At 38.0% G+C, this 144,179-nt stretch overlaps 12 protein-coding genes and 2 long non-coding RNA genes across 23 annotated transcripts in view; 7 read left to right on the top strand and 7 right to left on the bottom strand.

Annotated features, from left to right (window-relative positions):
• The window catches only part of LOC131440181 (BMP-2-inducible protein kinase), a 13,223-nt gene extending 9,236 nt beyond the window's left edge, over positions 1-3,987 (bottom strand). Inside the window, exon 1 of the mRNA XM_058611242.1 lies at positions 367-3,987. Coding sequence (XP_058467225.1) covers positions 442-3,477 — 3,036 coding nt within the window. The 5' untranslated portion in view covers positions 3,478-3,987 and the 3' untranslated portion in view covers positions 367-441. The remainder of the gene's footprint in view (positions 1-366) is intronic.
• A 12,869-nt stretch (positions 3,988-16,856) lies between these two features.
• Positions 16,857-17,954, top strand: LOC131440180 (CCR4-NOT transcription complex subunit 11). The gene is made up of 2 exons (XM_058611241.1): positions 16,857-17,391; positions 17,451-17,954. The coding sequence occupies exons 1-2, from the start codon at positions 17,053-17,055 to the stop codon at positions 17,877-17,879; spliced, it is 768 nt and encodes a 255-aa protein (XP_058467224.1). The 5' UTR covers positions 16,857-17,052; the 3' UTR covers positions 17,880-17,954.
• Positions 17,919-19,395, bottom strand: LOC131440179 (uncharacterized). Its single transcript, XM_058611240.1, has 2 exons — positions 19,062-19,395; positions 17,919-19,010 (listed from the first exon to the last, which is right to left on the bottom strand). Exons 1-2 carry the CDS (start codon positions 19,251-19,253, stop codon positions 17,958-17,960), a joined length of 1,245 nt encoding a protein of 414 aa, XP_058467223.1. The 5' UTR covers positions 19,254-19,395; the 3' UTR covers positions 17,919-17,957.
• An 11,955-nt stretch (positions 19,396-31,350) lies between these two features.
• On the bottom strand, positions 31,351-34,237 carry LOC131440178 (WD repeat-containing protein 36). The gene is made up of 2 exons (XM_058611239.1): positions 32,632-34,237; positions 31,351-32,572 (listed from the first exon to the last, which is right to left on the bottom strand). The coding sequence occupies exons 1-2, from the start codon at positions 34,166-34,168 to the stop codon at positions 31,383-31,385; spliced, it is 2,727 nt and encodes a 908-aa protein (XP_058467222.1). The 5' UTR covers positions 34,169-34,237; the 3' UTR covers positions 31,351-31,382.
• A 7,613-nt stretch (positions 34,238-41,850) lies between these two features.
• LOC131440177 (BBSome-interacting protein 1) lies at positions 41,851-42,460 on the top strand. The gene is made up of 2 exons (XM_058611238.1): positions 41,851-42,045; positions 42,163-42,460. Exon 2 carries the CDS (start codon positions 42,182-42,184, stop codon positions 42,458-42,460), a length of 279 nt encoding a protein of 92 aa, XP_058467221.1. The 5' UTR covers positions 41,851-42,045; positions 42,163-42,181.
• A 46-nt stretch (positions 42,461-42,506) lies between these two features.
• Positions 42,507-45,347, top strand: LOC131440176 (LMBR1 domain-containing protein 2 homolog). Its single transcript, XM_058611237.1, has 2 exons — positions 42,507-42,677; positions 42,742-45,347. The coding sequence occupies exons 1-2, from the start codon at positions 42,507-42,509 to the stop codon at positions 44,680-44,682; spliced, it is 2,112 nt and encodes a 703-aa protein (XP_058467220.1). The 3' UTR covers positions 44,683-45,347.
• Positions 45,348-67,199: 21,852 nt separating this feature from the next.
• Positions 67,200-71,077, bottom strand: LOC131440174 (probable elongation factor 1-delta). Of its 2 annotated transcripts, XM_058611235.1 has the most exons (5): positions 70,888-71,077; positions 70,540-70,645; positions 68,499-68,981; positions 68,045-68,125; positions 67,200-67,985 (listed from the first exon to the last, which is right to left on the bottom strand). In XM_058611235.1, the coding sequence occupies exons 2-5, from the start codon at positions 70,627-70,629 to the stop codon at positions 67,356-67,358; spliced, it is 1,284 nt and encodes a 427-aa protein (XP_058467218.1). In that variant the 5' UTR covers positions 70,630-70,645; positions 70,888-71,077; the 3' UTR covers positions 67,200-67,355. The 2 variants fall into 2 exon arrangements, with proteins under 2 accessions (XP_058467218.1, XP_058467219.1); XM_058611236.1 differs by lacking the exon at positions 68,045-68,125.
• Positions 71,078-82,911: 11,834 nt separating this feature from the next.
• Positions 82,912-83,980, top strand: LOC131436481 (uncharacterized). Its single transcript, XR_009230632.1, has 4 exons — positions 82,912-83,066; positions 83,122-83,191; positions 83,249-83,341; positions 83,401-83,980. It is a non-coding gene; the product is annotated as an uncharacterized LOC131436481 (long non-coding RNA).
• A 159-nt stretch (positions 83,981-84,139) lies between these two features.
• On the top strand, positions 84,140-89,280 carry LOC131425967 (uncharacterized). The gene is made up of 4 exons (XM_058588308.1): positions 84,140-85,024; positions 85,292-85,493; positions 85,558-89,216; positions 89,272-89,280. Exons 1-4 carry the CDS (start codon positions 84,140-84,142, stop codon positions 89,278-89,280), a joined length of 4,755 nt encoding a protein of 1,584 aa, XP_058444291.1.
• A 12-nt stretch (positions 89,281-89,292) lies between these two features.
• Positions 89,293-90,276, top strand: LOC131436418 (uncharacterized). Its single transcript, XR_009230625.1, has 4 exons — positions 89,293-89,665; positions 89,721-89,790; positions 89,847-89,939; positions 89,999-90,276. It is a non-coding gene; the product is annotated as an uncharacterized LOC131436418 (long non-coding RNA).
• A 1,238-nt stretch (positions 90,277-91,514) lies between these two features.
• LOC131440173 (T-complex protein 1 subunit alpha) lies at positions 91,515-94,266 on the bottom strand. The gene is made up of 3 exons (XM_058611234.1): positions 94,064-94,266; positions 92,857-93,545; positions 91,515-92,798 (listed from the first exon to the last, which is right to left on the bottom strand). The coding sequence occupies exons 1-3, from the start codon at positions 94,134-94,136 to the stop codon at positions 91,887-91,889; spliced, it is 1,674 nt and encodes a 557-aa protein (XP_058467217.1). The 5' UTR covers positions 94,137-94,266; the 3' UTR covers positions 91,515-91,886.
• Positions 94,267-99,245: 4,979 nt separating this feature from the next.
• On the bottom strand, positions 99,246-132,336 carry LOC131440172 (T-complex protein 1 subunit alpha-like). Of its 6 annotated transcripts, XM_058611233.1 has the most exons (9): positions 132,138-132,336; positions 130,931-131,619; positions 123,348-130,872; positions 101,350-101,450; positions 100,786-101,285; positions 100,397-100,716; positions 99,888-100,343; positions 99,606-99,800; positions 99,246-99,549 (listed from the first exon to the last, which is right to left on the bottom strand). In XM_058611233.1, exons 1-3 carry the CDS (start codon positions 132,208-132,210, stop codon positions 130,297-130,299), a joined length of 1,338 nt encoding a protein of 445 aa, XP_058467216.1. In that variant the 5' UTR covers positions 132,211-132,336; the 3' UTR covers positions 99,246-99,549; positions 99,606-99,800; positions 99,888-100,343; positions 100,397-100,716; positions 100,786-101,285; positions 101,350-101,450; positions 123,348-130,296. The 6 variants fall into 6 exon arrangements, with proteins under 6 accessions (XP_058467216.1, XP_058467213.1, XP_058467212.1 ...); XM_058611230.1 differs by lacking the exons at positions 123,348-130,872; positions 130,931-131,619; positions 132,138-132,336 and adding exons at positions 115,870-115,899; positions 115,977-116,116 and having other exon boundaries at positions 99,606-99,818; XM_058611229.1 differs by lacking the exons at positions 123,348-130,872; positions 130,931-131,619; positions 132,138-132,336 and adding an exon at positions 115,977-116,114 and having other exon boundaries at positions 99,606-99,818.
• On the bottom strand, positions 102,568-110,442 carry LOC131439240 (uncharacterized). Its single transcript, XM_058611454.1, has 3 exons — positions 110,198-110,442; positions 104,029-110,114; positions 102,568-103,972 (listed from the first exon to the last, which is right to left on the bottom strand). The coding sequence occupies exons 1-2, from the start codon at positions 110,440-110,442 to the stop codon at positions 104,282-104,284; spliced, it is 6,078 nt and encodes a 2,025-aa protein (XP_058467437.1). The 3' UTR covers positions 102,568-103,972; positions 104,029-104,281.
• Positions 116,175-143,090, top strand: LOC131440171 (uncharacterized). Of its 4 annotated transcripts, XM_058611225.1 has the most exons (9): positions 116,175-116,487; positions 140,685-140,838; positions 140,897-140,997; positions 141,062-141,561; positions 141,631-141,950; positions 142,004-142,459; positions 142,518-142,730; positions 142,787-142,914; positions 143,016-143,090. In XM_058611225.1, exons 3-8 carry the CDS (start codon positions 140,900-140,902, stop codon positions 142,910-142,912), a joined length of 1,713 nt encoding a protein of 570 aa, XP_058467208.1. In that variant the 5' UTR covers positions 116,175-116,487; positions 140,685-140,838; positions 140,897-140,899; the 3' UTR covers positions 142,913-142,914; positions 143,016-143,090. The 4 variants fall into 4 exon arrangements, with proteins under 4 accessions (XP_058467208.1, XP_058467210.1, XP_058467207.1 ...); XM_058611227.1 differs by having other exon boundaries at positions 142,536-142,730; positions 142,787-143,090; XM_058611224.1 differs by having other exon boundaries at positions 142,787-143,090.
• Positions 143,091-144,179: the final 1,089 nt, after the last annotated feature.

Below are 144,179 nucleotides of genomic sequence, written 5' to 3'. Positions count from 1 at the left end.
TGGACTGCAAAATCGGTTAACACAGAAGTTACGCATTCGGAAGTACTGGCTTTTATTACCGGTGTCACTACACGATGAAAACCAAGTGAAGTGACTGTGACCCTTATTATGAGTATCACTTTTACTGTGGAAATCAAGTGAAGTGAATGTAGGTCCTTATTACGAAAGTCGCTTTAAGGGCCACTGACTTCACAATTGTATCTTTGGTAATCTTATTAGCTGAGTGGCACCTCTATGTTGTTGATTGCGCAGCCTACAATCTGCGACTTGCGATGCGATAGAGGCCAAAAACAAGATAAACATAAATTTTTACTAATAGTTCCAATATATTACCCTACGTAGGAACTAGTTTTATTTAATACTCACCGATTTGAAGCGAAAATGACCAGTTCATCACAGTACTTCAACGACTTCGTCAACCTCCGGTTGCGTCAGTTGCTCCTAGGAACATCGTCCGCCGTAGAGACTAAGAACCGTCTTCTTGATGCGTTTGATGTCTCTAGCGGTGGTTCGGCAGCAACCACCAACAAATTTCACACCCATCTCTATCCACTGCGGAACGTACGTTTCCAGCGGAACACAATCGGCTTGACCAGTCCATATCCCCGCGTTCCACACCTCTCCGGAGTTAGGATACACTATCAACGGTATCTTTTCCCCCTCACTTTGCAAATCGTTCACAGCCTTTAGCAGCGGCAGCGTGTGTGCCGGATGGACACAATTTATTCCCACAGCCAACAGATTCGAATTATTCAGCATCCGTGCTTTGTTCCACACACCAACCGCTGTTTCGGCAAAATTTTCTCCATGGGCAGTATTGATGCCGTCTTTGCAATGAAAAGAAATCCAGAACCGCACGGTAGGATGTTCAGCAGTGATTAGTTCAACTAAAGCCTCGGCTTCGCCGCGACTTGGAATGGTTTCGACCGCGAGAGCATCAACTCCGCTCTCGATAACGGCATTAATTCTAGGCCGATGCCATTTCTGGATACGTGCAAGTGGAATGGTATCTACGTAACTCCCGGTGTATTCGGATCCATCGTGTAGATGAGCTCCGTATGGTCCTATTGATCCTACTACCCACGGAATTTTGTGGGATTTGTTTTTCAACTTTTCCGCTAAATAACGCGAACGAGCTATTTTGGCCAGCTCAACCGATGATTTGATTAGTTTAATGCTGTCCTCTTCATTCATATCGAGAAAATCCATGAACCCTTCAATCGATGCCTGGTAAGTGTTGGTAAGAATGCAGTCAGCACCCGCCTCAAGGAAATCTGTATGCGTTTCAATCACTGCGTTCGGATTAGTGGCGTTGAAACGACAACTCCACAGAGGATCATTATCAATGACTTGACCAACGTGGGACTCCAGTTGTGTGGAGAAACCTCCGTCGATAACAATGATGCGTTTTGATCCTAGCTTCAGAGATCGAGATTTGTCTCGTACTGGTAACGTGAATGGAGCAGAACTAAACGGATCGTCTTCCGGTGTGTCGGGATTGTTCTCCGGAGAAAACTGAGTTTGCACATTTGTGTTTGCTGACGCGGCAGGCGCAACTGAAACTTGAGTGGGTTGAACAAGTGGTAGCGAAGGATGCTGTGGTGTTGAATCTAGAGGAGTTTTAAGGCTGCCTTGTGATCCTAATTGACGGATTTTGTCAAATTCTTCGCCAAATATGTGGTCTTCTGTCATTTGAGAGAAAGGAGTGGGATCGCCAAAAGGATTCCAAGTTTGCTGCTTATTTTGTGTAAGATTTAGTTGAGGATTAGACGAACGTGATTCAAAAGATGTGGGTATTGAATGCAGGTTTTGTTCCGAGCCGTTAGCACTTGATTCCGTCTCTGCTGGTTGGTAATTGTTTGAGGCATCATACGGTGCTAGGAACTGTGACGTTTCTGTGGTGTATGCTTTGTTGAAGGCCGAAGTGTCGCTCATATTACGACGATGACCCACGACTGATTGTTTTGATGCTAAATAAGCCCCGGTCGCGCTAGGACCTATTCCGGTACCATAGGGGGTACCGGATTGTGAAGAAATTGCGGCGTGGATAGGTGACTGAAGAACAGAGGATGTCGACGATTCTCTGGTCGCAACATTGGAGTTAGAAGAATCATTTTGGGTATGGGGAAGATCTTCGACTGTACTTGCTTCCCGAAATGGATCAGGAAAGTTTGGTTGGAACAGGTTGCTTCCCGATATTTCCTGATCTGGTGGTGGAAAATTCGCAGTGAAACTAGCTACAAATCCCTCTGGTTGAGTAGTTTTCTGTTCCTGTGGAACTACAGATGCTACACCTGGAGTTGGCGAAGAAAGAATATTTTTCGGTGATGGATTTGGTGGGAGCCCTAAAGAAAAACTATTGTTGACTGTAGCTTGAGATGCTTTCGGACGTTGGCGAGGAGCAACAGATGTGCCACCTTCAGCGTGAGTGACTGCAGATTTAGCTGCTTTATTACATCCCAAGACAACCGGAACACGTTTTGATTCACTTTCTAATGGCGGAACGGTTAGAGACTCTATTGCTGGCACGGCAGATTTCGTCAAATTGCGTACAGGATTGGTTTTCCCTGCAATTCTAAAAGCTATTTCACAAACCTGATATATATTAGGGCGCTTTTCAGCATCTGGTTCCAGCATATAGCGGATCAACTGATGCATTTCCTTGGAATACTTTGAGTTGTCAGGAATACTGAATTGACCACTTTGAATAGCTAAAGCACTTTCACCAAAGGGAAGCGTAAAAAAACATAGCTTATACAACAAACAGCCGAGTGCCCAAATATCTGCTTTAACAGTGATGTCGTGTCCAGAAAATAAGTCTATCATTTCCGGTGCACGATACGAGAGAGTCGTGTACTTTTGTATTTCTTCTTCGACCATTGTCCGGCCGTGAGTATTTGGATTTAAAATTCGTGCTGTAGCCGAACCGAAATCACACAATACAAAGTTTCCAATATCATTTTGCAAAATGTTTTCAATTTTTAGGTCCCGGTGAATTATTGGAGTTTGACACTGGTGCAACCGAGCTACAGCTTCTGCTACATCACAGAAAATTTGAAGGACATCCTGCTCACTAAATCCATTCGGTATTCGGGCATTCATCAACGTCAGAAGATTTGTCTTACAGTAAGGCATTAGTAACAGTATCTCGTGCACTCCATTACCTTTTGGGTTGATGCTGTGGTCAATGTAACCGATGATGTTTTTGTGGCCGCTAAGATTGCTGGCAATCTTAATTTCTCGGCTGCAAACACCCAGGTCATGTTCGTTATTGACGTACAAACGCTTCAAAGCATATCTCTGGCTGTTTTGTCCTTTGACTAGAAATACAACAGCAAAACCGCCTTCAGCCAACACCTCCTCAACAGTAACCACATTATCCCTGCTGAGTTTGAAGGTTTTTCCAACAAAACTATTTGTTTCCTTACTTGGGGTTGCTTCGTTCTTGGTTTCGAACTTGGAAATCAATTTTTTCATTGCTCCCTATTTTTTTTTTTGTTTTCTCTAGGTCAATCGCTGATGATGTTACTATTTCTATCGCTTTGCACTTACCACTGTAGAAATAATTTATTTTAATTTGCCGAATAATTACTTTTATTGAAGCTGAGTAATTTTCGTCGAAAGCTCTTATCACAAGACTAAAACGCTGCACCTCTTTACTCAATACTCATAAAATTCCGATTATTCTAATACTCGAAACTGCAAAACAATAGAAGATGACTCATTCTTCGCAGTGATAACACTTTTTGCCTCTTATCGGAGTACTTTTTCGCTTCGTAATCCGATTTATTGCGACACTTCGATTCACACTGCACTTTGGATAATGTCCCTGCTTTCTAGAAGCAGCACTCGTTCCGCTGGAAGTTTCGCAAAATACCATAGGTTAATACGCACGACAACAATACGAATCAGCTACGGAAAGGAAAAAGTATACTGCAAAATATTCACCATCAAGAAAAATCCTTGTGGTTATAGGTGATTAGGGTGACTAGAATTGTGTGACAGCTGTGTACAGTGTTGCTAAATTTCAAACAGAATAACGTGTTCGTTCGCACCTGTTTGCACTAACTTGACAGAAATTTTAGCAGCCGACAGATACCAGACTACCCGTAAAAAAAAATAAACCATTGATTTTACAGCATAAACAATTGATTCACAATAAGATCTATGGGTTAGAATACATTTTATTGTATCTTGATAACATTTTTTTCATTACCAACGATTCAATATATTGTTTCTACGGTTCACAATTAAATTTATTGTACACGTGCTGGTTCAAACAATATGCAAACTGTACATTTGATTGTTTTCCAAGAAAACATGTATGAGAAAATTTTATATTTTGAATTGTTACGATACTTAACAACCTATACATTCTATTGTAAAAAGCATGTGCACAACTAATTGAATGGTGTATAACAATACATTAAAATATCTTTTAATGGTCAAAGCAAATTTGTTGAAGGTTTTTTTAACAACAAATCGAATTCTACAATATTTTTTATTTGGGTGGATAACGACAGTTCTGCACATTGAAATGAAATGTTAAGGCGTTGCTCGTTTAGAGATGATACTTTCAGCAAGCGCTGTCATATCGGTAGGATTCAGTTCGTGCTGGCATCTCATCAGACACAGTCGACAATTGCTTACGGTCGAGACGATAGAAACAAAGACAATACAGTGTAGTGAACAATAGAGTGTACGAAATGGGCAAATACGATTTAACAAAGCCTGAAACTTGGCCTACAAGACCGAATTCAATTTGTATTGATTTCAAGCGCTGCAAAGTTAGGCCAGCAGCAACCGAAATTGAAATCTTGCTTAAGGAACGAATGCATCTAAACGTTACTGATGTAAGTGAGATTAGATTCAACAAGGCGTCTAACTGTGTGTACATTATGTTCAAACGTGAAAAAGATGCAATTGCATTTGCTTCGGTTAATAACGGGGTGCACAGTATTGATCATGACAACGTTAAATATAAAATCCCTGTGTACATGGTGGACAATGCCATAGAAGTACGCGTGCATGACCTTCCCCCGCAGACCAGCGATGGGTATGTTCGGGAAAGTATGTCGCAGTACGGTGAAGTTCTTTCCATCGAAAGGGAAGTATGGCGGAATTTTTTTCCGGAATGGCGTGCGAGTAGTACGTATGCAACTACGTAAATCAATTCCATCTTACATCATTTGTGATCAAGACGGGATACATCCGTGTAAAACGCTGATTACGTATGAAAATCAACTGGTTACATGTCAGTTTTGTGAACAACCTGCACACTACGGCAAACCTTGTACTGAAACTGCAAAAAGGACATCTTTAAACAAAAATAAGTACAACCGCCCAACAACGGAAACTAGTGAGCGCAGTACTCCTGTTGTACCATCAAACCCACCAACAACTGCAATTAATGCACAACAAGGCGCGTCTACAGCAACTAACAACCAACCCAAAAATGCGAATTACAAGGAAAACGAAGAAAAAACGGAAACCAACAACGATACCACCGATGCGGCAATGGAGGACGAGACGAGCCACGAACAAAGTGGCCCTCACTCATCGCAAGATAAAAATGGAAGCTCCTCTCCCCCTAGAAAAAGGGTGACAGCGAGATCCAACGGTAAAAAAATTATTTTATCTAATAAAAACATGGCTCATTCGGCCACGTAAAGCTTGTACGCAAATTGGCCTGAATAAAAAAAATTTTATAAAAAAAAAATATATCGGTAGGATACGTTTCGTCTTTGACCAGTCAGTGCAAAGCAGTTCAAGTTGAACTTGCAAAACTCCGGAGTTCAATTTGAACCGCTAAGCAGACGTATAGTTTCTGCTTTTTACAGAACACTTTTTATTTGGCACCAAAGTGCCAAATCTAACGTGCCGAATTTGAACTGCTCTGCACTGACGAGTCAAAGACGAAACGTGAAGAAATTTCAAAATGGTTATGTGCTCTAAACACAAACGGGAAAACCCCTAAATGACTAGAAATAACGTATCACTATATTTGGATTAAATTTTTATTTAAGGCTAATTCCACGTATGAACACATGCACTAATAACATCGCTCAGTTTTGCACTGAATGAAAATGGCTACTTTGTAGAATCACCGAATTTCGGTCACAGACTAACAGACAGGACACTCAAATTAGATTCTTTAACCATATAAACGGTCATTTCGAATATTCCTTTATTTGGGACAGTACTCGCATTTGTCATGATGGCGCTACGTTACCCTATCAAATACATCCTGTCTGTCATCTAGACTGTGTTTATTTTTTTCATTTACCAACAGAGTTGCCATTCATACAGAATTACCTGTAATGTATTGATTTGTATACCTCCATGCGATTTTCATGCAGGATACAGATTAGTTACATATTGCCAAAACTATATACAGATTTGTGCCTACTTCTCATCCTACAACGCAATACAAACCCGTTTTGTTACAATATTTACTTGCTTCTGGTCTGCCGTCACTTAATTTCGGGTGAAAATCACCAACACAATCAAAAATAGTCTAGATGAACAACGTTGAGTAAAATAAATGTTTACCTTCCAACATCGCTAAAAAAGTGAAATATATTATCAACGTAATCCAATAATTTATTGTGACGATTCATTATCAAATATTTTGATGAAATCAGGCAACCCTGCAAGCAGCTGATCGGTGTTGACAAACGAGGGGAAATCAACTAGTAAAAAAACTTTTACGTAACACAAGGGGTGTACCGATAGTAAATAGTTCGCGCAGTACAATATAGGTGGAACTAGTGCATCACGAAAAATGATTTTTATAAGAATTTACTCATACTGTCATGTCTGTTAGTCTGTGTTTCGGTTGTCTAAAAGTTGTTTACCGAGATTTCGATAAGTTGATATAATTAATTTGCTGATTTCGGCAAAACGACGAATTGCTGGTGAACACGGTAAACACGCGCCCAATGTTCAGAGTTTGAATGGGTTTTTTTTATATAGTAATTCACTTCTTACAAAAAGATCGGTTGGATCTACCTATGAACTCTAAAAATCACTTCTACCGAGGTTGATAAACGTGATCACTTATTTCCGTAGGAAATTTTTTGAGGAGGAAAATCTTCAAAGACCGCAAAACAATCCGACATTTGTGGATAAAGTTATTGAGACTTGTCACTCAAAAAGAATTCTCACACTAAGCTGAGTAACTTTTGTGATGACATCAAACAACTCAGACCAACGCTATATCATAATAAAAGAAAGCAAAATCATATTACAATCACTAGCAGTGGTAGTGCTAGATATATTAAGGAATGAGACATTGTTCGGACCTTGTGTCGTTTTTTCTTTAATAACTTTAATAACGACATGGTGGCATGGTCTTAGGAAAATTTTTTCGATAAAGCTATTCTCAACGCTGTGATGGATAACTGTTCAAAAATGGCAGGCTGTCGTATAATTTAAAATTATCAAAAATAAAACTAGAGCTTGATGATCTTAACGCGTAAAGTCAACTCACAAAATGTATGATTTCGAAAACGATATGAATTTTGGTATGAACTTCTAGAAGAGATTCTGAGTGATAGTGAGCTAGAGTACCTCTAACTGAACCTATTATTCAGTGATAAACGTTCAAAACTTAAATTGACAATCTCTAAAATGTCATTCGACGATTTAGCATTTCGTCTATCAGATTTCGTTACACACGCTCAAGTAAGAAATTTAAAACAATTTTCTATTCATGTTTCAAATATTAATTCATTTAAAGCAAATTCGCCGAGTTTTAAATCTGTTTCGAATTTGTGCTCGAAGAACTCAGCTTTGAGTTGGACATATTTTAGTCGTACATGCAGAGACAAGAATTGTAAAAACATGATAAATGATTTTTTATAGTAATAGAAAGTTTATTTCATCAAAAAAATCATCCGAAACAAATATTTTTTCATTTGACTAGAACAAAATTTGGATTCAAATCAAACAGAGAACATTGCTTATTTTGAAGAGCGAAATTATTCCAAAACAATCATATTAAAAATCATCATAAATCAGATTTTAAAGCTTACTTCTTTTTATTTTAAACATGCTCGATTTTTTTACCGAATTTTCAACAGCTGAACGTTCGGTATTTAAATTGATTACCGATCGTTCGGTAATTACTGAACCGACGACACGACCTGTCACTCGCCTATTGAAACTGTATCGCAAATCTAACTACCCCTCAGTAACTCAAAATGTCAAAATGAGTTTGCATAATTTTTCTGTGAATCTGGTAACACAATTCGAAAAACTGTTGATTTTAAATAACATAACCATGGTTACTAGTTATTGAAGATAAGGTATGTAAACAAATCTAACTCTAAATCGTTAACAAACTGCGTTTTTTATTGCGGAAGTTAAAACAAAAAGATATCTGCCATCGGTTCTAGTTCGAATTGGCTTGTGTCAAGCGCAAATATAGTAACATGTTTATTCCTGATTCAACTAAACTTTTCTCTATTAAACTTTACTACTACATTTATGTCACTTTGAAGAGAAACGGTGTCCTATGAATGATAATTCTTGCAGCGGTGACGAACTATAGGATTCGTCGAAAGAACTTTATAAATTAAATTATTGTCATGCCTAGCATGCATTTTAACCGAGGACTATTGGTACTATATTTTAGAAGTTTAATTTATTATTACAATTGCGCCACACAATCAAACGTAGCGTTTTTGTAAATAAAATACTTCCATCTACTCTTACAATTGTAATCATTTCGTGTCCATCGCAGCAAAAAATGTAGAATAAACCCAAATTGCATGTAATCTTTTGTTCCAATGTTGATGTTGGTTGGTTCTACCGAGGTTGATAAACGTGATCAGTTTTCCTGTATCTGTCTTTGAAAATACACCCTCCTGGTGTTTATACTATCATTCCTAAAATTACAAAACTTGGGTTCGGAATACACGCTTTAAAAATGAATTTATTAAGGCAATTTTTTAACATTTTTTTCTGTTTAGATGTAAAGTCTGTTATTGATGACATAAAAGAAGAAAATATATATTGTATGAGCCTATAAACTTTGTGATACAATTTTTCTGCGCTATATTATTCTTTCAAGAACTTCCATATTCTTTAGTATTTTGACTCCACCAGAAATTACCCTCGAACGATTTGTGTAGGCAGCAAGTGGACAAGTGATACAAAATTATTTTCTGCCTATAAGTAAACAAAAAGCTTTTAGTGGTTCTATTGTTTCAAAAACTTTTGCACTTGTACCTCAATCCATTCGATGAACTCTTCAAGATTTTTTCGTTTGGTTAATAAAAAGACACTTACTAAAAATTGATTGACAGTTAGTTTCATGACAATCAGTTTTCACATCAGTTTTTGATGGGGAACGTGCCGTTATGAGCCAATTTATTCTGATACCTTCTATCGATCATTTCTATAGATTATCGAAATTTCTTGTCAAAAATATTACCGAACAAAGGAATTAAATCTTAGAGCAAATTCAGCAGCTGCGAAATTCATATGGGTGGTCTATAATATGAATATGCCCTTAGTGTGTAGATCTAAAATAGATCCGATCATTTGAAATAAAACAGCGTTTCGAACAACCTAAAGCGCCCCTTATACGAGAATTACTAATGTCATTTTTATTGATCACTAAGGGCATATTCAGGAGTGTTCTAGCAAAGATAAACTCAAGATGGAATAGTCTATGATTCCTCATGTACCATTCAAATAGGACCCCTCGATGATTTCGGTTCACCGTCAGTTGTACTTCAATTATTATTTGAAACAAAACAACAAGCGTCGAATCGCTACTTGCGTCGTAACTATGACAATGTTTGTTTATGTAGAATTAATCTTAATTTGCAATATGATAGAAATCGCGGTATTTTGCTGCATATCGAGTGGATATTGCAACAGGAAAACAAAAATCAATTAGAATTATTGCTAAGAATATGTTCGATTTGCAATATTCTTATCTTACGAAGCATTAAAGTGAATGGATGTTCTATGCGGTATGTTTACTTCCTTCCAAACTTGTATTGTTGCTATGGAATATTACCGTCATTTTCAAATGTTTGTCGACGCTTATTAACGAAGGGTCAACAAAATTACACTATTACAAAGTTCACTGGTTCACGATTACTGGTTCGATATTTTTCGATGGATTGTATGGGACATTGTAATCTTGAGTTTATCTTTGGTTCTAGTTCTAGATGCATAATTTATGTCAGTTACAAAATTTAAATCTGGATTTTATAACAAGAAAAACTGGCAGCCCGAGCAGTGTTTTACTCGTGTTTCAAATATACAAAAAATAGAACCCCTCTCAGCAGGCGGTTCTATTTTGTTGGTCGTTGAGCGCTTATTGAACGACATACTGCAAGAAATATTCGTTCAATTTGCTAGAACGGCCTCTCAGCAGGCGGTTCTAAACATAAACTTAAGAAAATGGTTATGTGCACCTAGCATAAATTTGGGGGTAAAAGTTAGCTTTTTCCCCTTTAAATTATCACAATCTGTACGGCCAGTAAGCCGAAACTTGTTTCGTTCGAGACGTCAGTTTAGACGTTACACTTCTTCTGTAATAAAAAAGTGTTTTGCAAATAGCATTAACTGAGCAGACGTAAGCTCAGCGGATTATGTTGATCCGGGGGTTTGCGTCAGCATAATTTGCTGACGCACTGATGAGTCGAAGACGAAACGTAAACTTAAGGTTCTATTTTGTTGGCCGTTGAGCGCTTATTGAACGACATACTGCAAGAAATATTCGTTCAATTTGGTGGAACGGTTTGTTGTTGTTTTTTCTCTTGCAAAAATAATGTGAAATCTAGGTGTTACCTTTATATGAAAAGAAGATTTGTTGTTATTCTACGTGAAGTAGAAGTACCCAAGTAACAATTTTTGTTACGCTAGCTTGTTTGTGACTAGTTTGCAACCAAATATTTGAGTGATTGTTTCTAACATCTAACCACTTGCATGACTTAAAAAGCGCAGTTTCTACTAGTTGTTAGGTCGGCTAAAAATAAGTTGTCGTTACGTTGTAATGTCATACTGAAAGAACTTATCTTTTCATAACTTGAAAATAACTTGTTTTCAAGTAAACTAGTTGAAACTTAGTCACCATCGACATTATAAACATTGAATGAATACATAACACTTTTCTATCATCAATAAAAAAGCAGAAGAGTACTTTAAATCACAAGCTTGATACAAGGTACAAATTTCACAACGATTTTGAAACTGTTGAGCGGAATTAAATTTTACTTAACTTTTTTTATGCGCCTTCAATCAAAATCTGTTTATAAATATATAAAAAATAAACAGCAAAATAACACCGACGACACGACCTGCCACTCGGCTATCAAAACTGTATCGCAAATTTAACTACCTCTCAGTAACTGGTAATGTCAAAACGAAATCGCTTGATAATTTATTCAAACTGGCAACAAAGGCAAAAAATTGTTGATTTCGACTAACAACTACCATAACCTTAGTTACCAATTTTGTTTTGATGGAAAATTAAAAAAAATCTAAAATTTTCAATCGATTTGAACCTATGATTGGGCATAATTGCTCATTTACATTGATCTTGCAGGTATGTAAAGTAAGTATTGTAGTCTACTGTAGTGTCGAATAGTAGATGAAATTGAGTTTTTCGACAGTTTCATCAGTAACGACTGTTTTTCAGGGAAACCGCGTTGTTATGAAACTGGACGTTAATTCATTTTCGTTGTGGTCAAACTCGAATCACTTGAGTCCGACGGAGAAGAACATTCAAATATCGTTATGAAGTAGACTAGTGGACATCTACCGGACATCTAATGATAAAATAAATAAAATTTCCTTGATCAACTTAGCTCCACATTTTATATCATATATCAAAAGCATTTGTTACACTGTTCAATAAATCAGTTAATACGATAAAATGAAGATTAGAGTTACGATTTTTCTCGTCATACATAGACTAACGTCTTTAGCATATGTGGGTTAACTAGCAGCTTTTCAAAGTAAAGTTGGTTATCTTGTTCAAGGTCGTTTATCAACTTCAATCAGTAATCTTTCCGTCCACATTTCGGTTTCCTTGATATCAGCAAAGAAACCGAGTATGTTTTCGAGTCTCATGAACAGATTTATGTTCCCGGGACCAGGATGCTTCTTCGTTGGTTAGGAAAAAAACAGTGACTTTTTCACCACGTCATTGTTAGCAATACCTTACCGAATCTCTTTCAGACCATTCTAATATATTTGACACTCTCCGACTCTCTACTCTAGCGAATCAGCCAACGAGAAAAACAGATCCGAACAGATTATCACCGATGCCAGTAAAGCCGAAATGTGTTAGCTATGCTAAGTTAGCCATCGGGAGCAGGAAAGTCATCTTCGAATTGATTTTCCATGAATTTTCAGAGATTAGACACCGACTTTGCCCTGAGAGAAAGAGTGATAGGATCGATTTGTCTCCAGTATGATGTCATTCTATTATTTACCTGTAGCAAACCTATATTATGTTCCGGTGGCAAACTGTTTGTTTATTTGTTTTGGACCTCCTTGGCAACTAGTTCGTAGCAACTAAACAGTGTTGCTCGAGCAGATTCTTTTTATCAAATACGAGGGATCACCCAAATTTTGGTAACTGATGGTAAATCACAGACTAACAGACATGACAGTATGAGTAAATTCTTATAAAAATAATTTTTCGTTAAGCACTAGTTCCACCTATATTGTACTGCGCGAACTATTTACTATCGGTACACCCCTTGTGTTACGTAAAAGTTTTTTTACTAGTTGGTTTCCCCTCGTTTGTCAACACCGATCAGCTGCTTGCAGGGTTGCCTGATTTCATCGAAATATTTGAAAATGAATCGTCACAATAAATTTTTGGATTACGTTGATAATATATTTAACTTTTTTAGCGATGTTGGAAGGTAAACGTTTATTTTACTCAACGTTGTTCATCTAGACTATTTTTGATTGTTTTGGTAATTTTCACCCGAAATTAAGTGACGGCAGACCAGAAGAAAGTAAATATTGTAACAAAACGGGTACGATTTTGTCTTGCGTTGGAGGATGAGAAATAGGCACAATTATGTAAAGGGTGATTTTTTAAGAGCTTGAGAACTTTTTTAAACAATAAAACGCATAAAATTTGCAAAATCTCATCGGTTCTTTATTTTAAACGTTAGATTGGTACATGACATTTACTTTTTGAAGATAATTTCATTTAAATGTTGACCGCGGCTGCGTCTTAGGTGGTCCATTCGGAAAGTCCAATTTTGGGCAACTTTTTCGAGCATTTCGGCCGGAAGAGCCCGAATTTCTTCGGAAATGTTGTCTTTCAAAGCTGGAATAGTTACTGGCTTATTTCTGTAGACTTTAGACTTGACGTAGCCCCACAAAAAATAGTCTAAAGGCGTCAAATCGCATGATCTTGGTGGCCAACTTACCGGTCCATTTCTTGAGATGAATTGTTCTCCGAAGTTTTCCCTCAAAATGGCCATAGAATCGCGAGCTGTGTGGCATGTAGCGCCATCTTGTTGAAACCACATGTCAACCAAGTTCAGTTCTTCCATTTTTGGCAACAAAAAGTTTGTTAGCATCGAACGATAGCGATCGCCATTCACTGTAACGTTGCGTCCAACAGCATCTTTGAAAAAATACGGTCCAATGATTCCACCAGCGTACAAACCACACCAAACAGTGCATTTTTCGGGATGCATGGGCAGTTCTTGAACGGCTTCTGGTTGCTCTTCACTCCAAATGCGGCAATTTTGCTTATTTACGTAGCCATTCAACCAGAAATGAGCCTCATCGCTGAACAAAATTTGTCGATAAAAAAGCGGATTTTCCGAATGGACCACCTAAGACGCAGCCGCGGTCAACATTTAAATGAAATTATCTTCAAAAAGTAAATGTCATGTACCAATCTAACGTTTAAAATAAAGAACCGATGAGATTTTGCAAATTTTATGCGTTTTATTGTTTAAAAAAGTTCTCAAGCTCTTAAAAAATCACCCTTTATATAGTTTTGGCCATATGTATTAAATCTGTATCCTGCATGAAATTCGCATGGCCGTATACAAATCAATACATTACAGGTAATTCTGTATGAATGGCAACTCTGTTGGTAAATGAAAAAAATAAACACAGTCTAGATGACAGACAGGATGTTTTTGATAGGGTAACGTGGCGCCATCATGACACATGTGAGTACTGTCCCAAATAAAGGAATATTCGAAATGACCGTTTATATGGTTAAAGAATCTAATTTGAGTGTCCTGTCTGTTAGTCTGTGGGTAAATCATCAACGCACATGTTTCTTGGCGATTTTTCTTCAGACGGCTTGGTCGTGTCGTCGATAACACTATGTTCAGAATGCTCAAAATTATTTCAATTATAATGATTTCTCATCATTTTAAATTCATATATCATGAGAATTATAATATTATCACAATCGATGTTCAATCCCTATATTATTTTCTTCGTGTTTATGACAGTACATAGAACAAAAATGACTATTCTGCCTTTCACTATTATCGGCAAAAAGTAGTTTTGAAACAAGTAATATCCTGGTTTTATTTATGTTTCATACACTTCTTGAGACTCCATATTGTGTTCACCATATTCAAGCCAACAAAGGTTGTTTTGTTTGCATTTTCGTTATCATAACGGTGGGAAAACCTACCGATAACTATCTGAGTCAACGAAGAAATTATGTGTTATAATCTTATAATATCTAAATTATTACTACATCAATTCACAGTAACGATTTACATATACGCTTACGTATTTATAATGCTTTCGCAACGAAAAATAAGCCTTTTTTCAACTAGTAGCTAAAAGCATAGCTGTGATTAAAGATATGTTAGAATCAAGTAACGATAACTTACAAATGATAGTTAGTTCAATGTTTACGTTATAAAGAAACACTGCTGTCACTTGTTTTAACCAGTATAACATAAAAAACAAGTTCGTGCTCTTGTTGCAACACAGTTGGGTTAAGTGGTATCAAAACTAGTTACGGGTTGCTACTATTGAAGTAAAATAAACTTATTTTCAACTAGTAGCTAGAAGCATTGTTGTGATTAAAGATATGTTTGGATTAAGTAACGATAGCTTATAAATTATATTTAATTCAATATGACACAAAGATGTTATTATTGGAAACCTAAATAACTATTTCGTAACCAGTTATGTTATGATGAAACATTGCTGTGACCATGTTTTAACCAATATAACATAAAAAACATATTCGTGCTCTTGTTGCAACATAGTTTGGACTTTGTCGTATAAGAACTAGTTGCGGATTGCTACTTGGGTATTGTAAAGTTAGTTTAAAAAAATGAGTGGAAAAAACTTCAGAAATTCTGCAGTAAAACTAGTTCAACGGGTCTCCAACTCCTCATGTAAAAAATGGCTCAACAATGGACCTCTGTCTGCCTAGTTTGTTGAACGAAAAAAAAATGGCATTCGGTTCAATGGTCTGTTTCAAAATCGGCAAACGAAGGTCCCGTGTTGACCTCCCGCTAAACGATTGATTGGACTTTCTTTGGACCAATGATCCAACGTATTGGACCAATGAAGGACCACCGTTGAACTTTTTTTTTTTCTAAGAGGGACGGCATCGTAGACCAGTTTTAAATTTGACAGAAGAACTGGTCGAATAAATAAAACTACCCAGTAAATTCGAACATCGGACGCATCGTGCACGAAAGCTTTTGATTGCGTTTCGAGCTTACATAGTGTATCGGTAGAACAAAAGAGTGAAGATATACCAAAGCAGAGAGCGGATATCCAATACTCAGGTGATGAGATATATCGGGGTTGGATTTCCAACCTCAAACATAGGGCCAGAGTTTTTCTGGCCCTAAGAGGCGAATGACCTAAAGGTTAAAGCCTCCATGATCGAGACAAAAGAATGTTTAACACTCTTGCACACCCTATCGGGGAGACGTCGGCTCGAAAATGCCTTGTTTGATATTTCTTCGCTTTGTTTCTCTAGCGATACATAATGTAAACATAAAGCTTTTTTAGGTCGACGCGATTGATGCAAATGGTGCAGAATTGTCCGATGACGGGCCGATCGAAGCGCTACAATCGGCCCTATATCGTGCTCAATCGGTCCGATAATCGGCCCGATGATCGGGCCGATGCGGGTCGACAACATCCACCGGGTAGAACGGCTTGCTGGGGCAGAGATGCCAGGTCTGCAGATTTGTCTGTAAATCTGCAGATTTGGGGTATAGTGCTGCAGACATTTTTTGTTGTGCAGACTTTTAAAGACTTTTGAAACTTTTGTCTACATTTACAGACCTTTTTTTTTTGCTCGCCAAGTCAGTTTTGCGTGTCATACTTAGAAATTGCTGCCAGCAAGACATACTTGCTGGCTGCAGATTTTTTTTTCAGATTTACAGACTCTGTCTGCAGACATTTGAAATTTTTACCTGGCATCTCTGTGCTAGGGACATGTTTGTTCCAGTTTCTGTTCTTTTACAGATCTTCCATATAGAACTTTGAACTGCTGAATTTGCTCTAAAGTAATGACATTCCAAATTTGTATGGAGAATTCATCATTGCTCTTTAGTAATGACACTTTTGTTGATCGTTTAAAAGAGTATTTTTTTGGTAGCGTGTAGAAACTGTTAAAATCAGAGATGCCAGGTCTCCAGATTTGTCTGCAAATCTGCAAATTTCTTATAAAATACTGCAGACATTTTTTGTTGACGATTTTTTTGCAGACTTTTGAAAATCATGTGTTTTGAAGATTTTCGTCGAAATTTACAGACTTTTCAATTGACCACGCTGTTTTTTTGCTCGCCGTATTGTGTGTCATATTCTATAGAGAAATGAAAGTCCCCATTTTTTCGGAATTACAGACTTTTGCAACAGATTTTTACCTGGCATCTCTGGTTAAAATGGTAATATTGTATTGTGGAGTTAATACAAAATCAGCTGTGTTGCAGATGAAAAATTAGCAAAACTTTTGCTCATTATTTCCGACAACAGTGAACGATTACGGTATATCTTACATATTATAACTTTTTACGTTCCTCCACGAATGTGTTATAATCCAAACGTTTAATGGAAGGATTAGCGAAACTACCAGACAATAATATCACTAGTGGATCTGGTTGCACCAGTGTAATCGCCAATGGGTATGGAACCCAGTTCATGACAGTGGCTCCTCCTTTACTAAATTGTGAAGATGAGCTCATCTGGCTTGATATGAGCAATCCTGCTTTCCACAAACCAGTATATAATAGCTCGATTAACGAATCGAAATGTTTGGGGAAGGATGCAAAAAATTTGATCATTCAGTCCTTTCGGCAAGCTCTAAGCATACAGGACCAAAACGAACTTATGCGAGAATTAGAGAAAGATCCGGATATTGTTTACAATGTTGGACTTACTCCGGACAAGGTAAAAAAATGACTCAAAATTGATCTACATTATTTATAATATCTCCATTGCTTTTCTAGCTTCCTGATTTGGTCGAATACAACCCATTGATTGCAATTGAAATTCTTCTCAAACTGATTCATTCTTCGGAAATTACCGAATACTTCAGTGTTTTGGTGAATATGGAAATGTCACTACATTCAATGGAAGTTGTCAATCGGTTGACCACATCCGTTGAACTTCCTACAGAGTTTGTTCATCTATATATTAGTAATTGCATTTCATCATGCGAAGCGATCAAAGATCGTTACCTGCAAAACCGACTCGTTCGGCTAGTCTGCGTTTTTCTTCAAAGTCTTATAAGAAATCATATAATTGAAACAAGTGAGTTGTGTATTGAACTCGAAGCATTCTGCGTTGAGTTTAGTCGTATAAGGGAGGCAGCTGCTCTGTACAGGCTACTAAAGCAACTCGAATCTGATTCCAATACGACAACAATCAAAAAGTGAAACAAGCAATATTATCCTGTATTTGAGGTTTCAATAGGAAATATTGAAGTAAATAAGAATCGTTCAAATAATCGAGTTCTAGCTTCGTTTAAGTTTTATTTTGAACACTCCCAAATGTGTCATTTTTTGTCCATCCAATTTGTGTCCTTCCAAATCGTATTCAACCTCTATTAGCGATCCTTTTTTAATATATTTTAATTGCTTTTCGGCTGGATCCAAATATATAATGTGTTGTAATTGAATCGATGGATCATCTCGATCTGTGTCATAGTAGGTGATAGCAGTTCGACCAAAAATCCTGATAATAGATTCAACTATGTAAGGTCCGTTTCCGTTCATTGAATTCGTCTGGCATTCATGAAGCCAAAAGTCTCGTCTTGAATTTCTTTCATTCAGTATCATGATCAACCGCGATAATTGACAATCCTGGCGCAATTCCACTTTTGGCATTTGCGGTCGGAACTGCAACAAGTTACTCTTATGAAGTGCAACAGAGCTCTGCTTATTGTCCGGAGCCTGCTGAATCAGAATTTCGTTTGCATTCTCTGTATATTCTGGGGAAGAACTAGGATCATCAATCTCAGCTGGTAGGCTTGATCTAAAGGTTTCGTTTAAAGAAGACCATTTATTGCGTGATGAATTTTGGCAAGTTTCAGAAAGTTTTTTTGTTGATCTAAAAGTTCGATCAAAACTTCTATAATTCGAAACCTGTCGTTCGCATACTATCTTCGAAAAGCCTTTTTCCTTGCTTCCTCCATGAGTTGTATCTAACAAATTTCTTTTACAACTTTCTGTCCGTTCTGTAGCATTTGGTATTATAAACAGATCATCGGTTATCCTTCGTGTCCTCTGTCTGTAGAAATTTAGCTTAATTTTCCTCGTACGTTTACACTGAATAGATTCGCAGTCTGAACCTTCAGAGGATTCGGTCTCATGGATTTTTTCTAATCTTCTAACAGAAACATCGTCGACATCTGCTTGTAGATGCTCCGATACTACTTCAAACGCTTGTAATGATAACTCACAAGAATCCGATGTGAATTCAATGTTTGTCCTTGTGTTAGACGTAGCTTTATCATGTTCTTCATCAGAAAAGTCCTCTATTATAGATTCGTCACCTAAAGACACAACCTAAAATACAACACCATCTACAAAATGATTCTTGATGAACTCAACTTTTACCTGTTTGGAGCGAAACAATTTTTTGCCAAAATTTTTATCCTGATGGATTTCTGCATTACCTTGACCGGTTCTTCTCAATTTGGCAAATACTCTCAATGCATTAGTTGCGGTTCGAGGCGAAAGTTTGCGTAATGACTTTCTAGCACTAGGTGATTTAATGAGAGAATCAAATGTTTTCCAAGATTTGTTCATTTTATAATTTGAAAAGTTGTTATTTCATTTCAATTTATTTGTGTTGATTTCTTGATGTTTCAAGAATTTGCGATCAAAATAAGCGAAATATAATTCTGGAGCTATTTTGCGATAGGACGTAAGTACGTAAGAGACTATGAGTACCGGCTCTCTATCACGACGCCATATTTTTGAGATCTTCTTCTTCTTCTTCTTCTGTTAGTGACTTTAACAGTCACTTTTTGATGGACAGGTGACAGAGACCATATGTCCAGCGGTGTCATTTAACGTCATTTTGACGATTAACTCTGGTGTCTTTTGAAGTGGCATCTGTTATTTCTCGTAACGTCACTTGTTTATATTTTCGTGTTGTATGTTTTCAGATCTTTAGCTTGCATTCTTTAACGAAGTTTGTTACTTCTTTGTATAAGGCTACGTTTCTTGTTTTGATTAATTCGATTATATTGGCGAATCTTCCGTCGAAGGAATATTGGGCTCGAATGTTGCAGTGTTTTGGACAGAATAATATTAAGTGTTCTGCAGTTTCCGGTTCTTCGCAGATATCGCAGTTTTCATCATCCTCCAGCTTCATTTTGTGTAACCAATATTTACTATAATCATGGCCTGCCATGATTCTGTTCATCGTTCTTGTTTGGATGTTATCTAAATTTATGTTTTGAAACCATGGCTTAGTGTGGAAGGTATTTTGCACCGCGAAAAATTTTTTTCCTTTTTCTTGTGAGTAATTTATGTACCACTCATTTGCACTCATTTCAGCTGCTTTTTTGCAATTCAGTATAGCATCTTTCAATGTGATTCGATTGTCAAGCTCATCTGAATGTATTCCTTTATTGGCCAGAGAATCTGCTGTCTCATTTCCTGTAATCCCAACGTGGCTTGGGATCCACTGGATAATTGTATTCCTTGTGTTGCACTCTTTTAGTATGTTTTCAACTATTTCATCGCGATAACTTGAGTTTAAACCGTTTTTCAATGTGATGCATGAAGATTTGGAATCCGTGTATATAACTGTTCCGTAAAGTTGTAATCTTTCTATTATCTGTGTAGCTTGTTCTATTGCCAGTAGTTCCGCAGTCATTATAGATGTGGGATGTTTTAGTTTCTTAGCTATTTTTATGTTCTGTTGTTCTACAAATATTCCTATACCACATATGTCCCCGTGTTTCGATGCATCTGTAAAGATGCTTTTCCGGTTTTTATATTTGCCATACATCAATCCCAAGGTAATCTGCTTTAGAACTTTTTCAGCAGTTTGCTTTTTCGTGAGAGTTTCATTTCCTAATTCTGTATATATATCGACCGAAACGAAATTATTGAAGACTCTGTGTATTGGGCTTATAGTGCTGAATAATATGTTGTTTCTTGTAAATCTTTTCCATATATGTGAGATTGTCATTACGAAATTCTTCATAGTCTATTTCTTGCAGTTGATTACTTAATATATTTTTGAATGCAAAGCTTTTAGCTATCTCTTTGCTTGTAATGAATTCCCCTCGTATTTTCCACGGCTCTTGCGCTGACATTGCTGTTAATGTGTTTATTGGTGTGGTTCTGCTACATCCTGTTACTTTTCTTAAGGCTTGGTTGAGGACTCTTTGTATTTTTTCTTGGTTGGTTTTTGAAGTGTTATTCGTGATTGAAGAGCAGTATTCTATTGCATTTTTTATTAGTGCTTTGTATAACAGTATCATGGTTTGTGGGTGACCTCCGGTTTTAACGCTGCTTATTATCTTTATCATGTTGAGTCTTTCCGTAACTTTTTTGCATATACTGCGTGTTTGTGCTCCACAAGGTAAACCTTTATCAATGTTAATTCCTAAATACTTGTGACTTGAGACTGTTTCTATTGTGTTGTTTTCAATTTTTATATCTAGTTTTGTTTCGCCTAATTGGAATAGAATTGCTTTCGTTTTTTCGGGATGTATACGTAGATTTAGGTTCCTGGCTTTTTCAATAAACTCGTTCAAATATATCTGTCCTTTATGGTTAAGCTCATCTACAGTTTTCGCCTTAATTAAAACGCAGAAGTCATCTGCAAATTGTATTAGAATTACATCTTCTTCGTCTGATTCATGCAGTTTTAAAGTGTAAATATTGAATAAGGTCGGCGATAATACATCGCCTTGAGGAAGGCCATCGTTTGTGATTCTTTTTACAGTATCATTATTTACGCTCATTGTTATTTTGCGATTTTGTAGAAAACTGGTTACCCATGTAACTATTTTATTTGGTAGTTTAGCTGATGCCATTGCATCTGTTAATATATCCAGTTTTACTGCATTGAAGGCGTTTGTCAAGTCAAGAAATATAGCGGCTGTTTTAAAGTTGTGTCTTTTGTTATCTTTTACTTGGTTTATAAGGAAATTGAGACATGTTGAAGTTGACATATTTCTTCTGAAACCAAAGGACGTTTCCGGAAGGGTTTTGTTTTTGTCGAGTATGTTTTGTATTCTCTCCAGAACTGCGGAATTGATTACTTTTGCTATTGTAGGAACTAGTGAGACGGGTCTTTTCCCTTCTATAGCCAACTGATTCTTTCCCGCTTTAGGAATGGCAACAACTTTGATTTCCTTCAAGTGTTCTCTTGGTTGTCCTGCGATGTACATTTTGTTGATCTCTTCAATGATGTTTTCCCGTACAGATGGTTTGATTGCTCGGAGGATTTCATATGTGATGTTATCCCCGGCAGGTGCCGATGATGACTTTTTCCTAGACAGAATGTCTTCCCATTTTTCTGTATTCATTATATTGTAGTTGCATGTAGGACCTAATCTGAATGCTGCTTCTACATCTACGTTGCTTTTTCCGAAGTGGATGTCTAGAAATTTCTCAGCCATGGATTTATCTTCTTGCACGAGGTTGTTTTCTTTTCTCCTATATTTTCCGGTTATTCTACCGATTTTGTCCCATAGCTCTTTAGAACTAGTTTGTGGATCAATACTGCTTGCGAACCTCTTTATCGATTCTTCCATGTTTATTTTCTTGAGTCTTATGAATATAGCGGACATTTTTTTTACCTATATTGCATTTTCAATTGAGCTGAGTTTATTAAAGTTTTTCCTTGCTTCATTTTTACGTTGCCAAGCTTCTTCTACTTCTGCGTTCCACCATATTTTAGCGGTATACTTGTATTGTTTTGTATTCTTTTTGGTTAATTTTTTAACTTGTTTCATGAGTTAATTTTTTAACTTGTTTCATCTGTTCCTTGTCCTTCCGAAAATTCCAAATTTGATATCTCATCGATTATCTTTTTCTTGTTTATGTATCTTTTTTCTTTGTGCTTTTCGAACTTCATGTCCATTTCTACTAGCATGTGTGCGCTTCCGCCGATATTTTGTGACAAAACTTTCCATTCGATTTTTCCGAATATTTGCGCTGAACATAGGCTGATGTCTATTGCGGTTGACGTTTTGTTCATCTCAAGTGGTATGAATGTTTTGCTTCCGTCGTTAAGGATTAACATATTTGAATTGTTTATGATATTCATTAACTCTTCTCCCTTCGTATCGCATTTCTCGTTGCCCCAGAAAATGTGATGACAATTGAAATCTCCAGCTATTATTACTTTGTTGAGTGATTCTGTTTGCAGGAACACGTTGTCTAGATCAGTTTTCAGTTCTGTAATTGTTATGTTAGGTGAGACGTAGATAGCCACAATAGTTAAATTGATTGATAAAATCCTTATAGCCACACATTGTATTTTGTCAGATTGTGTTCTGATATCGATCTGTATAAAGTTGTAGTTGTTATTTAAAAGTACTGCTGCTCCTCCGTAACCGTCGTGTCGGGAATCGAATACTCCGTGGTATCGAGAGACTCGGTATTTTTTGTCATGTTCTTCTCCTGGTTTAGACCAGGTTTCAGATAATATTACTACGTCATAATTGTTTTCGTTTATCACTCTTTGCAATTCTTGCTTATTTTTTGGAAGGCTTTGGATGTTACATTGAAGTATTTTCATTGTAGGTTTTAATTTCGAGATCTGTTTTAGAGATTGGAAACTATTTGTCTGATTGGTTACTTATATTTTTAAAAGAAGAATTACAGTGTTCATTCATTTCAAAATCTTGCTGCTGATTGAGCTCATTTGATGTGGTCGCGTTACCTGTCTGGGATAGCGATTTTCTTATTTGAATATTGCTTGCTTTTCCATTTTGTTGTTTTGCTGCGGCTTCTGCGGCAGCTGTTCTGATTTCTTCTTTCCATTTTTCTAATTCCGTTACTTTGTGTCTATTGAATAGTGCAGTACCGTTGTTGGAATTCGTGTTGTTATTTCCCGTTGCTTTGAAAGTTCGAACTTTATTGGATAGGATCGTTGTACGTTTGTGATCAATGTTAGCTTTTGCGATTTTTCTGGGTGGGGGATTCCATTTGAATGAACCAGCTGTCATTTGAGCAAAAGATTGCGCCGGGGTCGGATCTCCTGCTCCTTCCACTAGAGCCTCGTAATAATTTTGTGTTAAGATCGGAAACTGTTCAGTTGCTTCAATAAATGTAAGGTTGCTTCGTGCCATTATGGATTGTATGTTGTTTTGCCTCTTTTTTTCTGGGCATTCGATATCCTCCGTCATGTGATTTTTGTGGCAGTGCAAACATCTTTTTTTCATTTCTGCATTGTTCTGCTTCTCCTGGATTTTCGTGTATTGAAGCGCATTTCCTGCAGCGTTGTTTGCCACGACAGTTTTCGGTTCTGTGGTTGTATCTGAGACAGTTTAGGCAAAGTACTGTCTTGCGAAAGAAAGGTCTGATTTTCAATGAGCAGCAAAACAACTTTACTTGTGCAGGTATCTTTTTTGCTCTGAATGTGACACATACTCTTTGTGTCGGCTCTCTTTGTCCGTTTATGAATCTCGTTAATCTTCTTATTTCCAAGATTGGCGCTTCACTTGAAATTTCATTTATTATTTCTTCATCTTTGATATCTAACGGTACTCCCGCGATAACTCCATTTACCGTTACCAGATGTTTTGGTATATACGCTCTGTAGTTTCTACGATCTATTTCTTCATCCGTAGTAATTCTGTTTGCCAACTGGTAGTTGTTGAGATATACCATTATTTTGTTCCGACCTGCCTGTTTCACTTCTGTTATATGACCCTTGTACAATATCAATTTCTGTAGGTTTTGTGCTACTGATAGCTTGTTGATTCTTATTTCTCCATTTTTTGAGTCCTTCAGCTCCATCATGACTCTGTACGGACCAACGTCGTTATCCGTATACTGAAAGTTTGTGCGTTCTTCGTTGTTCGCCATTGTGAATTCGTTTGATCTTCTTCGTTTATTAATGCTTGTTTTCCAAAGCGCGCGCCTGCGTCGCCATTTTGTTTTCACGGGTGTCTTGTCGCAGAAACTTTATTTTTACACTTGTTTATATTTATTGAGTCTGTTTTCTCACTAAATTTAACAATCACTTGTTCAACGTAATCTCGTCTAAATTATTTCCGAAAATAAGATTCCAATCACTTAGCTCCGATAATCACACGTCTGACCAGCTTGAAATTCTACGCTCGAATGATTTTTGAGATCTAAATCAAAAACTTCAAAATCAGCTGATTGAAACGTAAATAAGCAACAAGTAATGCAATTGTTTTACGGTTTACTTTGTTTATTGCACGAAAATTAGATATTTTTGGGTCGATTCACTCACAATAAATTGTCGGTTTACCTTAAAATACAGTAGTAATTTTTACAATTTGAGAGTTGCGGTGAGTATCAAAACATCGCAGTGTTTGAGGCTCAACCGGCCCTCTGTCACGACGCCATCTTGATGAGATCAAAATCGGAACTTCAAAATCAACTGATTGCAACGTAAACAAACAAACAGTAACACTTTTGTTTTACGCGTTTACCTTGTTTAGTGCATGAAAATTAGTAAATTTTGGGTAGACTCTCTCACAATAACTGGTCGGTTTACCTAAAATACAGCAGACAGTGTTTTGGGACATCAAGTGGAGACAATTTTCACAATTTGAGAGTTGCGATGAATATCAAAACATCGCAATGTTTGGGGCTCGAAACGCGAGGGGCTCGACGTAATCGGTATACTTTCAAATGGCTGGTGCTCACATACCGGTGTCAGATGGGTGGGCTCAACGTAATCGGTGTACACTCTTACCAGCCGCTACCTAATTTTGGGTCAAAACCTACCCAAAATCAACTAAAGTGCATCTCCCTAATTCTCGGTTGATTTTCCAGAAGGCCGTAACAGCAAGTGACAGTTTCTCTTTGTTCACTCTCTCTTTCGATTATTGTGATGTGATCTAAAAAGATTTTCTTGGATTTCACAGTTCTGTTTGGAAGTCAAACGTTTCGAGCATCATTCTATGCAAAGAGTTAAGTGATAAACGTGTAAACCGCTTGGTAAATAATAGAAGAGAAAGTAAACAAAGAGAAACTGTCACTTGCTGTTACGGCCTTCTGGAAAATCAACCGAGAATTTTGAATAACGAGTGATGACCACAGACTAAAAGACAGGACACTCAAATTAGATTCTTCAATCATTTTAACGGTCATCAGTTCGTGCTCGCATCTCACACGACGCAGTCAAAAATCATTTACGGTCGCAAATCATTTACGGTCGAAACAACAGAAACAAAGACAATACAGTACAGTGAACAATAGAGTGTACGGAATGGTCAAATACGATTTAACAAAGCCGGAATCTTGGCCTACAAGACCAAATTCAATTTGTATAGATTTCAAGCGTTGCAAAGTTAGACCAGCAGCAAATGAAATTGAAATGTTACTTAAAGAACGAATGCATCTAGACGCTAATAAAGTAACTGAGATTCAATTCAACAACACAGATTAACTGTGTGTACATTATGTTTAAACGTGAAAGCGATGCAATTGCATTCGCTTCGGTTAACAACGAGGTGCACAGTGTTGAGTGTGATAACATTGAATACAAAATCCCTGTGCACATGGTGGACAATGCCATAGAAGTACGCGTGCATGACCTCCCCCCGCAGGTCACCGATCAGTACGTACGGGAGAATATGTCGCGGTACGGTGAAATCCTTTCCATCGAAAGGGAAGTATGGCGGATTTTTTCCCCGGTATCCGGAATGGCGAGTGGTACGTATGCATCTACGTAAGGCAATTCCATCTTACATCATTTGTGGTCAAGGTGGGACACATCCGTGTAAAACGCTGATTACCTATGAAAATCAGCTGGTTACATGCCAGTTTTGTGAACAACCTGCACACTACGGTAAACCTTGCACCGAAACTGCGAAAAGGACATCTTCAACCGAAGACAAGGTCAACCGTTCAACAATGGAAACTAGTGAGCGCAGTACTCCTGTTTCACCATCAAACCAACCAGCAACTGCAACCAATGTACAACAAGGCGCATCTACAGCAACTGGCAACGAGCTCAAGACTGCGAACATCAAGGAAAACGAAAAGAAGACGAAAATCAACAACAAAACCATCGATGCGGCGATGACGAGACGAGTCACGAACAAAGTGCCCCTCAACCCTCGCAGGAGGGAAATGGAAGCTCCTCTCCTTCTAGAAAAAGAGTGACAACGAGATCCACTTCAAAAAATACAGTATTTAAAAAATCGGCTAATTCGGCCACGTAAGGCTTGTACGCAAATAGGCTTGAATAAAAATACCTTTTAAATAAAAAAAAATTAACGGTCATTTCGAATATTAGTTTAGTTGGGACAGTATTCGCATATGTCATGATGGCGCCACATTACCCTATAAAAAACATCCTCTCTGTCATCTAGACTGTGTTTATTTTTTTCATTTACTAACAGAGTTGCCATTCATACAGAATTACCTGTAATCAGACCCTGTCAGCTTGGAGCGAAGTCAATCTTCAGTTCAGCAACGCCATCGCACGGCATCACATTCAACATATCATGTCAATTGTATGGGTGCGCAACCCTGCTATTTTGGCGCGCACGAATTTGACATTTTTCTCCCCTACTTCTATGTATAAGATTCGATGCGGGCTCGTCTGGGGGCGACATGCTCGCAAAAAAGTATGTTGCCAATGATTTGTTCGGGAAATGTGAGAGCTGGATATCTTGTTAATATGATGTCTTTGCTGTAATGTATTGATTTGTATACGTCCATGCGAATTTCATGCAGGAAACAGATTTAATACATATTGCCAAAACTATATACATAATTGTGCCTACTTCTCCTCCTCCAACGCAATACAAAATCGAACCCGTTTTGTTACAATATTTACTTGCGTCTGGTCTGCCACCAATTAATTGCGGGTGAAAACTACCAACATAATAAAAAATAGTCTAGATGAACAACGTTTAGAAAAATATATGGTTACCTTCCAACATCGCTAAAAAAGTTAAATATATTATCAATGTAATCTAATAATTTATTGTGACGATTCATTTTCAAATATTATGATGAAATCAGGCATCCCTGCAAGCAGCTGATCGGTGTTGACAAACGAGGGGAAACCAACTAGTAAAAAAACTTTTACATAACACAAGGGGTGTACCGATAGTAAATAGTTCGCGCAGTACAATATAGGTGGAACTAGTGCATCCCGAAAAATTGTTTTTATGCGAATTTACTCATACTGTCATGTCTGTTAGTCTGTGCTTGAACCTCACAATGCACACTATGCATACTCCTACGGCTTGCTGTATTACACTCCGAACTGAACTAACTACTAACTTGTCTACGGGCCGACGCCCGAGACTAACGGATATTTTCCGCGCACTCTGAGACTGAACTACTCTCTAACTCTTCCCAACTAGGGGTTTTTAAGCTCCTAACATTTACTTTCGGGTGAAGCCCGAAGATTTTAGTACAAGCCGAGCTTGTGATTTCAAGTAGAAAGTTCATCCGACTTTCTTCCGAAGTTCTATCGAAAGCCGAGACCATTGTCACTATGCCAATGACAGTGACCGGTGCCCGTGAAAAGACATTTTTGTTATTGCTCGTCGCGTTTACGCTGACGCGAAGGCTTGACTGAAAGGTGACGAGTTTTTCCTTCACGACTAGGTTGCTGTTCTTGCAATGTCGTTATTCCTTCATGGCTCCCTATTTTATTCACAATACTAACATGTTCGAAGGAAAATTTGCTAAGGGCGCTGCAACTGAAAACCATTTTGACCTATTTTATGAGAAGAGCTACCCAAAATTAGGTCGTTATCTACTCAAACTTTGACTTGATCGTAAAAAATGGGTAGCGTACTTTGTTATGGCATAACACTTTGGATAAACTTACATTTTTCTAAATTCTGAGGCCATCACTCGTTATTTAAGATTGGGGAGATGCACTTTAGTTAATTTTGGGTAGGTTTTGACCTAAAATTATGTAACGGCTGGTAAGAGTGTATAGGCTGCCATGTTGTACTTGTTTTTAGAAAATTCAGTTACTTTTCACTTGTTATAAAGGGTGATTTTTTAAGAGCTTGAGAACTTTTTTAAACAATAAAACGCATAAAATTTGCAAAATCTCATCGGTTCTTTATTTTAAACGTTAGATTGGTACATGACATTTACTTTTTGAAGATAATTTCATTTAAATGTTGACCGCGGCTGCGTCTTAGGTGGTCCATTCGGAAAGTCCAATTTTGGGCAACTTTTTCGAGCATTTCGGCCGGAATAGCCCGAATTTCTTCGGAAATGTTGTCTTCCAAAGCTGGAATAGTTACTGGCTTATTTCTGTAGACTTTAGACTTGACGTAGCCCCACAAAAAATAGTCTAAAGGCGTCAAATCGCATGATCTTGGTGGCCAACTTACCGGTCCATTTCTTGAGATGAATTGTTCTCCGAAGTTCTCCCTCAAAATGGCCATAGAATCGCGAGCTGTGTGGCATGTAGCGCCATCTTGTTGAAACCACATGTCAACCAAGTTCAGTTCTTCCATTTTTGGCAACAAAAAGTTTGTTAGCATCGAACGATAGCGATCGCCATTCACTGTAACGTTGCGTCCAACAGCATCTTTGAAAAAATACGGTCCAATGATTCCACCAGCGTACAAACCACACCAAACAGTGCATTTTTCGGGATGCATGGGCAGTTCTTGAACGGCTTCTGGTTGCTCTTCACTCCAAATGCGGCAATTTTGCTTATTTACGTAGCCATTCAACCAGAAATGAGCCTCATCGCTGAACAAAATTTGTCGATAAAAAAGCGGATTTTCCGAATGGACCACCTAAGACGCAGCCGCGGTCAACATTTAAATGAAATTATCTTCAAAAAGTAAATGTCATGTACCAATCTAACGTTTAAAATAAAGAACCGATGAGATTTTGCAAATTTTATGCGTTTTATTGTTTAAAAAAGTTCTCAAGCTCTTAAAAAATCACCCTGTAGAACTGAGCGTGTATTAGTCCAGGCCTGTCCACGTTCGTTTATTAGTCCAGGCAATCAGGCATGTCCAAACACTGCACCGCGTGCTTCATAACAACCGCCACCGCGTGTATTGATAATGCCATTGCTTGCCAGTGCACAAAGAGAAACACGAAACGCAGTATCCGAAGCAGAGATGCCAGATATTTTCAGAGAAAATCTGTATTACCCTGTATAAAAAATCTGTATTTATCTGAATTCACTAATAAAATGAAATTTCTATAATGAAATGATGTTGAATCAAATACAAATAATAATTTAAATTATTATTTGTATTTATTATTAAATAATAAATAAATAATTTGTATTTGGTTGAACGCTATTTCAACAGATTATGGTTAAAGAATAAGGTTTTCGATGAGCATTTATTTTTCATATCTTCGTAGTTCACAAAAATATGTAAAGACAAAATTTAATATTAATGTATTTTCAACCATAATTAAACACCAGACCAGCAAAAGAATCTTTTGGTCTGCTAATGTCAGTAAGCCAAAGGGCCCTGCTAATTCATCAGCCAAAGGTGCCCTGTTAGAGTGCAAGCGATAAATTTGCTCAGTTTTCCAGTTTGTGTTGATCATCAAATATCTGCACACAAATTTTTACTTTAATTTGTGATTTGTCCGTTGATTAATAAACTTTCATCTCGTCAATGCAATCAAATACTAAAAGATAGCTCAGACGAAAACAGTTTTATTTTTCTTTATAACTTCTTGTGAAATCTGTATTAAATTTAGGAAATCTGTATAAAATCTGTATTCTGTATTAGATCTGTATGAGGTTGTAAAAATCTGCATAATACAGATAAATCTGTATAAATGGCATCTCTGATCCGAAGCCACGGTGCTTGTGGCGCTGTTTTATTTTCGGCACTGGTGTTTCAAGTTTCGGCATACACCGGAACCGCGTGTTTTCAACGTGTAAGGCAAAATCGGAAACACTCGGCTTCGGTGTTTGCCGAAGTCAGGGACACTCGACTTCAGTGCTGCCCGAAAATCCAAACACCGTTGCTTGGCAATTACACGACTACCGCTACCGGTGCTTTTTCTGCTGCATTCTGCTCAACATAGGAGAGCTTCGTATAATTATTTGGGAATATTTATATGGTTCTAAAAAGAACCGATTCACCGAATTATTATGATGTTTAAAATTGTTAAATACTTTTCGTCATCATTCATTTATATACACTACAGAATCAACATTCTGGATCAGGATTCAGGAACTGAACTGAATTCAAGAACTGGATTCGAAATATGGAAGGGGTTCAGAATTCAGTTCGGAGTCCAGATCATGAATTTATTTCTAAAACTTAGGAAGTTAATTCGGTTCCACATCTAGTTCCTGAATCCAAGTTCCGAATTTGGCTTGCAGTTTTTGAATTCTGAAACTGAGTAGGAACTAAATTTTGAAGCTGAATTCAGTAATTGAATTTTGGAACTTAATTCAGCAATTAAACTCTGGATCGGAAACCAGAAGACAGTTCCAAAATGCTGGATTAAAATTCCGAACATAATTTAAGGAACTAAATTCAATTCCAAAATATAGTCAAGAAACAATTTTCAGAATCCAGAATTAGGATACAATTCCAGTGTAGGTTTACATTCTGAACATGTAAGCTGGAACTAAATTTTAAACCTAAAAATTAAGTTCAGGTGTCAGGTGAACTAGAGTCCAGGTTCTGAATCATGTTCCAAAATTTAGCTTTAGAGATTTCATAAAACTGTTCTGTAATTTACAAATCTTTATTTGTCTTTACTTTTGCAGAATAAATTTCATTATATTCATCAAGCACTGAAGTTTCGTAAACTACTAACCACTCCAATTCCATAAAGAAGTTTTTCCTCCAACACGGCCCAACCCCTCATTTGAGCCTTCTCCAAATCGTTCAGCAAAACTTTCAATTCCATATGCTCCGCGATAGTTCGACCATGGTTTTTGAGAAACACACTTAACCAACTTTGTCCGAGTTCAAAGTGCGTTTTGCTGTCTAGCACGGTGATTATCATTCGCATGAAAGCGGCCATTACGGATATGCTGCCACTACCACCATCCAGCGGACTCAAGTTTCGAATTTCGTAATCTACCATGGATGGCCCGAGCTTGATGAGGAACTCAATCGGTTCGTGAAATTCCTTGACGTTGCTAGAAACGCAGGCCTTCAGTAACTTCCCAAAGCTAGTTAACTGCTCAACCTGTGTCGGTTTCAATATTCTCGAATCGTTGCCGGCAGAAGACTGTTCGGTACCGTTTAAATCAAACTGAAAGTCCAAACCTGACACCGTTGGCAAGAAGAACGGAGCTGATTTAGGTTTTTGAGGTGGTTGTTTTGGTCGGTTGCGCTTTTTTATTACATCCAAATTCAACAGATTCTGCCAACGGGAGGCGGCCAGGTTTGACATTGTAATTAATTCTCTTGATAATTGTGGAGGACTTTCGTAATTTAGGTTGATTGTTTCCATAGCTTCTTCCAAATCAGTCTCCATGACCGTATCATTGGGTACTACGACTACGTTTTCGTCGCATATTGTTGCTGGCAGAACCATGAGAGGAGCCTCGGCTTCTGGATTGATTGCTCGTAAAGAAACATGCGAAAACATCGTTTTGTTAGCCCACAGATAGATTCCGTTGCTGTCGACATAAGTGGTTGCAAGAAAATCGCCTGTTGGGGACATTGTTAGCGAGGTACAAATCTGTGGCATCCGAAAATGATCAACTAGATAGGCTGAAGGAATATCCCACACTTTGATAGAACAATCTCGGCTAGTAGTGAGAAGCCAACGACTATCCGGTGAGAAGCACATATCCGTTATAGGACCCCGATGACTTACAAATTTACGCACTACAGTCCGGCTATCACAATCCACAATCATTACTGAGAAATCCTCCAGAGCGACAGCAATCATTGCGCTCTCTCGATGTGTGCTGAACAAGGATACCGGCTCGCTCAGTTGAAGGCAAAAGATGGGTGTGCTGGCTGCAAAAAAAAAATGAAAACTTATTACTAACGGAAACTAGGAATCCTCTGGAACATACTATTATGTTTGAACTGCCACCATTTAATCGTTCTTTCGGCTCCACCGGACACCACCATCTGATTCAGATTGTCCATCGAAACCCCTCGCACCGCCACACTGTCGTGTGCAGATGGTTTACCATAGCTGGCACGATGAATTCCACTTTGCACATTAAACCGTTCCAAATGACCACTCGAGTAGCCAATAGCGACAAAGTTCGCACAGTGACTTAAGCAAAGTGCAGTTACAGTTACACCAAAATCCGTACGATATTTATTCTGGAAAGCTTCCGGTACCAATTTCAGTTCTCCCATACGGCACTTGTCGAACGACCAGGTAGTAACCTGAACTATTCCGCTGTGAGCAGCAGCAATGCTATCCCATTCTTTGTCCCGGGTTGTCTCGGAAGTGAAGAAACTAATTGGTGGCATCCGGAAGGGATCGTCTCGTTTGCGATGCTTTTTAGACGCTTTGCGGTTGTAACTGGCTTTCCCCATACTTTTGTTCATTGTTTCAGAAACCGTACTAAAAATGCGCAGTGAAGAGTCCTCTCCAGCTGACAGAATATTTCGTCCGCATGCTCCATGGTAGCGAATGCAAGTTGGGGGAGCTCCATGACCCTCTCGAATGCGCAATAACCGTGCCCCTCCATCTGGTAAATCGAAAATCCACAGTTTCATAGAATTATCCGGCGACGTTGTCAATAGTAAAGGTTCATTTGGGAAGCATTTCATACTGGTCACAGTATCGTCATGAGCCTGTAACGTAGACACAATAATCTGTTCCTCTAAATTCCAGAAAGTGATTTGACCGTTGGTACTTGACGTAGCCATGATTGGATGTCCATCGGTACGAAATGTTATTCCGGTAACTGGACCCCAATCTTGACTTAACTCCATTACGTTCTCCTCATATTTCAGGTTCAGTAAAATTATTCTTCCGTTTTGTAAACCAATCGCTGCAACATCAATTGCAGGTGCCTGATTAAGCACTACAATTTTATTGTTATAACCCTTGAAAGTGTGAACTAATTTCGCATTCTTGATATTCCATAGTTGTAAGCCTCCCTGGCAGCTGCCCAACAATATTTTGTTTTTATATGATGCTGGATGCATCAAAGTCGAGACCTCAAACTTATCATTATCGAACGGAATTTCAAGGTATACTTCCTCTGTACCTACAAACCATATTTTAAGCAAACTATTTTCGTCAACGGATAGTAAATGCTTTCCGAAAGGTAGCAGCAGGTGCACTTTCTTGGCATGACCTCGGTATGTTTTTCGAAGCTGAGTGCTAGAGCGCCAGCCATAAATCAAATTTCCAGCTGCGACATACGTCAGGAAACCGTCGGCAGCGATACAGCCTATATCCTCCGGATGTAATCCACCCACTCTTATGAGACGGAAGCTATTTGCACCGTACACATGAAATGATTTTCCGACACATGTTGTTATGACATTCTCGTTTCGACTCTCAATATATCGCACATAAGCTGGAACATGATTGCTAACAAACCCGAGCGCACGATTAGGCTGAAATATAACGCTACCACGCATTTTTTTATTACTAAAATCGATTGTCGGTTTTCACGCATAACAAAACACTAATAAACAAATACACGTGTTATACACTATCAACAAATATTAGCGCAATTGTGGTTGGATGTCATCTACACAATACAAAAAATACTATGATACACTGAGAAAAAAATACTATAGCCCCCATTATCAGATGCGAATGAATTCGGAGCTGGCACAATGACACCAAAATGAAATGTAGAGGTGCTGCTTGTTTAACGATGATTCTTTTAGTAACAGCTGTCAAATCGATAGGAAAATTTTTAATTACTTCACTTTTTTAACGATTTCTTATTAAAACAGGTAAATTCATTTAAACAATCAAAGTAGCAGTGGAAGAAAATGTTTTTACTCTGAGGTGGTAACGTTGATCTCAATTTATTGTGCAAAAACTAGTTTTCATTTAGAACGGAGCATTAAACCTGATTCAATACCATTTTTAAAATACTCAGAAATATCCAAAATAAATGGTACTCGATCGCTATACATTCTAGTACTCGAGAAATCAACATTACACTGGTTTCTGTTTAAAAAATATTGATTTGAAAAAAATCCTAACCTTACCCAATTTCACACATTTCTGAAGATTTTCCATGTTTAATCGTAGTTCACACTAAAAAAAGTAGAAGTACTCATTTTGAAATCGATTTTATTCTACTCCAAGTTTACTTTTATTGCTGATATTTTTTTTGAACTATTGAATAAAGGAAAAAAATGTTGCAAATCACTACAGCCGTTATGAAAATTTTCGGAAGAACCCTCCTTTTCTTGGTTCCATTTTTCATTTGCAGGTGTCACTACCGGTAATTCAGTTTTGTGACAATGTGCCAATTGGCGAGAAATTTTCATTCGGGATTCCATGGGGAAATCATAATGAGTTCCGTGTAAATTCCACCTTCAACCGATTCCGAATGAATTTCGCCTCCAACCGGTTGTGACTGAATGTCAGTTCGTTTTCCTCTTATTCTTTCCCGATTTCGTGCTGATTTTCAATTTATTATAATTATAAAAAATTATATAACTAAATATATGAGTTTAAATTTTCAAGTTTTTCGGATATGCAGAACTAGTAAATAACCAGTTCTTCGTAGAATTTCAACATAAACTGTTGAAACTTGCTGAAAACTAAAAAAAGGCCAACCTTAGTCAGCATCATCCATTCCTCTGGCTGGAGTGTAATGAAATAGCGTAAGTCGCCTATAACTGTTACACTAACACATTCATAAAATGAGCGAAATATCAATGACATTTATAATGTCACTGTAAATCGGGTTGATCGAGCACCCAGAAACGAACAGTCGATCAAGAATTCTTATTAAGAATGCTCTTCCGTCATTTCGATAATGTGATTTCAAAGTTTCAAAAATCATTATTCCCACGCTTTTTTCTCAAGCCAACTAAGGATTCATCATAAGAATAGCACAAGAGTTTACCGACCCTTATTGCTTAAGAGCGCTATATTGCTCACATGTTCTGGAAAAGCAGCTATAATTTGGTGTCTTTACGTGGGTTTTTGGATTAGGCGAGTAGAAAGTATTCAACCAGTTTTCTGTGTCATGCTTTCAAGGCCCTTCCTTGGCGCAATCTTGCTGATTTACCATTACCTGTCGCCTACTTGGTATTGACACTCTTTCAAAAAGACGAAACATCTCCAGAACTGCCTTCATTGCTATAATACTTGCTGGTCAAATAGATGCACCACAGTATAAATTGTTTGAAGACTTGACTATAGGCGTACTAAGTATGGACAGAACGAATCCTGTAAGAGCTATGTGTAATCACGAATAAAATACATATAGATTCCCCAGTGCAATAGTACTGTAGTTGATCAACCCGTGACACCAAAAGCGCCATCTGGTGAAAAATGGGAGCGTAAAGGTGGAATGGAAAAAAAGTACACCAGTTTCTCACTAGAGGTTCTGTCAGTATCTCCGTACAGTGAGAAATCTAGGTTTTCTTGATTTTTGGTGTAATGTAGGTTACGGCCTCGGTATTTTGGGATATGCGTGGTGTAATATTTATTGACTATTAACAGTGAAAATAGTTTCATCAAGACAACGCACCGTATCCCAAGTCAATCAAAACAATGGCAAAACTACATAAATTGAACTTCAAATTACTCCCACATCCACCTCCCAGCGAATACTGATTGTTCTCAAACCTGAAAAAATGCTCATCGGTAAGAAATTTCGCACGAATGAAGAGGTTATCACTGAAACTAAGGCCTATGTTGAAATTTTAGAGTGGCACTGGAATGATTGCGTTGCTCTTGATGGAGATTACGTTGATGAATAAAGTTAATTTTGAATAAAAAAAATCGTGTTCCCTTTTTAGGCCCGGGACTTTTAGCCCATGTGTTTATACAGCTTATGAACATTTCGATTTTTATATACCATGTGATGTTTTTAAAAATAAGATTAAGCAACTGACGTAGATTGTGAGACTTTTTTGCTGTATGATTGTTTATCTGTGTTATTTTGTAATGCATTGTAATCATTTTGTACACTGATTGTTTGTGAAAAGAAATGATGGGGTTCTTACGCTCATTTGAGATATGTCTTAGGTGAATGTGGGCTTTTTCCCATTCCCCATTTCGTGAGGGTCGTAGAAGTCCGAATGCCCGGGTTGGCGGTTCAATGCATACGGCGCAGGTCTTACAAGCCAGTTGTCATATGTTCGAGCCCCGACCTGGAAGGATTCATATTGTCAGTAGGATCGTAGTACTACCACAGACTAACAGACAGGTCACTCAAATTGGATTCTTTAATCATTTTAACGGTTATTTCGAATATTCCTTTAGTTGGGACAGTACTCGCATATGTCATGATGACGCCACGTTATCCTATCAAAAACATCCTGTCTGTCATCTAGACTGTGTTTATTTTTTTTTCATTCACCAACAGAGTTGCCATTCATACAGAATATCCTGTAATGTATTGATTTGTATACGTCCATGCGAATTTCATGCAGGATACAGATTCAATACATATTACCCAAGTAACAAATGTAACTTATTGAAATTTCAAGAGGTTCTACAATTGTTTTTGAATTGTTTTTTATGTTAGATATGTTCAAAAAGATTTTTAAATATATTAAAATCGGTTGTGCAACTTATACCTGTTAAGGTGAAATGTAGCGTCATAAAATGCGCGCAAAATTTTATCCGCTTCAGTTGAACGAACCGTCGCACAAAGCGTACCAAGAAAAACGGCCACATAGAAACAAGAACTTTTTTCAATGATTGAGCGCAGTGGGTTTACCTCTCGTTATATTGGCTTGTAAAAAAGACTGGACGTAATGGAATTTTGAATCCTTCACACTTTGAATATATGCTAATTCAATCGTTATTGTTAGTGATTACTCTTACACTAGAGCTATAAATCATGAGTAATTATGAATGACTAACATGAGGTTATATGTATATGTATTGACTAACTTGTTAACCATGTATATGCCTGATTTTAGTAGCAAGCATCGGTTCTCCTTCAAAAGAACGGTTGAAGACAAGAAGTATTTTCGATATCTTTGCCAGTCGTTCACCAGGCCCTTCCCGCCGATGAGATAGAATTTACGTAAAAGTATTCACCATTAACTTTTTTTCGGAAGCGACTTTCGGAATTGTATAGCATGATGAGTCTAGAAATGTCTGTTTCAACGATAACGAACCGAAGACCAAACAGCCTCTGGCCTCCGGTGCCAGAAATCATCAATAGTTTAATAATTTCTTAGATTACATTATTGGAATACATTCCAATTATAACTAATAGTTCATCATACCATGCAGTTAAAATTATTTAGTGAATCTTTTCTCAAGCACATATTTGAGCACGAAATTGAATATAAAGTTATTTCGTAGTTCCTTATTATTCAATCGATTTTGAAAGCAAAATCAAGCGTTGATTCATTGTATTCATAATAATTGAAAAACCAATGAATTCCAATAAGTTTTCCATGCTGACTGGCTCGAAGCTGGCCCTCAATGTTTATCACATTGTTTGTATAAATGACAGCTACTTAGAAAATAAACGATTTCTTACAATACTCATTTTATTGCATTCAAGTCGTTTTTATTTCAACACAAATCCCAATGCTGCATAAATTTGCGTCATTATTTTATATCTATTTTTTGCTCACGATATAATGCCACCGTGCCCACCGTGCATTTCTCACACCACCTCAATACGAAACAGCAGCGCGCAAGCAATAAAAAAAATGCAGAAAAGTTTATGAAAACTTTTTCAATTTTCGGTTGTTTTCGCTAAAATTTTATAATTTTGAGTTGCATTTTCAGATTCTTTGTGAAATTCTGCTACAAATACTACTTTTCAGTTCTAAAATCATCCCCGTGGGACGGAACAGTGACCGTTTATACATTTCAAAAACCAAATATGGCTCGGCAAAGCAAAATTTCAAAATTCTAAGAATACTTAGTTATGATAAATTTGATTTCGAAAACTTAAGTGTTTTTGGTTTTTCGAAAATCGGTCTAGTTTTTGAATAATTGATCAAAAACGCGATTTTCGCATTCCACTACATTTCACCTTAAGTTTCACGATAATACCGAAAAAATCACTATAGAACAATTTTAAGTATATCTAAAACAATTGTGCAGCAAATCACCAACTTGCCCACGTTGCACTAGTAGTAATAGAAGCTCTGCCAAAATTTTCACATCGTCATGTAAAAACGAAGTAACTAAAACAATTGTTCAACTTATCAGAAATTTTCCAAATGGCTGTCATAATTGTATCGGACTCAATATATGTCGAAATGGCTGTATATCTCTTGTGAAAAAAAAAATAGTGGTATTATGCTCTCCGCAAGGCTAAAACTGATAAGCCGAATTGAAAACCTCGCTAAAAAACTATTTTGTTGCAGAGTCCGCATTGTCTTGACTGCCTCATGAAATTTTAGGTCAGTTTTCTTCATTTTTAGAAAAACAATTTGAAACTTGCAAATAAGTTGTACCAGGTTTATCTGCTTGAAATGAACGTAAAACTTGCCGACATGAGAATATTGTCATAAAAGTTTCAGAAATACATAATTACATACGCAATGAAAACAAAAATCAAATGAGATAATATGTATTCGGTTTTCATCTCGCGAAAAAATGAACAGACCAGACATCACTTTTTAAAGATATTGAACGAAAAGTTAAGTTCATCATAGTTACTCTCATTGTTTTATATTACCGCTTGAGCAACTTGTTTTTGCAACTAAAGCACATTGGATCACCGAAATAATACCTACAGTGCGTATCACAAATGTCGGGTTCACTAAGATGAATGACTAAACTGTATTGTTGCTTAAGTGAACTGGTTTGATAAAAATAAAAACAAAAATTTCTCTTTTCAATCTTTACATGTTTATATTTCCATTTATTTAGGTAAAATAAATTATTACGTTGGGTGAACCATTTTCTTTTGAACACACTGTTACCCTCGATGCCATATTGGAAAATATTGAAGAACAATTCATTTCAAGATTTTTCAGATTAATTGAAACATCAATATGATTAATATCGTCTGAAAAGGTGTATGAATGTTTGATAACTTTCTTGTAAATATTTTAAACACTCTCCCAATCATATTCATTGAAAAGAATAGATTGTTATTTGCATAGAAATTCATGTGCAATCATCAAAACACGTACATTCAAAGGCGCTTGAAAAATTCAGTTCAAGTTGTCAATTTTCTATTTACTAAAACATAAAAGATCAATTCTACAGTATGTAGTATTACCATTTATTTATGTGCAATATATTTTTAAAGTTCCATGTTTGTGTTACGGGCAGTTGTATTGAAAATCAAATGTGAAACTTATTCATTAGAAATTATGTTTGCTATGTTTTTGTAAACATGAATTAAATTCTTTTTTACATTACGTAGTAGTTTCCATGAGTTTCACAATCGTTTTTTCGCTGATTTAATTGCTACATTTGTAGTGAAGTCGATGCATGAGTTTTTGTATTATTCGCACAATAATTGAGAATAAATGTTCGTGACAATGGAAGAACTTAAAGATATGTTGCACAGCACAGAAAAATTGCGCTTTTCCATAACACAACAGTTACTACAATAGTAATAGGAACTAATTTGACAAATTGCACAATCTGTAGAAAAATACAGCAACTTAACGTGCTACTTGGGTACCAAAACTAAAGACAGAATTGTGCCCACTTCTCATCCTCCAACGTAATACAAAATCGAGCCCGTTTTGTTACAATATTTACTTGCTTCTAGTCTGCCGCCACTTAATTTCGGGTGAAAACTACCAACACAATCAAAAATTGTCTAGATGAACAACGTTGAGAAAAATAAATGGTTACCTTCCGACATCGCTAAAAAAGTTAAACATATTATCAACGTAATCCAATAATTTATTGTGACGATTCATTTTCAAAAATTATGATGAAATCTGGCATTCCTGCAAGCAACTGATCGGTAGTGACAGACGAGGGGGAACCAACTAGTAAAAAAATTGTACATAACACAAGGGGTGTACATATAGTAAATAGTTCGCGCAGTAAAATATAGGTGAAACTAGTGCATCACGAAAATTTAGTTTTATGAGAATTTACTCATACTGTTATGTATGTTAGTCTGTGGTACTACTAGCAGTCCAATATAATCTGCTAATGCACTGATGAGCTGAACGCAGTATTATGTTAATTGTTCATTTTGCTTTATAAACCTTGTGAAGAAGGTTCCAGATAATATGTATATGATCTTATAGTGGTGTCACAGAGAACAGACATCACCGTTTAGATGTCAATGTATTCCGAAATCGAATTATACCTCCGAGCTTTCATACAATTTTCATTTCTATGCTTTACACAGCTTTTTTGAAAACGTTTGCAACAAGCTTGGGTGTCTGTTCTCTGAGGTGGTGTTTAGGCGGTCATTTTTAGAGTTTGTAGTTTCAATGCTCGGTTTCTGGAGTTAGACGAAAAACTGATATAAGTCTTTAGTAAAATTAAAAATTATTCTTGTAGCTTATGTCATTTCCATCGCTATTCTGCTAGAATTTCGAAAGGGGCCACGACTGCTGTTAGCTGTCTGGTGGGAAATAATTTCAGCATCTGTAACCAGGCTTCGTAATTCGGATTTTTTTTACCGTAACTGCTAACCTCAATCGGATGATCACATTTTGACAGTTCAGTGACACCCGTTTACCCGGTCTACCCAAAGCTAGTAGTTATCCCTTGGCCTCGCATAAGAAGGTTGTAAGGCGTAGCCGCATTTTTTTATTTTCCTTTTTCATATCAGGCTTCTTCGGTGGCGCCAAGCCGTTGAGGTAATGAAGTCCGAGTCGTCCAATCACTAATCGGAAGCGATTGTCTCTAGCAAGGAAATCTTTTATCCACGTGTTTTCGCCTCTTTGCGCTTCAACTTTCTGTAGTGTTCGGTCATTTTCAGAATTAGACCGTTATGTGTATAAGACAATTTGTTTAATTTTGTTTACGGAAGCGATGAGTCCGCAAAAAGAATCGCGCAATTAGAACTAATCGAATATCTGAAGGAAATATAAAATGAGATTATGCCAAATGAAACAACGTCTTTCTATTTTATGCCAAATGACATTATGCTAAACAAATTTATCCCAATCAAAAGTTATGCCAAACAAATTTCGGCGAAATGACGTACACCCGATGTTATGAACTGTCATTATCGTTGATGTCATTACAAATGAAAAAAGGAAACAGAAATTGGAATTTTCACAATTCTGTCGGCTAATAGTAAATTCTTTAAATTGTTTTTGCTATAGGTTGCTCTGATTTATTTGTTTCATAAGTATCACTACTCCACCGGTTATAATTCAATATGCTTGAAAAATCATGAACTGTTAAGGCTGAGGTAGGCATTTATGTTACAAGATTATATTTCGTATCTGATCAGAAAAATCGATAATATGATTATAAAAAGGTGAGACTGACTCAGGCAGTATACTTACGTTTTTCCCCATGATTTTAGTTTTGCGTAATGAGTCGCAATGTCATTGACACCAGAAATTGAAAGTGTATCAACACCAAACGAAGAAAGTCCAGTGCACCAACTAAAACGTTCCCAGAGTTCTACTCATCCAATTACTTTAATCTTACCTACGAGCGGTAAATTGTTCTACGAAAAAAAAAAAGATTTTCAGCTGTGCAAACCGCAGCTTCTGCCACTGAAATCTTTCAGCTTGGAGAAGCTTGAGAAGATGCAACAGGAAGCCTGTCGACAGCTACAGGAAACACGAATCCGCACTGCAACAACTAACCAATTTTAGATATTTGGACCGATTATTTTAGAAAAAGTTTACGATCCAAAGAACAATGGCCTATTTATTGGCATTTTCAATATGCTTAGCGTTGCTGTTAGCGTCGATTTCCCTGTACCGATACGGGTGCATCCAGCGGCAGCACCCTCTAGTTACTTTCTCAGTGCTGACGGCATGGAGTTTTTCATTTTTAATCGTCTTCACCATCCCACTAGACGTAACTTCGGTGAGAATATTTTCATAAAATTTTCGCTAATACACTACTAAAATTTTTATATTTTGTTCACCAGACTGTTTACAGACAATGCATCCTTGAATACAACACAACGAAATCTGCAACTGTTGTTACTGGAGACGGTAATGGAAGCACATGTCAACGTCCGTGGGGAATGGTAGAAGAGGAAGTGTTTCCGAATCTCTGGCGTATCATTTACTGGTCATCGCAGTTTTTAACCTGGTTGATCATGCCACTGATGCAATCATACTTGAAGGCCGGTGATTTTACTATTAAAGGGAAACTCAAATCCGCCTTGGTTGACAACGCAATTTACTACGGATCGTACCTATTTATCTGCGGTATTCTATTGATATATCTCGCTTTACAACCCGGAATCTCTCTGGACTGGCAAAAGTTAAAGGCCATAGCATCGTCCGCATCAAATACATGGGGTTTGTTCTTGTTAGTGTTACTCCTAGGTTACGCTCTCGTGGAAGTCCCTCGTGGATTATGGAACAACTCAAAACCTGGATTTACGTTACAATATGCCTATTTCAAATTATCGAAACTAAGCACCGAAAAAGCGGAAGCAGAAGAGCACGTTGATGATGTTTTGGAAAGCCTGTTGTCGGCTAGTCGAGCCATTCCTACGAGACACGAGCTCCGACCGGCTCTAGAGACTATCTTACGAAAAGTCCCTACTGAGTTGATGGAACGTGCTCGTCGCATCAGTCGAGATGACGGATCACCGGTGGCCGTCCCTTCGGAAAAAGCGTTAGTTAGACTACACCGGCAGGTTATTAAATCTTTGCAAACTTTTCAGCGGACGGAAGCACTGTGGAATGTTCAGGTCAACAAAGTTCTTCATCTGGAAGATGTAGCAAAGAATGCCGTTTCTTTGGATCATCGGTTCAAAATGGAATTTCCAAGAAATCGTACTGGTCTCACGAGAGCGATTTACAGTCCAACCGCCGAATGGTACTGGGAATGTGTTATGAAAGCCCCGTTTCTCAAAGCACTTGCCATAATAACAGGATTTTTGTCGTTTACCGTCGTTTGGAGTGAGCTAACCTTTTTCAATCGGGAGCCAGTTCTCTCCATTTTTGCTAACGTACTGGAGATAGCCAAGGAGAACTATGATTTTGTTACAATCGAATTGTTTTCGATGGTGACACTGTGCTATCTCTGTTACTGCGCCTACTCCACAGTGTTTCGTATCAAATTTTTAAACTTGTACTATTTGGCTGCACATCACCAGACTAATGAATACAGTCTGATATTTAGTGGTATGTTACTTTGTCGTTTGACACCGCCCATGTGCTTAAACTTCCTAGGTATGATTCACATGGACTCGCACATCATAAAGGAACGCATCCAGGAGACGCATTATACTCAGATCATGGGTCACATGGACGTGTTGGGAATTATTTCCGACGGATTCAACATATATTTCCCTATGGTGATGCTTGCCTTCTGTTTGGCCACCTGGTTCTCGTTGGGTAGTCGCGCTTTGAATGCTCTCGGTTTTCAGCAATTCATGCTCAATGAAACCATTGCCACCGAATTGGTTCAGGAGGGCAAGGATTTGATTGTGCGGGAAAAAAGAAAGCGCCAACGGGCTGAAGATGCGATCGCGCGACGGCGAGATAATATTCTCAGCAATTTAGGTCGAGATGCTGGGTTAGCGGGAAATAGCGGTGGAAACGGAGGTAGTAGTAGTGGCGTAGGAAATATACTAGCAAAATACAAATCAAGGAATTTAGATTCGGCTACCGGGACGGTCGGTCCTAATGACGATCTAGTGAGACATGGTGATCGACTTGACTATAGTACCAATGGCCGGAGAGGAACTGATCTGAATCGATCGTTGTCGGAGGAGATCAACGAGCGATTCGGGGTTAGCACGAACGTCACCGTTGGATTTAAAGGCTATAGCGAATTCGGTGACGATGATGACGAAATAGGCAACAGAAGTGGAGGAGCTGCTCCTCGTGGGTTCTTCGATGATGTCTAGAGTGGTGAGTTTTAGGCGAGTGCATTTTAGTTTTACAGCAGTGGTGATACTAAGTTAAACATTATAAATATATTTTACGTTTTTGATGTACCTAATCTATCTACATTTGAATCAATTGCCAGCCACTAGCATAAATTCCAATAGTAAAAAACGCTAAAATAAATGCTGGGAAAATTTTGATGAATATGATTTATGTGAATAAAACTCCACTGTGTTTTTAAAGTCGAGATATCAGTGGGTTTGAATAATGTCCATTGAATCCATTAATATTAACAAAATCCATGGAGACAAGAACATTGTTTATCCGAGTGATGTACTAAAAACCCTTTGTACTGTACTATAATGGGTAGTTCAGCGTAAATGAAAGAAATTAATACTAAAAGACAAAAGATCAGAGCGGTAATCACCCAAAACAAAAAAAAAACAATATTAAATAACTTATCCGTAGTTTACCTACATTTACTGTGCTACACAAATATGTGCACCTCAATCAAGAAATAAAGAAATTGTGCTATTGATAGTATATCTAGAGCACGTGTCCCTGTACTAAAAATGTTTACCATATAGCTACACTATACCTAACACGTTGCATGATATAATAATGCGTAGCATGTATATGATCAACAAGCATGTAAAATTCTTTAATAAAGCGCAAATGGTAGAAAGATTTTAGATCATTTTTTGAGAAAAAATCCTTTTTGATACCTTCACCTTTCGAATCATCCTAAGTCTTAGAAGCGGTTCAATGTTTAAACGATTAATAGCAATCAAATCCTGTAATTACCCTAGGTCGACTAAATAAAACATTATTGCATCAAGCATTGTCAAATGGATGGACTACAGGTTTGTATGCGATAATATTATCACAAGTTAGAGCCTAGTTATCTAACGAATCCAGAAAACTAGACGAGTTCATTGAGCAGTTCTAAAAAAATACTCCTCTATATAATGCAATTTGTAAAACACACTCTAGCCATCAACACTTTTCATACTTATCACCCTGTAATTCTGGGACTGAAAGTCTGATCCGTAGACAAGAGCAATTAATGGGACCATCATAATTTATATTAAAATGAAGTTTGTGGGAATCTGTTCAGTCATTTCAGGAAAAAATGCATTTTCATGTGTAAAACACACTGTAGCCATCGAGACTTTTCATACTTATCACCCTGTAATTCTGGCACTGAAAGTCAGATCCGTATAAAAAAGCAGTTTATGGGACTATCATAAATTTGATTAGAAATTAAGATTGTGGGAATCGGTTCAGCCATTTCTGGGAAAATTGGATTATTATCACATACATATGCGCACACACGTACACATTCAGACGTTTTGCGATTCCAACAAACTGATTCGAAAGGTATATGATAGTCCTCTCTCCGGGCCTTGGATAAAAGTCTGTTCTTACAGTGATTCCATAGCCTATATATGAAGGGCAAAAATTGTTAATAGTTTGAACGGTAGATTATTGTCATAAATTACGGTTATGGTTTGCTAAACTCGATACATATATACACCCTCATTCTTGTTTACGGCCTATGCGATACGTTCGAAAGTATATCAAATTCGTATTCCCGTATTACGTTCGAATCAATCACACTTTTAAACATCGTATATGCATAAAAACAACGCCGATCTCACTTTAAACTATCAGTTCTGTTACAGATTTGAGTTGTAATTAAAAATCTTTGATATCATTTGTTTTTTCGCTGATTTTGCTTGCTTACGTCCGTATCTTCGACGAGCACATACTATCGAACGAATGCGAACAAGCCATTCTTGTTTTCACTCGAATGTGTACGAACGTGATTCCTGTGCAAAAGAAGGATCGGCAGCGCAGGTAGTTTTGCCTTTCTCTATAGAAAGGTATTAGAATTGTTGGAAAACCCGACTTTCGAACGGAGCCTCGGAGACCCATAGTGTTATATACCATTCGACTCAGTTCGACGAGATCGGAAAATGTCTGTGTGTGTATGTGTGTGTGCACTTTTCGAAGATATTTATACGCGCTCAATTTTCTCAGAGATGGCTGAACCGATTTGAACAAACTTATGCTCGTTTGAAAGCTACTGTCGGGCCATTGATCAAGTTCAAATATCAAACGGCTGTGACTTTTTGTTCCAGAGATTTGATGGTATAAGTGACGTAACCGACAAAATGCGTTGTATTTATACGCGCTCAATTTTCTCAGAGATGGCTGAACCGATTATAACAAACTTGGCCTCGTTTGAAAGCTACTGTTGGGCCATTGATCAAGTTCAAAGATCAAATGGCTGTGACTTTTGGTTCCAGAGATATTATCGTGTAAGTGACGTAACCGACAAAACAAGGTGATTTTTACCGCTCTTATGCATATAAGGGCGCCAATATTTTGGGTTTACTTCTAATTTCGTAAAGCACTAGCGCTCCAAAGTTTAAGCACCTCGAAAAATGTCCTCATGCAAAATTTGAGCTAAATCGGACATGCGTAAGAGGTGCTCCCCGACGGTTAAGGTTTGAAAATTTTCGATCTTGAAAAAGCACCATAGGGGGAAGTACATGAAATTTCCAAAATCGAAATTTTTTTTTGATGCCGAAACTCTTAAAACTGCATGAAAAGTCGAGATTTAGTGTCATCTCAAAAAAAAATTTTTTTTAAATCAACTTTCTGGGACTTTTTTTTCGAGATGACACAAAATCTCGACGTTTCATGCAATTCTAAGCCTTTTGGCATCAAAATTATTTTTCCGATTTACCCGCTCCACAGAAGGGTTTTTTTAGATTAGCATAACACTTCTCATACAAATAGGCAACGCAAATGTCAAGCACTAGTTTGGAAAAATGATGCTGACTGTGTGACATAAACCCTGAAGCATGCTTTTGTGAACTACTCGAATCAATCTGAATCAATTGGTGTCAAAATTAGTATCCGAAATTATTTAATAACAGTATGAAATATATTTTCATGAGACTGTTATGAAAGAAGAGAAAGGCATTATCACACCACTAGGTGGATTAAGAAGGGTTTTTTAAGATTCCAAGTATCAAGGAAGTGACGAATGCTACATAATTAATAAATATCGTACTCAGGACCAATTTTATTCAAGTCGGTAAATGAAATTTTCAAATAAAGCTTCGTTCAAAGTAAAAACAAACATTTAAAATAGCAGTCCGATCAGTAGTATCTGCGAAAAATATGTTGAATTTTTCTTGCAATTTTGTCAAGTTTTCGAGAATCTACATATTTATTACATTGGTAAAATCATGTATTTAATATAAAGTAAAGCATATTTCCATAAAGTTTCTGATAGATGTAAAATTGAATGCGTAAAAACTTGGAACCGCGCATATATTCGAATGCGCGCCAGAAAAAAAACAGCATTTTACTATGTCTGCTATGCTTTCTAAACTTTTTTCAATGTGTTCGAACGGTTGATTCGCAACATTAAACAATCGAAACCACGGCATTTCGTCTATTCGTCTGTAAAAGAGAATGGGACTTTTCGTTCGTACGAATGATGTTAGAATAAGGAGTGTATCGAAAATAAGCTATCCACATACATTTGTGTTGTACGCATGTATTTGTGATGGTTTTTATGCTCAGATCACAGCATGCTGTGCGTTTGGCTGTCAGCTTTCGTTTGTTTACTTGTTTGTGCGGTTGAAATTCTGCGTTTTCAAAATGTCGCGTACTCAAAAGGAAGTGGAAATTAAGGTTCTGGACACATGGCTAAGTCAGAAGGGTATTAGTATGCGAAAATTGACGAAACGGTTTGGAATTCATCATGCCAGTATTAAAATCATCCTTAATAAGTGTGGGGGACACTATTCCACAGACTAACAGACATGACAGTATGAGTAAATTCTTATAAAAATAATTTTTCGTTATGCACTAGTTCCACCTATATTGTACTGCGCGAACTATTTACTATCTGTACACCCCTTGTGTTACGTAAATGTTTTTTTACTAGTTGATTTCCCCTCGTTTGTCAACACCGATCAGCTGCTTGCAGGGTTGCTTGATTCCATCGAAATATTTGAAAATTAATCGTCACAATAAATTTTTGGATTACGTTGATAATATATTTAACTTTTTTCGCGATGTCGGAAGGTAAACATTTATTTTACTCAACGTTGTTCATCTAGACTATTTTTGATTGTGTTGGTAATTTTCACCCGAAATTAAGTGACGGCAGACCAGAAGCAAGTAAATATTGTAACAAAACGGGCTCGATTTTGTATTGCGTTGTAGGATGAGAAGTAGGCACAATTCTGTATATAGTTTTGGCAATATGTAATTAATCTGTATCCTGCATGAAATTCGCATGGAGGTATACAAATCAATACATTACAGGTAATTCTGTATGAATGGCAACTCGGTTGGTAAATGAAAAGAATAAACACAGTCTAGATGACAGACAGAATGTTTTTGATAGGGTAACGTGGTGCCATCATGACACATGTGAGTACTGTCCCAAATAAAGAAATATTCGAAATGACCGTTTATATGGTTAAAGAATCTAATTTGAGTGTCCTGTCTGTTAGTCTGTGGTTCAAGTATCAAGTGACCTCAAAATCAAGTAAGAAATAATGTCTTTGGAAGGCATCTAAAGAAGTGAGTGAAAGATTGCTGTAATGGGAAAAGATTTAACAGTTTCATGTGCAGTGTTTGATACTCATAGGCGAGAAGAACAAAATAGTTAGACACAACCATTGCTCGTGTCAGGATAGTGTTGATAAATTACGACAACAAAATTATGTGTTGAAGAATTAGTGTTGATAAATCACGACAGCAAAAGTATGTTTTGAAGAATTAGGGTTGGCAATATACGACAACAAAAGTATGTGTTGAAGAATAACTTCTTTTATTAATGTAAACAAGTAAATGTTGAGACATATATTCGACGAGATCACCATGAAGTGTTGTGAGTAGATTTACAAACTAGTGGAGTATGCAATAGAACTACGAGTCAAATTAAAGAAATAACTCAACATACTATGGTTGTAACATAACTGCACAGAATTTACGGTGAAAGTTAAAAGGTTCCAATTCTAATGTAAAGTCGGTGTGAAAGGTGTGAAGGTGAAATTCGTGATATTAAACTCAAGTACATGGAGAAACCGAATTGAAGAGTATTACTCCGTATAGAACTGAAAGAAACATCCTCTTCGTTATTCCTCTTCCGCCACCGCTCGGCCGGAAGCTATACAAGTGGTGACAGCGGTACTAGCCGGAAGTGGCAAGGATACGCCAGGACTAAGGAATAGGAATCCGGAATTAAGGATGTTGGGAGAAGTAGCATTAGTATGGTGAGTCCCCATTATTTTTATTTTTTTTTCCTCGTTGTTTTGATCACGTAATGTTGCCACTTATTGTCATAAAAAAAAATAAAGATGGCATTAGCGCGAAAATTTTTCTGATTGGTTTAGCTCGCGCTCGCAAGGACCAATATTATTTTTTCTAACTACATTACTCACAATCCATCAACTAGTAAACGATATCAGAACTTTTTCTCATGCCTACAGCGGGTTTCTAGAACAGTTATATACATTCCGTTGTTGAGGCATTTGGCAAGCAATAAATTTGTTCAAGTTTCCTTGAAAACTGCGGACGTATAGATTACGCTCACAGTTGATTTGTTTACGTTTTGACCACGGTCAATACGAGCGCAGGTGTTGAAGAAAAAAAAAACAACACCGCGATAATACTTACAAAAGTGGCCACACTAGCATAAAGGCCTTAGAAGTTTTTTTTTTTGCCTTCGTTGAAAAAACACGGATATCACGACCAGCTGAACAGTTAGCACTGGTGTAATGATTATAAGGTCAAGGTGACCATCCGAAACCAACGCGTATGAGCGAAGGAATCGGCAATCTGACGCATCATTTTGCGAATAAGCAAAAGTAGTCGTTTGACATAACGAAGCAAGTCAGTGAGCTAGGTACCAGGAGTGCATGCCACGAAGTAGATGTTCAAATTTGGTGAAGAACCAACCCGTATGGGCGGAGCCTATAGCAAAATGCGTTGCTAGGTAACACACCAAAAACAATCGCGGCCATATTTGCGGGTAAAAGTCTGGCAACCGAAATAAAAACAGAGTACGGTAGCGGTATATGACAATAATAATAATAAACCGACATTGACTTTGAGTCGCGTACGGTAAACTATAATGTTAAACCACGAGTATGGTACGATGCGTTGTTGAAGCCTATGCCGCCGACCTTTGTAGCGAAATTAACAAAGACAGTTTGGTTTGCGCACACGGCGGGTATGACTAATTTGAGAGCACCGAGTTGGGCTGGCTCAATAATAATAATAAAAAAATGCCAATGCGAACGAAATTTGACCACGTAGGGCTCGTAGCAGTTGAAGCTTTGTACGATACAATGACCAGTAATGTGAGACTAGGTCAAGTTTGTTTACGTGAATGAATGTCGACCATAACCACGGTCAAGAATCAAGATTGTAATTATTTACAGCAAAAATGAATATCGTCCAGGGGGATTCATTTCAGCATTTTCTAAACATACGGCAAGCCAAATAATAATTTGGAGGCTTGACAGAGATATCATAGTACGAGAATCAAATTCAAACAAGCATGGAATTTCAATTCCCTAAAGCGGAAGCACTGCAGTGCATTCCAGAGTTCGATGGAACTACCGAACAGTTAGATGCGTTCATCTATCATATTGAACATTTCGAAAAACAATTCCCAGAAGAAACATCTAGAGACGATCTGATCTACGTAATATTATTGAAGTTGAAAAAAGAAGCAGCAGCTAGATTACTGCACATAAAAGCCGAAAATTGGCCTAAAATCAAAGAAAATCTTATACGTGAATTTGGGGAAATCGAAAGAATCGAAGACGTTGTTTTAAAAATAGAAACTTTGCGGCAAGAACCCAATGAACCATTCAAAAATTACAAAAAGCGCATAATGAAAATTAAAGAGCAGTTGGACAATTACAATGAAGGGTGCTTTGCTCGGGAATCGCCAATGGAAGTCAGTCTAAGACTACATTGCTTAGCAGGCTTATACAACGACGAATTGAAACGAATGGCACAAGGCCACAAAAAAAAGACATTGTATGAGTTACTGGAGTATTTAGAAGAAATTGATATAGAACGAAAACATATCGAAGTACTTGAACACAGACTTCAAGCAACAGAGCTGGGCTATAGAGTTCTTATGAGGAATCAAAAGTTTAGAACTCACGAAGGGTACCAATATGAAAATAATGAGTATCAGCAAAAATACGATTTAACAAATCGGTATGATAATAGAAAACCACCTAATAGATACAATGGTAATATTCGAGAGGAAAATAATGGGCTTGATAAAAAACACTACGAAAATAATGAAGTACAGTTATGGGTAAATTGCATGACTTACGATAATAGAAAAATATTTCGAAGATATGATCATAATATCAGGACCAGAAATATGCCTGATCAAATGAGATATGGAGCATCAAGAACTCCGAATGCAAATTTAGCCAAGCAAACAGGTAAAATGCAAAATTGGGATCGATACGGGGAGAATGAAAATGACGATAACAGAAAACCAATGAAGAATGATGTGTACAAAAAACGAAAAGAAGGGATATGGGTCAAATTACATAAGACGAAAGACAACGAATTTATGATGTTGTTGAGATCGGCAAACGAACCAAATAACGAGATGCGGTTGCTGGTAGACACTGGAGCACCTGGCAACTTGATAAGTAGACGAAATGCAGAGTACATGGGAGCATATACAATTAATGAAAACGAAATCATAGAATATTCCGGGGTAACAGGTACTGTTAGAAAAACATTAGGTACCGTAGAACTAAACTTCATCATCGCAGGAAGACTTTTTCAAACGAAGTTTGACGTAGTGGAGAATTTGACTCAAGGGGGTATTTTGGGAATGACATTTATGAATAAGTATGTGACTAGCATACACAATGACCAAGGTTGGATATGCTTACGGAAAATACCTCTAACCTTTGAACCAAAAACAGATTCATATGAAGCTCATCAAAAACAGGAGAAGAGAGTCGCAAAATATGAGGCAGAGAACAATGTCAAAATACAGGAAAAATACCAAGCGTATGATCAATCCAAGCTTAGTCCACAGGGTACGCAGTGTACAGAAACGACAAAAAAATATACGGGGCAATGGCAAGAAGGTATGCCGCCTCACGAAATGTTAAAAATAGATTGTGCTAAAAACAACCAGTTATTTGTAAAAGTTACTGCTGCAAATAGACCTAACGAAAAAATTAAGTACTTGCTCGATACTGGAGCATTTTATAACGTAATGAGATGGGATACTGTCGCGAGAATAGGATCAGAGAAAATAAACTATAAAGATAATTTATACATTGCAGGCTTTGATGGAACTCAATCACAGACTATTGGGTCAGTAAAAGTCACGTTGGTGATTGGAAAAACTCATTACAGAGTTAGATTTTATATAGTAAAAGATTTGTGTGTTCCTGGAATCATTGGAGCAGAGTTTTTAAAGATATACACAATTTATGTCACTCAGAATTTCGAGTACATATGCCTAAGTGTACCAAACGAGCACAAGAATTTGGCAAATACACCAGTAACAGGCAAAGAAAAGGTACACGCAACTGAGCATTATGGGATGCGTGCTGCAGATCAGAATGAGTGCAACATTGAAATAGCCACCCGCATAAATAATGAGAGAAATAATGAAGTAAATGATAATAATGAGAAGAAAGAATAAGAATAATTTTGAAATAAAAAAATCTCCTAGTAGAAATAGGACAACCGAAAAACATATTAAAACTGATGCAAAGAGTGGCAAAAATGAAGTAATTATCGTAAATGCTGAAGTCTTAGAGGGTAGTTTATCAAAGCATAATAAATATGAAGTGAATAAAAAGCACGTGAATAAAAATGATAACATTAATGCATCATATCAGAGCAATTATGAGTTATACAAAAACGACGATCGTTCAGATAGTATGCTCCCCGGTTGTGGAACTACTATTACTAATGAAGAAGAAGAGGATTTTATTGACAGAGAGTATGACGAGGAAGACAAATGTTTCCTTGATTTAGATACAAATCAAGACGTAATTCTTACGGAAAATAAAAGATACGGTCAAATAACTGGTCGAGACCGAACGGAAAAAGTACTAGAATCACTAAATATGAATCATCTAAAAAGAGAAAATTTTAGAGATATAGAGAAGATTATGGCATCATATAGCGATGTATTCTATCTGAAGGGGGATAAATTAACTATCACTGATGCGGCAGTGCACGAAATTGAGACCACGTCAAACGTGCCTATCAACAAACGGCAATACAGATTTCCGGAAGCTACAAAGAAGCATATTAATGAAGAAATTGAAGAAATGCGTAGACAAGGTATCATAAGGCCTAGCAAAAGTCCGTGGAATGCACCAGTCCTATGTGTTCCCAAGAAGGACGATGAATTTGGTAACAAGAAATACAGAATCGTGGTTGACTTCAGGGCTTTAAATTTAGTTACGAAGCCATTTGTATACCCAATTCCACTAATTGATGAGATTCTAGATAATCTTGGAAACAGTAAATATTTTTCTACCTTGGATTTAAAATCAGGGTTTTACCAAGTGCCAATCAACTCAAAAGATGCAGCCAAGACAGCGTTCTCAACTCCAAAAGGGCACTTTGAATTTACAAGAATGCCTATGGGCCTGCGTAACAGCCCGTCGACGTTCCAAAGATTAATGAATACGGTACTTTATGAGATAGAAGGGGTTAAAGCAATCGTCTATCTGGATGACATAATTGTTTTCGGTGTTACTATCGAAGAACACAATGAAAACTTACGCAAAGTTTTAGAGGCTCTCCGTCGACATAATCTAAAAGTCGAGCCAGGTAAATGCCAAATTTTGAAAAATGAAATAAAGTATTTAGGACATGTAATTGACAAAGAAGGAATTCGTCCTATGGAGGACAATATAAAAACAATTAAAGAGATGGCGGCACCAAAAACAGTCAAAGGTGTTCGGTCATTTTTAGGAACAGTAAATTTTTATGGAAAATTCATACCTCACATAGCAGAGAAACGTAAACCTTTGAACGATCTCTTGCGAAAGAATGTTAAGTTTACTTGGACAGAAGAGTGTCAAAAATCTTTTGAGGAATTGCGGAATTTTTTAACTTCTGACACACTGTTAGTTAGACCGAACTATAAAGATACGTTCGTGATCACGACAGATGCAAGCGAGTACGCTATTGGAGCAGTACTCTCGAATGAAAAATCGATCGACAGGCCTATTTCATATGCAAGCAGAGGTCTAGTAGGTGCTGAAAGAAAGTACCATACGATTGAAAAAGAGTTGCTAGCCATCGTATGGGCAGTGAACCGTTTCAAACATTTTATTTATAATCAGAGATTTATTATATACACTGATCATAGACCGCTAATTTCAATATGGCATTTAAAAGAAACTTCGCCTACGCTAACGCGTTTACGTCTGAAACTTCAAGGGTTGGAAATGGACATTCGCTATAAACAAGGCAAAGACAATGTTGTGGCAGACTTTTTATCCAGACTGCCCGAACAGGCCGAGCCCTTACACCCTATTTCAATAGTCACTAGACAGCAAAAGCGTCAACAGCAGCAAACAGAGAAAAATGAACTTGCGAAGCGGAAAGACGCGGAAAATAAAACAACTTCCCCAAAACAACTGAAAGACGAATCAGGCAGGTTTACGTTATTTAGAAATAAACAAAAGACAGAATGGAATCCGCACATGGACGGATTGGAAAACATCGACTTTGGATGGGACGAAAAGGAAGATTTGGGAGCACTCTCATATTTCGAAGAATATGAAATATGCATAAATAACAATGACATCAAATTTGATCTGCTGAAATTTTCTAAACAAAAAACTAACGAAAGTGATTTTGATGGTACTTTCGTAATAGTAAACAGTAGATCAGCATATAAAGAACTAACCGAACTGATACACTTACCACACGGGTTAAAAGACTACCTAAATGGAAGAGTATTTTCAATTCCAGATCGTAAAATATGGGGATTGGTTCTAAATGGCTCGAGTAGATCAATAACCGATACAAGAATTCTAATAGATGGGTTAGTAGATGCATTCACTAACTGCCCTGAAGACCTGAAAAATGCAAAGAACATTCAAATTATCTCTTTTCGAAACATGCAGAAAACCCCTGAGGCAAATGTGTTGAGATTTATTGCCGAGAAATTTGATAAAATTTTTACACTATACGCACCTGAAAAGGATAGGATGTGGGTGCCAGAAAAAGACCGCGAAACTATATTGAAAGAATTCCACGATGCTCCTCTAAGCGGACATGTTGGAAGCAAACGAATGTTGAAAAGAATGAGTCCACTATTCCATTGGACTAATATGCGGAAGGATATTGAAAATTATGTTAAACAATGTAGCTCGTGCCAGAAAAACAAAATCGGTCGAGCGAACAAAATTCCAATGAGAATTACCACGACATCGTCCGAACCGTTCGAGAAATTGTATATGGACATAGTGGTTTTACCCGAGTCAGAATGGGGGAACAGATACGGACTTGTGATGCAAGACGATCTGACTAGATATCTAATTGTAGCACCGATGGAAAATCAAGAGAGTGCCACGGTTGCGCAAACTTTCGTGAATAATTATATTTGTAAATATGGAACACCCGTCGAATTGGTAACCGATAATGGAACCAATTTCGTTAGTTCTCTTATGAAAAATGTATGTAAAATTTTAAAAATTAAAAAAATTACTACGAGTACATATCATCCACAAGCAAACTTGGTGGAACGATCGAATAGGGAACTAAAAACCTATTTAAGACAATACGTAGGCAACGAACCGAAAACATGGGATCAATTACTCCCATTCTTCAGTTTCGAATATAATACTACTGTAAATTCCTCAACGGGTTATACACCGTTTGAATTATTATACGGAAGACGGGCGAACATCCCAAACTCCGTCTACAAATACGATAATGATGGTCTCTACTATGAGGACTACGTCAATGAAATGCGATCTACATTTAAACGACTTCACCATCAAGCCCGGGAGAATCTAATTGCATCTAAACACAAGCACAAAGAATTATATGATAAAAACTCCAACGAATGGCAGCCAATGTGGGGAGACTTAGTGCTAGTAAAAGCCAATCCCACAGGCGCAGGACAAAAATTGCAATCACTTTGGAGAGGACCGTATGAAGTAGTTGCTCTTCCTAGTGAGCAAACAACAACTATAAAGAATGGGAATAGACTAGAAAAGGTTCACAATAACCGATTGAAAAAGTATACGGATTGAGAAACTGAACCTTATCACAGAATATTGAGATGATTAAGAAATTATCCAAGAAACATTAGAAAAGTAATAAAAAGATTCAACATGTATACAAAGTGATACACGAAAATAAACATATTGTACTAAAAGTTTCATCGAAAAACTAAATACAAAGGAATAATATTTAAAACATAAGGGAAATTGAAACCCTGAGAGTAATTGGAATAAAGAAAAATAGGATACAGTTATAAAAGAAATTAACAGCAAACATCATACAATGATACGTTGACATAAGAATTCAACGAAAAACTTAAAACCACAGTGTGAGGAAAACAATGGATAAGATAAAACCATGAAAAATATACCAAGAAGAGAAAAATATCAACGAAATATGTAAGATGAAAGTCGAAATGAATCAATTCGAACACGAAAAAAAAACATGATTGCGAGCAGAAGGATATTAAAACCGTTAAGAGGGTAATATACACATGTTTTACGATGTTATTAAAAAAAAAAGTACGAGAGTCAATAAGAAATAAAATTATACTTCTGCGATGAAACAAACACAATGAAAACAAATGGACACCAAACGAAGAAAAAAAAAATAAGGTGAAACTGATGATTATAAACTGATAATAATAAAGATACATCAGAGGGACAATAAAGCAATAGGTTACATTGTCAAAGAAGATATATAATGGGGGGAAAACATATGAAGAAGAAAAAAGAGAGAGTATACTTAAAGAAACTCAAACATATGGTTGAAGTAATACAAAGTGGAAACAAACTATGGGAAAATATGGGATTCTAATGATCCTAGATGAGTCAACCAATCTAGAATATTCAAATATTTTATAAACATGGGAATCATGTCATACACAGCAATACCGTGCTGGTCATAAGAAAATAAAAAAGTTAAATTCAAGAGGAAGATTATAGATGTGAGCAAAATGTGTTTTTGGGAGGAAGCTATAATGCTACAAATTAAAAAGGAACTGGGGAAAAGTTGCGTTTAGAAAAAAAGAAGAGCACATTACACAAGGGAGGTAAACATAATGGTATAGAATACGGAAACAATGTTATAAATAAGGAGAATTTCTATGGTGAAATAAAATGGTTTATCATTCAATAGCATAAAACTAACACTGGAAATATACTAAAAGAATACTTCGAATAAAAAAAATAAATAAAATAGTGATGAAATATGACTGATACGACAAGAAAAGGATAAGACACAAGCGAACAGACTATCAAAACGACGCTGGCCAGCAAATAATTTCTATATAATGTATGCATTTATGCAATGATACTAGTATGAGTGATCAAGTGTGTGTGGACAAGGGGATCGCGACCCCGGAATGAAAATTTGAAAGATGCATACAATATGAATGAATTGAGGATTTCTTAAGTGCAAATTACGCACTCAAATCAAAATGTCAATAAAATACAGATACGACAATATGGACATGTAAAAGTTACGAAAACACAATGAAAGTAGGATACAACAAATAATTAAAATATTATATACCAAAGAATTCATGGGGGATTACAAAAATACATATATATGAAAACTCTGCCACTAACAAACTAATAATATTTTAATGCTTTATGGGTTAGTGTTATTATTGAAAAAAATACTAAAGTCCAGATTTGAGTTTATTTTTAGAAAGGAAAAAAAACAGGAACACGTGCCGAAAGAACCAGCTCAAGTAGTGGGGGAGAGAAGCTGCGGCATGAGCACTACACAACCGACCAGATGAAAGGACGGCTTCTGAAGCTACGCAAGCAAGGATGGTAAGACACCATTAAAATGAACACGGTATAGAAGCTAGTTGCGGGAAAAATTTAGAAAAAAAAAACAGGTTTAGAAAAGATTCATTATAACCTGCAACAAGCATTCGCATGCCGCAACTTTAATAACAATTTTATATCCACAGACAGACGTATTGTCGACAGACGGGTTGTCGACCTGTATCTACAGGTTAAAGGTACCTCAACAAAAAAAAATATATATATAAGTAAACAGAAAGAAGAAATATGATAATGAAAAAAAAATACGATGCACAAAGTTACGATAACGAAAAAAATATAAGAGAATATGATGCACAATGCGATTATTAAGAGGAAAAAAAATATATATATACAAATAATAACAATCACAGAATAGACAATAGATCACGTAAGACGTTTATAAAAATAATAACAAGCATAGAATAGAAAAATGTTTACACTAAAAGCACAGAATCATACAAAACGAATAAAAGTTTTTTTTTGGAGTCCCGAACTGTGTGTGTGCCCGAAAATAGTCGTCGCAGAAGGAAGGATGTCAGTAGCTTAGCCAAGCTACCTAAGAGAACGAGAGGGTGTGATCGGATGCGGTGGCAAGTTGAAGACAAAGGGAACCGGGGAATCACCAAGATGTCAGAAGGAAGAACAGCAGAGCTGAAAAATCGAGGCCAAAAAAAAAAAAATTGCGGAAAAATTTAGCATGGAAGACGTAATAACAAACCAAAATAATGGCAACGTTACAAATTGCTACATCAACAAGTACAAATGATAACAAAACAAGAAGGAAGTAAATGCAGTCAACACAGTTAAAGATGACTTGCGCGGGTATGCAACAGCGTTACAAACTGCTACCCTATAATTTATTCAGTGAGCATCGTCAAAGCTCAGCTGAATACCATAAACAATTATTGGAAAATCAAAGCCTATTAATACGTGAAAAAAATTAAACAGTTGGTTGTTTAAAAATACACTACGAAGAAGATAACCACGAAATCAAATGCAATGCATAAAAGTTGCTAGGAGCCTCAACACATTGTACCAAACGAGAAGCCAGGATGAGAAGCAACAATACAGAATACCAATATTGCTACTGACAGTAATCCCAATGATGTCCAAAATGCAAAGGAGTCAACGATCAATTTTCAACTATGCCCAATGAAACGAGTTCATAAGCAATGAGAAGCCCTACTACGTATCACCAACACAGAAGAACGAGCTATTAGGAACGAGAACGACACGGAACCCAGAGTCCGAGACTAGCAACCGTTCGATCACTCCCACAGATAAAGCAACAATAGAAGCATACCATGGAGCAGGATGGCGTCAGAGGAGAACACACACACGCGGACCATCGTAAGGTTAGGAAATTTAACTAACGTATAGCCAACAACGAAAAATAAGCCAATTGGCAATTGTAAATACGGAAATTTGTGATCCAGCTACAAACTTTAATGTTATAAACCAACGCATCCGACTTGATGTTTACCCTTCAGGTAACATCAAGCTCAGTAAGTAAGGGGGCATGCAGCGCCCTTAGCAAATTTTCCTTCGAACATGTTAGTATTGTGAATAAAATAGGGAGCCATGAAGGAATAACGACATTGCAAGAACAGCAACCTAGTCGTGAAGGAAAAACTCGTCACCTTTCAGTCAAGCCTTCGCGTCAGCGTAAACGCGACGAGCAATAACAAAAATGTCTTTTCACGGGCACCGGTCACTGTCATTGGCATAGTGACAATGGTCTCGGCTTTCGATAGAACTTCGGAAGAAAGTCGGATGAACTTTCTACTTGAAATCACAAGCTCGGCTTGTACTAAAATCTTCGGGCTTCACCCGAAAGTAAATGTTAGGAGCTTAAAAACCCCTAGTTGGGAAGAGTTAGAGAGTAGTTCAGTCTCAGAGTGCGCGGAAAATATCCGTTAGTCTCGGGCGTCGGCCCGTAGACAAGTTAGTAGTTAGTTCAGTTCGGAGTGTAATACAGCAAGCCGTAGGAGTATGCATAGTGTGCATTGTGAGGTTCAAGTATCAAGTGACCTCAAAATCAAGTAAGAAATAATGTCTTTGGAAGGCATCTAAAGAAGTGAGTGAAAGATTGCTGTAATGGGAAAAGATTTAACAGTTTCATGTGCAGTGTTTGATACTCATAGGCGAGAAGAACAAAATAGTTAGACACAACCATTGCTCGTGTCAGGATAGTGTTGATAAATTACGACAACAAAATTATGTGTTGAAGAATTAGTGTTGATAAATCACGACAGCAAAAGTATGTTTTGAAGAATTAGGGTTGGCAATATACGACAACAAAAGTATGTGTTGAAGAATAACTTCTTTTATTAATGTAAACAAGTAAATGTTGAGACATATATTCGACGAGATCACCATGAAGTGTTGTGAGTAGATTTACAAACTAGTGGAGTATGCAATAGAACTACGAGTCAAATTAAAGAAATAACTCAACATACTATGGTTGTAACATAACTGCACAGAATTTACGGTGAAAGTTAAAAGGTTCCAATTCTAATGTAAAGTCGGTGTGAAAGGTGTGAAGGTGAAATTCGTGATATTAAACTCAAGTACATGGAGAAACCGAATTGAAGAGTATTACTCCGTATAGAACTGAAAGAAACATCCTCTTCGTTATTCCTCTTCCGCCACCGCTCGGCCGGAAGCTATACACAGTGTATGACCCCTCTCAGCAGTTGGTTCTATTTTGTTGGTCGTTAAGCGTTGTTTTTTCTCTTGCAAAAATAGTGTCAAAATTAGGTGTTATCTTCATATAGATAGGAAATTTGTTGTTATTTTACGAGAAGTACAAGAATTGTACAGGTATGTAAAACTTGCTTCATTTAGAATTGGAACAAAGACAATTGCCTGTATTTCAGTTATTTATTATTGTATTCAAGATCTTTTTTTATACAAATGTAGCGTTTTCTTCATACTTTTAAGAAAAAATACGGATAAAATTATTCGTCACGGTTTTGAAGGAATTCTCGAATTTTTCCTGTAACACGGCTCAGTAGGCTGCGCACACCTTCTTCGTCCATCGTTTTAGCTATCTTATTCCACCAGGTCGTCATCTGATTGATGTCTTTGACAACCTTTCCCTTTGCCTTGAGTCTCCTCTTCATGATTGCCCAGTATTTCTCAATAGTGCGGAACTGGGGGCAGTTGAGTGGGTTAAAGTTTTTCGGAACAAACTGGACCACTTTCTCTGCATACCATTCTTAAACGGCTTTGCTGTAATGACAGCTTGCCAAATCTGGCCAAAAAATTACAGGATGATCGTGGGATCGAATGAACGACAAAATTCGTTTTTGGAACCACTCTTTTTGGTATAGTTCCGATGTCATTGTCTTATTTGTAACGAAAACTTTCGTTTTTTTGCCGCAGCTGCAAATGCCCGGCCAAATCATAAATTTTCTTGCAAATTTGTCGGCAAAAACAAATTTAAATTTGGCTGGAACATCCCCCCGAGCCGTTGCCAAGTAAAATTTTTGACCTGGGATTTGACCGAAGTCAGCCTTGACACAGGTTTCATCGTCCATCAGAAGACACCCGTTGAACTTGGTCAGCACCTGGTCATATAGTTTCCGAGCACGAATTTTGACCACAATATTTTGTTTCATGGTCCGATTTGGCTGTTTGCTAGCTCGATACGACTTGATTCCTTCCCGGAGTCGAGTTCTCCTCACAGTACTATGGGCAGCACCGAATTTTCTGGCCAAATCACGGTCCGACAGATTAGGATTCCTCTTAATCGTCTTCAAAATCTTACCACGCAATTTCCGGTCGTCAGTTCGACTCCGACGATCGGCTTGAGGCTTCCGAATCGTCGTCAATGTTTTCTTATACCGTTTGATAACGCGCCATACGGTATTTCTGGGTAATTTCAGCTGTTTAGCTAGCCTAGATGCAGACCACAATGGATTTTCCAAATAACTGTGCACAATTTTTTTTCCTTCTTTCGGCTTCCATGTTGATTGTTTACAAAGTACAGTCGATTTTCTGAATGTCAAAAATCATACGTGAAGCTGACAAAATTCCCGACACGTGGGCGCCAAGAGCTTCCAAATCCGTCCACCAGGAGCGCCACAATATGAGCAAAAGTTTGTTCCAGTTCTAAATGAAGCAAGCTTTAGTGTTAGTTTTAAAAAAATAAGTGGAAAAAACTTAAGAAATTCTCCAGTAAAACTAGTCCAACAAGCTTCAACTCCTCATATTGAAAATGGCTCAACAATGACTGTCTGCCGGGTTTGTTGAACGAAAAAATTCGGTTAAACGGTCTGTTTCAAAATCGGCAAACGAGGGTCACTGTTGGCCTCCCGTTGAACGATTGATTTGACGTTCATTGAACCAATGATCCAACGTATTGGACCAAAGAAGGACCACGATTTACCGGATTGATATTATATTTGATGGCTCTCTTTTGCAGTTAAGCCCTTTTGTCGTGGGACTGTCGAAATAAAGAAAATGTCCAAAATATGAACTCTCGTTGTTTTTTCAGAAGGCCGTAAGAGCAAGTGACAGTTTCTCTTTGGTTGCTTTCTCTTTTATTAATTACATCACCCAGGCGCGCAAACTGGAGGACGTTCACGATTTTTTCGATTCATGGATTGACTTTATAAATGCGCTTAGAGATGACGCAGTAGAGACAACTTAAACAAAAAACAATTTTGATGGATGTGTTTGCCTCTCATATAAAAAGGCTATGTAATCACTGTGAACACCGACTTTAAAAACCGAGGCTTGGAGGATCGAATGTCATATACCACCGGACTCAGCTCGATGAACTGATCAAATCTCTCTCTGTCTCTCTCTCTCTCTGTGTGTGTCTTATAGGTCCCATAGCTTGCTATTGAATTTCATTTGGACTCGACTTCCGGAGTGGTAATATAAGAAAATGGCTCAACCGATTTTCCCAAACTAAGATTCAAATGAAATGTCTAATAGTGAAATTTCATTGGGATCCGACCTCCGGCAGTTAAAGGGCGATGAGTGTCAATTTTTTTTAATCGCCATATAAAATGACAATATGTGAAACACCGGTACGTGGTGGTACGGTGGAAGAAGAAAACACACAACGAGCGATGTGTGCTTTGTTATATTATATCGAACACGCCTAAGACAACAAGACCTGACAACTGGCTTCTTATTAATCCTTCTCGTCATTTTCGCCCTGTGGCTACAGTGTAGCCATATTTACAGATTTTTTTAATAACTATGCTACGAAAAAAATATTACATTTAAATTTTTAGACTTTAGGTTTTTGATTTGAAATAAACATAAAACATGTTTTGGTGAATGCATTTCTTTATTATATATTAATACTTAATAACAATTAATTGAGCTTTGATGACAAAACAAATATCTCATGTTGAACGAAAAATCGAATCCATTGTTGACGTATTACCGGATCTTTTGGAAACCGGAAAAAGTCTGGTTTGGATAGAAATGCTTAATGCGACCACAGTGTGGAACACAACAGTTCATTCTTCTCGTAAAACTAAACACACTTTCGAGTTTACACTAATTTACCAAATCTTTTTTGGTTACACTTTAATTCACTAAAAAGAAAAACGGCTTGATGCCTATTTTAATTACACAGTCCTGCCACTATAAACATTTATTACCAATGAGATTGAAAAAAAGTGAAACATTCTCCGAAAATTTTCATTTTCATTGGTGAGCTAAAATTATACATTTTAATAAATTTGTTTTCTGATTTTCTTTGTAATTGGCATCATTGCTCGCGTACCCTGCAAAAGTTTTTTCTTTTCACAATGTGCAGGTGGCAACATCAAAATCAGCCAATCAGAAACTGGTCCATTTTGGAACAAAAGCAGCCCCCCCAGATGTCAGGTCTTGTCTTAGGTACACGCTATAAATAAACCCAAACGGTTACGGATGTCTGCTACCCGCTTGTGAGGAATTCTGGAAACCGTCAGAAGGCTGGCTGCTGTCAAAATTGTCCAGGCGAAATTGCGTCATTATCTCGCCGTACGTGTCTTGTTTATTTCTCTTCCTTCTTTTTTCTTTTCTTTATTCGACTTCATTTGATATACGCCAATCCCGCATGTACATACAAAAATCGAATCTTATGAATTTGATTGAAATATGGGTATGCTTGGTAGTGAGAAGCAATGTTATTGGCAATAACATTTTCCATAATTAGTATATTAGTATTGCCCTTTAAATAATTTATTGTCTTTCATATGTACTTTTTAATGAAAAAATAAAATCAAGAAGCTAAAAATGTAGAACCGATTCAAAACGGTTCTGCCAGTCTTGTATGGCAAGAATCCGACAGAAACAGAACCGTTCATAACCGCTAGGCGAAATTCTCTGCCGGAAACGGTTGTTGCATTGTTGCCAAAATGGCAGACATAGCCAGCCGCCTGGGGGAAAATCTGCACGCCGCGTACAAGTGGGTACTAGTGTGTGATATTGGTAAAAGACGGTGCTACGGTTGATAATTTTTTTAGTTATTTTATAAGTGCGACCGAGAGAATAAAAGAATGTAAAGCCGGGGTAAAATAAATGATATAAAAAAAGAATGTCAATGATTTGAAGTTTATTTGAAATAATATGCAATTTTCACAGCTGGTAGTGTAGTAATGTCAATAATATTAATAATAATAATAATAATAATAATAATAATAATAATAATAATAATAATAATAATAATAATAATAATTATAATCCTACTACATGTTTTATGCTGCTGATTCATGCTGTTTAACTTGAATTGCGAATGCAGAAGTAACAGAGACGCAGGTTCGTTTCGTTTGTTAAATTTTGTTTAATTGGTTTAATCGAAATAAAACATGAGATGTTAAGTATAGATTTAACTAAGTTCAAAACTGTTCCAATTTGGAGGTCATATTTGTCGCTGGTGTGTGAATCGAGCTTAACGTTATTGTGTAGCTCATGTTTCTTCTCTGTCCACACTGGATGTCGACTCGACATACAGGCGATACATGTGCGACAACACTAGTGCGCAAAACTGGAGTACCAGTTTAATGCAGATCCTGAACGAGGTAAGTCGTGGGCCGGTTACAATCAGTTCTGGTGGACTTCCCTTCTAGTCCCCTAAGTTGGCACAGCTGGCATACGAACCAACTTCGGCTATTCCGGTCATCCGAATCCGGGTTCGAAAGAATTGGAAATGGTGATTAAAATTGCAATGAGGATCTCACTCACTTTACTTCAAGATGGCCAAATCGATTTTCACAAACTTATAGGAAAGGTCTTACAGTTTCATACGGAATTCCTAAATTGTTGTGGATACTACTTCCGGTAAACAGGATTTGTAGAGTTTGTTAGATTCAGTCCGAACGAACTTTCCTATTTCTATTCAATGAACACTTGTTTTTGCGAATTCCACTGTAATATTCATGACACTATGAGTAATATGAGAACGGCATCGTTACACCACTAGGTGGATTAAAACAGGTTTCTAATTTTCAATTTCTAAAAGTGTCTGATTTAGCCCCAGTCTCCCCCATATTATAAAAACCACTCCGAAAATTTTTTCTGGGTACGCGCCTGACATCACCTAATAGAAAACAAAAAGAATGTACTAGAGAATGCACATAGTTTTCTATGTTCCTTGCCATTTAGTTCGTGATTTTGTCTACTAGAATAACATCGATGAGTGAATCTCATGACATATATAAAAGTATGAAAAAAATCGTAATAAAACAGCGAATATTCTTGCGGCGAAGCTGTACATATCAAGGACAACGGCATGGTACAAGAGGCCTCCAAGATGCCCTTGTCCTCGCTGTATTATGCCAAATGACCTTATGCTAAACGACCGTTATGCCAAACGGCTATTCTGTCAATTGACCGTATGCCAAATGACCTTCGACAGAATGGGGCATTATCGGATCAACGCGCCCTCAGTGCTTTCGAAAGCATCTATGTCGGGATTCAGATGAAGGACATGGACGTGGAGATTAGGGATGTCGTGATGTCGATCGATTAATAACCCAGATAATCGAAAAAAATTTAATCGAAGTTTCAAACATATAATCGATTATTGAATAATCGAGTAATTCAAAAAATCCGACATCCCTAGTGGAGATGGAAACAAGAATTGCAACTGCTGCATTGAGAATAACCTATCGTATCTATGAACAACGACGTGTCTATTAATTAGGATGCCTGAAACTCTGATCTGGTAGACACAAGAAAAAAGGGGAAAAGCGAATAAAGTGGATGATCGATCAAAGGAAGAGTGGCATTATCCATCTCTTTTTTTATCGTTTATGTATAGGCTTTAAACAAGTTGCGGTCGTTTGCCGGGTTTGTCCGTGTCTTGGTTTGGCTAGAGCAGGAGCAGATTTCAACTCTTAGCTTCGCTTGGATTTCACATGCATTTTGAAGAAGACTGACCAGGAATAGGCCTACAAGGGACTTGCTTGGTAACAACATATAATTAGATGTTTCTATTTCAATCATTTGTATTGTAATAGTCTGAAAGTTTAAAACATGTTGTTGGTGTACGATACATTTTTCTTAGTAGACTTTCAATTTGAAAGGAAGCATGGTCGCATAGTTTGTGTAGGGAGGTGTACTTCTAAGAAGTGTACAAAACTGGTTTAGATCTTATTGAAAGCAGCAATATCCACGCTTTGTACGTAGTCTTCAATCTGTTCGATTTTTTCTTGCAATTCATCCACCGATACCTTGTCGTCCTCAATGACACAGGAAAGCTGCAGCTTGTGAATTCCGTATGCCAGCGGAACTAGTTTGGATGCACCCAGTAGCAAACCGTCCATAGTGATTTTGCGGACCTCTTGCTCCATTAACTTCATATCCGTTTCATCGTCCCACGGTTTAATATCGAGGATGACATTGGACTTGGCAATGAGGGCAGGTTTCTTCGATTTTTTGGCAGCATATTCGGCGAGACGTTTTTCGCGCAACTCCGCCGCCTTTGCATCTTCTTCTTCGTCATCCGATCCGAAAAGATCAACGTCATCATCATCATCAGCAGCAGCAGCTGTTGCAGCGACTGAAACTTTCTTTATCGGTGCTGGCACAGCTGCTTTTTGTGCCGTGATTGGTTTATTTGATTCCAACGCCTTAACGCGTGCATGCAAATCAATAACCAGACTGTTGAGACCATCTATGACGGAACGTAATTTGTCATTTTCTTTTTCAACACTGGACAAACGATCGAGTAGTTCGGCTCCGGGACTGGCTGCCAAGGCTGCAATTCCATCCATCTGTGAAAGAGTTTCAGAAAATTATTTTAGGTTTTTTTTGTCAGAATAAATTAACCTACTCGCTCTAGGGAATTTTTGATGTGCTGTCTAGCTTTGGAAATTTCAGACGCCAGAGTGCATTGCGCCGGAAAAGAATTCATCTACAAAAAATAAACCAAACGAAACTATGAATCATTTATTCGACAGTTCATTTCTTAACAAACGGTGCAAAACACTACTATCGTGATACTAGTAAAAAAAAACACACGCACACACACAAATAGTTGAATTTATCTGAACTTTCGAATACTAAATTCAACTGAAAAGAAAAATAATTCAATGTTCTATTAAGGATGTGATGAAATTAAAAATACCAACTAAAATTAGAACATGTATAGGCATTCTAGGCATCAAACAAAAACCAAATTTGGAATTCGATGGTTTAAAATACGAACATCGAATTCGTGTTATTGCACACGATAGCCAACAATAGAAGGAGAGCAGTTTTCATTAAAATATATATCAACGATTAACCTTGCTCAACTCCTCGGTAATGTTATCACACAGCTTGTGGGCCAGATTTTCTTTCTCCTTCAGATTCTTGGCATTTTCCTGTAGGACCTTCTCGGTTAGTGATTTATTGTTAGTAGCAGAGATATGTTCAACGCCTGGCTGACTTTCATGGTTCGGTTTGTTCTTTTTGTTTTTCTTGCTCTTTTGCTTCTTAGGTTGTTCTTCCGCCACAAAGGGGGCGATCACTGCAGAGGATACTTTCGGTTCTACAGGATGTACGGTAGCAACCGGAGCAGGGTCAGGCGATTGAGAAGCGTCCTTTTTATTCTTTTTGATTTTCTTTTTGTCCTTCTTTACCTTGGATTGATCCTGTTGTACAACAGATTCACCGATAACTGTAGTAGACGATTCCTCCTTTCTAGAAACATCCGAGTTTGGCTGAACCGCTGCAATTTTTATTTCCTGTGTCAGGTTAGGGCATGCTGTTTTCTTCACTATTGAAAGCTTGCATGATGATAAATGAGAATAAGGAAGGAATCATTTACACGTGTTTTCACTCAATATTATCGAAAAATTTGTTCAAAATATGATGATGATTCTCACCATGAAGCACCAAAAGAATTATCAAAATTTGAACATCAAATCTCTAAAGCAAACATAATTCCAACAAAATTAGGTTCATTCAATCCAAGGACCATTAGATTATTCTTTAATTAAAGTAACGGGGGTACCATTACGACACCCCTAACCTCCACGTCCACGTCTTCCATATCAAATACTAAAAGTATTAGTTAAAGTGAGATCTGCTATCTCTACTCAATACATTGGTTCAAAGGATAGGATGAAAATTGTAGATTCGCTTCAAATTTCACTACGGTAACATCACTGCACATTTGTTGAACTATTTATGAGTTATATTGCTGCTTCTTTGAGTCGGAGAAAAAAAAGGTATTCGATTTCATCACAATTCGTTGATTTAGTGACTTGATTGATATGATGATTGCTGGTGTCGTTTTCGCTTGATTCCAAACCTAACCAAGTTTCCACCCTAACTGCTATCAAACCCGATTGTTTGAAACCAATTTCAAACCTAGTTTCCACGTCAGTGAACTGATATTAGAGTCAGTACCGATACTAGTTATTTCGAGTTTGCTCACATCCCAATTGCTAGGTGCGAACCAAACACAGGTTCGTGAAAAGTGTTTGTTTGATGAAACTACCCTGGCTCAAATGTTTGGGGTGAGTACATGTGTATTCTGGGTCAGTTTTAGTTTTCTCAAACGAAAACGATTCGCTTCGCTTAACCCATTATAACCCAGGGGTTTTAAAATTTGGATCAAATAAACTAATATTATCAGTTCCATCATATTATGCGTTAAAGGTTATGGGAAACGCAAAATTACTGTATGATATATCATACATACAAATGTTAGCATCAATTTTACATTGTTTTTCAGATTATTTCGGATTTTTTTTATAGATATAACTTTTTTGAAGTCTCTGCCAATGTTTTGTCACAAGATATAAGTAAGCTCATAATGACCAAAATATACAAAGCAATATATTCGACTTACTTTTGCACTGCCATTTCAAGCAGTTAGGTCAAGGGTCTGGATACAAAATGAAAAAAACAAACAGCAGTTTTAACACAAAAAGAAATTGCGTAGTGTAGTTTTTTATTTTTGTTTTTGCTATCGTGAAGCTGTTGGGTATTGCAGTTCTACAGTAATACGTATGATATATCATATGCTAGGAAATAATGGGTTAACTCGATTTCATTTATTTAATCGATAGATTCCGGTAGGTTGTATCAAAACGTTGTCAAGACCCTAATAATCATTACGCGTTAGATGAACAAAATATCTGTTGCCGAAGACAGATTATTAATATATAAATAAACCATTTCTACGTTAAGTGAGTTTGTCATAATCACTCACTGTTAATCAGTTGAAATTGGTCTTCGTTAATATAGTTTACAGAAATCTTCCCTTGGACAGAATTAAGTAGAATGTTAATTAAATTTTTAGGACCAGGAAATAAGTTACATCAAAAGTTTACCTACCTGTGCAACATACTCGTGGTATTTCTTTTCTGCACTATCATAGTTGGCTTTGTCCGCCCAGTATTTTTCACATGCCATCGGAGTAATCATATTTTACAAGATGTCCCTGTTGATAAATGTAAATATTAGAATATATCAAGATTTCATGTAACTCGATTATTTTACTGATATTCATTCCATTTATGTTAATGACATTACGACCTTGAAAACTAAAAAGCTAAAATATTTAAATAGATATAGCGAATATCCCTACTGTTAAATTGGGAACCCATACAGGAGACTGTAGACTAATCTTACGGTTCACTCAGTACCTACATTCAACTGCTTTTATATAAATAAAATACTTACTTTTTTACTGATAATAGAATCCTATTCTGCCCGAGATGAGGCGATTGTGATATGCAGAATGGCGGATATGGTAACCAGTCCGAAAAATCAATAAAATTCGTGGTTTTGGCTTCCACGAGAAAGTGCACGAGGTAACGCAAGCAGTGTTGATTAGACAAAAGAATTTTGTACGGTTCCGTGCGGTATCGATCGGCTAAACGAATGGGATGAAAACGAGAAGCGAAAAGGCCTTTGCTGTCAATCCACCCCAGTGAAAGTACAACGAAAGTGTTCCCAAGCTTAGCCCTGTCATGCACTGATAAAAATGAATACGATCTATTCCATTGTAAATAGTACAGATACTCATATATCGTTTTCGCTTGAATCGAATCTAGTTTCAACGTTGTTGAACTGAAAATCGAATCAGTTTCGAACCTGATTCTTGTATCGGGTTTGCTCGCACCCTCGTTGCTAAGTGTGACCCCAATTCATTTTTGTGGAAAGTGTTTGTTTGATGAAACTACCCTGGGTCAGTTTCAATTTTCTCAAGCGAAAACGATTTAGGTAAATAGTACTATATTCTACATTTCGGGATTAATTCTGAGTCGAATTCGAATGAATGAAGTAAAACAACCGATTCCGAATGAATTTCGCCTCGAACCTATTGGTTCAGAAATCTGTCGGAATTGAGTGACAGCAGGCGAACTGAATTGTCATTTCGTTTTCCTTATCTCCGATTTCGCGCGTTATCGTGCTGAGTTTTATGTCGTTTTCGCTTTATGTCAAACCTAACCCAGTTTCCACCCTAACTGCTTTTGTTTGTTTGAAGCTAGTTTTGAACCTAGTTTCAACGTTGTTGAACTGAAAATCGAGTCAGTTTCGAACCTGGTTTTTATATGAGGTTTGCTCAAATCCCTGTTACTAATACTGTTTTCGTTTATTGACCAGAGCAGCCCGAGAAAAGAGTCGCCCAAACAACTTTTAAGATGTTTGTTTTAGCAACCTGGGGTCGCTCTAGATCGGACTCCAATCGCTTAGCTTCGCTCTGAAAATGTTTTATTTTTATTTTTTACTTTTTTCATGAGTTTTTGTTCAGGGCGCATACTACGTTTTCGTTTTCTCGGAGTCAGTGTCGCCCGCGTGTAGGTTCTAAAACGAAAACGTTATAAGTGAGAAACCAACACAGTTTCGTGGAAAGTGTTTGTTTGATGAAACTATTCTAGGTTAGTTTCAGTTTGCTCAAGCGAAAATGACATTAGTTAATTTCGAAATAAAAATTTATATAACTGATATAAAAATCGCAAACCTCAAATTTTTCGGATATTTGGAACTAATGGCATTCTATCTTACCACCATTTCGTTACACTCCTGCAAAAGGAATGAACGGTGCTAACGGTGCAAAATCGGAAAAGAAGAAAATAAATTGAAAATTCAATTCGCTTATTCTCACACAATTCCGACAGATTTCCGAACCAATTGCTTGGGGGTGAAATTCATTCGGAATCGGTTGTTGAACTGAAGTCTGCATTGATTCTGATTTCATACTGAATACATCATGGAATTCTGAATGAAAACTTTTCGTCCACTCGGGTTTGACCCGCAATTCGTTCCGTATTGTGGGAACGGTTCATCCAAGTTATTTGATGTTTTTACAATACTCAACTTAGTATGAAGATTCTTCTTAAGCCACGAAACATGTTCCAAAACTCACTGTTAAGACAACAACATAAAAAAATTGGCACAAAATGGGTCTATATCTACAAAGCTATATCTCGATCAATTTTTCAAAAGGGCGTATAAACAAGTGACAGTTTCTCTTTGTTTACTTTCTCTTCTAATAATTACCAAGTGATTTCCACGTTTATCACTCAACTCTTTGCATGAAATGATACCCGAAACTTTCGACTTTCAAACAGAATAGTGATATCAAAGAAAATCTTTTCAATCACATCACAATAATCGAAAGAGAGCTTGAGCTTAGAGCTTAAAGGACTATTCACACATTTCAGTTCCGTGACGGTTCAGTGAAAGTGCCTTCAGTGCGCCGTCAGTGTTCTTTTTTATCGGTACCCTTCCGTTCCGTTTCCGTTCCGGCACAGCCAATGCAATGACATACCGACTTCAGTGAAAATGAAAAATATCGGTGACGACGAATTTGAATTTGCCGGACGGACGCGACACTGACGGCGAGCTGCACTGAAACGGCACTGTGCTGGATAGGTGTGAATGCTCGCATAGAAAACGAATGAAATAATATCAGTATCCGTGCACGGTGTTGTGCCGGCACTGAACCGGACCGGATATGTGTGAATAGTCCTTAAGCGACCACCTCTGGTTGCTACTCCGTTACTGATCGGGATTAGCTGAAATTGTACAGGGAGTTCCTAGATGATTCGACCTGGGACTGGTAAATCATCCTCCAATGTACATCTTCTGGTAATCCCAGAATTCATTGATCAGTACCGGCGCCGGCCAGGCCCGAACGTAGATCGTCTAAGGAATGGGAAGAGATGTTAGTCCAACACTTGTTGTTACTAGAGGCCGTATATACTACTGCGCACTCCAAAAGTGTCACGGGAAAAGGATATTTGGTAGTAAAATTCAGTATTGGTATTATTCGCGCGCGACTCAGTATGTTCACTGACTTCCAGATAATTTAGTAAAATAGAGTAATCAGAAGTGAAACATTGAAAATATATGATAACTGAAAGGAAAAAGAAACTCCTGCCCTTGTCGCCTTTTACGACATGGAAGCAGGAACCCAGTGGATCTATTCTTGGTTCATTTTTTTCCGCCGGATTCCACACGGTATCTAGGCTGGTACTGTCCGGAGAGAGCTAATAGATACTATCAACCTCCTAGTGGACCCCAGCCCTTCACATCACAATAATCGAAAGATAGAGTGATCAAAGAGAAACTGTCACTTGCTTATTAACCGAGATATGAGATAAAGATTTTTTGTCTACGACAAAGATGTTCGATTTGAAATTGTGGAACATGGATTGTCACATTAAAAAAATCTTCATACTAAGCTGAGTAACTCAGATGAATCGTTATAGCATAAATTAAAATCATATTACGACCACTAGCAGCAGTGGTGCTAGATATATTAAGGAATAAGTCATTGCTCGGACCACGAGTCGGTTATCCTTTACCCAAGTAGCACCTGTTACTTGTTCATAAAAAATAAAATAAAACAGATACTTCATAATGGTCACACGACGAAACAAGTCGTATTATGATGGCGATAATGAAGTCAAAATAATGTTACGGATTGACATCTCATCACACTAAGTTACAGTTTAAACGTAACTCTTCGGAAACCTAATTCATATGACATGTTCGCATTGACTACTGGTCACATTGCCAACTGGTCACCGTAAGTTAAGTAATGATTTCATATCGGTTATCGTATTGGTTGTGATTCAACAAAGACATGCAAATACAGCGTCGGTTGAAAGCTTCCGCACATTTTTCCGGACAATAATATTAAATCAATGAGTAGAATTAGTAAGAAAGGATTCAATTTGAAGAAATTGGGTATAGTGAAGTCCGTGCTTATATGAAACTTTTTTGCCCGCATTTGTGCGAAGTAAACTTGTTTCGTTTTGGTAAGTACATTTTCTCTACTAGAGAAAATATTTGTACGCTATGTCACGGCAGTGTACGCATGGAAAAACTTATGCAAATGCTACCATTATGACCAGTGAATGAAGTATTCATTAAATTTCAAAAAATGCATTTTAATTCATTGGATTTGGTGAACTGTTTTAACGTTGGTACATGAAAAACTGATATTGATCACAAAAAAAATCTACCTTAACACATTTCGACTTTTAAGCTCTAAATTTCATATGACGGGAAAAAATATGAATATTATTTTGTATGTCGATGTTCTAAAACCCAAAATATTTAAGGCGCGCACGTTTTCAATAAGTACAATGATCAACTTCATCATAAATATCGAATAGCATATCGTTTTTGAGTAGATATAGTGCGTTAAAACAAGATCAAATTCTATATTTTAGTTCGGAACAAAATATAGAATTGACCGTCAGCATATCCCTACATTTGACTTTTGCTGCCATTTTCATGTGAAGCTCCCAGAATTCATCATCAGTTGAATAATCCTACCTAGTCATTTGAAGTTTTTCTTGCTCAGTTTCAAGTAGTCTAGCTGCTTCACTGCCTTTGCCCTTGGTAGTAAGCAAGTTCGAACGAATAGAATTATAAATGGAGTAAAGTATTAAAAATAATAACTGAAGGAGGAAACAATTAATTTATGTGTATTCTGTGATTGATATTTCAGCTATCTGGTTTGTCTTTCATCTATTTTCTTGAACCAATTAGAATGTTTACATGAACCCCATTTGAAGGCCGCTCTCACACTATTGAAAGAGACATTTTGTTACTTCAAGATATCAACTGGCGGTGGTGAAACTGAGCCTCGATTGAAGATAAACGAGTGATGAGCTGAATGCTGCCCGTTCGGACCGTCAGCAAACATTGTGTGTGTGTGTCAGAGAGTGAAGTTTACTGCAGTAGAGAGATCGTCATTGTGTTCCACATTCAGTTTCAATTGAATTGAATGAAGTTTTTACTGCCCTGGTTCGGAATATTGGATGCCAATCTTGACACAAACTTATATTTTCTGTTCCATTGTGACTGATGTGAGCGCTGGATCAAATCAAATATTCGTTACTGAGAACATGTTTTGCAATCCCCGGTAAGTCACATAAGCTCCGCCTCTTACGCTTTTCAGCTGACATGATAGCAAAGACATCATATTAACAAGATATCCAGCTCTCACATTTCTCGAACAAATCATTGGCAACATCCTTTTTTGCGAGCATGTCGCTCTCAGGTGAGTCCGCATCGAATCTCATACATAGAAGTAGGGGAGAGAAATGTCAAATTCGTGCGCGCCATAATAGCAGGGCTGCACACCCATACACTTGACATGATATATTGAATGTGATGCCGTGCGATGGCGTTGCTGAACTGAAGATTGATGTCGCTCCAAGCGACAGGGTCTGATAACAGTTATAATGCACGTTGCAATGTCTTCAACTTGTTCTTTGAAATTGTTTCATAAAAGTTACTGTCACTGAAGTGTAATAACGTGTGCTACTTGGGTTAAAAACCTTTTCTACGAATGTCAGATTGTTTTACAGTTTAACACATGCACTGATTTTTTGAGTCTGTGAGGTGAAAGTTCTTTAATCATTAATATACTGATATTAAGGAGCAATTTACATTCTTACAAAACCATTGTAGCAAAACGCAAACAGTTTTCTTCACTATCGTTGAGCGGGAGTTCAAAAGAGAAATATCAGTTTGTTTGCTACATTTTTCTAAATGAACTGGTGTTTTTTTCTTGAATATTCGACAAGCATTAACAGAGAAAAGTGCTTTCGTATTTTTCAACAATGACTGTTTTCCTAAGATTGTAAGTCAAACCGGACGAAGAACCTTAAAAGTTAACTGCGCAGGCAGAAAAAAAATTTAGACGTGCTGAACATCGAATGCGATAATTTTGTTTTTCTAGAAATCTTGCAGATAAATCACACGTTATTACATCGAAACAACTTATTGAGTACTTTACATCACCTTAACTGAGTACTGTATATGATTTTTATATGAAATTATGCATATTTTCGTGTAATATTACAATCTTTAGAACAGGGTGTAGAGTACACAGGAGAGATTATTATATCAGACCTATTTCTCATTTCAAACTATCTCAAAACTCAGAACTAATGTGATGCAAACTTGTATACAACTGTGACGTCCATGTGGTAAAGATGAATTATATTCAACGATACCAGATTGGATGATGCATGATTAATGTTCACACCGCTGGGCAGTCACCGTCGAACAAAAAGGATGTCATTCGTAACCGAATGTTCGAAGTGAGCACACGCGTTTTTTAACAATCGACATCGGTAAGACGAAGGTGCCTATCACAGCAGAGGCTGTAGTATAGGCATTAAATAAAAGTGATAAAAAGTAGCATCCCCGCAAGTGAGTTCTGTCTGTGCACCGGTTTTGTATCGGTATCAACAGTAGACGCTATTGTGCTATCCTCGGGCAGCAGTTATTTCTATTGTTTGCTACCCGCATCGCAGCAGCCAAATCCTGAGTCAAGGTCACGCTGAAGCACAACGAAGGAGTGAAGGAGCAACTCACCTAACAGCTTACCGTGACATACTGTTAAGTATTTTCTCAAACTTTTTCTTTCAACTTTTACTATTTATATATTTTCTTTTCATTTTATTTCTTTCTTTCTCATTTCAAGTGCGGGAGACTTCTTTACTCCCGCACTTTAAATATGAATATTGATGACAGTGGGGGTGTCTCGGAGGAGGGCGAAGCTGAACGAATGAACGAAGAACATTTAGAGGCTGAGTTTGATTCCGAGATGCCATCTACCTCTCCTATACCATCTCCCCCTCCGATACCATCTCCCTCTCCGATGCCATCTCCCTCTCCGATGCCTCCATCTCCCTCTAAGATATTGCCTGCCCGCCAAAAAGTTTACCAAGACGATGGCTCGGGGGGTCCGTGGGTGGTATACTTCCGGCCCAAATTAAAGTCTCTCAGAGTTTTAAATATTGCTCGGGACCTGGAAAAACATTACTCGGCAATAAAAACAATAGATAAGGTTTCGCCAAACAAGTTACGCGTTGTTGTGTCCGACCTGAAGCAAGCAAACGGGATTGCTACCAACGAGTTGTTCACGAAGGAGTACCGCGTGTACGTCCCGTCTCATGTGGTGGAGATCGACGGTGTGGTCCGTGACGAAAGTCTGACAATCGAAGATCTGATGAAGGACGGGGTAGGCCGTTTCAAAAACCCCGACCTTCAACCAGTGAAAATTTTGGAGTGCAAGCAATTGCACTCCAAATCGATAGATGGTAAATTTTACCAATCGGACTCATTTCGCGTGACTTTTGCCGGATCTGCACTTCCAAATTATTTGGTAGTGAGTGGAGTTCGTCTACCTGTTCGGCTGTATGTACCGCGGGTAATGCATTGTACAAGCTGCAAACAGCTAGGTCATACGGCAACCTATTGTTGCAACAAACTGCGATGCGGCAAATGCGGAGAGGCCCATGAGGACGATCTCTGCAGAAGAGCAGTGGAAAAGTGTTGCTACTGCGGGGAGAATCCTCATGATCTTTCGGTGTGCCCTACGTACATACAGCGTGCGGAGAAATTGAAGCGATCCGTGAAAGAACGTTCCAAACGTTCTTATGCGGAAATCTTAAAAAGAACCACTCCATCGACCCCTGAGAACCCGTTTGCAATCTTGCCAGTTGAAGAGGATACCTCTGACGACCCAGGCGAAGGACCTTCCTACACACAGGTTGAAGGAAGCAGGAAAAGACAACATCTGGCTTCTCCCAAGCTTCCTCGTAAAGGCCTCAGACTGTCCTCTTCGTCACAAAAGAACCAAACGGAAACAAAAAGTGCTGACTCAAAACCGAAGCAAACACCTCCTGGGTTAAAAAAACTTAGGGATGATAAGGAGTACCCAGCACTTCCTGGGGCATCAAAAAACCCGAATGACCCCAAAGCACAACCAGAAAATCCAACAAACGCTGGATTATTGAAATTTTCTGATATCGTGGACTGGATATTAACAGCCTTCAATATTACTGATCCTCTGAAAAGCTTCCTAACTGCTCTACTGCCAACAGTAAGGACATTTTTAAAACAGTTGACTGAACAATGGCCCCTCCTTGCAGCGATCGTATCTTTTGATGGATAATTTACCACTGAGAATCGAAGATATGATCATTGTGCTTCAGTGGAATTGCAGAAGTATCATCCCAAAACTTGATTCTTTCAAACACTTAATACATACTCATAATTGCGATGTATTCTCCTTGAGTGAAACTTGGCTTACTTCTAACATCAACCTCGACTTCCATAATTTTAACATAATCCGCCTGGACCGAGAAGACTCTTATGGAGGGGTACTTTTAGGGATTAAAAAGTGCTATTCATTTTATCGTATTAACCTCCCCTCGACACCGGGAATTGAAGTTGTTGCTTGCCAAATTAATATTAAAGGCAAAGATCTATGTATAGCTTCTATCTACATTCCTCCCAGAGTCTCGATAGGGCATCGTCGGCTTGCAGACATCATAGAACTTCTTCCTTCACCGCGGCTGGTTTTAGGGGACTTTAACTCGCATGGTACAGGATGGGGCTGCTTATATGATGATAATCGTTCTTCGTTAATCCAAGATCTGTGTGACAACTTCAATTTGACAATTCTAAACACGGGAGAAATGACACGGAACCCTAGACCGCCAGCACAACCAAGTGCGCTGGATTTATCCCTTTGCTCGACTTCGCTACAGTTAGATTGCAAGTGGAAGGTAATCTGTGATCCTCACGGTAGCGATCACTTGCCGATCATAGTTTCTATCACCAACCGTGGAAGACCATCGGAAACAATCAATGTTTCGTACGATTTCACACGAAACATTGATTGGAAACGTTACGCGAGCTCGATATCTGAGAAACTAGAAACATCACAGGAGCTTCCTCCGGAGGAAGAGTATACATTTTTGGCTGGCTTGATTCTTGACACCGCAATTCAAGCTCAGACGAAACGAGTACCTAGCGCGCAAACTAGTATGCGTTCTCCCAACCCATGGTGGGACAAAGAGTGCTCAGAGCTGAAAACGAAAAAAGCTTCAGCCTTCATCTCGTTTAGAAAGAACGGAACTCCAGATAATTATCGGAAATACGCGGCGTTAGAATTTCAAATGAAAAGTCTTATTAAAGCTAAGAAACGCGGTTACTGGCGAAGGTTTGTTGACGGATTAACGAGAGAAACAGCAATGAGCACTCTTTGGAATACGGCCCGTCGCATGCGCAATCGAAATCACGCGAACGAAAGCGAGGAATATTCTAACCGCTGGATATTTGATTTCGCTAAGAAAGTATGTCCTGATTCTGTTCCGGAACAGAAGATATCCCGCGTCGCGACATTGAATACAAACGAAACACCGTTTTCGATGGTAGAGTTCTCACTTGCGCTCTTGTCGTGTAACAATAGAGCCCCGGGGTTAGACAGAATTAAATTCAACTTGTTGAAAAATCTGCCCGACTCTGCCAAAAGGCGCTTGTTGAATTTATTCAACAAGTTCCTCGAGGGTAATATTGTCCCACACGAATGGAGAGAAGTGAGAGTTATTACTATTCAAAAACCTGGAAAACCAGCCTCCGATCACAATTCGTATCGGCCGATTGCTATGCTTTCCTGTATCCGGAAATTGTTGGAGAAAATGATTCTCTTCCGTCTAGACAATTGGGTCGAAACAAATGGATTGCTTTCAGGTACACAATTTGGGTTCCGCAGGGGCAAAGGAACGAACGATTGTCTAGCGTTGCTCTCAACAGAAATTCAAATGGCATTTGCTCGTAAAGAACAAATGGCATCAGTTTTCCTCGACATCAAGGGGGCATTCGATTCAGTTTCCATTAACGTTCTATCTGAGAAGTTGCATCAGCATGGTCTTTCACCAGTTTTGAACAACTTTTTATATAATCTATTGTCCGAGAAACACATGCATTTTGAGCATGGTGAATTGACGACAAAGCGATTCAGTTACATGGGTCTTCCTCAGGGCTCATGCTTAAGCCCCCTTTTATACAACTTTTACGTAAATAACATTGATGAATGTATCAACACATCTTGCACGCTAAGACAACTTGCCGACGACAGTGTTGTGTCTATTATAGGACCCAAAGCTGCCGATCTCCAAGGACCATTGCAAGATACCCTCGACAACTTGTCGACATGGGCTTTTCAAATGGGTATCGAGTTCTCTACGGAGAAAACTGAGCTGGTTGTATTTTCAAGGAAGCGAGAACCTGCGCAATTACAGCTTCAACTAGGGGGTGAAACAATAGCTCAGGTTTTCACATTTAAATATCTCGGGGTCTGGTTCGATTCCAAAGGTACCTGGGGATGTCACATTAGGTATTTGAAACGAAAATGCCTACAGAGAATCAATTTCCTTCGTACAATAACCGGAACTTGGTGGGGCTCTCACCCAGGAGACCTGATCAGGTTGTACAAAACGACGATATTGTCAGTAATGGAATATGGATGTTTCTGTTTCCGCTCCGCTACGAATATTCATTTCATTAAACTGGAAAGAATTCAGTATCGTTGTTTACGTATTGCCTTGGGTTGCATGCAATCAACCCATACGATGAGTCTTGAAGTGCTGGCGGGCGTCTTACCGTTGAAAAACAGGTTCTGGGATCTCTCATATCGACTGCTAATCCGATGCGACATTTTGAATCCGATGGTGATAGAAAACTTTGAAAAGCTCGTCGAGCTTAATTCACAAACCCGTTTTATGTCCTTGTATTTTGACTACATGGCTCAGAATATAAATCCTTCTTCGTTTGTTCCCAATCGTGTTCATTTTGTGGATACTTCTAATTCTACTGTGTTTTTCGACACATCCATGAAAGAGGAAATTCGTGGAATCCCGGATCCTGTACGCCCTCAAGAGATCCCAAAAATTTTTAATAATAAATTTAAAGAAGTCGACTGTAATAAAATGTTTTACACTGACGGATCATATCTAGACGGGTCCACTGGCTTCGGTATATTCAATGTAAATTTCACCGCTTCCTATAAACTCAGTGATCCAGCTTCAGTTTACGTCGCAGAACTAGCTGCAATTCAGTATACCCTTGAGATCATTGACACTCTGCCCACAGATCACTACTTCATTGTATCGGACAGTCTCAGTTCCATTGAGGCTCTCCGTACAGTGAAGCCTGGAAAGCACTCACCGTATTTCCTGGGGAGAATACGGGAACAATTGAGTGCTTTATCTGCAAAATCATACCAGATTACCTTGGTTTGGGTCCCCTCACATTGTTCCATACGGGGCAATGAGAGGGCGGACTCGTTAGCCAAGGTGGGCGCACTAGAAGGTGATATCTATGAAAGACCAATCTGCTTCAATGAATTTTTCAGTTGCTGTCGTCAGAAAACTCTAGCCAGCTGGCAGAATACATGGAATAGTGGAACTCTGGGACGATGGTTACACTCAATAGTCCCACAGGTATCGACGAAAGCTTGGTTCCGGGGGTTAGACGTGAGTCGAGACTTTATTCGTGTAATGTCAAGGCTCATGTCTAATCATTATATGTTCAGCGCGCATCTCCGTCGTGTGGGGCTCGCTGAGAGTGGTGTCTGCGTTTGCGGTGAGGGTTATCATGACATCGAACATGTTGTTTGGACATGTGTCGAGTATTGTGATGCCAGGTCCCAACTCATAGGTTCCCTTCGGGCCCGAGGTATACCACCCTTCGTACCAGTCCGCGACGTCTTGGCAACTCGAAATCTTCCTTATATGACTCTCATCTATAACTTCTTGAAAACTATCAATGCTCAAATTTAGTGCTCTCCCTATCTCTTTCTCGTCTACAGCTCTACCGCACTCTTCTTTACGTTGCTGGAAGTATGGCCTGTGTAAACGATGCTTCGGAGCATGCACCTGCCTTGAACTGACTGAGTTGCTGGAAGCTACCCAAAAACGTCACATCAACGTCAGAACACACCAACGAAGCATCCCAATCCAGAATAATCTCTTCATTGCTACAAGCTGAAAAACATGAAGATTCATCGAACGCAAAATGTGTCTAAAAGATGTATGCCACAAACCAATGATGTATTCAAATTTCAATTCAATACTGTGTAGGTCCCACCCTCCCTATGTCCCCTTACTAACTGGGGAGTATGCCGCCCCGTAATACGGCATCCCTTTCTCTCCCCCTAACAACAAGACAATCGGCCACGTTAAGCTAAAGCAAATGAGCCTAATAAAAATTTTATTTGAAAAAAAAAAAAAAAAAAAAAAAGGATGTCGGCGAAATCACCGAACCCCTTTTCAAGTGATGTACTTCGCAAAGGTGGAAAGTTGTCAGTGCTGTAAAAAAGGAGAAAACAACAACTAGAAGAAAAACGTCAACAACATTAAAATTGCATATCATCTTATAGTGATTTTTTTTTTTTGTGCCCAAGCACAAAATTTGGCCAACCCCTAAATGATCTTATAGTGAGATTATTTCGGATTGCTCATATAGTTTAATAAAAAAATTTATTAATTGGTTGAATAGTTGGTAGATGACTGAATAGTGTTGATAATACAAAGGTAAAAATTTAATCCATTTAGAGTAAGATTTGAGATTATTGAAATGTGTTTGAAGGTCGGTGAAACCGTTAGCGTGAAGTAAAATCTTTGCTAAAAACGTCGTCGAAGGCCATATTCAACAAAGCGTAAGATGATTCTGTAAATAAAAGAAAAAAATATTATAAACAATTAAATATTAATAGGAATAGCTGAATTGTACAAACAAAGTTTGTAGAAGGAAACGAGATCTAGGAAGGATTCGATATTGTAAAAAAAGGAAAGAGGATACTATTTGAGTATGTATATAAAAAAAACGAATGAAATTATTGTTAAACTGAAATATAATTACTTACAGTTTTTGAGCTGCTACTAAAAGTTGCTGCAAAAGATAGTTTCTGGTTCATCCGAACAAACTCAAAAATCAAATATTGAGATTTCGGAGAACCTCAATCACGATGAGCGAATCGAACCTGGATTTCACCATGACACCGTGCGAAGCCTGTGGGGAAATATCGACGCAGAATGAGGAGATGATTGCTTGTGATAACTGTGAGCGATGGTATCACACTCGTTGTGTAGATGTTACGGCGGCAGACAAAAAAGGCAAGAAATGGTTCTGTCCTGAAGATGTCTGCCAAGCGGCTTCCCAAGACTACCAGAAACGGAAGAAAATGTCACGGTCGAAGAATAACGCGGAAGATTCGGATAGTTTGACTACGAAATCCGGAGAACGTCAACATCCGCCAGTATCTCCTTCCTTGCAAAATAAAATCAAAGAAATGGAAGTGGAGAAAAAGCGTTTGGAAGAAGAAATGGACGCAGAATATTTACTGAAGGTAAAGGAACTCGAATTAAGAAAATCAATGCGAGAGAAAAAAATGCGTTTAGAAAGAGACTTGCGTGAAAGGGAGCTGCAGTATGATAGAGAGCTTCGTGAGAAGGAAATCAAAGAAACAAAGTCTCAACATAGTAGAGAACTTCAGGAAAAGAAGGATCATTTATGCCGTCTGAAGAAGATACAAGATCTTCACGAAGCAGAAATATCGTTTGTAAAAGAGCAATTAGAAAAGGTAAAATTGGAGAACAGTGGAAAAATGCAGAAATCATCGGTTGATCCACGACAAAGTTCTTCTAAATTGCAAGGGCGGAAAGGTACGCCATCGCGTAGTCCGGCGCTTGACAGTAAAAATCTAACGGTCGAAAATGAGATGTCAGATGAAAATAATGATGACATTGATGATGAAAATAACCAGTCAGGACGCTCGGATAGCGAATCGAATAGCGAATCGAATAGCGAAGCGGGTGGTGAAGCTGGCGGCGAAGCGGACAGCGTCGGAAATGGGGACACAGTGCCCGACGGATTTCCAAACGGACTGGGGCCACAGCGTACTGGACCAAGTAAGGCTCAATTGACCGCGCGTAATGGGCTTACCAAAAAGCTTCCTGTTTTCTCAGGAAGACCTGAAGAGTGGCCACTGTTTTTCGGAGCATATCAAGCGTCCAACGAAGCGTGCGGATTCTCCGACGTAGAAAATCTGGTGAGACTTCAGGAGTGTTTGAAAGGACAAGCTCTGGAGTGTGTTCGTGGTCAGCTTCTTCTTCTTCCAAAATCGGTTCCCCGAGTGATTGCAAAACTCCGTCAGCTTTACGGACGTCCTGAACAGTTACTGCAAAGTCATTTAGAGAAAGTGCGAAAGCTTGAACCGCCAAGATCTGACGAGTTGGCCAGTTTCATACCGTTCGGAAATACAGTCGAGCAACTATGCGAGCACTTGGAAGCGGCGGATCTTTCACAACATATGGTGAATCCGATCCTCATCCAAGATCTAGTAAGCAAGCTGCCGGATGGGGAAAAGCGACAATGGGTACAGTATAAAAGGAAGAAGAACACTGTAACGCTTCGAACGTTCACAAATTTCCTTCCGAGGATCGTGACAGACGCTTGTGAAGCAAATGTAAGCTACGAATACAAACCGGAGGTAAGAACTACTGCTGGGACAAGCGGAAGAACAAAAGCGAAGGAAAAAGTTGCGCTCTTCAGTCATAGCGAAGTACAGAGTTCTAGTTCAAACGGATCTAATAGGAAACAACAAAGGCCGTGTAGGGTATGCCAGCGTACGGATCATCGTCTGCGGTTTTGCCAAGACTTTCAAAATTTGCACTTTGCGGAACGCTTGAAAATTGTAACAAAATGGAAACTTTGCAAGATTTGTCTTAATGAACACAGTGGACAATGTCGTTTCAAGATTCGTTGCAACGTCGGTGACTGTAAAGAACAGCACAATCCGTTGATTCATCCAAGCTCGGGCGCCGTTGGAATGAGTGCGCACATTATATCGAGCAGTACGGTAATGTTCCGAATGGTTCCGGTGCAAGTGCATTGCGGACGCAAATCGGTAATCGTTCTCGCTTTCTTGGATGAAGGTGCCTCAGTAACTTTGATCGAAAGCAAGTTGGCAGATCGCTTAGGGCTTTCAGGGGTACAGGAAAAACTCACTTAAATGGACTGCAGAGGTTACGCGAGTGGAGAAAGCATCGAGGCGAATGAACGTCTGGGCTTCCGCTGTTGGAGCGAGAAATCAAGGGAAGCTGTTACTGCAAACGGTTCGTACAGTCGAAAGAATGATGTTGCCTCATCAAACGCTAAACGCGATGCAGTTGGCGTCGAAGTACGAGCACTTACGTGGTTTGCCAATCGAATCCTACGATGGTAGGCCGGAACTTCTGATCGGTTTAAATAACATTCACTGTTTTGCACCGGTAGAGGCGAAAATCGGTACTACAGTCGATCCAATTGCGGTTCGATGCAAACTTGGGTGGACGATCTACGAACCGAGACAAGCAGACTCATCGTTAGGAAAGAATTATCTGGGATTTCATCAAGAAGTTTCGAATGAAGTAATCCATGAAATTCTAAAAAGCCACTATGCATTAGAAGAATCGGTGGTAAACGTTCAGCAGGAATCGGCTGAGGACAAACGAGCTCGCTCGATATTAGAACGGACGACAAAGCGCGTAGGTAGTCGATTTGAAACCGATCTTCTGTGGAATTCAGATGCCGTATGTTTTCCTGATAGTTATCCCATGGCTCTCAAACGAATGAAGCTGCTAGAGAAGAAGTTGGGAAAAACACCCGAATTGTTTCAGAACGTCCGTAACCACATAACAGAATATCGAGACAAGGGTTATGCTCATCTAGCCACGGCAGATGAATTGATCGACACTGACGATAAAAAGGTTTGGTATCTCCCGCTAAACGTTGTACTGAACCCGAAGAAACCTGGAAAGGTTCGTATAGTTTGGGATGCGGCGGCAACTGTGCAAGGAGTTTCATTGAATTCCATGTTGCTGAAAGGACCCGATCTACTCGGCCCACTTGTGTCGGTGATAGTTGGATTCCGTGAACGAAAAATCGCTTTCGGTGGGGATATCAGAGAGATGTACCATCAGTTGAAGATCACTTCGGAAGACAAGCAAGCACAGCGTTTCCTGTTCCGGGATAGCTGCAATGAGTCACCTAAAATCTACGTGATGGACGTCGCCACATTTGGGTCGAAGTGTTCCCCGGCATCGGCGCAATACGTGAAGAACCGGAATGCAGAAGAATATGCTACTCAATTCCCGGAGGCAGCGGCAGCGATCATCGACCGCCACTATGTTGATGATTACTTTGACAGCGTCGACACAATTGATGAAGCAGTAGAGCGAGCAAAGCAGGTGAGTTACATCCATAAACAAGCTGGATTCGATATTCGCAATTGGGTGTCTAACTCGCCAGAGGTGCTTTCGGCTTTGGGAGAAGAGAAATCGATGGGGCCCGTTCTGTTTAACCAAGATAAACAAATGTATAGTGAGCGTGTACTAGGAGTGGTTTGGGATCCTACACAAGACATGTTTGCGTTTACTGTACAACATCGTGATGAAGTTCGAGCCTATTTGTACGATGGTAAGCGCCCGACGAAGCGTATCGTTTTGAGCTGTGTTATGGGATTTTTCGATCCACTGGGTTTGTTATCTCCTTTTACGATCCATGGTAAAATAATCGTTCAACATTTATGGCGAACCGGATGTGAATGGGATCAACTGATTGATGAGAACTGTTGGGCTAAATGGAATCAATGGACAGAATTACTTCCGGAGGTAGAGTCATTACGCATACCACGATGCTATCTAGGTGAAGCTGTATCGTCGTCCATTGACTCTTTGGAACTGCACATTTTTACGGATGCGAGTGAGCATGCTTACGGTTGTGTCGCATATCTTCGTGCGTCGAAGAATGGAATCGTACACTGTAGTCTGGTCATGTCGCGAGCAAAGGTAGCTCCACTCAAAAGACAATCGATTCCTCGATTAGAATTGATGGCCGCAGTTCTCGGCGCACGTATGAGTCAAACAATTCTGGCTTCACATACTTTACAAATCACTAAGACTGTACTGTGGACAGATTCACGAACGGTTCTCTCGTGGCTGTGTTCGGACATGTACAGATATAAGCAGTTCGTGGCATTTCGAGTAGGAGAAATTCTTGAATTGACGGGGATGCCGGCTTGGCGCTGGGTCCCAACAAAACAAAACGTTGCGGACGTACTCACAAAGTGGGGACGAGGTCCTCCGTTGCAGAACGATGCTGAATGGAGAAATGGTTCCAGTTTTCTGTACAAATCACACGACCAATGGCCATCAATGGAAAACACTGTTGAAACGGACGAAGAATCAAGAGGAGTAATGCTATTCCATGCCGTTGTTAAGGCTGAAGCATTTTCTCATTGGACTAAGCTAGTCAGAGTGACGGCAACAGTGGTGCGTTTTATTGCTAACTGCCGGCGCAAGATGGCTGGACAGTCAATTGTTACATCGAAAGCGACGAAAAATCAGCTACGTTTCTTTAAAAAGGAAAACAATAACGTTCAGAGACCCCTCCAGCAGGACGAAATGTATAAAGCCGAACCCATTTTATGGAAGCAGGCGCAGTTTGACAGTTTTCCTGACGAGATGAGTACGATGACGGAAAATCTACAGCGGAAGCCGGATCAGCCAATGAAGAAAATTGAACGATCTAGTTGTTTGTACAAATTGTCACCGGTGATGGACGTAGAAGGTGTACTGAGAGTGCGAGGCAGGCTAGAGAAGAACGAAACAATCCCGTTCGACAAAAGATACCCGATTATTCTATCCCGGAAGCATGAAATCACAAGAAAGTTGATTATGCATCTTCATGAAAAGTATGGTCATGCAAACCGCGAAACTGTCTTCAACGAGTTGAGGCAGAAATTCTGGATACCAAATGCTCGCGCTGCTATTCAGCAAGTTACGAAAGAATGTGTGTGGTGCAAGGTTAACCGATGTTTGCCTTCCGTACCAATGATGGCTCCGTTACCAGTTCAAAGAATTACGTCTCATTTGCGTCCATTCAGTTCAGTCGGCGTTGATGACTTGGGTCCGGTCGAGGTCTCGGTAGGACGTAGGAAAGAGAAAAGATGGATCGCCGTGTTTACGTGTATGGCTGTTAGAGCTGTACATCTCGAGGTTGTACACACTTTAACGACGCAATCTTGTTTAATGGCCATCCGTAGATTCGCGTGCAAGCGAGGAGCTCCGGAACAAATATTTTCGGATAATGCAACGTGTTTTCGTGGAGCAGATGCCGTGATGGAGAAGACGAAAAAGAAAATCCACAGTGAATGCGCAGAAAAAGGCTCGTCAGCGGTGACGGCATGGCACTTTAATCCTCCAGGAACGCCGCATATGGGCGGCGTATGGGAACGCATGGTACGATCCGTTGAGGAAGCAATGCGTGCGTTGGACGACGGGCGGAAATTGACAGACGAAATCCTCGCCACTACGCTGGCCGAAGCTGAAGATATTATTAATACGCGGCCACTGACTTATATTCCTCAAGAATCAGCCGAGGAAGAAGCTATTACTCCAAACCATTTTCTGCGCGGAACCGTAACCAATACGGATAAGAAGATGGATGGTTCTGTTGATTTTGCTGATGCTCTGCGAGATGTTTACAAACGATCGCGGTACTTGGCTGATAAAATGTTGGACCGGTGGTCGAAGGAATACTTGCCGTCACTAACTCATCGCGCTAAATGGATGGAGGATCAAAAGCCAATAAAGACTGGAGATCTAGTGTTCGTGATAGACGGAAAGAATAGGAGAAACTGGGTACGTGGACGAGTACAAAAAGTAATAGAAGGAGCTGATGGAAGAATCCGTCAAGCAAATGTAAGGACTGCAGATGGAAAAGTGCATCGACGTGCTGTGGCTAATTTGGCGGTGTTAGATGTTCAGGATGGTAAATCTGGTATTTCCGGAGAACCTACCGGATGTTACGGGCTGGGGATTGTTCACACCGCTGGGCAGTCACCGTCGAACAAAAAGGATGTCGGCGAAATCACCGAACCCCTTTTCAAGTGATGTACTTCGCAAAGGTGGAAAGTTGTCAGTGCTGTAAAAAAGGAGAAAACAACAACTAGAAGAAAAACGTCAACAACATTAAAATTGCATATCATCTTATAGTGAGTTTATTTCGGATTGCTCATATAGTTTAATAAAAAAATTTATTAATTGGTTGAATAGTTGGTAGATGACTGAATAGTGTTGATAATACAAAGGTAAAAATTTAATCCATTTAGAGTAAGATTTGAGATTATTGAAATGTGTTTGTAGGTCGGTGAAACCGTTAGCGTGAAGTAAAATCTTTGCTAAAAACGTCGTCGAAGGCCATATTCAACAAAGCGTAATATGATTCTGTAAATAAAAGAAAAAATATTATAAACAAATAAATATTAATAGGAATAGCTGAATTGTACAAACAAAGTTTGTAGAAGGAAACGAGATCTAGGAAGGATTCGATATTGTAAAAAAAGGAAAGAGGATACTATTTGAGTATGTATATAAAAAAAACGAATGAAATTATTGTTAAACTGAAATAAAATTACTTACAGTTTTTGAGCTGCTACTAAAAGTTGCTGCAAAAGATAGTTTCTGGTTCATCCGAACAATTAATGAATTGATATCATTAAGATAATTAAAATAAAATACATAATTAATTGCACAGTTAGTGCCACGCCAGATTAAAAATGTACTTTAATAAAAATACCGATAAAACTGATATCACTGTAAATGGAAATTTAGCCTTACCATGGTGACCGTTAATTTTCCAATAAACAACTATACTTCGTTGATATGGAAACTGATTTATTTTGAATTCGTTGGGAAAAGGGAAAACTGAAATTAATACATAAGAATTAGAATCATTCTGTGAACTGAACTTACAGCGAGTAGACGTATTTGGTCTAGTCAGATAATTTTAAATTTTCTCTCAAGTTCAAAACTTGAAACACGTGCGTCTTACTCTGGTTACGACACAGGGGTTCCCAAAGTGGTCGATATAGACCTCTTGGAACGATATCCTTTTTGCGGGGGTCAACGTAAACGATATCATTAAGATAATTAAAATAAAATACATAATTAATTGCACAGTTAGTGCCACGCCAGATTAAAAATGTACTTTAATAAAAATACCGATAAAACTGATATCACTGTAAATGGAAATTTAGCCTTACCATGGTGACCGTTAATTTTCCAATAAACAACTATACTTCGTTGATATGGAAACTGATTTATTATGAATTCGTTGGGAAAAGGGAAAACTGAAATTAATACCTAAGAATTAGAATCATTCTGTGAACTAAACTTACAGCGAGTAGACGTATTTGGTCTAGTCAGAAAATTTTAAATTTTCTCTCAAGTTCAAAACTTGAAACACGTGTGTCTTACTCTGGTTACGACACATGGGTTCCCAAAGTGGTCGATATAGACCTCTTGGGGCGATATCCTATCTTCGGGGGTCGACGTAAACGAAAACTGACTATGGGGGTAAACGAGGTCTAGAAATCGACCCCCTATTGTTTAATATAAGTTGGGGTTTGAAATAATTAAGCTAAAAAAGTTGTGTTTATTTGACCATACGCAGAGATTGATAAATATTTTAGATAAATATTAAAAAAGCAAGAAATTGAATTTTCAAAGGAATTTGTTGATGGGGGTCTGAGGCTTAAGTTAATTTTAGTAAAGGGGTCCATGACCCAAAATAGTTTGGGAACCCCAGCTTTAGAACGACACCGAGATTGATGCTCAGTACATATACATTTTTTCACACAAAATTTAACATTCGGTAGCTCGATCGAGGTCGAGTTTCCCATACAAAAGCATCACTCGATCGAAGTACAGAATGCAAATTTTTACATTTGTTCGAAAAAATTCGATTCGATCGAAATACAGAATAGATATACCAGATCTCGACGTTTCCAGCATACCTAAGACATTTGGCATAAAAAAATTGTTTAGTCATATTTTTTCACGCGGATTTCCGAAGTTTTGCGGTACGTATTGCCCGCGTAAATAAAGACTAATTATATCATTCAAAATGTTCGGTATGTTAGAATAAAAAAAAACAAATTTATTGCGCCTTTTTTGGTACACTTTAATGATCAATAGGTCACAAAAACAAAGGCGAAGAGCAGTCAGAATTGTGAGGTTGCGAACTCTTAGTACGTTGAACACGCTTCTAAGATGTATACCCTTTTAGAAATTTATTTGCATCGGGGCAACTGTTAGCTCTGAAATTGTATTTTAAAATCTTCCGATTCGCCGGGTTTGATTGGCGTTCTAAAGAGAAATTGCAGAGCAACATATACAATCCCGTGACAAGAAACAAAAAATATTAGATGCACAACTTATGCCTAATATGTTAAATGGAAACGAGTTGTGAATAGAACGCATTAAGCAAGTGAGTGATAGGTAAAGGGGATCTTTCATAAATATTAGTATTCAACCATCCAGTTCACCAGCGGCGCATGCGTCACCGTAGTTCTTGCCAGGTTTTTCCTCTGGATTAAGCTTGATCATGTCGTCGATACGCAGAATGGTTATTGCTGCTTCAGTTGCGAACTTCAGCGATTTTATTTTTGACATAGCCGGTTCAAGCACTCCTGCTTTTTTGTTATCCTTCACGACTCCTTCGATTAGATCCAAACCGTACCACTTAAGATGCGCATGGTCAAGCTTCGTTTGACTTGAGTTGTGATAAGCTCTTAGTTTAGCGACTAAATCAGTGGCATCTTTCGCGGCATTTACAGCTAATGTTTTGGGAATGACCAGCAAAGACTTGGCGAATTCGGCGATGGCTAGTTGTTCTCGAGAACTCAAAGATGTAGCAAAGTTTTCGAGATATATTGAGAGTGCAGCTTCAACGCAGCCACCTCCTGCCACGACCTTTTTACCTTCCAGCACACGTTTTGCTACACACAAAGCATCGTGGACAGAACGTTCCATTTCATCGCAATAGAAATCATTAGGACCACGAAGAATTATAGAGGCTGCTGTACGTGCTTTGGGACCCCGAATTAAAATTAGTTCATCATCGCAAACAAACTCTTGTACTACTTCAGAAGCTTCACCAACGTAACTGGCTTCAAAGCTCTCTTCGCCATCCATGTTCGTTAATGAAGTCAGAAAAGCAGCACCCGTCGCCTTGGCAATTCGCTTCAAATCGGATTTCTTCACACGCCGAACTGCCATAGCTCCGGCTTCCACGAAATATTTCAGACAAAGATCGTCGATTCCACCACTGCACAGAACGACATTTACGCCGGTCGTTAAAATCTTCTCAATTTTCTCCTTTGTTATATCCAACTCTCGCGCCCGAATTCCTTCCAGTTTTTCTGGATCAGTAATTAGGACCTAGTGATAACAATATTCCAACATTATTTTAAACATTGATTTGAGAAATTCGCTTTACCTGAACGCCCATTTTCATTTTGGTTTTTTGCAGTGAAAAATCCAGACAAGCAATTTTTGCGTTAACAATTTTTTTGGGCATCTGCTGTGAGGCAATCGTGCAATTCAAGGCGTATCCTTGCACTAAGATACTCTCTCGTGCCGATTTACCGTGAGCTTTCAGTACATTCACAGCCTTAATGGGATACATTGCATTTCCTCGGGGATCGGTAATTTTGACTGCCTGTGCCGCATCCACCACCATAGCAGCAAAGAAGTCTGCATCTGCTCCAATAATTTTCGAACTCATAGATGTTTTGGCAACATTGACCAATGACTCGCGACCAAGTTCATCTACAGGAGCTGTTAAATGTTCCGAAATGTATTTGCAAGCCTCCTTGCACGCCAATCTATAACCGGCAATGATCGATGTCGGGTGAATCTTCTGCTTAACCAATTCATCGGCGTTTTTCAAAAGTTCAGCAGCTATGATAACCACAGAAGTAGTTCCATCGCCTACTTCTTCATCTTGCAATTGAGCCAATTCACAAAGAACCTTAGCAGCTGGATGTTCTACCTCTAGGAGACGAAGGATAGTAGCACCGTCATTAGTTACTGTGACATCTCCAATATCATCTACCAACATTTTATCCAAACCAACGGGGCCTAATGAAGATTTCACAATGTTTGCGATAGAAGATGCAGCCATCACTAAAACAAAAGTAAAAAGAAACATTCAGCCGGTTTGACTAAAGCTAGCAGCAAACGATAATTTCTTTAAATTCTAACCTCAAAACAAAGCTAGTGACTCATTTCTGTTTTCTTCGAGTGAAAACTTTTAGTTTTCTTACTCAACGTAAACATTATTTAATTCTTTTATAGTCAAAATGAGTGTAGAATACCTTCAGACAAATAAAATTAAACTAAATATCTGCAGCACAATTTTTAAACGTGGAGCATGCAATGAACGGGCCGTGTGTGGGAGTTTTATGAACATTACTTTTCTTTTAAATTACCGAGAATATCTAATTGAAACACCGCATTTAAGCATATATGCCATTTTTAAGCGTAATTAACGAGACTTGCTACAAAACTGGAACGATTTTCTAATTTAAAAGGTTCACTTTCCCGAAACTTAATAGCATGTGATTATTTTTCATAGTATTTGCGTTCGTTTCGAATCAGATTTTTTGCACCGCATGTTTGAATGAATTGAAAATACAGCTTACCATTTTGGGTTCGAACCGGGGCACCGGATGTTCGAGTTCCCGCTAACGATAATGCACTTGCAACGGTAGACATGACTTCAAATCGTATTTATTTTCAATTCTTTGAATACTCAATAAAGAAAATTGTGTTGTAAAGCACAAGAAAACTACTACGATTATCGTTCAGCGGCAGACGTTTCTTACTAACTTTTTTTTCTTAATTGTGAATGTGACAGCAGGGATGCCATAACAAGAATAATTAACTCGATAATTCCACGACAAAAGGGCCTAACTGCCAATGAGATAAACATTGGAAAAGGACACAAGTGCAAATGACAGTTTCTCTTTGTTCAATAGAAAAGAAACATTTCAAGAGCAATTACTTTTGGAAGACCACGTGCTGTGGGATTGTATACAGGAGAAGATCGGCAATATGGTCAAAATTGCGGAACAAGCAGACGATTCTATCCAGAAGAAGGAAGAAGAAAACTGTTACGTGATCAGTAGTCAAAAGAGTGAACGGAAATTCAAATCGATTTTGATCTCGAGAATCCACGACTCGCAACTGGAATATGTACAGGACAACAGAGATGTCTATCTCCTCTGTGTGACGAAGAGCAAGCAAAATTTCTCCCCTCGCACTGACAACTTCAACGAGAGCTCTTCTCTTTCACATTTATACACCACTGTTGTGTAAGTGTGCACGCATCATGAGTGCGTTTGTTTATTTCCTTTTACCTCTTCCACTGAATCGCACCAAAGTGCTAGAGCATTAGCTAATAAATTCTCTGAGGTGGATGCAGATACTTTCACAGAGGTGTACACGCCGGTGAGCACTCTGCTGTATGGTTTTCGTAGATGAAGCGTGGACACGCAAAATCAGCAAAATAAAACAATTTATCGTAAAATTTTCGGTTTTCCTTGCAAATTTTTCATAGCAAGGCCAGATCTACTCTCTATTAATTGAAGTTCACAGAAGTGTTCGCTCTCCATCACGCGCCAGTGGTCACTTGGGTGTATTTAGACGAGAGCGCGTGTGAGCGATTCATGCGAAGAAAATGTGTTTCACTCGCGCCAGCTGCTTTAACCACAAGCACACACTCAAATGCTGTCTATTCGACACTGAGAAGAAGTGCGCTTTCCTCTTTGTGCGGTGCTTCGTTTTTTTCATCCTCGGTGTGGCAAAAATCTGACTCTAGCGTGTATCTCTGTGGTGAAATGCCATCTCTGCAGGACAAGGCCACTCCGAAAGTAGTTTGGAATGCACTGAAGTGCGTTTTTGAACGAAAAAGAGCCGCTTGTCGGATGCATCTCTATCGTGAAATGTTAAGCGTCTTGACGGTAGGCGGTTGCGACATCATTTCCATGGCAGAAGTGGAAGCAGGTTGTCTTTTGCATGTCACATTCGGAAAAGGAGAATGAGGAGAATCTCACGATGGAATTTACCAAATGTCGTCATCTGGATGAGGAAACAAAGCAAAGAAGTGTAGTGAAAACGCGGCATTTTCCGGAGCAAAGAAGTCGAATGCTACCGGTGCAAAAAAGATGGTTACGTTGATAATATTTTGATCATAGGGGCGTCTTAAATGCTATATACACCCTCATTCTTGTTTACGGCCGTATGCGATACGTTCGAAAGTATATCAAATTCGTATTCCCGTTTACGTTCGAATCAATCACTATTTTAAACATCGCACATGCATAAAAACAACGCCCATCCAACTTTAAACTATCACTTCTGGTACAGATTTTAGTTGTAATTACAAATCTTTGCTATCATTTGTTATTTGACTTGTTTTTTTCGCTGACTTTGTATCATCATGCTTGCTTACGTCCGTATCGACCATACGACGAACACATGCTTTCTAACGAATGCGAACAAGCCATTCTTGTTTTCACTCGAACGTGTACGTACGCGACTCCTGTGCAAAAGAAGGATCAGCAGCGCAGGTAGTATTTTTAGGAAGATTCCAAGCATCAAGGAAGTGACGAATGCTAAATAACAGATCGGCTGAAAACTTCGTATCGTTTCTTTGAGAGGGCGCCACTAGAATTAAATCCATACCATTTTCAGTTAGTACCAACCTTCAAAAGATACGTGTATAAATTTGACAGCTGTCTGATTATTAGTTTGTGAGATATTGCATTTTGAGTGAAGCTACTTTTGTTATTGTGAAAAAAATGGAAAAAAAGGAATTTCGTGTGTTGATGAAACACTACTTTTTGATGAAAAAAAGTGCCGCCGATACCAAAAAATGGCTTGATGAGTGTTATCCAGACTCTGCACCGGGCGAAGCAACAATTCGTAAGTGGTTTGCAAAATTTCGTACTGCTCATATGAGCACCGAAGACGATGAACGCAGTGGAAGTCCAAAAGAGGCTGTTACCGATGAAAACGTGAAAAAAATCCACAAAATGATTTTCAATGACCGTAAAGTGAAGTTGATCGAGATAGCTGACACCCTAAAGATATCAAAGGAACGTGTTGGACATATTATTCACGAATATTTGGATATGAGAAAGCTTTGTGCAAAATGGGTGCCGCGTGAGCTCACAATCGATCAAAAACAACAACGAATTGATGATTCTGAGCAGTGTTTGGAGCTGTTATATCGAAATAAAACCGATTTTTATCGTCGATATATAACAATGGACGGAACATGGCTCCATCACTTCACTCCGGAGTCCAATCGACAGGCAGCTGAGTGGACTGCACGCGATGAACCGAACCCAAAGCGTGGAAAGACTCAACAATCGGCCGGTAAGGTTATGGCGTCTGTATTTTGGGATTCGCATGGTATAATTTTCATCGACTACCTTGAAAAAGGAAAAACCATCAGCAGTGACTATTATATAACGTTATTAGAGCGTTTGAAGGACGAAATTTAAAAAAAAAACGGCCTCATTTGAAGAAGAAAAAAGTTTTGTTTCATCAAGACAATGCACCGTGTCACAAGTCGATGAAAACCATGCTGAAATTGAACGAATTGGGCTTCGAATTGCTCCCTCATCCACCGTATTCTCCAGATTTGGCCCCCAGTGAATTTTTCCTGTTCTCAGACCTCAAGAGAATGCTCGCTGGTATAAAATTTAGAAGCAATGAAGAGGTAATCGCTGAAACTGAGGCCTATTTTGAGGCAAAGAACAAATCGTACTACAAAAATGGTATCGAAAAGTTGGAAGATCGCTATAATCGCTGTATCACCTCTGATGGCAATTATGTTGAATAATAAAAACGAATTTTGGCAAAAAAATGTGTGTTTCTATTAAACGATACGAACTTTTCAGCCGAACTGTTAATAAATAAATATCGTACTCAGGGCCAATTTTATTCAAGTCGGTAAATGAAATTTTCAAATTAAATTAAAATTCGTGCAAAGTAACAAAAGCAGTCCGATCAGTATTATCTGCGAAAAATATGTTGCATTTTTCTTGCAATTTTGTCATGTTTTCGATAATCTTCATATTTATTACATTAGTAAAATCATGCATTTAATATAAAATAAAGCATATTTGCCCATGGCGTATTTTCCAGTACCTAATGGATGTAAAATTTGATGCGTAAAAACTTGGAACCGCGCATATATTCGAAGGCTCGCCAGAAAAAAACAGCATTTTACTATACTGCTATGCTTTCTAAATCTCGGTTGATTTTCCAGAAGGCCGTAACAGCAAGTGACAGTTTCTCTTTGTTCACTCTCTCTTTCGATTATTGTGATGTGATCTAAAAAGATTTTCTTGGATTTCACAGTTCTGTTTGAAAGTCGAACGTTTCGAGCATCATTCTATGCAAATAGTTGAGTGATAAACGTGTAAACCGCTTGGTAATTAATAGAAGAGAAAGTAAACAAAGAGAAACTGTTACTTGCTGTTACGGCCTTCTGGAAAATCAGCCGAGAAATGTTTTCTGCAATACACAAATTTATGATTTGATTGCAAATCACCTTTAGACTCGAAAATAAATTTGTTAGAAATCGGTTAAACTTTTTTCAATGTGTTCGAACGATTGATTCGCAACATAAAACTGACGAATCGAAACCACGTCATTTCGTCTATTCGTCCGTGAAAGAGAATGGTACGAATGATGTTCGAATACACGTATCGTTTGAAGTTAAACTGCCATACATTTTAGCGTTTCGCATATGGTTAATCACAAGAATTGGACTGATTTCATCAAGGCTTAGCATTTATTTGAAGAAGTTTACTGATATTTGAATGTTTTGTGGCAAACGAGTCGCGTTCAAATTGATTCGAGTGAAAACAAGAATGGCTTATTCGTATTCGTTCGAAAGTACCCGTTCGTCGTACTGCCGATACGGACGTAAACAAGAATAAGGGTGAAATTCAGTGAAGATTTCAAAATGACATACGCTGGAGAAGTCGGAATTTTTTCGGAATAATCATTGTGGCGCTTTTGGTGTCACGGGTACCTCAACTATACATTACTATTACACTTTGTAATCCAGAAAAATTAATTTTCTTTCATTTTCAAATGAAAAGTTCTTGTAACAGATCCTAAGACTCTACAATATAATTGAAATTATATGAGTTTCCCATAAGAGCCCGTGTAAAACTCAATCGTCATCCTAAGACAGGTTGAAATAATGAAACTTAGATGGCGCGTCAGGTAAAATTGGTAACGTTAGATTGCCAACAACGCAAACCACGTTGCTTATTTTATTAGCGGCCCTTACACGATCATTAAAAGTGTCATTGCTGCAAAGTAATGCCATTTTTGATGAACGTGTAAGGGTAAGTAATGTCATTACTTTAGTTGTCTTTAGCGGCCCTTACACGAGTCATTATAAATGTCATTACTAAAATATAATATCATTTTAATGAACGTGTAAGGTGCAGCTCTCACATTTCATGAACAAATCGTAAGCAACATACTTTTTACGAATATGGCGCTCTCAGGCATGTAAGTGGGCGAAACGTTAAGTTCGTACGCGCCAAAACAACAGCACTGCGCATACATACAATTGACATATTTTCCATATTTTCAATGTGATACTGTGCGGAAGATTGAATTTTCTCTAAGTTGACAGGGTCTACAATAAGTTAAAGAGAGATAGATATAGTGCATTCACATGTTGAGAAACAATTTTCTAAGAGATGACTAGATTGATTTCTACTAACTTGGATTCTAATTAATGCTAATTGATTTTCTCTTGATCCTGTAAAAAAATTGAAAAACACTCAGTTTTCTCAGTTATGGACTGCTTGCCATATAGATTTATTGAAATGGATAGGTCACGTCCAGTTTCTAGGTACGTCACTGGTCACGCCGTAGGTTGATATTAAATATTATAATGAAATGAGAGATAAATGAATATAAAAATAATATATCTGATGTCTACTCTGAACAATCAGTCTTACTCTTAGTCATAAAACCGGTCATTTTGGACGAAACCTCCAATATCATATTTATAGATTTCTTCTGGGTGCATTCTGAGGTTCTGGTAAATGTTTTGAACTTTTACACCGTCCAAACGACATCGATTATCCTGTAATCACAAATGAAGTCTTTCATTTATATTGGCTGTTATAAAACGAAACTCACAATTAATGCTTCTGGTATGCCACATATAATGAGAGATTGCCGCACATAATGCCTCCAGCGAATATACATGAATGTCACGTGAAATATCTCCATATCCAATTCGGGTGGAATTCCATCGAGCTCGGCATTATGAGTTGAATAATTTTCAACTGCCAATAGTAGACTGTCGGCGATTGTGGATGATATAATTTTTTTCTGAAAAAATAACATAATCTGAATCGAATTGACGTTGCTCGTTGGCAAATTAAATCTAACACATAATTGATACATGATTGATCATACCTTAAGCATGAAGTAGACTGTAATATAGTCTAACAATTTCCATGTATGCAAATTTATCAGACGGTTAATTCGTTCAACAGGCAAATCTCCTACGCCAAACACAAATTGTAAATAGTTTATATTTTCTTCTGTAAGATCGGTACCAGCATCCAATTGCGAATTCATAATTTTGAAATCTGGAAATTGCACGTCTAATGAATGGTAGTTGAAAAATGATTCGTGGGTCTGTTTGATGAATAATTGTCTTGACTGAGGGGTACGTTGGTGTTTGCGAGTTAAAAGTACGCCGGCTGCTCGAGCATAAAATCCCGTAACCAGCTCAGAAAACTTTACACCCTTTGCATCCCAATAGCGATAATCATTCAGCATGATGGTAATAATAGATATGCTATTGCTTATGATATCGTATTCCCAAGTTGATAAATTATTCGGTTGTACTGATAACTGGATTGATTTCTGAAAATATAAGATTTAGGATTGTAGAGAGTGCTAATTTTCAATGAATATACTAAGTTTTGTTGTTCACATGACTGGATTAAATCTTCCACTAGTGCATCACAATATGAATCTTTGAATAAGGTACGAGCAACATCACAGTACTGCTGACGCGCGATATTTTCAGGTCGTGCTTGCAGAACACTAAGACACTTTAGCAGATAAGGAATGTTAGTTGCAGTCCATTTAAAGATAAATGATTCAGAAAGAAGTGTAGCCATTAAACAACGTTTCTCTGGCGTTTCAAGCCCGATTTGTCCGAGATTCGCAGGGTCTATCTCTATTGTCTCCATTGATGTAACATCAAGATGTGTCAAATACCAAAAGTTTACTTCTGAAAAGCCAAAACAGGTAAACTTCGCATCACCTTAAAAACTGCAACCATAGAAATGAATATTATTACCCGCCAGAAGAATGAATCGGCATTTTTTGCCCAAAACTGCGATTGCTTTCATTTCTTGAGCATATTTAGCTATTTCTAAATATCTTTTATTTTGTACTGAGTGCCATAGTGTACCATATTGTTTTGCCAATGTTTCAATAGAATCCATCAGTACTCGATCTGTGGGAATGTGCTGGATTTTTCTGATAGCTTGGAAGTTTTCTGCGGTCAGCATATCTATGACGTTTATGTCGTTTTCGTAACGGCGGTCCTTAGGTTTTCTCTGATCAGTATTGAAATCGCTAGAGGTGTTACTCCGATCGGGACCATCGACGAAAAATACAACATTTGCCTGACATTCGTCTTGAAGAAATTTGAAAAAATGTTCATAGTGTTCCAATTCAACTAAATTTGGCCCACAAATGTTTCGTCTTTTTCTGTCACGGTTGTTTCCAGGAATAGGTATTTGATCCACGAACATCAGGTCCACTAAAACCAATGGTTTCTTGTTTGGATGAGCTCTACGATTTTTTTGCAGATATATATTTTGTTTATATGCTTATCTTGTCTTGAAGAAAGGTTTACCTGCGGTATTTATCGATGTTATCTCTTATCGAAATACGTGTACCTATATTGCTCCTCCATAGCATATTATGGAATTGTAATTGTCCTCTTGGTGACATTATCTGTTGATTAAACAAAAATAAATCTTAATTCGTAATAAATAATAATTCTTACGCTCACTTTATCAATGCCCTTTTTTTTTTTGTTTACAGCTTTTCTCGGCTAAGACCACGTTTGGTCCATCTCGCCGGCCTTCGTGTTATTGTGTTTTGTGAATTTTTCGATGTTGTGTTGGCTTCTTTAGAAAGTTATTCCGGCTTCTTGTAGGAATTGTGTTATTTGTATCAATGCCCTTTGTCTGAGGCTTAGACGCGAATGATTTTAACTCCTGATTAAAATTTGACATGTCGATAGTTATTTTCAACCTGTAGTTAACTTTGAATGAATCTAAGACCCAATTTGAAATTCGACGGATGGAAAGTTATTTGAATCACAGATAACAGATATACCAGATATACCCTGTACAAGAATGGGTAGAACTCAATCGCGAATATTTCTTGTTGTGTTTAACGCAGCAACACATTTTTTTTCTCTATATTATCGAAAAATATGGTCAACAATTCGGGATACAATTTTTAGTAGCATGAAGCTTTCTAAACTGTTTAGTATGATCGAGCATTAAGATGAAATTCAGTGCCAAAATAAGGCGCGCAAAGTTTCAACCGCATGAATTGAACAAACTGTGACATATCGTTTACTTTTCGCCAATACATAATGCTGTATCTTAGTTCCAGGAAATAATTTACATAAATATGGGGCAAAATCATGATTAAATTGTTAAAACCTTTATAATAAAATATAAACAGGATCTCAATTTGAATTATATATATATATATATATATATATATATATATATATATATATATATATATATATATATATATATATATATATATATATATATATATATATATATATATATATATATATATATGTATATATATATATATATATATATATATATATATATATATATATATATATATATATATATATATATATATATATATATATATATATATATATATATATATATATATATATATATATATATATATATATATATATACAAGTTTAATATATTTATTATTTATTGTTGTATACTTTCTCTTCTGTTAATAGCTCCTTAATTTTACTTACGTGTACTTACTTAATATTTGCTATTTCTAATAATTCCGGATTAGTGTAATAGTCGAAGATAGTTGAAAGAGAAAGCAGACAAAAAATTGTCAATGACTTTTAGATCCTTTTGAAATGTTTACGTCGATGTATCCATGAAAAATCGACGTCTAAATTTCGAATGGCCTTCGAAACAAACGACCTTCATCTTACCTAGCCGCTTTGGGACAAAACCCTAAAATTTACTTGTAAATTTACCCAAAGTGTTATGCCGTAACAAAGCACGCTATCCATTTTTATTGGGATCAAGTCAAAGTTTAAGTAGATAACGACCTCATTTTGGAGCTCGACAATGAGTGAATTCTCCTCCAAAAATACATAAAAATGATCTTTAGTTTTGCCAGGTTGACAGATTATTCTCGCTTCGCCAGACACGCTAACTAACCAGATCCAGATTTAACACATTTTACCAGATTTTTCCAATTTTCCCAGAATTTGTTAGATCTCACTAGATCTTAATGATTTTGGTGATTCGATAGGTTGTGAGACCTTTTTGTTTTTTTGCACACTGAAAATAAAACCCGGTCAAAATTTCCTTGTGTATAGTTGGACCCAGACAAATCCAGATAATTTTTAGTCAGGAACAGATTTTTAAAAAATAACAGATTTATCTGTTTTATACAGATTTTCACATGCGCATACGACATACATGCTTAATACAGAGTACAGATTTCCCAAACTTAATACAGATTCATACAGATTTCACAAAAAGTGAGAAAGAAAACATTCAAACTTTTCCGTCTGGGTATTCTATTTGTATTTGATTGCAGTGACGAGGAAAAAGTCAACGGACAAATTACAGACTTTTGGAATAGCCGCGCTGTTTTTTTATTGTTAAACCAGTTTTGTGTATCAAATTTAATAGAGAAATGAAAGTCCGCAGACATTTTAGCGAATTCACAGACTTTTGCAACGCAGTCTGAAGATATATGAATTTTTTACCTAGCATCTCTGCTTACACGAGACAATATTTATGTCAATATTCAGTATTGTCAATCCTTCATCAAAACGTTAATCCAATTTAAATGCACACCGTCGTTTTAAATAAAAACTATCAATAGTGTTGACAAATTTGGTCAACGTGCATGAGAGGGTTAATTCCGAATGTATAATCTCCGGTAATAAAAAACGATGAATTTAGGTTTGGGAGATTATAATATTCCTGCGATAAATTTTCAGTGATAAGTATCATGTATAAACTTATATAATTTAGAGACTTCATTGATGGTATTTTAAGTTAAAGAAATTGATCGACTTACGTTTAGTTTCCTCGTTAGTCTTACGGTCTTCTAACCTCACCGAGCAGTCGGCTTAGAAACACTGAGCCTGAGTGTTCCGACTATAGTATAGACTCCTTAAATTAGGTTAGGTAACTCTTCGCTTGTAGCAATTAGCACTAGCCAACCTATTTATAAATTCATTTTAAGCACAATCTATTATTCACATGAAACGTCAAATTACCTTAGATATAGCTTTTACTTATATAGTAAATCGACTTAATCGGGCAAATATATCAAACAAAATGAACTTAAGCGAACTGAGTGTGCTCTTTTCACCCACAGGAAATCAATGCGTCACTTACTTCTTTTCTTCCTTTTTTCGTTTAACAAACCGCGTTCCTCGATGACCATGACGTGCGATGGTAAGGTGAGCGCTTTTCGGATGGGTCCGATAACACTCCCCCCAGGTATGTCGACCTCAGGTTGGCCTACATCTAGTCACGCAAGACGTCCAGAACTGCAAGCTTGGTCACGGGTCGCTCGTACACGCCACTCGCTGTACGCACTGTTGCAGAACGTATCTGATTGTCCTTGGATACGCAGGTATCGATGACCTTGCCCTTCGGCCAGCAGTTTCGGGGCAGCTTAGGATCTACGATGACCACGATGTCTCCTTTCCTAACTGGCCGTGTGTGGACGAACCACTTTGTTCGTCTGGTGATTTCTGGCAGGTAGTCTGTTAGCCAACGCTTCCAGAACTGGTTAGCTAGAGTTTGAGAGGTACGCCATCCTTGCTTTAACGCCAAACCGCTGTTGTCGTTTACGGATAACGGCTTAGTTCCGTTTGAAGAGCCGAGCAGAAGATGATTCGGTGTAAGAGCAGGGTCCGATTCGTCGTCGATTGGTACATGAGTCAATGGACGGGAATTAACCACGCTTTCAATTTCGGTCAGAAGGCTGCGGAGTACTTCATCTGTAGGTTTCTTTGTTGGGCATATAGAGGCTAAATTTTTCTTTACTGTGCGAATTAGTCTTTCCCAACTGCCGCCCATGTGCGGTGCGGCGGGTGGATTGAACAGCCACTGGGTTTCTGTGGAGACAAACTCTTCCATAATTTTCTGCTGGTTTATAGTACCCTCAGCCTCACGAAGTTCTCGGCTTGCGCCCACGAAGTTTGTCCCGCGGTCGCTGAACAGTACTTTTGGCGTACCACGACGGGCGATAAATCTGCGGAGAGCCATAATGCATGAGTCTGTGTTGAGTGAGTGTACTAATTCAATGTGGATCGCGCGAATTGTCAAGCAGGTGGCTAGCATTCCCCATCGTTTCTCCACTCTTCTTCCTACGACAACCTCCATTGGCCCGAAATAGTCGACGCCAACATGCGTAAACGGTCGTGAGAAAGCCGCAACTCGTGCTGGCGGAAGATCAGCCATGATCGGGGGATACGGAACAGCGCTGTCGTTCTTACACCGCTGGCACTGCCTTCTGACCTTTGCGTAACATACTCGAAGTCTAGCGATCTTGTATTTCTGGCGAAGCTCATTTACGGTGGTTTCGTGGTTCTGGGGGTGGTATTTATTGTGGTAATATGCTATTATCAGGGTGGTTATGTAGTGGTCACGTGGCATAACTATAGGGTTTTTTGCATCTTCAGTAGCATAGACGCAGTGCCGCGTTCTTCCTTGCATTCTTACGACTCCGTAACGATCAAGTACCGGTGATAGCTGATAGAGTTCACTATTTTTTGGTATTTGCTTGCGTGGTTCTTCTGGGTATTCCTGGGCTTTCAGTAATATGGCTATTTCCTCCGGATAAGCTTCTATTTGCGCACGGCGATAGAGGTAACACTCTCCAGTCTGCAGCTCTTCGGTTGTGAGAGGACCGGTTACGATTGGTTTCCCTTGCTGTTTGCGATGGCAATTTGCAGGAAAACGATAAACACGTGCGACGACGTTGACAAGCCGTTTCCAACTGGAATACTTGTTTACGATAATAATGGCATCAGGAGTTATGTAATGCAGTAAAAGACTCGGTCGAAGTTCTGCTGTGGTTGAGCTCTTTCTGGTTGGAAACTTAGGCCACTCCTCTTCCGGACGCTGGAGGAATTCAGGTCCTTTGAACCATCTGTTTTCAGGAGTCATATTCGGTCGACCAACCCATTTAGTAGCGTCGTCAGCTACGTTTAACTTGGTGGGTACCCAGCGCCATTCATTAATTTCAGTTAATTCGAGAATTTCGCTAATACGGAACGCAACGAACTGTGAGTACCGCCGGTGATCTGAGTTTATCCAGCAAATGACATCCCATGAATCAGTCCAGAAGTAGCGTTTAGATATAGGAGTGGAGAGGCATTCTTCAATCGTTCGTGCTAACCGTGTACCTATTACAGCAGCTTGAAGCTCGAGCCTTGGGATTGAAGTAAATTTCAATGGGGCCACCCGCGTCTTGGCCGATACTAAGTTGCATTCCACCATGCCGTTCTGGACATATCGAAGATGTACAGTAGCTGCGAACCCGTTCTCGCTAGCATCAACGAATGTATGCAACTGAATCTCCATTCTAGCGCTGAGACTAGTAAGAACTCGATAACAGCGAGGGACTGACACTTTCTCCACTTCAGGTAGAACTTTTAGCCACAGCTTCCACTTTTCGTACGACAATTCGTCAATGGGATCATCCCATTGGACACCAGATCGCCAAACTTCTTGCAGCAGAATTTTCAGGAACATGAGAAAGTTAGCAATTAGACCGAGAGGGTCGAATATCGTCATAAGGACTCGCAGGACTTCTCTTTTTGTAGGATGACGACGTCCTTCCAAGAGCGCGCGATCAAGTCTGCTCCAACCAACTCTGTACGTGAACGTATTCGATGTCGTGCACCACCACATGCCTAATACCTTTTCGGTACCCATCTCAGAGGTCAGATCCAAATTCTTTTCCGCAATACTTCCTTCTTTCAGAGCTGCTAAGACGCGATTCGAATTGCTAATCCAATTGCGAATTTCAAAGCCGCCTTGCGAGTGGACGAATTTTACTTTCTGTGCTAATTCAATGGCCTGCTCTTCACTTTCGACACTGACTAACATATCATCGACGTAGTGACTCTTGATGATCACTTCTGCTGCTTCCGGGTAGTCTCGAGAATGGCGCTGAGCATTGATGTTTTTGACATATTGGGCACAGCTTGGAGAGCAGCATGATCCGAACGTCATCACACGCATCACAAAGGTACCGATTTCTCCGGACTCATCTCTCCAGTAGAACCGTTGACATTGCTGATCTTGTTCAGAGATATCCACCTGGTGAAACATTTCACGGATGTCACCAGTCAGTCCGATCCGATACTTCCTGAACTGAAGAAGAATGGAGAACAGGGAGCTGAGCTGATCAGGGCCCTTTAGCAGATTGGTGTTAAGAGATTGGCCGTAAGATGTAGCTGCTGCATCCCAAACAATTCTTAATTTTCCAGGCTTGTTTGGGTTTGTAACGGGAAAGATAGGAAGATACCATGTTCGTTGGTACGGCCGAGCGAGTTCGCTGAGTGAAAGCTGGCGGATGTATCCTTTCGCTAGATAGTCGAAAATTTTCGAGTTGAAAGCTTCGGCCAAACCTGGATCTTTCTTCATGCGATTTTCCAAGCAATGAAAACGCCGAAGAGCCATAGCGCGGCTATCGGGGAGACGTATGTGATCGAACCGCCAGAGAAGTCCGGTCTCGTACCGACCGTTCCTAAATTTAGTAAGAGACTGCAGCAAGTGTTGGGATCGACGATCTTCAGTAGATAAAAGCACGTTATCCGGCTTCGATACTCCGGTACTATCTAAAGCGAAATAATCTTTCATTGCTTGATGCATGCTTTCCTCCGTTCGCTGGTCTTGGTGTTGCTCGTGGAAGGCACACTGCACTGTACGGGAAACACACTCGATAGAGCCGCCATAGACGGTCCACCCCAGCCTTGTCTTCGCTGCAATAGGCTGATCCATACCACCTTCTCTGATTTGCAGAACCAAACTGATTTGCGTGTGTTTCAAACCTATAAGGATACGCGGTTGCGCATCGCGGTACGATTTAATGGGTAAACCCCGGAGATGTGGGTACATGTTGGACAATTCTATCGCGTCTAACGTTTGAGGAGGTAACAGCAGCTCTTCCACCGTACGTACATTACGCAGATTGTACACAGTAGCGTTACTATTCATTCCAGCTATTCCTACGTCTACAATTCGGGAGTTCTCTTCATGACGCTCTCTTCCTCCTGTCCACCGTAAACAGAGTGGACTAATTTCACCATCAAGCTGTAACTCTTCAGCCAACTTGTTATCCAGCAGAGTGAGTTCAGAACCGTCATCAAAGAAAGCATAGGTATGAACGGTTTTGTTGATCCCTTGCAGCACAACTGGAAGATATCGAAATAGTACTGCGGAGGATAACGTACGATGAAGATTACATCCATGAGACTGATTCGACTCAGTTATTGTGGACGCTACGCTCACAGGATTAGCTATAACTGCCGCAGATCTCTCAGCTTTCTGATCGTTGTGTAACAGTTCATGGTGCCTGACAGTACAACCATTCTTGCCAGAAGGTTTTGCCTTGCAATTTCCATTGTGACAACGTAAGCATGTACGACATAGTCCGAATTCACGTATAGCAGCCCATCGACCATCTCGAGAAAGATCCAGAAAACGTTTGCACTTCTCCACCGTCTTACACGTGCCTTTGCATACTGAACAAGGGTTATATAGACGATCTCTGAAGACGGGTTGAGTCTTTTCGGCGTACTTTGCATTTGATAGTGTATCTACGGTGTTTTGCTCTGGAGACTCAAGATGTGCATTCAAGAAACCGCTGGTTTTCTTGTTGTTGCGACCATCGTTACGAGCTAGCTTAGGCTCCTGTATAATCGAAGGAATAGAAACAGTGCTTATGACTTCAGCAAGAGAATACACCCAATTCCCAAAAGTCGCCAAGTTGACCCTGGGGACGGATCGACGATGACGCGCCCAGTCTAATTTAATCGACGACGGAAGTTTGTTAACCAGCTGTTGAAGAAGAGAAACGTTGTAGAGATGATCCTCCAGGCCACAAGCATCAACTGTCGCACAAAAGTTTTGTACGCTCACTGCAAATTCAACGATAGTCTCTAACTTTTCCTCCTTCAGAGGTGGCATGGCATTAATCTTACTCATTAACGAGCATACTATAGCTTCGGGTTGGCCAAACATCATCTGAAGGGTTCCAATTATTCCCGGAACATTGGACGGGTGCATCAGTCTACTTTTCACTGCTTCGTATGCACGACCCTTTAAACACTTCTGCAGTCGAACGATATTCTCATCGTTTGAGAATCCACACATTGATGTTGTACTGTTGAACGACGAGAAGAAGATCGGCCAATCCTCCGGATTGCCGGAAAACGTGGGCAAGTCCCTCGACACCGCTTGACGAGCTGCAAGCTGCTGTCTGGTCGGCGGAGCTGCATGCTGTTGCACTGAATGGTTTTGAAACGGAATAGATGGGCCGCGGATCGAAGCGCGCTTGTAGCCGGATCTATCGTACGTATGTGACTGACGTATCGATTGATTTAATTCATCATCGTTGGGATTTCCATTGTAACTACCACCGGTTCCGGTGCGCTGCTTATTTTCACGGCGTTGATTTCGTGTTTCCGATTCCTGGATCGACCTTTGACTGAAATTTCTTACGTAGCTGCAAGAAACTTCCGAATACGACTGCTGATCGTGATGAGACTTATTTGATTCCGAACGTTGTTCATTCCCAGGACTAGATTGTTCTCTGGCAGTGCAAGAAGCAATGAATGTAGAAAATTTCCGAGGACTGAAATACTCTGAACACTGATTCGATTCATTTCTTTCATCTTGGAATGCGTTTACGTTTTTTATCCAATCGTTCACTCGACTTCGACCATTTTCCACACCGTCATTCGCTCGACTTAACCCGTCACAGGAACCAACGTTTGATCGGTTTGCCAACTGCTTAAGAATGTCATACTTTCTGTCAACGTACAGACGCCGCTTCTCAGCTGCCTGTTTTTCGAGCTCGTGTTCCTCCTCCAGTTTCTTTAACTCCAATTTCAGCAACGAACATTTTGAGGAAATACGTGAAACAACTGATAAGGCTCCTGTGACTGACTGTTTTGATTCTGCCTTTGTCCCGAACGAGGTATCCGTTTTTGGTGATTGAAACGGTGGTGCACCGGAAGTTGTTGATCCTCTGTAGCTACTGGTTCTTCGTTTCTGCGGTCGGATAATTGCTTCACTAGCGCTGGATTCTGGTTGGGGATTGTAGTTCGTCGCTGGACCTCTTTTGCCTTAACGCATTTGAGACAGCTCCAGCTCTGGTTCTCGATCTCCTTCGTTACCCCCACGCAAGCAAAATGATACCACTTATCGCACTCGTCACACTGAACCATGTCGTCGGTGTCCGGACCATCGCATGTCTTGCATGCTTGTCCGGGTAGAGTTTCGTCCGGTTGCTTATTTGCCTCCGAGTTTTCCTCGACCACCACTGACACACTACTACACGCACCATCTTCCACTTGGACTTCGCACCCACCTTTAACATCTAACATCGCATTCGATCGCGTTTTCTTAGAACCGTTCTTCGCGCCCGTCTTAGATCGACTTGACATTGCTCAATTTAGTACCGTACAGTAAACGAATATTATAAGATGTTGACAAATTTGGTCAACGTGCATGAGAGGGTTAATTCCGAATGTATAATCTCCGGTAATAAAAAACGATGAATTTAGGTTTGGGAGATTATAATATTCCTGCGATAAATTTTCAGTGATAAGTATCATGTATAAACTTATATAATTTAGAGACTTCATTGATGGTATTTTAAGTTAAAGAAATTGATCGACTTACGTTTAGTTTCCTCGTTAGTCTTACGGTCTTCTAACCTCACCGAGCAGTCGGCTTAGAAACACTGAGCCTGAGTGTTCCGACTATAGTATAGACTCCTTAAATTAGGTTAGGTAACTCTTCGCTTGTAGCAATTAGCACTAGCCAACCTATTTATAAATTCATTTTAAGCACAATCTATTATTCACATGAAACGTCAAATTACCTTAGATATAGCTTTTACTTATATAGTAAATCGACTTAATCGGGCAAATATATCAAACAAAATGAACTTAAGCGAACTGAGTGTGCTCTTTTCACCCACAGGAAATCAATGCGTCACTTACTTCTTTTCTTCCTTTTTTCGTTTAACAAACCGCGTTCCTCGATGACCATGACGTGCGATGGTAAGGTGAGCGCTTTTCGGATGGGTCCGATAACAAATAGTATTTTTAAAATCGGAGTATTGACAATGTTATTCGGCACCACCTTGTACTTGCAAAATGGTTGGTGCTAACGTACCGGTGTCAGATGGCAGAGCATTTTTGTGTAAAGGCCGCTATACATTGGAGCATTTAACGCGGGCAAACTTTTTGAGAACACCATTGAACGTTTGAAAAAATGGCCTGGCATCAGTGCTACCAATAGTGCGGAGTTAGGTTTTTTACCGTCACTCCTCAATCGAACACGCTTAAAAATAGTTACTCAAAAATGAGTAAGATTTCATTAGCGGCTCTTACACGAGCATTAAAAATGTCATTTTAAATGATGACTAACTAATGATGTAATTCAAATTTGTTCGAAATTTCGTCATTAGTGCACCATTACACGTTCATTAAAATGATATTATTTTTTATTAATGACATTTTTAATGACTCGTGTAAGGGCCGCTATTCATCTACAGAAAAAGTGGAACAACTCTAACTCCGAAGTTACTCAAATTTGAGTTCTTCAACTGGAAATGATATTTGGGTAAAATCTACTCATTTACTGAGTAATACTTTATTTGTACATGTACCAAAAATAGAGTAACTATCACTCAAATTTTGAGTGAAATTTTATTTCACATATACCAAATTTGCAAAAAAATTGCTCCTTTCTGAGTGTATTGTATTAAAATATTAAGTAATTGAACTCAATACTATATCAAGTGGTGGTCGCTTGGAGTAGTGTGTCAATCGCAAATTAACATACATGTCAGTTATGCTCAGGCACCAATCATACACTTATTCCTCATAAAGTACATTTGAGCATATTCGTTTCCGTTCTAAAGCATAACACGGAGTTTATCATTCCGGTTTTTGCAGACACAACACCGTTCGTGTTGAGCGACTCACCCTCGAAATACGCGATCTCACTAACAAAAAATACAACCTGTTGCTACAAATGGTTATTACAACTTTTAGACTGATCTTGCGAATAGTAACAAAAAAACGAGTTCTTGCGTTAAACTCAAATTTAGAGTAGGAGTTACTCAATATCATTGATGATAACTACTCAATTTTTGACGTTTCCATGTTTCATTTGAAAATGAGTACCTAGTACTCAACCTCTGAGCAACTTTTTCTAAGCGTGTAATGAACACATTTTGACAGTCCAGCAGCACTGTTTGTAAACAGCGATTTTTTGTTTGTTTGTTAACAATTTAGATGAGACCATCTACGGTCCACATCGTCTAAATAGAGTTTTAAAACATTTGTTCACGATTGGATACGGTTTGTTTTTGAAATTTATTAAATAAAAGAGACTAGTTGCAAAGTGTAAAGATGATTGTTTAAGACGTGTTCTTCGATTTTTGTTTAAGCTTGTTTGTAAACAGTACCACTGAACTGTCAATGATAAATGCTTGTTCATTTGTGACGTCACGATAAAAAATCTAATTAGGTTTTGCACGATGACCACTCGAATGAACTACCAATGAACTGCCGATGAATCAAGTTCACCTTTTGACAGCTATCAGTGGTTTGTTTACATATCTATTAACACGTATTCAAATTAGAATGAACGTAATGAACACATAAACAAACCACTGATAGCTGCCAAAATTGATTCATTTTGTTAATTTTTGTGAGGTTATGTTATGTTCGTGCAAAACCTAATTCTGTGCAACGTTACCAAATATACCGATTTATGATCACTTCACCGCAATACAAATATATTCTCCTAAAATATCTTTAATTGTCAGATGAATACCGATTTTGGGTTTTGCTTGGATTTTTTTTGTTCACTTAACTGCAGAGATGCCATATATTTTCAGAAAAATCTGTATTGCCCTGTAATAATCTGTATTCACTAATAAAATGAAATGTCTACAATGAAATGATTTTAATGATATCTCATATATTAGCAGACCAAAAGCGGAAAACATACTTTCAGCAAACCAAAGGGGCTCTGTTAGAGTGCAAGCGATAAATCTACGCAGCTTTCACTCTGACAGGATTCTTTTGACTTACTGTAAGTGCATTACTCGCTTCGGACAGTACCAATCTAGGCTCTGATTTCTCACGTTCACTCTATCTGTGGCCTTAGGCTGACAATAAAGTTACGTAATGCTATGACTTACTTGAACATCAGTTCGAATTAGCTTCAAATTGTAATATAAATGTATTACAGTGTTGATCATCACATATCAGCATAAAGATTTTCACTTTAAATTGTGAATTTTCCCTTGATTAATAAACTTTTCTCGTCACTACATCAGATACTGAAAGATAGCTCAGACGAAAAAGTTTAAATTTAGGAAATCTGTAATCTGTATGAGGATGTTAAAATCTGTATAAATGGCATCTCTACTTAATTGAGCCCCGGTGACATTTTCCTGGTACTATTTAGCAGAAATTGTAAATAGAAATGGTACAGATAGATTTTTGCGCGAGATGCAAATTTTTGGGTAAAAGACCTGGCAACGCTGCATCTGTGACTGCCAATCAACGTTGCCAGGTATACCGATTTCTCGATATTTATATATACCGATTAATGACCTCAATACCACAATGCAGATATAACGCGTTTTTTTATAACGGCCATAACCTTCAACCTTTCAAGTCACCTTACTCTTTTGAAAGAAATTGCAGGCGAGCTATGAAAAATGGAGTATTGAATTTAACACCAGACGAAAGAGAAAACATTTCTCTAACGTTTACTGTTATGACTAGAGTGCCTATAACCAGAGTGACGACTTTTCATCCGTAATGTTGGCAACAATTCAAAACATTCCATTAGCTTTACATTGAATTGACAGGTCGTTTGCTCGATTGGAACTGGTAGCTGTCATTCCAAACGAACAGCTGTCGTCACTCTGATTATAGTCACTCTAGTTATGACTTACTCTCAGCGAGTGCCGACTCATTCAAAACTACTCTTCAAAGTGAATGTTGATGGATGGCTTATTGTATTATTTTTGGAAGAATGACCTGGCAACGGAGATTTGTCTGTAAATCTGCCGATTTCGTATAGCCAATAAGCAACCTAGTTATAGTGTTATAAATTTAGTTTTAACTGTTAGTTTTAATTCTAGTGTTAAGCCTAATGTATCTGTTGGATCATTGTAATCTGTTGATATAAATAATGAGGAGGTTTTATGCCTGCTGGAGAGAGAGATTGCCAAATTTCATCTCCACCGGGCTTTTCCCTGCTCACAAATAAATAAATAAACCTTTTAAGCCACCTTACTCTTTTGAAAGAAATTGCATTTAACACCAGACGAAAGAGAAAATTTTTCTCTAACGTTCACTGTTATGACTTACTTTCAACGAGTGCCGACTCATTTAAAATTACTCTTCAAAATGAATGTTGATGGATGGCTTATTGTCCGTTATAAAAAAACGCGTGATATGTTCTCCTAAAATACTGATAATTGACTAGCGGACCTTGCATGATCATTAAAAATGTCATTACTAAAAAATAATGTCATTTGAATGAACGTGTAAGGTGTAGTAATGACGAGTTCTCCATGCAAATTTGGAATGTCATTACTTAGTGATCATTAAAAATGATAATAATTCTCGTGATTTTTGCGACGAATAGATTTTTGGAAAAATGACTTGGCAACGGAGATTTGTCTGTAAAGATTTCGTATAGTGCTGCAATCTTTTGAAAATCGAGTTTTTTGCAGACTTTCGTTAAAATCTACAGACTTTTGAAAATGCCATTTGGCTCGCCAAGTTAGTTTAGCTTATCATACATTATAAGTGGCCCTTACACGAGCATTAAAAATGTCATTTTAAATGATGACTAACTAATGATGTATTTCACATTAGCGGCCCTTACACGAGTCATTAAAAATGTCATTAATAAAAAATAATATCATTTTATTGAACGTGTAATGGTGCACTAATGACGAAATTTCAAACAAATTTGAATTACATCATTAGTTAGTCATTATTTAAAATGACATTTTTAATGTTCGTGTAAGGGCCGCTATTTGTTAGAAATCTCGTCATTAGTGCACCATTACACGTTCATTAAAATGATATTATTTTTTAGTAATGACATTTTTGATGACTCGTGTAAGGGCCGCTATAGAGAAGCTGAAGCCTGCAGACATTTTTTCGAATTTACAGACTTTTGCAACCCTGTTTGAAGATATTCGAAATTTTTACCTGGCAACGCTCCTGCCAATGATATTAGGTTTTGCACGAACATGACATAACCTCACAAAAATGAACAGAATGAACTTTTTTTGACAGTCGACGTGTACTTGTTTACAGTTTAAAAGTTCATCAGAAGTTCATCGTTCGAATGTAAAAATTGCTCACACTCAACAGATGCATACATATATCGCTCCTTGATGCTGGAAACACATGCAGGGCAATCTTTTTAGTTATTTTCACTGTGAAATACGTTTTTAACAGGCACTTTTTCGTCATTTTTTTCAATTTTAACTTGCAGTTGCAAAACAAAACAAGTACACGGCAACTGTCAAAGATGAACTTCATTCATTCATCAGTTCATTTGTGTCGTCATCGTGCAAAACCTAATTGGTTTAGCACCCAAAATATCTCGTCTTTCACGGCGATCCGCAGAACATGCGCACAAATTTGTTGAAGGAAATTTACATTCAATGTCATTTCAACAATCGTAGTATGAGCATCAGCCTAAATTGATTGAGCTTCACTATGTTTTTCGAGTGGTGTGGAAGTTTTGTTAAGTAGAAAGAAACGTTTAATATGAACCTGTTTCTTATGAACAAGATTAAACCATTTGTAGATTACCTTTCCAAATAATATGGTGTGATAAGCAAGCTACAAATAAAAATCTGGTTCTAGAATCTCGGTATTCTTCAACTGAAATGAATTGTGCATTTCATGTTTATACTTACTCAGTTTAGAAATAATTAGTGAAATTTCAGCAAGATCACATATTGTTCACTTAGCTATATCTTCTATTCATAAACGGATGTTATGTGGCATATAGGCAACAATGAATTTTGATAAACTTTCGAATACTTGCCGAGGAAATTCAGTGTATTTTTCATAAATTCTGTGGAATTTACATCAAATAAGAGTGAGTGAGATAACGAAAGTAAAAGTCAATTTGCTGTCAAAAACTGTGGTACTAGATCTCGCGCAGCTGATCGACAAACTGCTGTCATACATAATATTATGCAGTGCTGATATTTTATTACTACTTAACTAGTGGACCTGTTCGGATTGCGTTTGTGTGACGAGTGAAAAAGTCCAGGTCCTCAATTCAGTGATGCTTCAAACGTGACCATATTAATGTAAAACGTCACCTTTAGCTGCATCACGAGAAATATCATCACTTCTATGTGTCATTCTTATATTAAAAAGTGATAATCCGTTTCTCATGTACCAGCCACAAACGTAAAGGTAGGTGCAATTTATTATGTCATAGATAGATTTATAATCATAGCAGCACATCTGTTAAGTAGTCGGTGGATTTAACGATAAACGAAAATTATACTATTATTGTGCAATTCTATAATGCCTTATGTTCGATAGCCAAAGACGGAATCAAGTCAAAGATTAAGGCCAATGACCAACAAGGTGAAAGTCAGATATTTTAAAATTAGGTTTCGATTTTATCTTCACTACTTTTAGACGTCAAATTAGAAAAGTTTGGTTTTTATGTATTGTACACACGAAGGATTCATATCATAGAAAGTCATGCATTTGTCGCATTTTTAAAAAAGGGTGCAAACAGACTTGTCGATGTCTACTTTGAGGAATAACTACAGACGAACCATTGGAAATAGAATATAAATTTTAACATCAGAATAAAGATAAAAATTTTGTTTTCGTATACTGTTCACACTTCGTAGCATTACAATTATTGTATCTATCGATATTGTATATCGATGGGTAAAACATGAACATCTATCTCACGAGCGTATTACGCTTAGGTCCATGTGAACTCAGTAATGTTTAATGATTTGTTTTAAGAAACCATGCTCTAATTTGAAGCAAGCACAATATGAAGGGCGTTTTTTAAGAGCTTGCTGATTTGGAACTTAAATAAAACACCAAATTATAAAATAGCCTAATGTTTCTTATTTGGTAGACAATTTCTTGGCATTTAACAATCAAATATGATTTCGGGCATATGGCCGCCACGACTATTTTTCACAAAGGTCACTGAGGTCCAACTTTCGAACACTTTTTCAAGTATTTGAGGCCGTATTTCAGCAATTACACGTTGAATATTGGTTTCCAAAGCATCAATCGTTGCTATTTTATCAACACAAACCAATGATACAATCACACGAATGCGGAGTATGACAAGTGGCATCGTCCTGTTGGTTCTGTATCGATTTCCATTTACGGTAACGCGTCGTCCTTCTTCATTTTTAGAGAAGTAAGGACCGAAGATTCCACCAAACTCGATTTATCGAGATGCATCGGCAATTCTTGAACGTTATGTTGATTACCTTTACTTCAAATATGGTAATTTCGCTTTTTGACGCATCCGTTCAACCAAAAAAGCGCCTCATCACTGAAGAATTTTGCGCTAGTTTTAATTGAACACTGATTTTGAAAATAAATTTCCACGATTTGGAAGCGTTGCTCTGAAGCAAAGACATCATATTAACAAGATATCCAGCTCTCACATTTCTCGAACAAATCATTGGCAACATCCTTTTTTGCGAGCATGTCGCCCCCAGGCGAGCCCGCATCGAATCTTATACATAGAAGTAGGGGAGAAAATTCGTGCGCGCCAAAATAGCAGGGTTGCGCACCCATACAATTGACATGATATGTTGAATGTGATGCCGTGCGATGGCGTTGCTGAACTGAAGATTGACTTCGCTCCAAGCTGACAGGGTCTGTCTGAAGTGAACCTATTCATGATGATTCGCCAAACAAAACTGAACAAAGATGTCACTTCACACTGTCAAACAATTTATAGACAATAGAGTAATTCTTCTTGAAAAAAACAAACCTCCCAAGAAACACCCGTCAGATGGAATCTACTGTATGCAGATTTGAAACAACTAACTTTTTGTTGGACAACGAATCGTTTCTTTCTTGAAACAAGCTGTATATTTTTTGGCTAATATGACTAACATGACTTACTTTGTCATTATTGAACTAAAGAAATCAGCAGATATAGTGACCAAGTCATTTATGGTTTTCTTGTTCTAATGAGAGTTATTTTTGGCTCGTCCCTGAAGTTTGACCTTAAACAGTGTATTTGCATTTGCCTCTTGGATCAGAAAAAAAATATCTATCTGGTGTGTGGTTATTTTATTGCATCATGTCGTTTGATATGTGCTCATTTAATTATGATCACTACATAACGTGAAGAGAGTATGGGAAAAGTCTGAAGGGAATGAAATAGAAATACAGATTTACGTCAAAAGTACCACAGAGACGGTACTCGAATCCACAACTTTTCTATGCAAATTAAATATTTTTCCAAATTGACCTACTCTGTATGTGAAACGGGTTTACTTTATTTGGTAAGGTGCTGCTTCATATTCTACTCGATTCGATCTGATTATAAAGGCTTGTTTGCAAGAGTCATCCGTTTCCGATTGGTAAATGGACGACTCGGAGTGCGTCACTTCGGCGGATTTGTGCCAGCGATTATACCTTGTCGATGAACTAACATAATCTGAAATAGAGCGAGCTGTCTCGCAGCAGTAACCCACTCGCATTAAGTGTTTACTCCTGCTGACTCTCACTCATCGTACCCAAAAGAAACCACCACTCGTGTTAAAAATGCACCTTTTTGTGAGTGTCTCATAAGCGTGCGAGTAAGATAGAATACGCCTCGCCGTCTCTCGAGAATGTGCTGCATGCACTGAGTTCTCGCTCTATGATCAACACTGCTTGTATGCTTTGCACAGCTTTTTTTAAAAAAATATTGCACTAGTTTGGAATGTCTGTTTTCTGGGTACATACTGTGTATGTTTCAAACAGTTTACTTACAAAATTGGTATGAGCACTGCCCGGGTCGGTGATTAAGTGTATACCCAAGTAACCACGACGCATTATAACTTTACATTATTTTAGTTTCAAAATTTCGCGTAAAGAAATTGATTAAATGCAGCTGAGTTACACATGTTTTCACAATGCTATTATAAAGCAGAAAAGGGCGATTATTAGACTCTTATAGGTAAAGCAGGAATTGTACATTATTAAAGTAAGTATAATGCAAATATCTACTTTATCGATGGTAACAATTTCAACTATAGATTATAAATGTCACAAAGCAATAAGAGTGCTTGAATCATGAGTTACGAATGAAATTCCAATATTGAAAACAATATTCAATATTTAACTATTAATGTTGTTTATGGCTTATTTTTTATATTTATTTGGATTTGAACCCATAAACCGTGGTTCTCTGGTTTCGTAGTTAGCACCATTCACCTGGAACCTTGACATGTTTTGTTCGCAGATAAGAATCTTACTTCATCACTAATAGCATTATAGTCTTTTGACAATACATAACATTTATATATGTTACCAATGCATAACGCTGCAAAATGTTAGCAGTGTTGTTTTCGAATGTTTCGATGTAAGTAAAAGACAAATTTTCCTCGGTAATCCATTTTACTTCTGCACTACCGACACATATTGGTAAATAAAGGTAAACTTAGACTAGCTTTAAATCATAGAACTACTCTACTTTTTATCACTACCAAGACATTGATTTAATGCAGTTGTTCAATCCCCTTGCTCGGCTATTATTAAAGTTTCGTTGCTTCAAAATATAGCATTGAATGTCGATATATAGTACGGTAGAAGGTTGTTGTAAGATAATGCTCAGTTACATTTTGAATGCATATTTAATGCACATTGCTTTAAAGTATGTAGGATTTGTGTAACTATACATTAACAATGTAAAAATAGAGTTGTAAATGTGAAGTGATATAATGCCCGATGCTCCGGGGACGAGTATAGCGGGATTCGACTCCCAATCCCGAACATAGGGCCAGAGTTTTTCTGACCCGAAGAAGCGAATAACCTTAAGGTTAAAACATCCAAATCGAAAAAATGCCCATTGTGCTTTAGCAAGCTATTAGTCCGCTACGCTCTTTTGCACTAGCGATACAGAATGTAAACGTTAATCTTGTTCGAAAGCTTTTAGGTTGACGCGGTTGATGAAAATGGTGCAGAATTGTTGTGCTCAATTGTTAAATTTTAAAGAGCACATAGAGTTTCCTATCTCCAATGTCTTTAAGTTATAAGGATTCTTTTTTCGAGTTACTAAAGATTTCTCTTATGTACATGGCTTGAAAGCTCTGTATTGCGTCTTAGTTCGCTCAACTCTCGAATGCTACTTTTATCAGATCACCATTACCAGAACGATATCCAACGCAAATTTGTCCGTTTCGTTTTCCGTTATCTTTCATGGAGATATCCTTTAAAACTACCGAGTTACTATGACCGCTGCAAACTGATTGGTCTAGATTGATTATCTGTCCGTCGCGATGTTGGTAAGACTATATTTATGGCAGATTTACTTTAGTCGCGAATCGATTGCTCCGAGCTAGTACAATTGTAACAAGTGGATATTCGACGCCGTAATCTTGGGATTCTTTTATGCTGCAACCAATTATCGATATAACAACTATTCAACATCTGTTTCAATAGTTTTGACTTTCATTTGCCACGTAATGTTATCAAGAAATCGTTCCTCAGGTTGCTGTCTAATTAGTTTAAATTACTATAGAAGCATTAGATTTAAGGAAATGTACAACTCACCTCGAAACTAATATAATATATGAACTGATAAATAGTTACCGAATACCGATTCGCGATATTTTCTATTTATTGATGTGATATTCTCATTCTAAAGTGACTTACATCAAGTGAAATTCAAATTCTCAGTATGATAGTCAAGTGATTTGGAACCAACCGAACACCAATAGTAACTCAAAACACTCTAACTCAAAGACTACTATTTTATGAGAATAATCCACAAAAATGGAAATGGTTAGATTCAATATAGCATTGCCGTCAATTGGTTTCGTTACTTCCGGCACGTCAGAATAGACATTGCACAATTAGTGTTAAATAAGTGCGTTGTAAGTAGCAACGACTTTACGTCTGCTTAGCGGATTATGTTGATCCGCGAGGTGGCATTAGTAGATCAACATAATCTGCTAATGCACTGATGAGCTGAATGCGAAACGTAAATAATTCAATATAGTCATATGCACTTTAGCACAAACTGGATCCCAAGAGGTCCAAACCCCAAACCCCCAAATGAATTTTATTGCTATCGAATCACCATATTCGAAATAGAGTCAAATTGAGCTCACCACCATCACCACCACCATAAAATAGAATAATAAATTCATAAGTTAGTTAGTGGATGAAGCAGGCAGAACACTTTCATTGAAAGCACCGCTATCAAATCAACATACTATTTTATTTTTGTTTTAATTGTTATTTTATTTCACCCTGGTTTTAACCATTAATGGTCATTTGCCGGGGTAAATCAACGTATGATAATAAGCCATGAGGGACGGATATGAATTGAGCTCACCACCACGTATAGTGTTGAAGAACGAGAAATAACATGAAATAAGAAATCTACGTTTTACAGCTTAGATTATTCATGAAAGCTCGAAAGAATAGGTAAGAGAAAATTCTTTGTTAAAGGAAGCTATAGTAAAAAAGTGAAAAAAAATCTCCACGTTGGAAAAGCTGCTTACTGAAAGTGAGAAAAAGAGAAACTCCTTCAATTGTGGTCTTCTACGATATGGACGCAGGTTACCCAGTGGAGCTACATTAATTTTGCCGTTGAATTCCATACGGTCTCTAGGTTCGTCCTGAGAAAAATAATGGATAATATCAATCTCTCAGTGGACCCCTGTACCTATTGTAATTTCGGAAAGTGAATTAAGGATAAACTTCATCCATCAAGCTAACTTCTTTGTGGGAGAAAATAGATATGAGACTGATATGCGAGTACTGCAGTACTGCACATTGATCGAAACATTTTCTATACGAAGATTTTGCATTCGATTTTACCACAATTCGGTTGATCGAAAGTCTAGCAATCTGCAAAATAATGTGGCGACTACTAATAATAAGATGACAATTGGTACAAAAGTTTTGTGTATTTTCGTTTTGGCTTAGTTGTTTTAATATGTTTTCAATAGGATAGGTTTTTATAAGTATTAAGTAAATATTCCACCTCAGTTGTAGTGTTTGTGGTTTCACATTGTGATTAGTAAATTAAATGTTAATTTTGTAAAAAAAATAATTACAAAAAAACTTCTTATATTAATTGAAGAAGTATAAAATATCATTCATTCGAAATTCTGAATATCAGCAAAATTGCTCGGGTAGTTAATCCACTGTCTGGCGATTTTGTAGCCTGAAAACGCTCCAACGAAATGCGACCGGCTGGTGGTACATCTTTCATTAGGCACATGTTTACGCTTTCTCCTTCCCCCAAAAGCTGACGAAACAATGGTCAAACCTGTTTGATACTTTTCATTCGAGTGGGTTAGCTTTCGATTTTATGCGAACTTTGGCTGCTATTCGATGCTGTTCACGGCACCGCCATATGCATTGCATCTGTGCGTGGATTGCGAAAGTTCAGCAGTCTTGTAGAATTTCAATATGCCATTATACCTACATGTCACGAAATTAGTTTTATCTTAATGATTAATTTATTAAACCATTCTATTATAATTATAAACTATTTTCAAATCGATTGTGTTAGTGAATCTAAAGATAACTACAACCAGTTAGTGAACCTTTATTGGCAATCCCAATAGAAACGTTTTTTGGCGATTGAACTCCTGACTTTATGTCTTGTAGTATTTCCTGGTACCTATCCATATAAAAATGATAGCTAGCAATTCTTGTTTTGACATAAATGGATACCTGTTATATACAGCCAGGGACGTGCGTAATCCGTCATAACAAATGATAGCAATTTGTTGGTTCGTATTCTTATATGTAAGACTTTCCAATGAGTAAGTGACTTATAACGGTTCAGGATTCATTCCTGAAGCCCCGTTGAATGTAACAGTTGACGTGTTGTTCATAAATGTTATAATTGTGTTTCCATGCACGACGTGAGTCCAGCGTGAGTCTGATTAACTCAGGAATTTCCACTAAAAGTGTGTTCATTGTCCCCTATATGAAACACAGATGCTATGTTGTAATATTTATGTCTGAACGTTAACCTAAATTGATGGCGGGTTTTACATCCTTTTGACATTGCTGTACACACAAACGGCTCGTCAGTTGGTGCCTACCTTTTAAGTACGCCGCTCCCACTTTTCGATCGAACTAATGACACTTTCACGCCTGAAGCCAGGGGCGAAACAGTTTATGCACGAGTAGATTGGCTTAGTTTAAAATAGTAACTGCGCTTCTTTGGTAAACTATGCTTAATTTTGCCCTTTCGACACAAACATTCATTCATCGTCATTTCTTCGAACTTCGGATAGTTGTTTATGCGATTTATGCTGATCGAGTTATATTTGTGTATACGAAGTTTACTAGGTCCGTATCCACCACAAAGAGAATAATTGTTTCGAGTCTAGATTCAAGAAATTTGACTACATGTACCATTACAATAAAATAGGGTCCAAGATGGTTCTTATCTCATAGCAATTGATCATGAATCATCTATGATGATCTCGGATCACGACCTTTGTAGCAAGAGCAAGAGTATGTATATGATAAGCGACGACTACAAAACTTGTCGAAACAGAAGGTCGAAATTTATCAACCACGAAAATCAGGATTGAAAATGACAGTTTTCGGTTCTTGCATACATTGAAAAGGTTATTCAGTCGTCTACAATCTTTACCTAATTGTTCTGTGGCCTCACAACATCACGAAATTAAGATCAAGGACATCTCGTTTCAGTGAGCCGCATTAACTCTCATTTTTGATAAGGTACTAGTTGCTAATCAAGTTTGACCACTATGATATTGGATTATGGAATGCTTTACCTTTTAAACGATGATGGTTTCGGAGCAAAGTCCAACTTTGAATCGCAGTAGGACCATGCGTCCGATGGAGATGATTTTCCGAAGGCATGCGTGCACCCTCGGCGCAAGTTGATCACATGCAGATTCCTCTGTTTCGTTGTGTAAATCGACCTTCAAATTGCTGCTTACTACTAGTGTGGATCGAATGGCAGCAAAAATCGTACGGCATTATTTTCATTCAGTTTTTTTTGCAATGCTTGCAGTACTGTTGTCTTGCCTTTCCGACAAAAGCCATTATTGTTGTTACGATTGGTCGACATGACGCGGACGCAACCGCGGTCGATTTTTGGCGGGGGTATTTTTTCAGACTTGCCCCCTTCATCAAAGATTACTTTATTGCGTGGCTGTGGTTGCGACGGTAACTGAGCGTGCAGGTGCTGCTAAATACCTGTAAATAAAGGTGACACTGGTTATGGAGAAGCGCACCGTTTTTTTCCCGGGGCACTGCCGATCCCTCGCTTTAGTATTGTTTGGTTAATACGCAAGTATGGAATATACAACGAATCTTGCGTAATTTCTTGTCGTATTAAGACGAAGATGAAAGTGAGACTGCAATCGATGAAATGGGTTGAGTATTTCTTTGTTAGCATCGATTGTAAGATAATTTGTTGTACAGACTGATTTCTATGTCATTTGACTTCTATGTTGAAGTAAGCATCAAAGAAACTGATGATGATGATTAGCAGCAATGATTAAACTAGCTTGCGTTACGAAGTTGTTCCAAGATTTCCATGCGTTCTGTCAACCAACAATTTTAATGAATTAAAGGAAAATACATATTCATTCCCTTTGACAATGAACTAATAGATGAACGCTATTGTGGCACTACTACAATGCCAATGAATCAGGTTTATTTTCTTCATACTTACTTTTGATTGTCGGCCGCCAGGCTGAAGCAGGGCCACTGTGATACAGTATAAAGTAACGAAGTAAACAAGCACATACTCGTTTGGAATCGAAACTTTGGAGCAACATGCAAGAAAGGCTGTTAACGATACCCGGGAAACCGGAGTAACAAAAAGAGAAAAATACATGTATTCACATTGTGTTTCAATAACACAATTCGTTGCCTTTTGTGGGTCCGTTAGTTCACTACAGAACAAAATCGATAGCATCGAAGTCATAAAACTATTAAAAACCTATACTTAATCCACCTAGTGGTGTGACAGTGCCTTTCTATTGTTACTGTCGCAGTCTCATTAAAACTCGTTTTTGATACAAATTCATTCAGATTGATTCGGGTAGCTCACAAAAGTATGCTTCAGCGCTTACGCTACATATTCGGCAACATCACCAAATTTATCAGCAATAATACATTTGAACTTGATCACTTTCTGAAGTAATTGGTTCATTCATATCCGAGAAAATTGAGCGGTTATGATGAGTTTTGTCGTTTTCGTCACTTATACCATTACACCTCCGGAAGTGAGAGGTTTGATCTTCGAACTTGATCAATGATACAATAGTAGCTTTCAGACGAGCCTAAGCTTGTCAATATGGCTTTAGTCATCTCCGTGAAAATTGGGTGCTAAAAATGGACATTTTATCGCTAACGTCACTTTTATCATTATATCTCTGGAACCAGAAGTGATAGTCATTTGATCTTTAAACTTATTCAACAGGGTAGTAGGTGACCGGGAAATTCGCGAATTTTATTTCACCGGGAAAAACTAGGAAAAAGTCGGGATTTTTTTTAGAAAGCTGGGAAAAATATTACTAGCTCAAATATGAGTAACAGTTGTTAGCATCATGACTTTTTATTCAACAAGTTAAAAGTTTGCGTTTGAGCGAGATGTTCAGTAAAAGTGTTGAAACAACTTATAATCGCTAAAATTTTTAATAAAATATCAGGGCTTTCATTGCTTTCGATATGAGATCTGTAACTTAACCGATTAGTTCTAAGGTGTTAGTATATATAACTTATTGAAATAATCATTGCTTAATTTGAAATCCTGAATGTTATTGGTAGATCATCCGAATCAAAGTCAGTTCACTACAAATGTTACATTGATCTCCTAGAATCAGATCGATTGTACAAGAATTTCTCATAGAAGAGTTTTAGTTGGGCTATTGGAAATAAAACTGGTTAAAAATCAGCGAAGAGTTCATCATGCAGAACTAGTACTTTCTTATTACTCCGCGAGAGATGTCTAGCATTTAGAATCTTATTATCTTGTGCGTTTTAACACTTATCATTTAATTTATTTGCTCATCAACGCATTGAAATCGTAAACATGCCGAATTTTAAAAATAGGATGACATGACGAATGTACCTTGTATTTGCAAACGAATTACTATAATTTAAACAGCGTATGTCCGTATGACAATTTGTTGTACCAAGGTAGGATCCCTGGAAATGACGGTACTGTGTTAGGTCATCATGCCGTTTATAATTTAACCGTCGTTCTGAGATTTTCACTTTCGCTTCCGGAAGGGACGAAGAAAGCTCTGTACAAAATGATTTGAAATTGCAGGCACAGTTTGTTGTTGGTTTTTCAGAGTGGCAAGCGTCCATTTTAGGGATTGTTGTTGCTTATTGATTTATTTTCCTTGTTGATTTATCATATTTAGTTATCATATGTATACAAAAAAAAATAAAAACAGTCATGTGCACTCGGAAGAAATCGGTTACATGTAACCAAAACCCACAGATGACTAGAAAAAAGCTGTATGTTTTTTCTTATATGCACTAGTCATAATAAATATTTCCTATTTATACATCTAGATATCCGAAAACTACTTCAATCCTCAATTAGCGGGTCTATTAACACATGGATCAATAAGTCCCGTGACTAACAATGGAAACAACTTTTTTTTTCGTCATTTGGGGGTTTGGTACCTCGTGGGTAGCCAAACCTGCTGATGCACTGATGAGTCGAAGACGAAACGTAAAAACTAGAAATAAGTCATGTGCACTTTGCACAAACTGGCTACCCACGAGGTACCAAACCCCCAAATGACGAAAATCTGTTAGCGGTCAGTATGCCGTCGAATTTGTTTCGTTCTTTCGGCACGTCAGGTTAGACATAGCGCTTCGGCGCAAGCAAGTGTTTTGCAAAATGCATTAACTTTACGTCTGCTAAGAGGATTATGTTAATCCGGGAATTTTTGCATCAGCAGTTCAACATAATCTGCTGATGCACTGATGAGTCGAAGACGAAACGTAAAACTAGTAACATTTTTTTTTGCAAAATTTTTTTTTATTCATCAACATAATCACCTTTTAGGGTGATACAATGGTTCCAACGTTTTTCCAATTTTTCAATACCATGTTTATAAAAAAATTTATCTTTCCCTTCGAAATAAGTTTCAGTTTCAGCGATGACCTCCTCATTTGAGCCAAATCTTTTTCCCTGGAGCATTTTTTTAAGATCAGCAAAGAGCCAGTAGTCACTGGGGGCTAAATCTGGCGAGTGTGGGGGGTGGGGAAGCAGATCAAAGCCCAATTCGTTCAATTTCGCCATTGTTTTCATCGATTTGTTTTTGTTCCATCGAAAGCAATCGCGGCACCCACTTGGAAAAAACTTTTTTCATGCTCAATTTTTTATAAAGGATGGTAAATACACTTCCATATGATATCTGTGTCATCTCAGCAATCTCACGGAGCTTCACTTTACGATCTTTTATTATAATTTTTGTCACTTCACTCACATTTTCCGGTGTAACGGCTTCCACAGGTCTACCCGAGCGTTCCGCGTCATTTGTGTCGGTACGACCACGTTTAACCTCGGCGAACCACCGACAAATCGTTGCTTTTGATGGACAAGAGTCCGGATAACATTTTTCAATCCATTGTTTCCCATTAAAAAACATGTTTTATCAAAACACGAAACTTGGTTTTTTGAATTTTTAAACAAACTACAAAACGACTTTACTCCAACCTCGATAACTCAGCTGTTTCTGGTCGGATCGACTTAAAATTTTGACCCGTTTCAAGCAAAGGTTAGTACTCTAGAAAGACGTGGTTACTGGTTTACTACGAGCGCCATCTCTACATTAGTCTCGGGACTTATTGATCCATGTGTTAGTAAGGAAAACTCGTCACTTATTGGCTACGTTATATAAAATGAAGCAGGCTGCTACACTCTCTGATTAAATCTTTTAATTCAACATATTCTTTGAAGCAATTATACAAAGGTCTGGTGTAGGACTATAATAGAACAGCAATGGAAGAAGCTTTTCCGCTTTTTTAGATGGATGGTCCCAGAGAAGCACTAATTATAAACTACAACATGACAAATTTTATGTTAGTTACTATAGCTAATAGACACGATCAACATTTGATATGAGCTTGAGTGACCATCTACTCCGTTACTGATCGGGATTAGCTGAAATTGTACAGATAATTTTTAGATGATCCGACCTGGGACTGGCAAATCATCCTTCAATGTACATATACAGAATTCATTGATACAATTGATACATTCATACAATGTACAGAATTCATTGATCAGTCCTGACGTCGGCCAGGCCCGAATGTATATCGTATAAGGAATGAGAAGGGATGTTAGTCCAACACTTGCTGTTACTAGAGGCCGTATATACTACTGCGCACTCCACAAGAGTCACTGGAGAAGGATATTTGTTAGTATAAATTTCAGTAATGGTAGTATTCGCGTGCGACTTAGTATGTTCCGGTTTCAAGATGCTCTGATGCACCACTAAACTCACAGATTTCCCGAGTGAACGTTTGAACAATATCCGAAATTGAAGTCCCGGGAAGTCTTGATTCACAGTTCTTATTTGAATTACTATCGCGTAACGAATAAAAATTAACGAGGGAATAGAATTTAGACAAAATAGTTGATTCATTGCATTCATATTCTATAAAATATATCAAATAATTTTAAATCACCAAACAAAGGTCAACAGATTTCACGCGCGTCTTGATTGTTTATTATTTCCACTTTATTATTTATCAAGAAAAAATGTGCATTTGTTATATTGGTTGATCTGGGCAGCCGGCTACCAAGAAAAAATATTAATTTATCAAACAAAGTATCTATGTTATCTCTATTATTAACATAGTAATCAACTTGTAATTAACATTGTGAACATCAACTATCAGTGACTGCGTAATAGTTGTTTTTATCGCTCAATTTTAAATCGTGAAAGACAGGCAAAAACACGGAAGAAGAAAAAATACCAAATTAAACTTTTCTCAGAAACTAACCGGAAATTGAGAAGTTGAATGAAGTTTAGTGAATAGATAATTTAGTAAAATAAAGTAATCAGATGTGAAACGTTGAAAACATCTGATAACTGAAGGGAAAAAGCACTCCTTCAATTGTCGCCTTTTATGACATGGAAGCAGGAACCCTGTGGATCTATTTTTAGTTAGGTTTTTTTTTCCACCGGATTCCATACGGCATCTAGGCTGGTACTGTCCGGAGAAAGATAACAGGTACTACCAATCCCCAGCACCTCGATCGAAATTTGATATGTACGAATTTCTTATACTCTCTCTTACTTTGTATGGTCATGCAGTATGGTCGTTGCTATACGACTAAGATCTCTAAAAATTCACAATTCGATTGTTTTTCATTTGAAGAACATATGCGAACTGCTAAAGTAAATAACTCCTACCACACTAGCAACAAACGAATATTTATACACATGAAAAACCTTGGTATTACACATTCCTTTTTAGGAATTTGGCCTTCTGTTTCAAGAATCTTCGCAGCTGATTTATAGCGTACAGAACCATTGCACCGTGGCTGGGGTGTTACGACCCGATTGACAATAAGAATCCTTCCAGGTCGGGGCTGGAACATACGACAGCTGGCTTGTAAGGCCAGCGCGCAGCGCCCTATGTTATAAACCACTTCAAATAAGATTCAACCAAGGATGCATTTAAAAAAATTTCATACTGGTTCTGATAGTTTGTTCTGTACAAAAGAAGTACTCGAATGATGACGAAAATCAAATGGCATGAAACATAATGCAAGAGCATGCGTTGAATTGCATAACACTAGCATCGCTATACCGCCCGCTTAGGCAAAATTTTATGCTTGAAAGCTTCTACCCACAATTTAACTCGGGCATCATCCACAGTAGTCAATGGGTTACATTTGTGACTGCAGAAATTCACATTGCCCACGATTGCTCAGGCTAGCCTTGACTACGGGCTGCCTAGGCGGTTCGAATAAACGGTGTGTAATTACGTCATAAAACACATAAAACCATAATTTTCGTATGTAACGAATTAGCTTCGAAACACGAATGCCAGTTCAAGCCGAGTAATAACATCTATAACGGAGTTTTCGAGATATATTGAGAGTGCAGCTTCAACGCAGCCACCTCCTGCCACGACCTTTTTACCTTCCAGCACACGTTTTGCTACACACAAAGCATCATGGACAGAACGTTCCATTTCATCGCAATAGAAATCATTAGGACCACGAAGAATTATAGAGGCTGCTGTACGTGCTTTGGGACCCCGAATTAAAATTAGTTCATCATCGCAAACAAACTCTTGTACTACTTCAGAAGCTTCACCAACGTAACTGGCTTCAAAGCTCTCTTCGCCATCCATGTTCGTTAATGAAGTCAGAAAAGCAGCACCCGTCGCCTTGGCAATTCGCTTCAAATCGGATTTCTTCACACGCCGAACTGCCATAGCTCCGGCTTCCACGAAATATTTCAGACAAAGATCGTCGATTCCACCACTGCACAGAACGACATTTACGCCGGTCGTTAAAATCTTCTCAATTTTCTCCTTTGTTATATCCAACTCTCGCGCCCGAATTCCTTCCAGTTTTTCTGGATCAGTAATTAGGACCTAGTGATAACAATATTCCAACATTATTTTAAACATTGATTTGAGAAATTCGCTTTACCTGAACGCCCATTTTCATTTTGGTTTTTTGCAGTGAAAAATCCAGACAAGCAATTTTTGCGTTAACAATTTTTTTGGGCATCTGCTGTGAGGCAATCGTGCAATTCAAGGCGTATCCTTGCACTAAGATACTCTCTCGTGCCGATTTACCGTGAGCTTTCAGTACATTCACAGCCTCAATGGGATACATTGCATTTCCTCGGGGATCGGTACTTTTGACTGCCTGTGCCGCATCCACCACCATAGCAGCAAAGAAGTCTGCATCTGCTCCAATAATTTTCGAACTCATAGATGTTTTGGCAACATTGACCAATGACTCGCGACCAAGTTCATCTACAGGAGCTGTTAAATGTTCCGAAATGTATTTGCAAGCCTCCTTGCACGCCAATCTATAACCGGCAATGATCGATGTCGGGTGAATCTTCTGCTTAACCAATTCATCGGCGTTTTTCAAAAGTTCAGCAGCTATGATAACCACAGAAGTAGTTCCATCGCCTACTTCTTCATCTTGCAATTGAGCCAATTCACAAAGAACCTTAGCAGCTGGATGTTCTACCTCTAGGAGACGAAGGATAGTAGCACCGTCATTAGTTACTGTGACATCTCCAATATCATCGACCAACATTTTATCCAAACCAACGGGACCTAATGAAGATTTCACAATGTTTGCGATAGAAGATGCAGCCATCACTAAAACAAAAGTAAAAAGAAACATTCAGCCGGTTTGACTAAAGCTAGCAGCAAACGATAATTTCTTTAAATTCTAACCTCAAAACAAAGCTAGTGACTCATTTCTGTTTTCTTCGAGTGAAAACTTTTAGTTTTCTTACTCAACGTAAACATTATTTAATTCTTTTATAGTCAAAATGAGTGTAGAATACCTTCAGACAAATAAAATTAAACTAAATATCTGCAGCACAATTTTTAAACGTTGAGCATGCAATGAACGGGCCGTGTGTGGGAGTTTTATGAACATTACTTTTCTTTTAAATTACCGAGAATATCTAATTGAAACACCGCATTTAAGCATATATGCCATTTTTAAGCGTAATTAACGAGACTTGCTACAAAACTGGAACGATTTTGTAATTTAAAAGGTGCATTTTCCCGAAACTTAATAGCATGTGATTATTTTTCATAGTATTTGCGTTCGTTTCGAATCAGATTTTTTGCACCGCATGTTTGAATGAATTGAAAATACAGCTTACCATTTTGGGTTCGAACCGGGGCACCGGATGTTCGAGTTCCCGCTAACGATAACGCACTTGCAACGGTAGACATGACTTCAAATCGTATTTATTTTCAATTCTTTGAATACTCAATAAAGAAAATTGTGTTGTAAAGCACAAGAAAACTACTACGATTATCGTTCAACGGCAGACGTTTCTTACTAACTTTTTTTTCTTAATTGTGAATGTGACAGCAGGGATGCCATAACAAGAATAATTAACTCGATAATTCCACGACAAAAGGGCCTAACTGCCAATGAGATAAACATTGGAAAAGGACACAAGTGCAAATGACAGTTTCTCCGACGACACGACCTGCCACTCGTCTATCAAAACTGTATCGTAAATTTAACTACCCCTCAGTAACTGGAAATGTCAAATCGGAAACGTTAGTGAATTTTTTTAAACTGGCAGCACAAGTTGATTTATTTATTGATTTTGAATAACAGTCACCATAACCTTGGTTACTGCATATCGAAGGCAAGATGAATGTAAACAAAATAAATTTCAGATCGGTTATTATATTACGGAACATTTTAATGGATTTACCTGACTCGAGCGGAATGTAAAAATTTAGGAGTATGAGTTATGTCTTTTATAAAGCCAAGTTCAAAATTCAGGTCTTGACTTGAAACCGTTGTGTGAGAAAGAAGACATGGAAATGACCGACAACGAGCTGAGCGAGGCTTGTGCTCTGCGGTACCTGCATAACGTACGGTAAAATGATTTCTTTGTGGAATTCCACTAGTAATCCTCGAATAGTGGCCAACAAGGAGAAATACTGTTTCCACTGCTGCGCAATCAACCGACACAAAACATCTTTGACACCGGCATATTACACCGAATCCTACTGCCCAGAAAAGCTAGCAGTGGAAGTGTACGGATGAATCGCTGGAAGTAGATCATTGTCCTCGTTCGTTGGTTTTATCCATAGTTTCGATTAAATTCAGAAAATGCATTTCTGCTAAATTTGGACAAAGTTTAACACTAATATTCCACCGCTTTGAAAACATGTTTATTTGTTTTGGGGTTCCTTGGTAACCAGTACATAACAACTTAAACAGTGTTGCTCGAGAAGATTATTTTTATCATTTACAAGGGGTCGCTAGATTTGTGGTAACTGGCGGTGAATCGTTAGCGAACAGTTTTAATGTTGATTTTTCTTCTGAGTGCCTGGTCGTGTCGTCGGTTTCTCTTTGTTCAATAGAAAAGAAACATTTCAAGAGCAATTACTTTTGGAAGACCACGTGCTGTGGGATTGTATACAGGAGAAGATCGGCAATATGGTCAAAATTGCGGAACAAGCAGACGATTCTATCCAGAAGAAGGAAGAAGAAAACTGTTACGTGATCAGTAGTCAAAAGAGTGAACGGAAATTCAAATCGATTTTGATCTCGAGAATCCACGACTCGCAACTGGAATATGTACAGGACAACAGAGATGTCTATCTCCTCTGTGTGACGAAGAGCAAGCAAAATTTCTCCCCTCGCACTGACAACTTCAACGAGAGCTCTTCTCTTTCACATTTATACACCACTGTTGTGTGAAGTGTACACGCATCATGAGTGCGTTTGTTTATTTCCTTTTACCTCTTCCACTGAATCGCACCAAAGTGCTAGAGCATTAGCTAATAAATTCTCTGAGGTGGATGCAGATACTTTCACAGAGGTGTACACGCCGGTGAGCACTCTGCTGTATGGTTTTCGTAGATGAAGCGTGGACACGCAAAATCAGCAAAATAAAATCGTAAAATTTTCGGTTTTCCTTGCAAATTTTTCATAGCAAGGCCAGATCTACTCTCTATTAATTGAAGTTCACAGAAGTGTTCGCTCTCCATCACGCGCCAGAAGTCACTTGGGTGTATTTAGACGAGAGCGCGTGTGAGCGATTCATGCGAAGAGAATGTGTTTCACTCGCGCCAGCTGCTTTAACCACAAGCACACACTCAAATGCTGTCTATTCGACACTGAGAAGAAGTGCGCTTTCCTCTTTGTGCGGTGCTTCGTTTTTTTCATCCTCGGTGTGGCAAAAATCTGACTCTAGCGTGTATCTCTCTGGTGAAATGCCATCTCTGCAGGACAAGGCCACTCCGAAAGTAGTTTGGAATGCACTGAAGTGCGTTTTTGAACGAAAAAGAGCCGCTTGTCGGATGCATCTCTATCGTGAAATGTTAAGCGTCTTGACGGTAGGCGGTTGCGACATCATTTCCATGGCAGAAGTGGAAGCAGGTTGTCTTTTGCATGTCACATTCGGAAAAGGAGAATGAGGAGAATCTCACGATGGAATTTACCAAATGTCGTCATCTGGATGAGGAAACAAAGCAAAGAAGTGTAGTGAAAACGCGGCATTTTCCGGAGCAAAGAAGTCGAATGCTATCGGTGCAAAAAAGATGGTTACGTTGATAATATTTTGATCATAGGGGCGTCTTAAATGCTATATACACCCTCATTCTTGTTTACGGCCGTATGCGATACGTTCGAAAGTATATCAAATTCGTATTCCCGTTTACGTTCGAATCAATCACTATTTTAAACATCGCACATGCATAAAAACAACGCCCATCCAACTTTAAACTATCACTTCTGGTACAGATTTAAGTTGTAATTACAAATCTTTGCTATCATTTGTTATTTGACTTGTTTTTTTCGCTGACTTTGTATCATCATGCTTGCTTACGTACGTATTGACCATACGACGAACACATGCTTTCTAACGAATGCGAACAAGCCATTCTTGTTTTCACTCGAACGTGTACGTACGCGACTCCTGTGCAAAAGAAGGATCAGCAGCGCAGGTAGTATTTTTAGGAAGATTCCAAGCATCAAGGAAGTGACGAATGCTAAATAACAGATCGGCTGAAAACTTCGTATCGTTTCTTTGAGAGGGCGCCACTAGAATTAAATCCATACCATTTTCAGTTAGTACCAACCTTCAAAAGATACGTGTATAAATTTGACAGCTGTCTGATTATTAGTTTGTGAGATATTACATTTTGAGTGAAGCTACTTTTGTTATTGTGAAAAAAATGGAAAAAAAGGAATTTCGTGTGTTGATGAAACACTACTTTTTGATGAAAAAAAGTGCCGCCGATACCAAAAAATGGCTTGATGAGTGTTATCCAGACTCTGCACCGGGCGAAGCAACAATTCGTAAGTGGTTTGCAAAATTTCGTACTGCTCATATGAGCACCGAAGACGATGAACGCAGTGGAAGTCCAAAAGAGGCTGTTACCGATGAAAACGTGAAAAAAATCCACAAAATGATTTTCAATGACCGTAAAGTGAAGTTGATCGAGATAGCTGACACCCTAAAGATATCAAAGGAACGTGTTGGACATATTATTCACGAATATTTGGATATGAGAAAGCTTTGTGCAAAATGGGTGCCGCGTGAGCTCACAATCGATCAAAAACAACAACGAATTGATGATTCTGAGCAGTGTTTGGAGCTGTTATATCGAAATAAAACCGATTTTTATCGTCGATATATAACAATGGACGGAACATGGCTCCATCACTTCACTCCGGAGTCCAATCGACAGGCAGCTGAGTGGACCGCACGCGATGAACCGAACCCAAAGCGTGGAAAGACTCAACAATCGGCCGGTAAGGTTATGGCGTCTGTATTTTGGGATTCGCATGGTATAATTTTCATCGATTACCTTGAAAAAGGAAAAACCATCAGCAGTGACTATTATATAACGTTATTAGAGCGTTTGAAGGACGAAATTTAAAAAAACGGCCTCATTTGAAGAAGAAAAAAGTTTTGTTTCATCAAGACAATGCACCGTGTCACAAGTTGATGAAAACCATGCTGAAATTGAACGAATTGGGCTTCGAATTGCTCCCTCATCCACCGTATTCTCCAGATTTGGCCCCCAGTGACTTTTTCCTGTTCTCAGACCTCAAGAGAATGCTCGCTGGTATAAAATTTAGAAGCAATGAAGAGGTAATCGCTGAAACTGAGGCCTATTTTGAGGCAAAGGACAAATCGTACTACAAAAATGGTATCGAAAAGTTGGAAGATCGCTATAATCGCTGTATCGCCTCTGATGGCAATTATGTTGAATAATAAAAACGAATTTTGGCAAAAAAATGTGTGTTTCTATTAAACGATACGAACTTTTCAGCCGAACTGTTAATAAATAAATATCGTACTCAGGGCCAATTTTATTCAAGTCGGTAAATGAAATTTTCAAATTAAATTAAAATTCGTGCAAAGTAACAAAAGCAGTCCGATCAGTATTATCTGCGAAAAATATGTTGCATTTTTCTTGCAATTTTGTCATGTTTTCGATAATCTTCATATTTATTACATTAGTAAAATCATGCATTTAATATAAAATAAAGCATATTTGCCCATGGCGTATTTTCCAGTACCTAATGGATGTAAAATTTGATGCGTAAAAACTTGGAACCGCGCATATATTCGAAGGCTCGCCAGAAAAAAACAGCATTTTACTATACTGCTATGCTTTCTAAATCTCGGTTGATTTTCCAGAAGGCCGTAACAGCAAGTGACAGTTTCTCTTTGTTCACTCTCTCTTTCGATTATTGTGATGTGATCTAAAAAGATTTTCTTGGATTTCACAGTTCTGTTTGAAAGTCGAACGTTTCGAGCATCATTCTATGCAAATAGTTGAGTGATAAACGTGTAAACCGCTTGGTAATTAATAGAAGAGAAAGTAAACAAAGAGAAACTGTTACTTGCTGTTACGGCCTTCTGGAAAATCAGCCGAGAAATGTTTTCTGCAATACACAAATTTATGATTTGATTGCAAATCACCTTTAGACTCGAAAATAAATTTGTTAGAAATCGGTTAAACTTTTTTCAATGTGTTCGAACGATTGATTCGCAACATAAAACTGACGAATCGAAACCACGTCATTTCGTCTATTCGTCCGTGAAAGAGAATGGTACGAATGATGTTCGAATACACGTATCGTTTGAAGTTAAACTGCCATACATTTTAGCGTTTCGCATATGGTTAATCACAAGAATTGGACTGATTTCATCAAGGCTTAGCATTTATTTGAAGAAGTTTACTGATATTTGAATGTTTTGTGGCAAACGAGTCGCGTTCAAATTCATTCGAGTGAAAACAAGAATGGCTTATTCGTATTCGTTCGAAAGTACCCGTTCGTCGTACTGCCGATACGGACGTAAACAAGAATAAGGGTGAAATTCAGTGAAGATTTCAAAATGACATACGCTGGAGAAGTCGGAATTTTTTCGGAATAATCATTGTGGCGCTTTTGGTGTCACGGGTACCTCAACTATACATTACTATTACACTTTGTAATCCAGGAAAATTAATTTTCTTTCATTTTCAAATGAAAAGTTCTTGTAACAGATCCTAAGACTCTACAATATAATTGAAATTATATGAGTTTCCCATAAGAGCCCGTGTAAAACCAGACCCTGTCAGCTTGGAGCGAAATCAATCTTCAGTTCAACAACGCCATCGCACGGCATCACATTCAACATATCATGTCAATTGTATGGGTGCGCAGCCCTGCTATTTTGGCGTGCACGAATTTGACATTTCTCTCCCCTACTTCTATGTATGAGATTCGATGCTGACTCACCTGAGGGCGACATGCTCGCAAAAAAGGATGTTGCCAATGATTTGTTCGGGAAATGTGAGAGCTGGACAAGGGGAGGACGCTTAGAACAATGTGCCAATCACACATTAACACAATGCGTTGGCGCATTTATCAATATTGGCATTTTCGTTTTCATACAGTTGCACAGTTGCGGCACACAAAGGGCTCAGTTTTGACAAGTAGCTGTTTCATGGAGCACAGCGTGGCACACTTAGACTCTTAGTATATCACGTGTTTTTTTATAGGCACAAAATAGTTTGTGTTAAGCGACTCTCCCCTTGGAGCTGGATATCTTGTTAATATGATGTCTTTGGTAAAACTCAATCGTCATCCTAAGACAGGTTGAAATAATGAAACTTAGATGGCGCGTCAGGTAAAATTGGTTACGTTAGATTGCCAACAACGCAAACCACACGGAAAATAAAAACTACCTATTATTTGACTTCTTTTTACTTAATTTTGAGTACTTCCTTTCATTCGCTCCTTCAATTGTTGTCAAAATACAAAGAGCAAAACCACCCAACAGCGAGAGTTTCGTTCAATAAGCTAAAATTAAGTAAACCGTATTAACTTGAAATTGAGTCAATATGACTCAACTATAGAGTAAATATAACTCATCTTTGAGTATTTTTTTGCACGTGTCTTACGAAAACTACCTAGAGCCACTTTACCTAAAATTAGGTTATTGAACGAAACTGCCAAATTGGGTGGAATATACTTAAAATTAGGTTGATTTGCGGTTCCGTGCACGTTGCTTATTTTATTGGCGGCCCTTACACGATCATTAAAAGTGTCATTGCTGAAATGTAATGCCATTTTCAATGAACGTGTAAGGGTAAGTAATGTCATTACTTTAGTTGTCTTTAGCAGCCCTTACACGCAGAGATGGCAGGTCTGCAGATTTGTCTGTAAATCTGCAGATTTGGGGTATAGTGCTGCAGACATTTTTTGTTGTGCAGACTTTTGCAGACTTTTGAAATTCTCGCAGACTTTTGCAGATTTTTGAAATTCTCGCAGACTTTCGTCTATATTTACAGACTTTAGAAATTTCCGCGACCTTTTTAGGCAGTTTTGCGTGTCATACTAGAGAAATTGCTGCCAGCAAGACATACTTGCTGACTGCAGATTTTTTTTTCAGATTTACAGACCCTGTCTGCAGATCAGTGCTGCCAACTGTCTTTTTCAAAAATCTGTATTTGGCGGAAAAATCTATCTGTACAATATCTTTCTCGAAAAATCAAACATCCATTTAGAGCGGAAACTGATTTTGCGACCAAAAAAAAAAAGGTCGCTCGAACTGGCTTACCCCTATGGAATCCAACACAAAAACTAAAAATCGGTATTTATCTGTATGAAAATTGAAATATCGGTATTTTGAGAGCGCATAGGGTAACAGAGGTATTTTGGCCACTTCATATATTTTGGCCCACCTAACAAACTATATGGATTCAATCGATCTTAGCGGCCAAAATACCTCTGTTACCCTATCTGTATTTCTGTATCGAGTCCAAAAATCGGTATAAATACCGAGAAATCGGTATAGTTGGCAGCACTGCTGCAGATATTTGAAATTTTTACCTGGCATCTATGCTTACACGAGTCATTATAAATGTCATTACTAAAATATAATATCATTTTAATGAACGTGTATGGTGCAGTAATGACATGTTTAATATCAAATTTGGAGTACATCATTACTTAGTCATCATTGAAAATGACAAAAATAATTCTCGCTATTAAAGATGATGATAATAATTCTCGTGAAAGGGCCGCTATTCGATTTGCTCGATCCATTCTAAAACTAACGTGAATTGGCCGACTAAAGCTCTCACCAACCAAAGCTCTCTCAGCAACCAAAAAGCTTTTTCGAAAAATTGAACTGCCACCTTAATAGCGACCAACTAAAAAGCTTGGGAAGAATATCCTACTGAATACGCCCTGGTGGCAGATATCGAAAGCAGGAAAGCCAACAAAACGTGAACTCCCCGACTAAAGCTCACCAACAAGCGCGTTCTTTTCTAGCATTGTCGTAAATCATGAGAAGTATTTCTAAAACATTGTATAAAGAAAGTGAATAAAATTAAATTCACAAAACTTTTTCTTTCTAAAATCATAAAAAACAAAAAACGAAGATATTTATTTTCCGAAAACTCCTCGTATTGCATTCAGTTTTTTCTATGATTCTTTCAAAATATTTCGTTCTGGGTATAATGAAAGGTGAGTCGAAAGAAAAAATATTTTGCTGAAAACTGCCCACGTGGAAACGAACCAAACTAATTAATTATGATAGTCCCATAAGTGCTCTACGAAACCTATAGTAGCCTATGTTGCCTAAATTGCAATTAATATTTTTTACAGTTTTTTCAAAATTTCATCGTTTCTTGCATTCATCAAGCGGCTATTGGAAAGCTCCACAATCCGCTAGGAGGAAAGCGCCATGGTGACGAATATTGGAAGCTTAAGCTCAGCAACCAAAAAGCTCACCTTTAATGTGCTAAAACATGCGATATACACTTAGAAAACTGCGAAATTTTCTAAGTGCATATCATTTTATGAAATAACTGAATAATATTCAAAGATCTATTAGTATATCAGTGAAAAGTATTTTACCATGCCTTATGACTTTTGAAAAAATTTTACCAAACATTGAGAATTATAGATACTTTTTGTTCACGCTTGGCGAGTGTATATCAATAATTTATATTTTTTATTTCTGAAAATCGGTTTGAGGATATTTTTTCAAATTAGCAAACAATTTATATTTTCGAGTTAGATTTGACAAGTATGGTATTGAAATTAATGTCATATTAATTGTTCAATATTTGGATGATTTTTAACATTGTATTTTTTTATTATTATATTTGTCTTTTTCCATGCACAACCCCGAAATTTTTCTCTCTCTCACGTGTTTGCCATCCAGTTATATATTTGAAGAGACATTCTAAAGAATTCGGTATTCCTTGATAGTTAGGCATAACGAAAACGAAGTGGATGTTGACAGGAGGCTTATTAGCCGTAGTGAAAAAATTGTTAGCGGTCTCAGCCGTCTGTAAACAGACAAAGCAAAAAAAAAAGTGAGCGTAAGAATTATTATTTATTACGAATTATGATTTATTTTTGTTTAATCAACAGATAATGTCACCAAAAGGACAATTACAATTCCATAATATGCTATGGCGGAGCAATGTAGGTACACGTATTTCGATAAGAGATAACATCGATAAATACCGCAGGTAAACCTTTCTTCAAGACAAGATAAGCATATAAACAAAATATATATCTGCAAAAAAATCGTAGAGCTCATCCAAACAAGAAACCATTGGTTTTAGTGGACCTGATGTTCGTGGATCAAATACCTATTCCTGGAAACAACCGTGACAGAAAAAGACGAAACATTTGTGGGCCAAATTTAGTTGATTTGGAACACTATGAACATTTTTTCAAATTTCTTCAAGGCGAATGTCAGGCAGATGTTGTATTTTTCGTCGATGGTCCCGGTCGGAGTAACACCTCTAGCGATTTCAATACTGATCAGAGAAAATCTAAGGACCGCCGTTACGAAAACGACATAAACGTCATAGATATGCTGACCGCAGAAAACTTCCAAGCTATCAGAAAAATCCAGCACATTCCCACAGATCGAGTACTGATGGATTCTATTGAAACATTGGCAAAACAATATGGTACACTATGGCACTCAGTACAAAATAAAAGATATTTAGAAATAGCTAAATATGCTCAAGAAATGAAAGCAATCGCAGTTTTGGGTAAAAAATGCCGATTCATTCTTCTGGCGGGTAATAATATTCATTTCTATGGTTGCAGTTTTTAAGGTGATGCGAAGTTAACCTGTTTTGGCTTTTCAGAAGTAAACTTTTGGTATTTGACACATCTTGATGTTACATCAATGGAGACAATAGAGATAGACCCTGCAAATCTCGGACAAATCGGGCTTGAAACGCCAGAGAAACGTTGTTTAATGGCTTCACTTCTTTCTAAATCATTTATCTTTAAATGGACTGCAACTAACATTTCTTATCTGCTGAACTGTCTTAGTGTTCTGCAAGCACTACCTGAAAATATCGCGCGTCAGCAGTACTGTGATGTTGCTCGTGCCTTATTCAAAGATTCATATTGTGATGCACTAGTGGAAGATTTAATCCAGTCATGTGAACAACAAAACTTAGTATATTCATTGAAAATTAGCACTCTCTACAATCCTAAATCTTATATTTTCAGAAATCAATCCAGTTATCAGTACAACCGAATAATTTATCAACTTGGGAATACGATATCATAAGCAATAGCATATCTAATATTACCATCAGGCTGAATGATTATCGCTATTGGGATGCAAAGGGTGTAAAGTTTTCTGAGCTGCTTACGGGATTTTATGCTCGAGCAGCCGGCGTACTTTTAACTCGCAAAAACCAACGTACCCCTCAGTCAAGACAATTATTCATCAAACAGACCCACGAATCATTTTTCAACTACCATTCATTAGACGTGCAATATCCAGATTTCAAAATTATGAATTCGCAATTGGATGCTGGTACCGATCTTACAGAAGAAAATATAAACTATTTACAATTTGTGTTTGGCGTAGGAGATTTGCCTGTTGAACGAATTAACCGTCTGATAAATTTGCATACATGGAAATTGTTAGACTATATTACAGTGTACTTCATGCTTAAGGTATGATCAATTATGTGTTAGATTTAATTTGCCAACGAGCAACGTCAATTCGATTCAGATTATGTTATTTTTTCAGAAAAAAATTATATCATCCACAATCGCCGACAGTCTACTATTGGCAGTTGAAAATTATTCAAATCATAATGCCGAGCTCGATGGAATTCCACCCGAATTGGATATGGAGATATTTCACGTGACATTCATGTATATTCGCTGGAGGCATTATGTGCGGCAATCTCTCATTATATGTGGCATACCAGAAGCATTAATTGTGAGTTTCGTTTTATAACAGCCAATATAAATGAAAGACTTCATTTGTGATTACAGGATAATCGATGTCGTTTGGACGGTGTAAAAATTCAAAACATTTACCAGAACCTCAAAATGCACCCAGAAGAAATCCATAAATATGATATTGGAGGTTCCGTCCAAAATGACCGGTTTTATGACTAAGAGTAAGACTGATTGTTCAGAGTAGACATCAGATATATTATTTTTATATTCATTTATCTCTCATTTCATTATAATATTTAATATCAACCTACGGCGTGACCAGTGACGTACCTAGAAACTGGACGTGACCTATCCATTTCAATAAATCTATATGGCAAGCAGTCCATAACTGAGAAAATTGAGTGTTTTTCAATATTTTTACAGGATCAAGAGAAAGTCAATTAGCATTAAATAGAATCCAAGTTAGTAGAAATCAATCTAGTCATCTCTTAGAAAATTGTTTCTCAACATGTGAATGCACTATATCTATCTCTCTTTAACTTATTGTAGACCCTGTCAACTTAGAGAAAATTCAATCTTCCGCACAGTATCACATTGAACATATCATGTCAATTGTATGTGTGCGCAGTGCTGTTGTTTTGGCGCGTACGAACTTAACGTTTCGCCCACTTACATGCCTGAGAGCGCCATATTCGCAAAAAGTATGTTGCTTATGATTTGTTCATGAAATGTGAGAGCTGGATATCTGGATAATATGATGTCTTTGATATTGTGAATGACTAACGTGAATTGGCCGACTAAAGCTCTCACCAACCAAAGCTCTCTCAGCAACCAAAAAGCTTTTTCGAAAAATTGAACTGCCACCTTAATAGCGACCAACTAAAAAGCTTGGGAAGAATATCCTACTGAATACACCCTGGTGGCAGATATCGAAAGCAGGAAAGCCAACAAAACGTGAACTCCCCGACTAAAGCTCACCAACAAGCGCGTTCTTTTCTAGCATTGTCGTAAATCATGAGAAGTATTTCTAAAAGTAGTCCTAAAACCTGATAAAAACCCAGCAGAAACATCAAGTTATCGCCCAATTAGCTTACTTTCTTCTATCAGTAAACTTTTTGAAAAAATTATCTTGTTAAGAATGATGACTCATATAAATGAGAATTCAATTTTTTTACCAGAGCAGTTTGGATTTCGTTGAACATTCAACTACTCATCAACTTGTCAGAGTAACGAACATGATAAAAGTAAATAAATCTTCTGGGTTATCCACTGGAGTTGCTCTTCTAGACATAGAAAAAGCATTCGACAGTGTTTGGCACAAAGGTTTAATAGCAAAAATGTCTGATTTCCAGTTTCCTATTTATTTGATCAAAATGATTCAAAATTATTTAACTGATCGTACTCTTCAGGTTAGCTATCAGAATTGTAAATCTGAATTGCTACCCGTACGAGCCGGTGTTCCGCAGGGTTCGAGTGTAGCTCCAAT

The sequence above is a fragment of the Malaya genurostris genome, chromosome 1 (genome assembly GCF_030247185.1).
Source record: "Malaya genurostris strain Urasoe2022 chromosome 1, Malgen_1.1, whole genome shotgun sequence".
In the NCBI taxonomy this organism is placed as follows: domain Eukaryota; kingdom Metazoa; phylum Arthropoda; class Insecta; order Diptera; family Culicidae; genus Malaya; species Malaya genurostris.
The sequence above is the reverse complement of the archived record's forward strand: the minus strand, read 5'-3'. Positions and strand labels throughout refer to the sequence as shown.

Coding starts and splice junctions, on each gene's coding strand:
- LOC131440180 (XM_058611241.1), top strand. CDS start 17,053: ATGGAAGGATTAGCGAAACTACCAGACAATAATATCACTAGTGGATCT. Junction 17,392..17,450: donor TTGGACTTACTCCGGACAAG/GTAAAAAAATGA, acceptor TTGCTTTTCTAG/CTTCCTGATTTGGTCGAATA.
- LOC131440179 (XM_058611240.1), bottom strand. CDS start 19,253: ATGAACAAATCTTGGAAAACATTTGATTCTCTCATTAAATCACCTAGT. Junction 19,011..19,061: donor AATTGTTTCGCTCCAAACAG/GTAAAAGTTGAG, acceptor GTTGTATTTTAG/GTTGTGTCTTTAGGTGACGA.
- LOC131440178 (XM_058611239.1), bottom strand. CDS start 34,168: ATGCGTGGTAGCGTTATATTTCAGCCTAATCGTGCGCTCGGGTTTGTT. Junction 32,573..32,631: donor GTGGCAGTTCAAACATAATA/GTATGTTCCAGA, acceptor TTTTTTTTGCAG/CCAGCACACCCATCTTTTGC.
- LOC131440177 (XM_058611238.1), top strand. CDS start 42,182: ATGTCATTGACACCAGAAATTGAAAGTGTATCAACACCAAACGAAGAA.
- LOC131440176 (XM_058611237.1), top strand. CDS start 42,507: ATGGCCTATTTATTGGCATTTTCAATATGCTTAGCGTTGCTGTTAGCG. Junction 42,678..42,741: donor TCCCACTAGACGTAACTTCG/GTGAGAATATTT, acceptor TTTGTTCACCAG/ACTGTTTACAGACAATGCAT.
- LOC131440174 (XM_058611235.1), bottom strand. CDS start 70,629: ATGATTACTCCGATGGCATGTGAAAAATACTGGGCGGACAAAGCCAAC. Junction 68,126..68,498: donor TTACCGAGGAGTTGAGCAAG/GTTAATCGTTGA, acceptor TATTTTTTGTAG/ATGAATTCTTTTCCGGCGCA. Junction 67,986..68,044: donor TCAAAAATTCCCTAGAGCGA/GTAGGTTAATTT, acceptor ACTCTTTCACAG/ATGGATGGAATTGCAGCCTT.
- LOC131425967 (XM_058588308.1), top strand. CDS start 84,140: ATGCAGAAATCATCGGTTGATCCACGACAAAGTTCTTCTAAATTGCAA. Junction 85,025..85,291: donor GCTACGAATACAAACCGGAG/GTAAGAACTACT, acceptor TGTCGTTTCAAG/ATTCGTTGCAACGTCGGTGA. Junction 85,494..85,557: donor CTCAGTAACTTTGATCGAAA/GCAAGTTGGCAG, acceptor AATGGACTGCAG/AGGTTACGCGAGTGGAGAAA.
- LOC131440173 (XM_058611234.1), bottom strand. CDS start 94,136: ATGTCTACCGTTGCAAGTGCATTATCGTTAGCGGGAACTCGAACATCC. Junction 93,546..94,063: donor CCCGGTTCGAACCCAAAATG/GTAAGCTGTATT, acceptor CTTTTGTTTTAG/TGATGGCTGCATCTTCTATC. Junction 92,799..92,856: donor AAATGAAAATGGGCGTTCAG/GTAAAGCGAATT, acceptor TGTTATCACTAG/GTCCTAATTACTGATCCAGA.
- LOC131440172 (XM_058611230.1), bottom strand. CDS start 101,447: ATGTCACCAAGAGGACAATTACAATTCCATAATATGCTATGGAGGAGC. Junction 101,286..101,349: donor AACATCGATAAATACCGCAG/GTAAACCTTTCT, acceptor AAAAAATCGTAG/AGCTCATCCAAACAAGAAAC. Junction 99,550..99,605: donor GCATACCAGAAGCATTAATT/GTGAGTTTCGTT, acceptor TTGTGATTACAG/GATAATCGATGTCGTTTGGA.
- LOC131439240 (XM_058611454.1), bottom strand. CDS start 110,442: ATGTCAAGTCGATCTAAGACGGGCGCGAAGAACGGTTCTAAGAAAACG. Junction 110,115..110,197: donor CAGTGTGACGAGTGCGATAA/GTGGTATCATTT, acceptor TTAAGGCAAAAG/AGGTCCAGCGACGAACTACA.
- LOC131440171 (XM_058611226.1), top strand. CDS start 140,900: ATGTCACCAAAAGGACAATTACAATTCCATAATATGCTATGGCGGAGC. Junction 141,951..142,003: donor CATGTGAACAACAAAACTTA/GTATATTCATTG, acceptor TTATATTTTCAG/AAATCAATCCAGTTATCAGT. Junction 142,731..142,786: donor GCATACCAGAAGCATTAATT/GTGAGTTTCGTT, acceptor TTGTGATTACAG/GATAATCGATGTCGTTTGGA.